General features: G+C 47.2%; 4 protein-coding genes, 2 non-coding genes and 2 pseudogenes across 23 annotated transcripts; 4 read left to right on the top strand and 4 right to left on the bottom strand.

Annotated features, from left to right (window-relative positions):
* Positions 1 to 8,350: 8,350 nt before the first annotated feature.
* Positions 8,351 to 9,253, top strand: LOC100425717 (dnaJ homolog subfamily C member 17 pseudogene; annotated as a pseudogene).
* An 8,834-nt stretch (positions 9,254 to 18,087) lies between these two features.
* Positions 18,088 to 18,190, bottom strand: LOC114674568 (U6 spliceosomal RNA). Its single transcript, XR_003725712.2, has one exon. It is a non-coding gene; the product is annotated as a U6 spliceosomal RNA (small nuclear RNA).
* Positions 18,191 to 20,058: 1,868 nt separating this feature from the next.
* Positions 20,059 to 24,106, top strand: LOC713299 (ubiquitin-protein ligase E3A-like; annotated as a pseudogene).
* LOC144338345 (alpha-ketoglutarate dehydrogenase component 4-like) lies at positions 20,397 to 21,395 on the top strand. Its single transcript, XM_077987113.1, has 2 exons — positions 20,397 to 20,462; positions 20,893 to 21,395. Exons 1-2 carry the CDS (start codon positions 20,403 to 20,405, stop codon positions 21,157 to 21,159), a joined length of 327 nt encoding a protein of 108 aa, XP_077843239.1. The 5' UTR covers positions 20,397 to 20,402; the 3' UTR covers positions 21,160 to 21,395.
* Positions 24,107 to 24,801: 695 nt separating the features above from the next.
* LOC717567 (nuclear pore complex-interacting protein family member A1-like) lies at positions 24,802 to 52,110 on the bottom strand. Of its 10 annotated transcripts, none has more exons than XM_077987091.1 (12): positions 47,177 to 47,338; positions 46,100 to 46,172; positions 40,995 to 41,123; positions 37,378 to 37,477; positions 37,079 to 37,217; positions 34,053 to 34,154; positions 33,005 to 33,065; positions 32,860 to 32,895; positions 32,723 to 32,784; positions 32,511 to 32,605; positions 30,954 to 31,027; positions 24,802 to 28,882 (listed from the first exon to the last, which is right to left on the bottom strand). In XM_077987091.1, the coding sequence occupies exons 1-12, from the start codon at positions 47,200 to 47,202 to the stop codon at positions 25,643 to 25,645; spliced, it is 4,137 nt and encodes a 1,378-aa protein (XP_077843217.1). In that variant the 5' UTR covers positions 47,203 to 47,338; the 3' UTR covers positions 24,802 to 25,642. The 10 variants fall into 10 exon arrangements, 8 of the variants coding, with proteins under 8 accessions (XP_077843217.1, XP_077843221.1, XP_077843218.1 ...); XM_077987098.1 differs by lacking the exons at positions 46,100 to 46,172; positions 47,177 to 47,338 and adding an exon at positions 46,230 to 46,425 and having other exon boundaries at positions 25,504 to 26,009; positions 28,764 to 28,882; positions 34,053 to 34,162; positions 37,081 to 37,217; XM_077987095.1 differs by lacking the exons at positions 46,100 to 46,172; positions 47,177 to 47,338 and adding an exon at positions 51,995 to 52,110.
* Positions 52,111 to 68,546: 16,436 nt separating this feature from the next.
* Positions 68,547 to 100,968, top strand: LOC717517 (group 10 secretory phospholipase A2). 3 transcript variants are annotated; one of them, XM_077987112.1, is made up of 5 exons: positions 68,547 to 68,752; positions 70,163 to 70,339; positions 72,929 to 73,079; positions 77,085 to 77,191; positions 99,070 to 100,968. In XM_077987112.1, exons 1-5 carry the CDS (start codon positions 68,656 to 68,658, stop codon positions 99,102 to 99,104), a joined length of 567 nt encoding a protein of 188 aa, XP_077843238.1. In that variant the 5' UTR covers positions 68,547 to 68,655; the 3' UTR covers positions 99,105 to 100,968. The 3 variants fall into 3 exon arrangements, with proteins under 3 accessions (XP_077843238.1, XP_077843237.1, XP_014981140.2); XM_077987111.1 differs by lacking the exon at positions 99,070 to 100,968 and adding an exon at positions 93,820 to 94,024 and having other exon boundaries at positions 68,556 to 68,752; XM_015125654.3 differs by lacking the exons at positions 70,163 to 70,339; positions 99,070 to 100,968 and adding an exon at positions 93,820 to 94,024 and having other exon boundaries at positions 68,570 to 68,752.
* On the bottom strand, positions 97,173 to 139,661 carry BFAR (bifunctional apoptosis regulator). Of its 7 annotated transcripts, XM_077983948.1 has the most exons (9): positions 139,562 to 139,661; positions 122,108 to 122,443; positions 118,848 to 119,052; positions 117,475 to 117,644; positions 112,826 to 112,948; positions 112,274 to 112,418; positions 103,481 to 103,654; positions 101,361 to 101,563; positions 97,173 to 98,767 (listed from the first exon to the last, which is right to left on the bottom strand). In XM_077983948.1, the coding sequence occupies exons 2-9, from the start codon at positions 122,368 to 122,370 to the stop codon at positions 98,575 to 98,577; spliced, it is 1,476 nt and encodes a 491-aa protein (XP_077840074.1). In that variant the 5' UTR covers positions 122,371 to 122,443; positions 139,562 to 139,661; the 3' UTR covers positions 97,173 to 98,574.
* LOC114674490 (U7 small nuclear RNA) lies at positions 123,191 to 123,252 on the bottom strand. The gene has a single exon (XR_003725647.1). It is a non-coding gene; the product is annotated as a U7 small nuclear RNA (small nuclear RNA).
* Positions 139,662 to 140,922: the final 1,261 nt, after the last annotated feature.

Genomic DNA, 140,922 nt, shown 5'->3' with positions numbered 1-140,922 from the left:
CAAATCCCCGACCCACTCCCAGATCTTATATTAATAGCTCCTAAAAGAATATAATCACCACTCTCTCTCAAGCCTAAATAAAAAAGAACAGATATCATTATCTGGCAGAGTAGGCAAAACCTTTATAGCATTCATCTACTCAGAGTACTAGGTTTTAAAAACCTACCAATGTCCAAACGGCTAATCCCTAAAGGACAGGGTCATTTTGCTTCCATTAACTTTATTTTTTTGGACAAGAGGGGTTGAAGAAGCCACCAGAACACAAATGGAGAAATCATTAAGGATGAATGTAGGTAACTCTTCCTCCAAAGGCACTTACTTGGCAGAGGCTTGTGCAGCCACGCCAATGGCTGGGATTTGGTCCCTACTAGAGAGGGTGACTTTTCTTCGCTGCCCCGGAGGCTGCAGCATTGTCAGTGGGGACAGACTGCTGGGTCTCAGTGGCTGAAGCTGAGCCATCAGGGGCAGATGATGCGGTGGCCAGGGTAGATGGTTTCTGACATGGTTTCTGGCTGGGTTGTGGCAGAGCCTCCAAAACCTGAGCAACCGACATCTCAGGAACCTTCAGGACACTTGAATACTGGCTCAGGGAACTCTCCTGCACTACAGAGGTGCTGGGGATGGCCTGTTGCATTTGAAGTAGGGCCTCCAAGTCCTCGATAGCCTGAGAGGCCTGTGGGTCCACAATAGTAAAGGACTGGGCAGATACAGGCTGCCCCATATGGACCTGGGTGGCCAGTGACTGGGTTCCAGAAACCAAACCAGGTGGTGGAGACTGAGTTTGAGAGGCCCGAGGAAGATTCTGGGGCTGGCCCTGCGAGGCCACAGGAATCAGGGGCTCGCTCAGAGAGACAGCAGGGACCTGGAGGTGGTTCTCAGAGGCCATGGGGTCAGCAACTTGGCTCTTAAAAGCCAAAGAAACTACAGGCTGGCTCTTAGAAGCAAAAATGGCTACAGGGTGTCTAGCAGAGATGGAGGGGGCTACAATCAGGCTCTTAGTGGCGTGGAGAGCGGAAGGCACAGGCTGGTGCAGAGGGAACACAGGATGCACTGGATGGGTGGCAGGCGGTTGATCAATCGACGGCGGCTGGGCATCCCGGTCTGGGGAGCCAACGGTCTCCGAATTTTTGTCATCTTCAGGCTCGGGACCCAGATCCTCTTTGCCAAAGTCTTGAGAGGCGTTGCTCTCCTTGACCCCTTCCTCTCCATCTTTGTCCTTGCTTTTCCTTCCCAGTTGTTCTTCTATGTGGACCGAGACAGGCACGGTCAGGAAAGCTTCTCTTTGAAGGGTCCTCCTACGACGCCGCCGCTGCATCAGCAAGTTGTCGGGGACGGTCTGGATGTTCACAGAGAGGGAGTGGCTGGCGCTGTGGCGCAGGGCCTCCACCAAGGAGGCAGAGGGCAAGGAGGAGACTTTCAGGGTCTCTTCGGGGAGCAGCTCGATGTTGCCGGTGTACCAGGAGGCCCACCAGAGGAGGCTAAGGAAGATGATGGCGGAGCCCAGGTAGACCAGCAAGTCGTAGAAGTCCAGGTCCACAAAGACGCCAGTGAACAGCACCGCCACGCCCACCATGTCGAAGACGACGCCCAGCCAGAAGAAATGCCGGCAGCGGCCGAGGCTCCACCGCTTCTCGGTCGTATTGACCGTCCTTACTGAAGGCTCCATGATGCTCCCACTGTCGCCGCCGCAAGGTCCAAAGAGCCACGAGGCAGGCGGCGCTGCCACAGGCTGGCTGCAGCCTCTGGGTCCCCATGGCAACGCCGTTGGGGTGCGTACCTCAGTGAGGGGCGGGACCAGAGGGCGGGAAAATTGGGCCGCCTCTCACGCTCCCGGCAGGCGCTCATGCGCAATACGCCCCGTCGCCCGCGCGGCCGCTTTCTGCGCCTGCGCAATGATCACTGTGGTGCGTCCCTGCAGTGTCCGCCCCCTTGTGGGTAGCTTGGGACGCTCAGGCTCTGGGTGGGAGAAGACGGATTCTCGGGAGTGTTTCCACGTTCCTCTCCCCATACCCCGGCTGCCTGAGCGAGGGCGAGATTCTGGACCCTTCTTTAGTAACGTCCTTCTCACAAGTAGGCGTGTAGCTTGGCCCCAGGTGCAGGCACTTACTGAAGAGTTGATAGTTTTCCTTTGTTTTGGTGGAGAAATGGCGAAATTCGATTCTGATGTCAGATCTTGATTCTGGTCATGTTTGCCCTCCTGAAGATTATTAACATACTTCTGCTAGTTAATAGTTGATTTAGAGGGGAATGTCTTCAGCTCCTTCCCTTTTGTTGTTTCACTTTTTTTTTTTTTTTTGACCTGTTTGTCCAGAATCTTACCACTTAACACTAAAAAGCGGGGCTGCTTTTCCCACTACTCCGAACTGTGAAAGATAGGAAAACTGTGTCAAAAACAGAAAAACTGGCCGGAACCGGAAAATTAAATAGCTTAAAAACGAACTCCGCCGGGCGTGGGGGATCACGCCTGTAATCCCAGCTACTTGGAAGGCTGAGGGCTGAGTCAGGAGAATCACTTGAACTTGGGAGGCAGAGGTTGCAGTGAGCCGAGATCGTGCCACTGCACTCCAGCCTGGGTGACAGAGTGAGACTCTGTCTCAAAATAAATAAAAACAAAAGAATTAGAAAGTAATGCTCGTATTTTTTACCACCCGCTGTTTCAGTCAGAAAGTATAATTTTCTCCTTTGGCCTGGTGGGGTGGCTCACGCCTGTAATACCAGCACTTTTGGGAGGCCGAGGCGGGTGGATCATTTAAGGTCAGGAGTTTGAGACTAGCCTGGCCAAAATCGTGAAGCCCCATCTCTACTAAAAATGCAAAAAAATTAACCAGGCATGGCCGGGTGCGGTGGCTCACGCCTGTAATCCCATCACTTTGGGAGGCCGAGGCGGGCGGATCACCTGAGCTCAGGAGTTCAAGACCAGCCTGGCCAACATGGTAAAACGCCATCTCTACAAAAGTACGAAAATTAGCCTGGCATGATGTCAGGTGCCTATAATCCCAGTTGCTCGGGAGGCTGAGGCAGAAGAATCACTTGAACCCGGGAGGCGGAAGTTGCAGTGAGCCGAGATCGCACCGTTGCACTCCAGTCTGGGAGAGCACGACTCTGTCTTAAAAAAAAAAAAAAATTTAGCCAGGCATGGTGGTGCATGCCTGTACTCCCAGCTACTCTGGAGCCTGAGGCAGGAGAATCGCTTAAACCCAGGAGGCAAAGATTGCAGTGAGAGGAGATTGTGACACTGCACTCCAGCCTGGGTGACAGAGCGAGACTCTCTCTCAAAAAAAAAAAAAAAAAGAAAAACTATAATTATTCTCCTCATTAGGTTTTATCTGATACTAGTTTGATACAAGAGCCACTTATAAATGAAGGCTATTTCTTAGCTATTGCATTGGATCTCAAAGTGCAGTCCCAAAGCAGCAGCAGCAGCAGCAGCACGACCTGGGAACATGTTAGAAATGTAAATTACAAAGTCCCACCCAGAACGCCTGAATCCCAAACTCAAGATTAGGGGTCAGCCTTGGGTTTTTGTTGTTGTTGTTTGGTTTGATTTTGTTTGAGATGAGTCTCCGTCTGTCACTCAGGCTGGAGTGCAGTGGTGTGATCTCGGCTCACTGCAACCTCTGCCTCTCAGGTTCAAGCGATTCTTCTGCCTCAGCCACCCCGACAGCTGGGATTACAGGCATCTGCCACCACGCCTGTCTAATTTTTGTACTTTTAGTGGAGACGGGGGTTTCACCATGTTGGTCAGGCTGGTCTTGAACTCCCAACCTCAAACAATCTGTCCGCCTTGGCCTCCCAAAGTGCTGGAATTACAGGTGTGAGCCACCGCGCCTGGCCAGCCCTGTTTTAATAAGCACTTTAATACATTGCTAGAGTTTGAGAACCACTGAGCTATTGCAGTACTTTAAATCTAGGGATGTCAGGTTAAGTACAGACTACCCAGATAAAACACTGAAAGTTTTTTCAGTATAATTGGAACCCAAATACTGTCTGAGATATGCTTATACTTTGAAAATTCAGTGTTTATCTGAAATTTAAATTTAAGTCGGCACACTGTATTTTTATTTGCTAAATATGGTGGTGCTATTTAAATCTTTCTCATGTAGCTTTGAATTTTAGACTTATAAGAACATAGGATGAATCCATCCTTTTTTAGGTTAACTGCTTTTTTTTTTTTTTTTGAGACGGAGTCTTGCTCTGTGGCCAAGCTGGAGTGCAGTGGCACGATCTCAGCTCACTGCAAGCTCCGCCTCCCAGGTTCAAGCGATTCTCCTGCCTCAGCCTCCCGAGTAGCTGGGATTACAGGTGCGTGCCACCATGTCCAGCTCATTTTTTTGTATTTTTAGTAGCGACAGGGTTTCATCATGTTGGTCAGGATAGTCTTGAACTCCAGACCTTGTGATCCACCCACCTCGGCCTCCCAAAGTGCCGGGATTACAGGCATGAGCCACTGCGCCTGGCCTTCTTTTTTGTTGAGATGGAGTCTTTCTCTGTCACCCAAGCTGGAGTGTGCATTGGCACAATCTCAGGTCACTGCAACCTCCACCTCCTAAGTTCAAGCAATTCTCCTGCTTCAGCCTCTGGAGTAGCTTGGATTATAGGCATGCACCACCACCCCTGGCTAATTTTTTTTATTTTTAGTAGAGACAGGGTTTCACCATACTCGCTGGGCTAGTCTTGAACTCCTGACCTCTAATGATCCATCCCTCTCGGCCTCCCAAAGTATTAGGATTACAGGTGTGAGCCACCGTGCCTGGCCTGTATTTTTCTTTATATAAGTAATTCCATAAAGAAGATCTGGAAAAGATGACTGATTTTTTTTTTTTTAAGGAAAACCCTTTTTTTTTTTTTTTTAAGGAAAACTGAAAAACTAGTATGGGCCGGGTGCAGTGGCTCATGTCTGTAATCTCAGCACTTTGGGAGGCTGGGCAGGTAGATTGCTTGAAATCAGGAATTCGAGACCAGCCTGACCAACATGGTGAAACCCTGTTTCTACTAAAAGTACAAAAATTAGCCGGGCATAGTGGCAGGCACCTGTAGTCCCACCTACTTGGGAGGCTGAGGCAGGAGACTCCCTTGAACCCAGGAGGCAGAGGTTGCAGTGAGCCGAGATGGCACCACTGCACTCCAGCCTGGACGACAGAGCCAGACTAGGTCTCAAACAAACAAACAAACAAACAAACAAAAAAACGCAGTGTGATAAAATACACCAAAATGTTCACAATGCTTTGCATGGCAGAATGGTATCATGAATAACATTGACTTATAAACTCCACCCAGAAGAATGGCAGGGCAGATTTTTTTCACTTTCTCAGGCTGAGGTAATTTTTACTTTCTGAACCTAATTTTATCTATGTGATATGTCATGGGTTTAGGAAAGTAAATTAGTTCTTACTACTATTTTGATTTCTTAAGAAGTCTTTTTAAAAAGTTAAAACCAATTTACTACAGTGTAATTTTCATAGAATCGTATGTACCTATTTTAAATGTACGATGAGTTTTGTCAAATGTATGTATTTGTGACACTACCACAACAGTCAAGATACAGAATATCCCACACCCCAAAACATTCCCCTTTATATACTTGGGTTTGTTTCTGGACTCTCTCTTCTGTATTTTTTTTTTTTTTTTTTTTTTTTTAGACAAGCTCTCTGTCACCCAGACTGGAGTGCCATGGTGCAATCTCAGCTCACTGCAATCTCTGCCTCCCGGGCTCAAGCAATCGTCTCACCTCAGCTTCCCAAGTAGCTGGAACTACAGTCACGTGCCACCAAGCTCAGCTAATTTTTGTCTTTTTTGCAGAGGCAGGGTTTCACCTGGCTGGTCTTGAACGCCTGAACTCAAGCAATCTACCCGCATCTGCCTCCCAAAGTGCTGGGATTACAGGCGTGAGCCACCACGCCAGGCCAAGCCACCATGCCCGGCCTCTTTTTTTTTTTTTTTTTTTTTTTTTTTGAGATAGAGTCTCACTCTCACTCTGTTGCTCAGGCTGGAGTGGTATACAGTGATATGATCTCGGCTCACTGCCACCTCTGTTTCCTGGGTTCAAGCGATTCTCCTGTGTCGGCTTCCCAGTAACTGGGATTACAGGTACACGCTACCTGCCCAGCTAATTTTTGTATTTTAGTAAAGACTGGGTTTCACCATGTTGGCAAGGCTGGTCTCGAGCTCCTGACATCAGGTGATTCAGCCACCTCAGCCTCCCGGAGTGCTGGGATTACAGGCTTGAGCCACCGCGCCCAGCCAGGACATACGTCTGTTGCTTGAAATACCCACTCTTGGAACAGTCTTTCCTAACCCACTTGCTAGGCCCAACAGAGCACAGGAGGAGCCAAAGAGTGTTTATGTTTTACCCCAACACCTCTGAAGGTCCTTCAGTGGAGCCCGAATAAAGATGGAAACAAACATCTTGCACGTCTCCTTTTCTGCTGGTTACAGGGAAGTTGCAGGATCCTGAGAAGGAAGAATGTCTCATACATAGGACTCAAGTCGTCTTTATTAAATAAGATTACAATGTCTAAACTCTTTTTTGTTTTCTGCTTCTATAACAGGATACCACACACTGGGTAATTTATAAAGAATAGAAGTTTAATTGGCTCACGGTTCTGGAGCCTGAGAAGTCTAAGATCAAGGGACTGGCCGGGCACGGTGGCTCACGCCTGTAATCCCAGCACTTTGGGAGGCTGAGGCAGGCAGATCACAAGGTCAGGAGATCAAGACCATCCTGGCCACCATGGTGAAACCCGGTCTCTACTAAAAATACAAAAAAAAAAAAAAAATTAGCTGGGCATAGTGGCCTACGCCTGTAGTCCCAGCTATTCAGGAGGCTGAGGCAGGAGAATTGCTTGAACCCAGGAGGCGTAGCCTGCAGTGAACCAAGATTGCACCACTGCACTCTAGCCTGGGTGACAGATTGAGACTCTGTCTCAAAAAAAAAAGGGGGGGGGGAGCCACAACTTGTGAGGGCCTTCTTGCAGTGCCATACCATGGCAGACGGGCAAACAGCATAAGAGACAGAGAATGGATGGAAACTGAACTCATCTTTTCATCAGAAGCCCACTCCCTGGATAACACAACCCACTCTCGAGATACCAGCGTTAATCCATTCACGAAGGCAGAGGCCTCATGGACTAATCATCTCTTAAGGGTCTCACCTCTTATTCTTTCTTTCTTTCTTTTTTTTTTTTTTTTTTTGAGATGGCGTTTCCCTTTTGTTGCCCAGGCTGGAGTGCAATGGCGTGATCTCAGCTCACTGCAACCTCCACCTCCTGAATTCAAGCGATTATCCTGCCTCAGCCTCCCGAGTAGCTGGGATTATAGGTGCCCGCCACCCTACCAGCTAATTTTTTTGTGTTTTTAGTAGAGATGGGGCCAGGCTGTTCTCGAATTCCTGACCTCAGGTGATCCACCTGCCTTGGCCTCCCAAAGTGCTGGGATTACAGGCGTGATCCACCATGCCCAGCCAGGTCTCACCTCTGAATACCATCACAGTGGCAAATTTCTATATGAGTTTTGGAGGGGGCATCCAAACCACAGCACTTATCTTGCCTTGTTTTTCCTGACTCTCTTGGAATGTCTTCCCAAATTGTTTCATTTCTGTGTGGAAGAGGTAAAAGCAAATAGTTGTGCTTTATCATCAATCCATCAACCACCAGAATTGAGAATGATTTTTTCTTTTTTTTTTCCCAAGAGGATTACTGCTTATTGAAATCTGAACTGAATCTACAGAACTCAGAATAACTTTAAATTAACCTAGGATTTAATTTACTCAACTTTTCCTTTATCCTCCCTTTCCTTTCATCAATTTTATGAAGTGTGTTGTGCTATGTAGGGGTGAGAACTTGGGATTGTTAAGAGGAGCAACTGCCCTCCACCGTAAGTACAATAAGATAACAAAAAGATGATAAAACCACAGTGACATGCCTGTAGTCCCAGCTACTCCAGAGGCGGAGGTGGGAAGATCCCTTTAGCCCAAGAGTTGGAGGTCAGCCTGGGCAATATAGCAAGACCCCATCAATCAATTCATCAATCAATAGGAATAAAAGCAGTCATTGTTCCTCTGTGTTTCAAAACGATAAATGTAATCCAATGTTGTCAAACATCAACAACCAAGATTAAAAACAAGTTGAGAGCTGGAGATAGACACAGGGCTCACAGGCAGGTTTGGGAGATTGCATTGGAAGCTGGGTTATTAATTCAGGAGCCAATGCCCAGGAGGCTAAGCGCCATTGGGATCCGGTAGTTCCCATGCTCTCTCGCTTGGACTCCTGGCAGTTGTCCCTCAGACTCCAGGGAGTTTTTGTAGCTTAGACCCCTGGTAGTTGGTGTTTTCACTCCAGTCAGGGCTGGAGCCATGGCGGTGACCAAGGAGCTCTTGCAGATGGACCTGTACGCGCTTCTAGGCATGGAGCAGACGGCAACAGACAAAGAGGTGAAGAAGGCCTACAGGCAGAAGGCCCTCTCCTGCCACCCAGACAAAAATCCCGATAATCCCAGAGCCGCTGAACTCTTCCCCCAGCTTTCTCGGGCCTTAGAGGTACTGACCGATGCTACAGCCAGGGTTACCTGTGACAAGGTCAGGAAAGCCAGGAAGCAGGCAGCAGAGACGACCCAGAAACTTAATGACAGAAGGAAGAGAGTGAGGCTCGAACTGGAGGCCCGGGAGCAGCAGGCCCAGGCTCAGAGGAGCAAGGATGCTGAGGGCAGCAGGAACCCCAGGACTCTGGAGCAAGAGATCCAGCGCCTGTGAGAAGAGGGCTTCCGGCAGCTGGAGGAACAGCAGAAGCTGTTCCGGCAGCAGATCCTCCAGGCACGTGCCCAGAGGTGGAAAGAAAAGGCCGAGAGCACCAGAGGCAGAGGAACCCCCAAACTGAAGCTCAAATGGAAGTGCAAGACGGAGGATGCGTCAAAAGGCGGCTACTCCCAAGGTGTCCTTCTGCAGCTTTTGCAGAAGTACGGTGAGGTTCACAACCCGGTGCTTTCCAGCAAGAAAGCAGGCGTCGCCGTGGTGGAGTTTGAGACGGTCAAGTCTGCCAAGCTGGCCGTCCGGAATGAGGTTGGCTTGGTGGAGAACCCTCTGAAGATTTCCTGGTTGGAGGGACGGCCCCAGGGCGCTGTGGGCCCCAGCAACCCAGGGCGGTCCAAAGACTCAGTGCTATGGGAAAGGGACTTTGACAGCCTCGTCATGATGCGCATGCGTGCGGCAGCGGAGCGCCAACAGCTGATCACTCAGGCTGCAGCAGCAGGATTAGGCTAACAGCCTACTGAGCCGGGCTCAGCCCTCCTGCCCACACAGCTCTTTTCTTTCTTTCTTCTTCTTCTTCTTCTTTTTTTTTTTTTTTTTTTTCCTGAGACAGAGTTTCGCTCTTATTGCCCAGGCTGGAGTGCAGTGGCGTGATCTCGGCCGACCGCAACCTCTGCCTGCTGAGTTCAAGCGATTCTCCTGCCTCAGCTTCCCGAGTAGCTGGGATTACAGGCGTGCGCCACCACCCTCGACTGATTTTGTATTTTTCTTAGAGACAGGGTTTCTCTATGTTGGTCAGACTGGTCTCGAACTCCCGACCTCAGGTGATGTGCCTGCCTCGGCCTCCCAAAGTGCTGGGATTACAAGCGTGAGCAACCGTGCCCGGGCTAGCTGTTTTCTTAAACATCACCAATCACCATCAACAAAAATAGACATTCTGTACATTTTGACTTAAAGCTGTTGCTTGCCTTCACATCAGTCTCTCTGTTGCCCTGTAACCTTCGCACTGAATTCACATTGCAAAAATACAACCATTATAAACAAGGACTGCAGAGGGTATTTCTTGAGTTGTGTTACTAGAATAGTAAGATGATCCTAGCAGCATAGGAATATATTTATGGGCCACATTCCAGTTCTTTTGTTGCCTTCTCAATTTTCTTCCTGAAATCCCAAGAAACCCTAGTGAATTGTTGCCAGTGTGGGGGAAGGAAGATGGGTGGGGAAAAGAGAGTTCCAAATAAGGCTTCAGGCGGGGCGTGGTGGCTCATGCCTGTAATCTCAGCATTTTGATAGACCGAGGTGGGTGGATCACCTGAGATCAGGAGTTCAAGACCAGCCTGGACAATATGGTGAAACCCCATCTCTACTAACAACACAAAAAGCTGGGCGTGGTGGTGGGTGCCTGCAATTCCAGCTACTCTGGAGGCTGAGGCAGGAGAATCGTGTGAACCCAGGAGGCGGAGGTTGCAGTGAGCCGAGATAACGCCATTGCACTCCAGCCTGGGTGACAAGAGTGAGACTCCGTCTCGAAAAAAAAACAGAAAACAAAATATGGCCGGGCGCGGTGGCTCAAGCCTGTAATCCCAGCACGTTGGGAGGCCGAGGCGGGCGGATCACAAGGTCAGGAGATCGAGACCACAGTGAAACCCCGTCTCTACTAAAAATACAAAAAAAAATTAGCCGGGCGCGGTGGCGGGCGCCTGTAGTCCCAGCTACTCAGGAGGCTGAGGCAGGAGAATGGCGGGAACCCGGGAGGCGGAGCTTGCAGTGAGCCGAGATCGCGCCACTGCACTCCAGCCTGGGCAACAGCGTGAGACTCCGTCTCAAAAAAAAAAAAAAAAAAAAAAAAAAAAAGAAAATATTTGGGCTGGTTGCAGTGGTTCATGCCTGTAATCCCTGCATTTTCAGCAGCCAAGATGAGAGGATCACTTGAGCCCAGGCATTTGAGACCAGCCTGAGCAACATAGTGAGAACCTGTCTCTATTAATTAATTTTATTTATTTATTTTTGAGACAGTCTTGCTCTGTTGCCCTGGCTGGAGTGCAGGGGCGCAATCTCAGCTCACTGCAACCTCCGCCTCCCAGGTTCAAGTGATTCTCCTGCCTCAGCCTCCTGAGTAGCTGGGACTACAGGTACCCGGCACCACACCCAGCTAATTGTTTGTATTTCTAGTAGAGACGGGGTTTCACTGTGTTAGCCAGAATGGTCTCCATCTGCTGACCTCGTGATCCACCTGCTTCAGCCTCCCAGAGTGCTGGGATTACAGGTGTGAGCCACCATGCCTGGCCACATTTAGTTTTTAATTCCATTTCCACTTACCTGATATTACCTTAGTACAGAACCAACTTCAAGAAATCAGCTAGATACCTACAAGAAAAGTATCACACTTCTCTTAGGAGCTCTTAAAAGGAATAGGTACTATTTTAATTAGATAATGAGAGTAGCCTGGATTCTGGAGTTACCATTTTTACACCACAAATTAATTTTTTTCTTAATTCAATCAATAGGCTGGGCAAGGTGGCTCATACCTGTAATCCCAGCACTTTGGGAGGCCAAGGCGGGTGGATCACCTGAGGTCAGGAATTTAAGACCAGTTTGGCCAACATGGCGAAACCGTGTTTCTTTTGTGTGTGTGTGTTTATTTTTAGTAGAGACGGGGTTTCACTGTGTTAGCCAGGATGGTCTTGATCTCCTGACCTTGTGATCCACCCGCCTCGGCCTCCCAAAGTGCTGGGATTATAGGTGTGAGCCACCACTCCCAGCCACCACATTTCTACTAAAAATACAAAAATTAGCCAGGCGTGGTGGTGCACGCTTGTAGTCCCAGCTACTCAGGAGGCTGAGGGAGGAGAATCACTTGAACCCGGGAGGCGGAGGTTGCAGTGAGCCGCGATCACCCATTGCACTCCACGCTGGGCTGCAGAGCAAGACCGTGTCTCAGAAACAAAAAAACAACAGAAAAAAACCATCAACAATCAATGGGGCTCCAGGTTGTGTGAATCTGCAGCAATAGAGGTCAACTTTGATTGCCTACTAGAATCATCTGCACGGCTACATTTGCCTGGCTTTAAAAAAGTAAAGCTAAAAATAGAATCATCTGAGGAGTTTAAAGACCTACTGATGCCAGGCCTCATCCCAGACCAACTCATTGAGAATGACTGGGAGTCAGACCCATCCATCGGTATTTTTTAAAACTCTCTGGCAGGCCATGGCGGCTCATGCCTGTAACCCAGCACTTTGGGAGGCCAAAGTAGGAGGATTGTTTGAGGCCAGGAGTTTGAAATCAGCCTGGGCAACATGGTGAAACCCTATCTCTACAAAATAAATAAATACACACAAATATTAGCCAGGCTGTGTTTGTATTGGGTAGGAAGCACCTGCGGTCCTAGCTGCTGGGGAGTCTGTAGTGGGACGATCACTTGAGCCCAGGAGGTTGAGGCTGCAGTGAGCAGTGATTGTGTAGCAGGATGAGCAGCAGATAAAACTCCTCAGACACCGGATTAAAGAAGGAAGAGGTTTTTTATTCAGCCAAGAGTATCGGCAGACTCACGTCTTAAGAGCCAAGCTCCCTGAAAAAGAAATTCTTGGCCTTTTTAAAGGCTTACAACTTTAAGGGTTCCATGTGAAAGGGTCGTGATAAACCGAGCAAGCGTGGGGAATGTGACTGGGGGCTACATGCATCAGCTAACAGAAAAAAAAGTTTTACAACGCTTTTTTCATATGGTGTCTGCAATTTACAGATAACACAAGTAGTTTAGGTCAGGGGTCTATGTTATTATTATTACTTTTTTTTAACTCCTAGGGCCGGGTGGTGGTGCCAAGGTTGTCTGGCCATTCATCTTACTTTTGTTTCTTTCTGACTTTTTGCTTTCTCCCTTTCTTCCTGTCTTGTGATCTAGGCAAGGTGGGGGGAGAAGGGCAGCAGGAGTAGGAGTGGTCTCCTTCCTTAATTGCACCACTGCACTCCAGCCTGGATGACAGAGGAAGACCCTGTCCTAGCGAAGGCCAGGGGGAAAAAGAAAAAAACTCACCGAAATGCAAATACTTTTGAGAATCCATGGTAGAATAGGTAACTCTCTGGCATATTATATTAGGAATACGTAAATCCATATTATAATAACATTGCTTTTCAAATAGGAGCACTTAAGCTTTCACCTGCTGCTCGTTTGGTAATAGTATTGATCTTAAATGCTAGTTGCTGGTATAGCAGCATGTAAACAGTTCTCATGGCTTTTGAAAAATTGAGATATACTTCATATACCTTAGAATCTTTCCATTTAAAATGTGAAATACAGTGGTTTCGGTATATTCACAGAGTTGTGCAACCATCACCATAATCAATTTTAGATCACTTTTGCCATCCCAAAAAGAAATTCATACCCTTTAGTGACCAATACTCAATCTCTCCATCCTCTCCCGACCTAGGCAATCATTAATCCATAGATTTGCATTTTCAAGTCATTTCACATACATAGCATTGTATAATATATGGTCTTTCGTGACTGCACTTAGCATAACATTTTTCTGGTTCATGCGTGTTACAGCATGTAACAGTACTTTGTTTTTATTGCTGAATATTTCACTGCATGGATATGCCACATTTTAAAAATCTGTGGCCTAGTGCGGTGACTCATGGCTGTAATCCTAATATTTTGGAAGGCCATGGCAGGAGGATCACTTTAGCCCAGGATGAAGAGGGTGCAGTAAGCCAAGATCACACCACTGCTCTCCAGCTTGGATGACAAAGTGAGACCTCATAAAATAAAATAAAAATAAAAATCTGTTCATCAGTTGATGGACATTTGGGTCTCGTGCTTTAATTTAAGTTTTTTTTTTTTTTTTTTTTTTAGAGATAGGATCTTGCACTGTTGCCCAGGCTGGAGTGCAGTGGTGCAATCATGTCTCACTGCAGCCCCAAACTCCTGGGCTCAAGCAATGCTCCTGCCTCAGCCTCCTGAATAGCTAGGACTATTGGTGTACACCACCATGCCTGGATAATTTTTTTAAAAATTATAGAAATGGGTGTCTTCCTTTGTTACCCAGGCTGGTCTAGTACTCCTGGCCTCAAGTGATCCTCCTGTGTGCTGGGCCTACACCATCATGCCTGGATAATTTTTTAAAAATTATAGAAATGGGGGTCTCCCTATGTTACCCAGGCTGGTCTGGAACTCCTGGCCTCAAGTGAGCCCCCTTAAGTGCTGGGATTATAAGCACGGGCCACCAGGCCTGGCCAATTTAAGACTTTTAAATTTTATTTTATTTTTTCAATTTAAGACTTTTGAGGCTGGGCGCGGTGGCTCAAGCCTGTAATCCCAGCACTTTGGGAGGCCGAGGCGGGTGGATCACGAGGTCAGGAGATCGAGACCATCCTGGCTGACATGGTGAAACCCCGTCTCTACTAAAAATACAAAAAAAAAAAAAACTAGCCGGGCGTGGTGGCGGGCGCCTGTAGTCCCAGCTACTCGGAGGAGGCTGCGGCGGGAGAATGGCGTGAACCCGGGAGGTGGAGCTTGCAGTGAGCCAAGATCGCGCCACTGCACTCCAGCCTGGGCGACACAGCGAGACTCCGTCTCAAAAAAAAAAAAAAAGACTTTTGAAAAGGCAATATTATTGGGTATAAGTATCCTTCCAGAATTTTTTTTTTTTTTTTTTTTTTGGAGATGGAGTCTCACTCAGCCACCCAGGCTGGAGTGCAGTGGCATGATCTTGGCTCACTGCAACCACCGTCTCCCGGGTTCAGGCGATTCTCCCGTCTCAGCCTCCCGAGTAGCTGGGATTACAGGCACCTGCAATCATGCCTGGCTAATTTTTGTATTTTTGTAGAGACAAGGTTCACCATGTTGGCCAGGCTGGTCTTGAACTCCTGACCTCAGGTGATCCACCCGCCTTGGCCTCCCAAAGTGCTAGGATCACAGGCGTAAGCTACCGGGCCTGGCCCAGAATTTTTAAATTGCATATATAGACATTTATAACAAAAAATAAATAGGATCTTTACTTGCTATGGCAAAATCCCTTTTTAAAAATTTTTTATTAGGCTGGGCACGGTGGCTCACACCTGAAATTCCAGCACTTTGGGAGGCCAAGGCGGGCGGATCACCTGAGATGAGGAGTTCGAGATCAACCTGACCAAACATGGAGAAACCCCGTCTCTACTAAAAATACAACATTAGCTGGGCATGGTGGTGAATGCCTGTAATGCCAGCTACTCGGGAGGCTGAGGCAGGAGAATCTCTTGAACCTGGGAGGCGGAGGTTGCGGTGAGCCAAGATTGCACCATTGCACTCCAGGCTGGGCAATAAGAATGAAACTCCATCTCAAAAAAAAAAAAAGTCTTGTATTAATAGAATTGGAAGTTGGTTGGTTAATTCAAATGGCTTCCCACTAGTAACCTACTAGACATAGTAGTCAGTGGACTGTTAGCATCACTCATATGTTTTACAGGGAAATGGAAGGTAAATAAGTGTTGCTTACATCAGGCTGTTAAGAGAATTGCTCCTGCACTTGGACTTTTCTTTTTTAAAGAGGATGAATTTCTCCTATCTCATTGCATGACAATAACATTTGTTGAACACTTACTATGTGTCAAACATTGTCTTAAGTGCTTTAAATGATCAATTCCTTTAATCATCAACAACCCTATGAATGAGTACCATTAGTATCTCCTTTTATAGATGAGGAAACTGAGGTATACAGGGAAGAAAATTAAATTGTTCACAGTTATGCACACTGTGGGTGGTAGAGTTTGAATTCAAACCCAGTCTGGTTGTTAGAACCCATTTTTTTTTTTTTGAGGTGGAGTCTTGCTCTGTTGCCCAGGCTGGAGTGCAGTGGCACAATCTCAGCTCACTGCAACCTCCACCTCCCGGGTTCAAGCGATTCTCCTGCCTCCGCCTCCTGAGTAGCTAGGACTATAGGCGTGTGCCACCATGCCCAGATAATTTTTGTGTTTTTAGTAGAGATGGAGTTTCACCATATTGGTCAGGCTAGTCTTGAACCCTTAACCTTGTGATCCACCTGCCTTGGCCTCCCAAAGTGCTGGGATTACAGGCGTGAGCCACCATGCCTGGCCTGGTAGAACCTATTCTTAAGCATGGTGCACTATGGCCTTTTTATCACTTTAAATTGCTTTATAGGATGTGATTATAGAAACGTGCCAAGTCATAGTTTATTTTTTTGTATTGTTTTATTATCGATTTATTTAGAGACAGAGTCTTGCTCTGTCACCCAGGCTTGAGTGCAGTGGCATGATCTCAGCTCGCTACAACCTCTACCTCCTGGGTTCAAGTGATTCTCGTACCTCAGCCTCCCAAGTAACTGGGACTACAGGTGTGCACCACCATGCCTGGATGATTTTTCTATTTTAAGTAGCGTTGCGGTTTCACCATGTTGGCCAAGCTGGTCTTCTCTGCTCAAGTGATCCACCTGCCTTGGTCTCCCAAAGTGCTGGGATTACAGGCATGAGACACTGCAGCCAGCCTCATGTCAAAGTCTATTAATCACTTATTCTAAGAAAAAAATTCGCCAGGCACAGTGACTCACTCCTGTAATCCCAGCCCTTCGGGAGGCCAAGGTGGCCGGATTACCTGAGGTCTGGAGTTTGAAACCAGCCTGGCCAACATGGCAAAACCCCATCTCTACTAAAAATATAAAAACATTAACTGGGTGTGGTGGCACATGCCTGTAATCTCAGCTACTTGGCAGGCTGAGGCAAGAGCATCGCTTGAACCCGGGAGGTGGAGGTTGCAGTGAGTGGAGATTGCACCACTGCATGCCAGCCTGGGTGACAGAGTGAGACTCTGTCTCAAAAAAAAAAAAAAAAAAAATTTCCTTAAGCTTTCTCAATTATAAATATTCCCTTTGTATAGAAATCTCTCTATAGGTAATGGTACATGCCTGTAATCCCAGCACTTTGAAAGGCCAATGCAGAAGCATTGCGGGAGGCCACGAATTTCAAGACTAGCCTGGGCAACAAAGCGAGAACCCGTCTCTAGGAAAAATAAAATAAAAAATTAGTCGGGCATGGTGGTGGCCACCTATAGTACAAGCTACTCAGGAGGCTGAGATCAGAGGATCACTTGAGCCCAGCAGTTCAAGGCTGAGTGAGCTATGATTGAGCCACTGCCCTCCAGCTTGGGTGACAGGGTGAGACCCTGTCTCAAAAAAAATTTTTTTTCAAGGTCTGGGTGAGAATGGAAACACCACCCATATACCTCCCCCACCTCAACACACACACACACACACACACACACACAAACACATACACAAGCACGCGCGCTAAATGTCGTCCTTTCTTCCTGCCTATGGATTTGATGCCTTCTATGGGGAGAGGTGCTCTCAGCAGGACGTCTCTGCAGGTTCCGTGGGGCTCATCCTAAGGCACGTGCTGGAAGGCAGAATGCCAATGTGCTTGCACACAGACCCACACGGGCAGGTAAGGAAGCCAGAGACAGATCAACTATGCGTCAGAAAGGGCTGGAGAAATGAGAGGAAAACCTCACAGCTTTTTCCCTCCCTTCCCAGGGAAGACACACACAATGCCAGGAGCCCAGAGCAACCTGGGGTGACTCCCAGGCTCTCCTGGACCTCCTACAGCTCACAAGGGAGGAGGGCACTCAGGGCAGGCCTTGGGCCCTCCCTGTCACTATGTCCTACTTAGATCTCCACCAGGAAAGGATGAGGCCTTGAGCTGTTTGGAAGAGGAGCAACAAAGGTTCAAAGTAAGACCTGGTTCTAGAACAGAGCTCTCCTCTGGCAGGAAGGAGGTAAGGGGAGACCTGGAAAGACAGAGGCTGGGGTGGCCAATGGTACAACTCTGAGAACAGAGCAGAGAAAGGAAACCGATCCCCAGAAAGCAAGCAGCCTCTGTATGGAAAACTGCCCTTCCCCCTCACTGCTTACACAGGGTCCGACCTCCTGGACCCTGCATAGGGGCCTGGTGATCCCAGAAGACTGTTGGGAAAGCACCCTGATTCCTGGTCTTGTGCAGAAGGCTATCACTAGCTTTGCTGATTTTACAGGAGGACGACGATGATGATTTTTTTTTTTTTTTTTTTCTGAGACAAAAGTCTCTCTCTCTCCCAGGCTGGAGTGCAGTGGCAGCAATCTCTGCTCATTGCAACCTCCACCTCCCGGGTTCAAGTGATCCTCCTGCCCCAGCCTCCCGAGTAGCTAGGATTATAGGCACCCGCCACTACGGCTGGCTAATTTTGTATTTTTAGTAGAGACAGGGTTTTGCCATGTTGCCCAGGCTGGCCTCAAACTCCTGATCTCAAATGATCCGCCCACCTTGGTTGCCCAAAGTACTGGGATTACAGGTGTGAGCCACCGCGCACCCGGCCTATTATTATTTTTATATGTAACATTTCACAAATTGGCGTGCCATCCTTGCACAGAGGCCTGCTAATCTCTGTATCGTTCGAGTTTTAGTGTATGCGCTGCGCAAGCGAGCACAACTAGATTTGCTGATTTTGAGCAGCCCTTCCTGTTGGCCACTGGAAATTGGACTGGAGGAGGCACCCGGCTCAACCAGCGCTCCTCCCGCAGTCCTGCTGTGCTCAAGGTCAAGGTGAGGCCATTGACAGGGTTGAGGACCTGGGAAAGCCCTGGAGTCTGAGCCAAGCACGAGACCTTTGCTCTTAATTCCAGGTAGACCAGCAGGAATGTTTGGCCCCATCTTGCCAGTGGGAGAGAAACCTCTACCTGACTGGCTAGTCTGATGCAGAGGAAGCCAGAGCACAGGCAACAAGGGCCTTGGGCTAAAGACAGTGGAGCCATCTCCACCTCCCGCTTTGTGCTGGGCAAGGCAGTGGATGTGTTGAACCAGGGCCTCCCTCGTGTGCCTCTCCTGGACAACAAGCTCACTTGCCTGTTGCCGGTCAGGCCTACCCGTGCCAAGGCAAATTGGCTGGAGAAGGATGTTCTCAAGTATGCTCAAGGTGGGTTGTGGGGAAGAGCAGTTGGGGCACAGGCAGGCTGGACTTATTTATTTATTTTTTGAGACGGATTATAGGAACGTGCTGTCATAACTTATTTTATTTTTAATTAATTATTATTAGTTTTGAAACTGAATCTCGCTCTGTCACCCAGCCAGGAGTGCAGTGGCACAGTCTCAGCTCACTGCAACCTCCCTCTCCAGAGTTGAAGGGTTGAGGTCGCATAGGACACCCGAATGAAGTAGGTGAAGTCCCAGAGGACACTCCAGTGGTAGAGGCGTCTGTGGTCTCAGAAAAGCATCAGCTAGAGGAGATGGTAGAGGTACCAGAGTACACTCGAGTAAAATAGGTGGTTGAGATGCCAGGGGACACGCGAGTGGTGGAGCTGGAGAAGACGGCAGAGGTACCAGAAGACACTCGAGGGAAGGTGTCTTTGATCTTAGAAAATCAACTGGGAGATCCGTGTTTCCACCAAGATGGTGGCGCTGGGTTCGGGGTGACTAGAGGAAACGACAGGGCCTTTTCCCTTGGCCAGGAGCCGACACACCACCCTTCGCTCGCTCGCGCACCCCTCCGCCACCAAGCCATCTGCCAGCCCGGGCGCCCGCTGTCCGCCGCCGAGTTCCGCTTCACCTCTGCGGACCGGAGCGCTCGGCTGCGGGCGGCGGCGCCTCCTTCGGGTCCTCCCCGGAGTAGCTCGCGGCCTGCCAGGAGGGCCCCGCAGCCCCGCGGTGTGGGCAGGCGGCGACAGCCGGGAATGAAAGCCGGGATTTCCGGGCGGCTCCGGCGCCCCCTTACCCTGCCTGGGTTTCCGGATAAGGAAGCGCGGGTCCCGCGTGAACCTTAGCGAAAGGGAACGAGGCGGTGGCGGGCGAAGGCGGAGGGCAAGGGCGACGATGACCCGTGAGGCGGCCGCCGCAGCCCAGGCGCGGGGGCGACGACAGAGGGGGAGGTATGGTGTCAAGAAAACATGGTCACCATTATTATGTAAAATTAAAATATGGAAGAGATGATCCCTACCATTAACCAGCTTACAACCAGAGGCACTGACAAATATATACAGATGGCTGTAATGTTAAAAATCTCTAAGAGCCTGATTTTAAAATTCACCAGCTCCTCAGAAGTTTGGCTAAATATGCGTTGTTAAGCCTACGCTCAGATCAAGGTAGCAGCAAGACTGGTGTGGCCACCTGTTTTTAATCAGTGACTCAAAGCTGTGATCACTCTGATGTCACCGAATGGCCACAGCCTGTAACAGATCACCAGGAGAACCTCAGTCGACTCAAAGCTGTGATCACCCTGATGTCACCGAATGGCCACAGCCTGTAACAGATCACCAGGAGAACCTCAGTCGACTCAAAGCTGTGATCACCCTGATGTCACCGAATGGCCACAGCCTGTAACAGATCACCAGGAGAACCTCAGTCTGACGACACTGAAGCTAACTGAATGAAGCGAGCAGCTGCAAAGCATCTAACGGAATGCCTCATTACCACCTGTGGAAATGAGGCCTGCACGAATGAGTTTTGTGCTTCCTGTCCAACTTTTCTTCCTATGGATAATAATGTAGCAGTTGTTAAAGCCCTCGAGCTTTATAAGATTAACGCAAAACTCTGTGGTCCTGAGAACTCGAAAGGTGCCCCCAACAACTCCTGCTCTGAGATAAAAAATGAACAAGAAAGGTGCTAGAATTGATTTTAAAGATGTGACTTACGCCCCTTCTCGGGGTCATGATGGGCAGCAAGATGGCGTCTGCCAGTAGGGTCGTTCACGTTTATTGCCCAAGAGAAGTGAATGCATGTACTGTCTCTGTACCTAAATGTTCATAGAAAAAAAAGAGTTACTAGCAAAGAACTGGGGTCCAGAGCTGAGGGATTCCAGCCTGGCAGCAGGAGTGTGGCGTCTCAGCAGGTAGTCAAACCACACACTCCTTTTTTTTTTTTTTGAGATGGAGCCTCGCTCTGTCGCCCAGGCTGGAGTGCAGTGGCCGGATCTCAGCTCACTGCAAGCTCCGCCTCCCGGGTTTACGCCATTCTCCTGCCTCAGCCTCCCGAGTAGCTGGGACTACAGGCGCCTGCCACCTCGCCCGGCTAGTTTTTTGTACTTTTTAGTAGAGACGGGGTTTCACCGTGTTAGCCAGGATGGTCTCGACCTCCTGACCTCGTGATCTGCCCGTCTCGGCCTCCCAAAGTGCTGGGATTACAGGCTTAAGCCGCCGAGCCCGGCCCACACACTCCATTAATAAGATTTCCTGACAGAAGAGACAATCCTAAACTCAATGTATCCGAAGCTTTGAGATCAGCAGGGCTACCATCTCACTATTTTGTAATTTCACAACATTCTAAGGGAAGTAAATCACCAGATTTGCTTATGTATCAGGGTCCACCAGATACTGCAGAAATAATAAAAACATTACCTCAGAAATACAGAAGGAAACTTGTGTCTCAAGAAGAAATTGAATTTATCCAACATGGAGGTCCTGAATAACCATGGTGGCTGCTGTTTGTCATCAGACAATAGAATTGTCTTTACAATAAAGGACTTCCAAAATGACAGATGAGAAACTGTATATTAAACACCTTTAATAAATACTATGAAAAAAATGAAATAAAGAAAATTTAGATGGACACTTGTATTTCCTAATTTATGTATCTTGGGCAGCTTCTCCACAAGCTTACCTAATTATTTATACACTTTATACTTATTAAAGTATACATTTTTAAATGTTAGCCTATTAAAAAAAAAAGATGTGACTTACTTAACAGAAGAGAAGGTATGTGAAATTCTTGAATTGTGTAGAGAAAGAGAGGATTATTCCCCTTTAATCCTTGTTATTAGAGGAGTTTTTTCTAGTGCTGAGGCATTGGTACAGAGCTTCCAGAAAGTTAAACAACACACCAAGAAAGAACTGAAATCTCTTTAAGCAAAGGATGAAGACAAGGATGAAGATGAAAAGGAAAAAGCTGCATGTTCTGCTGCTGCTGTGGAAGAAGACTCAGAAGCATCTTCCTCAAGGATAGGTGATAGCTCACAGGGAGACAACAATCTGCAAAAATTAGGCCCTAATGATGTGTCGGGATATTGATGCCATTAGAAGGGTCTACACCAGATTGCTCTCTAATGAAAGAATTGAAACTGCCTTTCTCAATGCATTTGTATATTTGTCGCCTAACGTGGAATGTGACTTGACGTATCACAACGAATACTCTTGAGATCCGAATTATCTGAATTTGTTCATTTTCGTAATGGAGAATAGAAATCTCCACAGTCCTGAATATCTGGAAATGGCTTTGCCATTACTTTGCAAAGCAATGAGCAAGCTACCCCTTGCAGCCCAAGGAAAACTGATCAGACTGTGGTCTAAATACAATGCAGACCAGATTTGGAGAATGATGGAGCCATTTCAGCAACTTATGACTTACAAAGTCATAAGCAATGAATTTAACAGTTGAAATCTAGTGAATGATGATGATGCCGTTGTTGCTGCTTTGAAGTGCTTGAAAATGGTTTACTATGCAAATGCAGTTGGGAGGGGAAGTAGACACAAACCACAATGAGGAAGATGATGAAGAACCCATCCCTGAGTCCAGTGAGCTGACACTTCGGGAGCTTTTGGGAGAAGAAAGAAGAAACAAGAAAGGTCCTCGAGTGGACCCCCTGGAAACTGAACTTGGTGTTAAAACCCTGGATTGTCGAAAACCACTTATCCCTTTTGAAGAGTTTATTAATGAACCACTGAATGAGGTTCTAGAAATGGATAAAGATTATACTTTTTTTCAAAGTAGAAACAAAAAACAAATTCTTTTATGACATGTCCCTTTATATTGAATGCTGTCACAAGGAATTTGGGATTTTGACAATAGAATTCGCATGTACAGTGAACGAAGAATCACTGTTCTCTACAGCTTAGTTCAAGGACAGCAGGTGAATCCATATTTGAAACTCAAAGTTAGATGTGACCTTATCATAGATGATGCACTTGTCCGGCTAGAGATGATCGCAATGGAAAATCCTGCAGACTTGAAGAAGCAGTTGTGTGTGGAATTTGAACGAGAACAAGGAGTTGATGAGGGAGGTGTTTCCAAAGAATTTTTTCAGCTGGTTGTGGAGGAAATCTTCAGTCCAGATACTGGTATGTTCACATATGATAAATCTACAAAATTGTTTTGGTTTAATCCATCTTCTTTTGAAACTGAGGGGTCAGTTTACTCTGATCGGCATAGTACTGGGTCTGGCTATTTACAATACCTGTGTACTGGATGTACATTTTCCCATGGTTGTCTACAAGAAGCTAATGGGGAAAAAAGGAACTTTTCGTGACTTGGGAGACTCTCATCCAGTTCTGTCTCAGAGTTTAAAGAGGGAATGTGGAAGATGACATGATGATCACTTTCCAGATATCACAGACAGATCATTTTGGTAACCCAATGACGTATGATCTAAAGAAAAATGGTGATAAAATTCCAATGACAAATGAAAACAGGAGGGAATTTGTTAATCTTTATTCTGACTACATTCTCAATAAATCAGTAGAAAAACAGTTCAAGGCTTTTCGGAGAGGTTTTCATATGGTGACCAATGAATCTCCCTTGAAGTACTTATTCAGAACAGAAGAAATTGAATTGCTTATATGTGGAAATCGGAATCTACATTTCCAAGCACTAGAAGAAACTACAGAATGATGGTGGCTATACCAGGGACTCTGTTCTGATTAGGGAGTTCTGGGAAGTTGTTCATTCCTTTACAGATGAACGTAAAAGATTCCTCTTGCAGTTGAAAATGGGCACAGACAGAGCACCTGTGGGAGGACTAGGAAAATTAAAGATGATTATACCCAAAAATGGCCCAGACATGGAAAGGTTACCTACATTTCATACTTGCTTTAATGTGCTTTTACTTCTGGAATATTCAAGCAAGGAAAAACTTGAAGAGAGATTCTTTTTTTTTTTTTTTTTTTTTTTTTTGAGACAGAGTCTGGCTCTGTCACCCAGGCTGGAGTGCAGTGGCCGGATCTCAGCTCACTGCAAGCTCCGCCTCCCGGGTTTACGCCATTCTCCTGCCTCAGCCTCCCGAGTAGCTGGGACTACAGGCGCCCACCACCACGCCCGGCTAGTTTTTTGTATTTTTTTTTTTTAGTAGAGACGGGGTTTCACCATGTTAGCCAGGATGGTCTCGATCTCCTGACCTCGTGATCCACCCGTCTCGGCCTCCCAAAGTGCTGGGATTACAGGCTTGAGCCACCGCGCCCAGCCAAAGAGAGATTCTTGAAGGCCATCATGTATGCCAAAGGATTTGGCATGCTGTAAAACAAAACAAAATGAAACAAAAAAGGAAGAAAAAATTTAAAAATTTTAAAAATATAACAAGAAGGATAAATTTTTGGTGGTGATAGTGTCCCGGTACAAAAATGCTGTAAGTTAGTGAACCACAGTAGTCACCTATGTCTGTGCCTCCCTTCTTTATTGGGGGCATGTGGGCTGGAACAGCAGATTTCAGCTACATATATGAACAAATCCTTTATTATTATTTTGTGTGTGAAAGTGTTACATATTTTTTCACTTGTATATACACAGAGAGGTTTCTCTGAATATTTATTTTAAGGGTAAAATCACTTTTGTTTGTGTTTATTACTGCTTGAAGTTGAGCGTTTTGAGTATTTAAAAAATAAATGCCAACAGAACTACTCTCCCAAGGAAAATATTGCCACCATTTGTAGACAATGTAACCTTCAAGCCTGTGCTACTTTTTTGTCCCTGTATCTAAATCAAATCAGGAACTGTATTTTTTTTTAAATGATTTGCTTTTGAAACTTGAAGTCTTGAAAACAGTGTGATACAATTACTACTGTTCTAGCCCCCAAAGAGTTTTCTCTGCAAAATCTTGAGAATCAATAAAGATGGAAGGGAGAAACTGGAATGTTTTAACTGCAGCCCTCAGAACTTTAGTAACAGCACAACAAATTAAAAACTCATGCCACAGTATGTCGTCTTTGTGTGTCTTGCAATGAACTGTTTCAGTAGCCAATCGTCTTTGTTAGTATATGAAAGGACAGGGATTTTTGTTCTTGTTGTTATTTTAAGCTTACTGGGGAAAGTGCAGTTGGTAAAATGAAATGGTAGTCAAGCCTACTGCAACAAAGTTAGGAAGTCTGTTGTTTATTATAAACAAATAGCATGTGAAAGTGCACTTCAGATAGATTTTTTATTAATTACTTATTACCTAGATTTTAAATAGACAATCCAAAGTCTCCCCTTCCTGTTGCCATCATCTTGTTAAATCAGCCATTTTATTGAGGCACGTGGTGAGTGTTGCAACACAATGACAAAGATGGCTACTGCGCCTTGTGTTAATTAATCATACAGTCAGCTAACCTGGAAATGAATGAAACTATTACTTCTAAGAATTACCTTGTAAAGCCCCACCAGTAAAATTTAATTCAAAACATGTTAAACATTACTTTCATGTACTATGGACAGGTACAAATAGGATTAAATTACTGGATTTTCAGAAGTAAGTAGTTTTCCCTTTCCTAGTCTTCTGTGTACGAGATGTTAATTTCTTTTATTGCATTAAGAAGTAAAAGAGTTATGTATTTTAACTAAAACAAAAAAGTAAAAACAAAACAAAACAAAAAACAGAAAATAATCACCTAGAGAAAATAGTACAGGTCCCAGGGGACACGAGACTGGAAGTGTCTGTCATCGCAGAAAATCATCAACTGGAGAAGGCGAAAGAGGTACCAGAAGACACTCAAGGGGAGGTGTCTGTGGTCCCAGAAAATCATTGGCTTGAGAAACTGGTTGGGGTCCCAAGGGACACTCAACTGCAGGTGTCTGTGGTCTCAGAAAATCATCCCCTGGAGACAGTGGCTGAGGTGCCAGAAGACACTCGAGGGGAGGTGTCTTGGTCTCAGAAAATCATTAGCTGGAGAAAATGGCTGAGGTCCCAGGGGACAGTCGACGGGAGGGATCTATGGTCTTAGAAAATCATCAACTGGAGAAGGTGGAAGAGGTACCAGAAGACACTCGGGAGGTGTCTGCAGTCTCAGAGAGTCATCAGCTGGAGAAAACAGGAAAGGTCCCAGGGGACAGGCAACTGGAGGGGTCTGTGGTCTCAGAAAATCATCAGCTGGAGAAGGTGGAAGAGGTACCAGAAGACACTTGGGAGGTGTCTGCAGTCTCAGAAAATCATGAGCTGGAGAAAATGGGAGAGGTCCCAGGGGACAGTCGACTGGAGGGGTCTGTGGTCTCAGAAAATCATCAACTGGAGAAGGTGGAAGAGGTACCAGAAGACACTCGGGAGGTGTCTGCAGTCTCAGAGAGTCATCAGCTGGAGAAAATGGGCGAGGTCCCAGGGGACTGTCTGTGGGAAGTGGTCTTAGAAAATCGTCAGCTGTAGAAGGTGGAAGAGGTGCCAGAAGACACTCGGGAGGTGTCTGCAGTCTCAGAAAATCCTCAGCTGGAGAAAATGGGAAAGGTCCCAGGGGACAGTCAACTGGAGGGGTCTGTGGTCTCAGAAAATCATCAGCTGGAGAAGGTGAAAGAGGTACCAGAAGACACTCAGGAGGTGTCTGCAGTCTCAGAAAATCCTCAGCTGGAAAAGGTGGCTGAGGTACCGGAAGACACTCGAGGGGAGGAGTCTGTGATTTCATAAAATCATCAGCTGCAAAAAATGGTAGAGGTACCAGGGGATACTCGACTGGAGGTGTCTGTGGTCCCAGAAAGTCATCAACTGGAGAAAATGGTAGAGGTCCCAGGGGACACTGGGGTGGAGTTGTCTGTGATCTCAGAAAATCATCAGCTAAAGACAATGACTGAGATACCAGAAGACACTTGACGGGAGCTGTCCGTGGTCTCAGAAAATCATTAGCTGGAGAAGGTGGAAGAGGTATCAAAAGACACTCGATGGGAGATGACTGTGGTCTCAGAAAATCATCAGCTGGAGATAATGGTCGAGGTCCGATGGGACATTCGACTGGAGGTGTCTGTGGTCTCAGAAAATCATCAACTGGAGAAGGTGGAAGAGGCACAAAAAGACACTTGATGGGAGGTGACGGCAGTCTCAGAAAATAATCGGCTGGAGAAAATAGTCGAGGTCCCAGGGGACAGTCAACGGGCGGTGTCTGTGGTCTCAGAAAATCAACTGGAGAAGGTAGAAGAGGTATCAGAAGACACTCGAGGGGAGTTGTCTCCAGTCTTAGAAAATCCTCACCAGGAGAAGGTGGTTGAGGTACCAGAAGACACTCGAGGGGAGGTGTCTGTGGTCTCAGAAAATCATCAGTGGTAGAAAATGGTCGAGGTCTCAGAGGACACTCGACGGGAGGTGTCCGTGGTCTCAGAAAATCATCAACTGGAGAAGGTGAAAAAGGAACCAGAAGACACTCGAGGGGAGGTGTCTGTGGTATCAGAAAATCATCAACTGGAGAAGGTGAAAGAGGTACCAGAAGACACTCAAGGGGAGTTGTCTGTGGTCTCAGAAAATCGTCAGCTTGAGAAGGTGGAAGAGATAGCAGAAGACACTCGAGGGGAGATGATTGTGGTCTCAGAAAATCATCAGCTGGAGAAAATGGCCAAGGTCCCAGGTGACACTTGAAGGGAGGTATCTGTGGTCTCAGAAAATCCTCAGCTGGAGAAGGTGGTTGAGGCACCAGAAGACAATCGAGGGGAGGTGTCTGTGGTATCAGAAACTTATCAACTGGAGAAGGTGAAACAGATACCAGAAGACACTCGAGGGGAGGTGTCGGTGGTATCAGAAAATCATCAACTGGGGAAGGTGAAAGAGGTACCAGAAGACACTTGAGGGGAGCTGTCTGCAGTCTGAGAAAAGCATCAGCTGGAGAAAATGGTAGAGGTCCCAGGCGACACTCGATGGGAGGTGTCTGTGGCATCAAAAAATCATCAACTGGAGGAGGTGGAAGACATACAAAAAGACACCCAAGGGGAGTTGACTGTGGTCCCAGAAAATATCCAGCTGGAGAGAATGGTAGAGGTCCCAGGGGACAGGCGATGGGAGGTATCTGTGGTCTCAGAAAATCATCAACTAGAGAAGGTGGAAGAGGTACCAGAACACACTCCAGGGGAGTTATCTGCGGTCTCAGAAAATCCTCAGCTGGAGAAGGTGGTGGAGGTACCAGAAGACACTTGAGGGGAGGTGTCTGTCGTTTCAGAAAATCATCAGCAGGAGAAAATGGCCACAGTCCCAGAGGACACTTGATGGGAGGTGTCTGTGGTATCAGAAAATCATCAACTGGAGAAGGTGAAAGAGGTACCAGAAGACACTCCAGGGGAGTTGTCTGTGGTCTCAGAAAATCATCAGCTGGAGAAAATCGTTGAGGTCCCAGGGGATACTCTACGGGAGGTGTCTGTGGTCCCAGAAAACCATCAACTGGAGAAGGTGGAAGAGGCACCAGAAGACGCTCGATGGGAAGTGTCTGTGGTCTCAGAAAATCATCAGCTGGAGAAAATGGTAGAGGTCCTAGGGGGCACTTGAGGGAAAGTGTCTGTGGTTTCAGAAAATCATCAACTGGAGTAGGTGGAAGATATACAAAAGGACACTCAAGGGGAGATAACTGTGCTCTCAAAAAATCTAATGGTAGAGGTCCCAGGGGACACTTGACTGGAGGTGTCTCTGGTCTCAGAAAATTATCAACTGGAGAAGGTGAAAGAGGTACCAGAAGACACTCGAAGGGAGGTATGTGTGGTCTCAGAAAATCATCAGCTGGAGAAAATGGTAGAGGTTCCAGAGGACACTCGACTGGAGGGGTCTGTGGTCTCAGGAAATCATCAACTGGAGAAGGTGGAAGAGGTACCAGAAGACACTCAAGGGGAAGTGGCTGTGGTTTCAGAAAATCATCAGCTGGAGAAGGTGAAAGAGGTACCAGAAGACACTCAAGCAGAGATATGTGTGGTCTCAGAAAATCATCAGCTGGAGAAAATGGTAGAGGTCCCAGGGGACACTCGAATGGAGGTGTCTGTCGTCTCAGAAAATCATCAGTTGTAGAAGGTGGTTGAGGTCCTAGGGGACATTCGAGTTGAGAAATAGTCAGAGGTCCCAGAAAACCTTTAGCTGATGGAAGTGGTTGAGCTCCCAGATGATACTGAGATGCAGGAGGCGGCTGGTGGCCCATCCATTGTCTTAAAGGTTCAGCCATGAGGTAGGGCGAGTAGCGCAATCCTGAGGAATGATGATGCTCCACTGCAACCATACTGACCTGTAGGGCAGAAGGAGGAAATGCTTTCACATATATTCATTTGATGGACAAAATTACCACCACCAACACAGGCTGCACCTTCTGTTGCTGGTGATAGTTTTTTGCACCTTTCCATCCTCCAGGTTTCAAAATAGCATTATCAGTGTTATAATATCACTCTTCCACTAAGTACTGCCGACAGCTGGGGAATAAAGAAGAGTCACTGGGACACACTGTTGTCTCCACATGCCACTGTGTCTGTCTGCAAATGTAGGCAGGCTGGCGTCCTGCCCCAGGGAAGACAGAGTCATAACAGAGTAATAAAGCAGCATGTTTGAGACACAGGAGTGTCTATGTCTATCCTCATTCCTCCCTCACAGCCATCACCGGAGCATTTTCCTTGCACCAGGTCAACAGACAGTAAGAGAGGCATGAAAAGCCCATTGTCCACACATGTTGCAGCTTCTTTTTGGAGAATGTTTTCCAGGCCTTTTACGTTCTGTCTCTGATTCTCAGAACTCTGCAAGGTCAGTGTGACCACCCTGCTCAAAATCTAAGAAAACAGAGGTTTGCAGAGGAAGGAGAAAATGTGCCCAGGGTCACAAAGCTTGCAAGAGGCCGAGTGGAAGTTGATTCCAGCTCTCCCTGCAGGACCCTCTCATTTCCCCCTCTGTTTCCCTTCTTGACAAAGGATCTTCTTCACTCTGGAGGTGCCACCCATGAGAACGAAGAGTTCTGGGGAGATGTGGATTCCTGAAGAGCTGCAGGGGAACTGGGAGAGGGTTTTCTGAGAGAACAATCCTACATCAAGAAGTCAGTTAGGGCCGGGCGCGGTGGCTCAAGCCTGTAATCCCAGCACTTTGGGAGGCCGAGACAGGCGGATCACGAGGTCAGGAGATCGAGACCATCCTGGCTGACACAGTGAAACCCCGTCTCTACTAAAAAATGCAAAAAAACTAGCCGGGCGAGGTGGCGGGCGCCTGTAGTCCCAGCTACTCGGGAGGCTGAGGCAGGAGAATGGCGTGAACCCGGGAGGCGGAGCTTGCAGTGAGCCAAGATCATGCCACTGCACTCCAGCCTGGGCGGCAGAGCGAGACTCTGTCTCAAAAAAAAAAAAAAAAAAAAGAAGTCAGTTAGGCATGGCTGTAATATTTCTTTTCACTCCCAGGTAATACCAAATTGTAAATGCATTAAGACATAAAGAATACTTTTGTCCATGGAAAAATGAGGTGGGAATTCTAAACAAAGCAAGTTTTAAAAATGTGTTTGACTTCAAGTGTACAAGTCCCATCATGTGTAATCATAGGACTTGGCAGCTGTTGAAGGTACAGAGGCCACACAAGAACCAGCGTAGCTGAGCATCATTTAAGGCCTTCATTTGGAATTGTCCCTTGGTAATAAGTTACATTCACTCTTCACTAACTCACACTCGGGGCCTATTTGCTATTACAAATATGGAACCTCTGACACTGAGAATATTAGATCAGGGGCACCACTGGGTGGGGATGAAGGTGTTTTTGCACCACACAGTTACCAAGAGGGATGGGACTGTGATGGACTATGGAATTGGCCTTGTCAAAGAGCATTCGAAATTGCACAAAGCACAAATTAATATTGGATTAATGAGTTTTCACTATCTTCTGGGAATACAGCAGATATTTCAAATGTTAATCTCCTACCTTAGAGCAGAAAACAAACAAAATCACAGCAAAAGAAAGAAAACCCCACATATTTCAGAAATGAGACCTCACAACATCTGGAGTAAAGAGGGTTAGTGGGAGTTCACTGCACCATGAGACCTACAGTAGTAGAGGTCAGTGGCACCTCCTCGTGTTGGTTCTGGAAACAGAACAGTAAAAGCCCTTCAGCCCTCGGCCCCTGAGCATTTATGGATTCTAGAGGTGCCACCAACGATGATCAGCTGGGAACGGAGAAGCCTGAAAGCTCATGGGGAAGATTTTGCTTCTGAAAAAGTCCAGACAGAAAAGGCACCACAGAACCCACAGAGCAGAGGCCAGGCCAGGAGAGGGCGTTGTAGGAAAAGACCAAAGTGTCCTGATATAGGAAGTGTGAAAACCACCCCAGCATTTACCTTTGTCTTCTCTGTGTTTCCAGCTGGGACGCAGCTGCTGTTCCTCATGGGAACCGAATGAGGTCCTGAATCTGCTAAGGGCCAGAGAAGGGAATGGGGCTAAATCTGGCTTGCATGTTCTGTGCAGAGTGAGAAACCCCCCACACCCTCCACTGCCATCTCACTCTCTGCCACACAGGTCCCTTACCACAGGGGCAGGGTTTCTTGACCACATGCCTCAGAGGAATCTGGAGCCCTCGGGGCCCTCATCCTTGAGGAAGACACCACAGAGCCCTGGTCCAGGGGTATTCTTAACTCTCAACAGGCTGTGAACAGGTCGGGCTCTAACCAGCTGGAAATGAGCTCTAAATCAGTACATATCAGAGGAACTCACTCATCATGTAAGCACAGACCCAAAATTAAAATAGGAACAGCCATGTTTGGAAGAGTATCAGTAAACCCTGGATAGGAACAACACTGCGCCTCTTCTTCAAGCCATAGGGGCATTTAAAATTCTGTAGATTCATAGTTAATCTAACTTTCATACCTGGCCAGGTATTATCAATACTTATGAACAGAAATGGACATAAAAAGATGAACAGTCAGGAGAAAAGGTAAGAGCTACAGAAATTAACTGGAAAGTTTTAGGGTTACACTTCAAATGTTAGAGGAGTAAGATTACATAGAAATTTAACTTGCTAACGGAGTTATATAGTTGACAACAAACAACTTAAACAAACAAAAAGAATGAAGGAAGTTCCAAAAAGTGTAAATAAATACTTCTTCTTCTTCTTTTTTTTTTTTTTCTGAGACAGAGTCTCGCTCTGTCGCCCAGGCTGGAGTGCAGTGGCGCAATCTCGGCTCACTGCAAGCTCCGCCTCCCAGGTTCACACCATTCTCCTGCCTCAGCCTCCTGAGTAGCTGGGACTACAGGCACGCGCCACTGTGCCCGGCTAATTTTTTTTGTATTTTTAGTAGAGACGGGGTTTCACCATGTTAGCCAGGATGGTCTTGATCTCCTGACCTTGTGATCCGCCCACCTTGGCCTCCCAAAGTGCTAGAATTACAGGCGTGAGCCACTGCGCCCAGCCTGCTTCTTTTCTTAAAGCAGATTTCATACTACAGTATTGATCCATGAAGACATGGCCAGAAAATCTGTGCTCTCATCCCCAAATGTGGCTCCCATTCTAAAGTGCTATTGCTGTTTCCTCAAATGAAAGAAAAATAATGCCTTTACACTGAGTCAAGACGGAAAGGGGAGCCAGCCCATTTGCCTTCTAGGCTCATCTCCTCAGTTAAAAGGAACCACGACATCAGGGTGGGGCAATGTCCACAGTCGGTGGAGCGGCCTGAGCTCCACCATTCACAGGGGACCAGCCAAGAGCCATTCAGCTAGGGCACCTGAGATAAATAGGGTCCTGTCACCCAGTAGGACAACTGTTCTCTTTGTAAGTGCTTGGAATTGTTTCCAGGAAACATAACAATTACCCCACCCGAGCCCTCACCCCCAAAAGGAGAAGCAGGGTGTGTGGATTGTGCAGCAGAAGTTAAGCAGCTGCCTTCACAGCGAGCTCCTACCTCTCCAGAGACGGTTCTTTAGGCCCGGTCGTCCCTGGACTGGCTCCTGACTCATGTGTCTCTCTGGCATTCTCTGCTTTTCCCTCATTTCACACCTACAAGACAGAGGAAGAATTGACTTGAAGAATTAAAACACCAAGTTCTTTACTAGACACTCAAAGCTTTATCTTAAAACAAACACATCCTTTAAAATGTCCATCACAATGACCTACCCGTGCTGCTTGTAGGCAGCCTTCCTCTCAGCCATCTCCCTCTGCAAGGCTTGAGCACAGACCTGTGGGGAGAAAAATACATCCACGTCCTGACCTGGCAGACTATGTCCAAAAGCAAGGAAAACAAACAAACTTACCCAGTTGTCAAGAGCCTTTCTTGCATAAGGGGTGATCTGAAAAAGCCAACACATGAGAAATTGAATGTTGAGAGAGTCTAAGGGCCGTGGCATCATCTGCATCAGCACTGAACAATCCTACAACCCTGGGGAGGAAGGTCCTTACTTTGCATCTGTAGGAGTCCTCTGTCCGCCACTGCAACTGTTGCATGTCTTGAAACATTTTCCTGTGGATTACAATCACTTTCATCAGATAAAGCACCACTCTCAGGATGATTTTAAATAATCTGCCATGTTTCTGTTATCCTCACAACTGTACCCTTACATAATCTATCTATAGCTAGAAAACATACTTCAGATGGCTATAAAAGTACAGTCTGGGCCGGGCACGGTGGCTCACGCCTGTAATCCCAGCACTTTGGGAGGCCGAGGTGGGTGGATCACAAGGTCAGGAGATCAAGACCATCCTGGCTAATACGGTGAAACCCCATCTCTACTAAAAACACAAAAAATTAGCCAGGCATGGTGGCAGGCACCTGTAATCCCACCTACTCGGGAGGCTGAGGCAGGAGAATCGCTTGAACCTGGGAGGCGGAGGTTGCAGTGAGCCGTGATCACACATTGCACTCCAGCCTGGGTGACAGAGTGAGATTCTGTCTCAGGAAAAAAAAAAAAAAGTACAGTCTGATCCAAACTGTTGCTATATTGATTTCTCCTCTTTTGCTTAATGCCTGCTAACTTCTGAGTTGACAATTTCCTTCCCCATTCTCAGCATACCCCTAATTCGTCCTTCATTGGGCATCTTTTATCATAAAGCTCTATTCTCTTTGTATTAATATCCTTGCCATGTTTCACAGAGCAGAAACAGATGGGCTTATAAACAGGCATAGTCCTTTTGAAGGATGGGGTTGATCCTACAACAAGACACTTTCCTAAGGATGACAACAACTCGCACCACCCCTAGAATGGCTGGTATGAACCGAGTTTCCACACAGTCTAGCTGTTAATGGGGTCAGGAGACGTTTTGCTACTTCACATCTTTTGGTCACTGGTAAATCTTAAGGTACTTTGTTTTCTCTTTTGTGAATTCTCTCTCTCGTTCTCTCGATATGTCTTCTGACCATTTGTTTCTATTTCTGTATTTACTGGGTCTAAACATTGTACAAAGGTTAAAAACAACACCCAAGAGGGTGGGGTTCAGTTTCTGAACTCACTTGTAGGTGCGTATTTTTTTCATAACCAATTTCCCATTTTCCTCTGCGTCTGAGAGCTGCCTCTCCTTTTCTGCTTGCTCACATTCTTTCATTCTCAGCTTCCTGAGATGAGAAGGGACAGAAATGCACACACATGATTCACTAGCCTGCGTGGGATCCTCTCTGCCCTTCTGGTATCTAAAGGCTGTGATTCAAAAGTCTCTCCCGCAACCTTCCTACAAATGAACCAACTGATTCTCACAACCGAAGGGAGAACTGACACCTCCCCTTGAGAGACAAAGAAAAATCACACTCTGGACTGCTGGCAAGTCACCTGTCATTTCCAGCTCATCTTCATAGTTCTATAGTCCTATTCTTTAGTAAATAAAGACTATTAAAAGCTTCTATGAGGTGCACTATGTGTGTCTCTGGGGTCAGTTTTGTGCTTCACACAGCGAAAGCCCATTTTAGTTCAGTGTGAAAAACCAGACCTCCCCAACTCATCACAACTAACTCCATCGGGAGCAGAGGATTGCTCCTCATCTGACTCCTCCTGTGCGAGACCCGATTCTCAGTCAGAGGCTGATGCCAGAACCCAATCAGTCTCAGAGAGATCCTTCCAGAATATGGTGTCATTAACCCTGCAGTTCGCTACTGCATTTTGCCATGATTCAGGACTGGAACTCTTGTCATTGACTTTAAAGATCCTGGTTGAGAGAAAAGGCAATCTGAATGCTGGGTGCATCTATTGAATTAGAAATGATCGGAATGGCTCCTAAGTCAGGGTGTTATGTCCTGAAAACCATCCACCCTGGTGCTGACTGACTCTAACAAGGTTCAGTTCACAGTGAGGGTAGAAAAAGGAAATGGCCTAAAAAGGTAGGTTTGCTGTGTTGCCCTCACACGACTTGATTCATGGTCCTGATCCTAAGGATCTCACCTGATACTTGATTTTATAGGAAGGATGTATAAAATTCCAAGAACCCTAGGAAACAGGGACAAACACACTTCAAAGAGAAAGTTAATGCACTTGTCTCTGACCACAGGGCATCCTTTAGCACATGCTGTCTGGAGTGGCCTTAAGCACGGAGTGTGTGGTGAGGTCCTGAGGATGCAATGGGAGCAGGGTCCTGTTCCCCCTTTAAAGGAGCTCATAGTTTAATGCAAATGAGAAACCAGAGAGGACATCACTACTCCTGCTGTGCACTTGGGAACTAGAAACACAAAACCTGACTCTGGAGGGAAGCTAAGGAAGCGTTCTGCTCTTGAGTTGACGCAAGTGCATCTGAAGCTTCTGATCTCCCATAAGAACAATGGGGGACACCAAACAGAATATAAAACCCATGATTGAATGCATCAAATTGCTAACACGGCAGTAAAGAGACATGAGGTCAAGATGGAGAAGAAGGAAACCCAGGACGAAGGTCGGCCTCGCATTTGGAACCCATTTCCCTGAGTTTCATTGCTGAATTCCAGAAGGGACTATGAGATGCAAAGAATCAGAGCAGCTTTTGTACACATGCATGGGATTAGATGGAAAAGAAGTGGATTGAGGGTTTGGCAATGAAAGTGACCCGTACTGAAGTCCACTGGCTCTGGTTGAGACCCAGAAGAGTCACACACCAGAATAGAGGTGGACAGGAAATACCCTGGCCTTTGCAGGGACTGAGCCTGCACTGATGACCTTAATTGCTGCCTGTATGGAGGACCCCTGACCAAGCCCCAGAAGTGGGCTCCCATCTGTTCTGTGGCAGATAACACGCTAGTGGGCCTTAATTCACTGCTGAATATTTTTCAACAAGTATCTCACATTTAACAAGAAAAGATCAGTCATATGGCAGCAAAATACAATGTAATATGACCAAAACGTGAAAGACTGTGAAAATGAATCTGGAGGTGACCCAAACATTAAATTCAACAATCCAGGCCGGGTCCGGTGGCTCACTCTGGGAGGCTGAGGCAGGCGGATCGCCTCAGGTCAGGAGTTCAAGACTAGCCTGGCCAACATGGTGAAATCCTGTCTCTACTAAAATTACAAAAATTGGGCCGGGCGTGGTGGATCACGCCTGTAATCCCAGCACATTGGGAGGCCGAGGTGTGCGGATCATGATATCAGGAGTTCAAGACCAGCCTGGCCAATACGGTGAAACCGTGTCTCTACTAAAAATACAAAAATTATCTGGGCATGGTGGCATGTGCCTGTAGTCCCAGCTACTCGGGAGGCTGAGGCAGAAGAATTGCTTGAACCTGGGAGGTGAAGGTTGCAGTGAGCCAAGATCACACCACTGCACTCTAGCCTGGGCGACAGAGTGAGACTTTGTCTCAAAAAAAAAAGGAAAAAAAAATTGGCCAAGTGTGGTGGCACACACCTATAATCCAAGCTACTCGGGAGGCTGAGGCAGAATTTCTTGAACCTGGGATGCAGAGGTTGCAGTGAGCCAAGATTGCGCCACAGCATGCCAGCCTGGGTGACAGAGTGAGACTCTATCTCAAAATTTAAAAAAAAAAAATAGTGGTGGCTCACGCCTCTAATCCCAGCAGTCTGGGAGGCTGAGGCGGGTGGATCACCTGATGTCAGAAGTTGGAGACCAGCCTGGACAACATGGTAAAACCTCATCTTTAGTAAAAATACAAAAATCAGCTGGGCTTGGTGGTAGGCACCTGTAATCCCAGCTACTTGGGAGGCTGAGGCAGGAGAATCACTTGAACCCAAAAGGCAGTGAGCCAAGATTGTGCCATTGCACTCCAGCCTGGGCAACAAGAGCAAAACTCCATCTCAGGAAAAAAAAAAAAAAAGAGAGAGAGAGAAAGGAAAATCAATGCCAGTACTAGAACCTCCTGTTCCCCCCAAAAAAATTACAAACAAGAATGTAGGAAGGGAAAGGAGTTATGCAGATTAAACTAATCAAGCAGAAAGGACAAACTCAATTTTGTACCCACTGAATTTGCCACAAATATTGCAGAAAATATTCTCAAGGATATTACAGTTGTCTACTTTGATTGGCACATGGTTCATACAACAGTGTTTGTGTCAAGGCACATCTTACCCTTCCTCGGTAGTCTTCCTCTGTCCATGGATTTGGTAATGACTGTTGACCTTCGTTGTCACCTTATGGACCTCAGCTCGAACTTTGGCTTCCATATATCTCCATGAAGTAAAGAGGTCTTCCAGGCCAATTTTAATTCCTGGAAAGGAAGAAACCCTTTTCTTTGTGTGCATACAAGTGGACCTCAGCCCTTGGTGAGGGTGAAGAGAGAAGGTGAGAAACCTGAGGGCAAGAAGCTGTTCTTTCCCTTTCCAGGTCAAACTCATTTCCATGCTATGGGGATTCCAACAGAGCCATACCTTCTTGGCTACGGCTATTGGACCTCCAGGCTCTCCGCTGTACATCTGTAGATCTGTCATGTACATTTTGTAACTTTAAGACAGTCTTGAGGAAAGACACCTGGGAAACAATAATTTAAGAATGACTGCCAGGCATGGTGGCTCATGCCTGTAATCCCAGCACTTTGAGAGGCCGAGGTGGGTGGATCACGGGGTCAGGAGTTCAAGACCAGCCTGGCCAAGATGGTGAAACTCCGTCTCTACTAAAAATACAAAAATTAGGTAAGCCTGGTGGCGCACTCATGTCATCCCAGCTACTCGGGAGGCTGAGGCAGGAGAATCGCTTGAACCCGGGAGGTAGAGGTTGCAGTGAGCTGAGATCGCACCACTGCACTCCAGCCTGGTGACAGGGTGAGACTCCATCTCTCAAAAAAAAAAAAAAAAAAAAAAAGACATGAATATACTTCACACAACTGAACTATACACTTCAACAGGGTTAGATGGTAATTATCATGTTATTAAATATTTTACCACAGGTTAACATGTTTCACAACTTGAAAAGGATGCAATTACCTTTGGCTCTCTGAGTTCCAGAATTTGTAACATTTCACCCCCGCTCTGGAGCACCTTCCTTCTGTCCCTGTTCTACTCAGAGTCCACTTTCCCTTCCCTGACATCACCCTCATTGAGGCTGGTTTGAACCTAATGCAAAACATTCTCACTAACGACTGAATTCCCGCCAAGATTTCCATATTGTCACTGTATGATTTTAATCTTCTAAGATATTAAATATTTGTTCTCATCATATTTTATTTATTATTTTTTTTTGAGACGGAGTCTCACTCTGTTGCCCAGGCTGGAGTGCAGTGGCCGGATCTCAGCTCACTGCAAGCTCCGCCTCCCGGGTTTACGCCATTCTCCTGCCTCAGCCTCCCGGGTAGCTGGGAGTACAGGTGCCCGCCACCTCGCCCGGCTAGTTTTTTGTATTTTTAGTAGAGACGGGGTTTCACCGGGTTAGCCAGGATGGTCTCGATCTCCTGACCTCGTGATCCGCCCGTCTCGGCCTCCCAAAGTGCTGGGATTACAGGCTTGAGCCACCGCGCCCGGCCTGTTCTCATCATAGCTATGACACAATGCAAATCCCGTCTCAGATGTGGGTCAGATACCTCTGAATTCCCTGAAGTAGTCATGGAAATAACTTTTTTTTTTTTAACTTTCTTTTTTTTTTCTTTTTGAGATGGAGTCTCACTCTGTCACCCACGCTGAAGTGCAGTGGCGCCACCTTGGCTCACCACAACCTCCACCTCCCAGATTCAAGCGATTCTCATGCCTTGGCCTCCCAAGTAGCTGGGATTACAGGTGCCCGCTACCATGCCTGGGTAATCTTTATCTTTTTAGTAGAGATTGGGTTTCACCATGTTGGCCCAACTGGTCTTGAACTCCTGACCTCAAGTGATCCACCTGCCTCAGCCTCCCAAATTGTTGGGATTACAGGTGTGAGCCACCACACCTGGCCTGAAATAATATCTGTCAAATTCTTTGTAGAATTTGTTTTTTCTGATTTCTGCACATAGGATAAAAAACAAAACATGTACTAGGATTTCGAGAGAAGCAATGGGTAACCTAAAAAGATGAAAGAGCAACCACATCTATCCCACAGCTACTGCTAGATTTCATAAGAAAGGTAGCTGGCCCAGTTTGGAGCTAGGAGAATGTCAACCACATGAAGAAATGAGAAGTGAAGAAACGCTGTCATGCATGAACGTTTCATGGCACCCACGATGTCCCTCCTTAGGAGGTAATGAGATAGATGACTAGATGACTAGATGACAAGTAGAAAGATGAGAAGGTGCAAAGTTGTCCAAGCCAAACAGCTCAACTGAACTTTCCTTAATGGAATTTTTAAAAAGTGGTAAATTTAAAAACTTCCCCTGGCTCACGTGGTGGCTCACACTTGTAATTCCATCACTTTGGGAGGCTGAGGTGGGCGGATCATTTGAGGTCGGGAGTTTGCGACCAGCCTGGCCAACATGGTAAAATCCCGACTCTACTAAAAATACAAAAATTAGCTGGGCATGGTGGTGGGCACCTGTAATCCCAGCTACTTGGGAGGCTGAGGCAGGAGAACCGCTTGAAGCCAGGAGGTGGAGGTTGCAATGAGCCGAGATCACACGATTATACTCCAGCCTGGGCAACAGAGGGAGACTCATCTCAGAAACAAAACAAACAAAAAAAGTCCCCCAATTTATACCGAAAATTCTCTTTTCAGGACTAAGTGGAGTAGAGAATGTTAAATTGGGCCTAGATACCTTCATAACTCATATATTTTCTGTTTTGTACATATCTTGGAAGGCAGTGCCAAATGATGTGTAATTATCTAAGTTGTAAAAATCAAACATACTTCCTCTTTCCTTGAATATCAAAAAACATTGTGGTATTAGTACTTTTATCTTGGATCATTGTTCAGAAGGATCTTCAGCCCCCAGACAACCACATTTTTACTGTCATGAATGGCAAGAGAAAATGTAGTTTCATGAATGGCAAGAGAAAATGTAGAGCTCAATTTACCCAATGGACAAAAGGCTCAAAAGGCAAATTATGGCACAACTTAGCAGCCAAATTCTTATCAAGTACAGACTTTTGACATGCTGATTGCTCTCCAATTGCAACTGGGAACATGCACTTTGACTGACGTCATGCGAAATTACCCTGCCCAGACACATTTACCCATTGCTTCTCTCAAAATCGTAGTACATGTTTTGTTTTTTATCCTATGTGCAGAAATCAGAAAAAACAAATTCTACAAAGAATTTGACAGATATTATTTCAGGCCAGGTGTGGTGGCTCACACCTGTAATCCCAACAATTTGGGAGGCTGAGGCAGGTGGATCACTTGAGGTTCTAAGAGATCACTTGCAGTTCTAAGAGATTCTCTGGGGCTTTCTCTGCATCATGAGACGCAGCGCAGTTCTGCCCTTCACCTTCCTGCAGTTTGTCACCTTGTCCCTATGATCTCAGAGGAACTTTGTCTCAGGCCAATTGTTTGTTCCTTGGGCTCTTTCATTTCCCCTAAAAATCATTTGCTGCCCCTCTAAATTGCCTACATCTCTATCTATCTTCCTTTCCCCTCAGAAGAGGGTGCTCTTTAAGCATCAACCATCTGGCCCTTCTAGCAGCCTCATTTTTCAGCTGGCTCTCATGTTTGTACCTGTTCTATGTTTTTCTTCTCCTGTTAAGCTGTCTGTTGTCAGCTCATTTCTGCAGTGAATCTTTAGAGAGGGGAGTGGAAGCTTTCCTTCCACCCGTACGATAGAATTATAAAGCAGAAGAGTTTAGAAAGAATTTCCTATTTAGGGATGAAATTTCATACTCCATTTCTGATAAATAGCACAAAGGTTAAAAAAACTTATTTTTGACCAAAAGCTCTCCTGACATTCTATTAAACAAACACCAACCTATTTAATTTTCATAATGTAAATGGCAGATATTTTCATAATTCTTATGCTAATAAATCATTTCCCTGATTTTTTGGGTAAAACCACATATTTATAATGAAGTCCAGAAACATTAATTGTTTTAAACAATTTCTTCTCATTTGTGATTAAAAGTATATCTCTACAGAAAGTTAGTATACTCACACCAAAGCTAGTTTTCCAGAGGAAAATGCCAAGTGTAGAAATTCCCAGAAACACAATAATGATAGCTATCCAAGGAATTCCAAAAAAGTCAGGCCCAGGCTGAAAATGGTCAGGCAGAGAATTGATAACCTGAAATAATAATAGTAGAAATAACGAAAAGGTCAATGACACTGACAATATTTCAGTCAAAAAGAATCATCCTTAGAAACCGTTAACCTCCTCCAAAATGTAACCACATCCCTCAGATATCAACATGAGATGCCACTGCTACAAAAAAGAACAGAAGTTACCAGTCTCATGTTTTTTGGATGGCTGGTAGTGTTTTTAGGCATTGCAAATGTGGGGTGTCTTTTTTCTTGGTATAAAGCAGGGATATCCAATCTTTTGGCTTCCCTGGGCTATATTAAAAGAAGCAAAGTTGTCTTGGGGCACACATAACATACACTAACAATAGCTGATGATCTAAAAAAAAAACTCTTTTTTTTTTTCTTTGGAGACAGTCCTGCTCAGTTGCCCAGACTGGAGTGCAGTGGTACAATCTCGTCTCACTGCAACCTCCAGCTCCTGGGCTCAAGCCATTCTCCTGCCTCAGCCTCCCCAGTAGCTGAGATTACAGGTCCCTGCCATCATGCTTGGCTAATTTTTGTATTTTATGTGGAGACGGGGTTTTGCCATCTTGGACAGGGTGGTCTCAAACTCCTGACCTCAGGTGATCTGCCCGCCTTGGCCTCCAAAGTGCTGGGATTACAGGCATGAGCCACCGTGCCTGGCCAAAATCTCATAATGTTTTCACAAAGTTTACAAATTTGTGTTGAACTGCATTCAAAACTGTCCTGGGCCACATGCAGTCTGTCACCCATGGGTAAGACAAGCTAAGTATAAAGTCATTATCTTTTCTTTCTTTTCTTTTTTTTTTTTTTTATTTTGAGACAAAGTCTTGCTCTGTCGCCCAGTCTAGAGTGCAGTGGCACGATCTTAGCTCACTGCAACCTCCACCTCCCAGGTTCAAGCGATTCTCCTGCCTCAGCCTACTGAGTAACTGGGATTACAGGTGCCTGCCACTGCGCTCTGCTAATTTTTGTATTTTTAGTTGAGACGGGGTTTCACCATCTTGGCCAGGCTGGTATCGAACTCCTGACCTCATGATCCACCCACCTTGGCCTCTCAAAGTGCTGTGATTACAGCCTGGCCAGTAATTATCTTTTCTTTATTTACTTATTTTTTAAATTGATGTATAACATTGGTTGTATTTATCACATTATCACATGATAAAAGAATCCCTCTGAATCATACTTCTCTCTTGGATTATGTGAATCTTTGTCATTTAAAACTCAGCATAAGTAAAAAAAAAAAAAAAAATACAATGAAGAGATGACTTCATTCACAAATAAGTATCAAATTTTAGTGCTTAAAAATTACCAAGGTGGGCCAGGCGCAGTGGCTCACGCCTGTAATCCAAGCACTTTGGGAGGCCCAGGCGGGTGGATCACGAGATCAGGAGATCGAGTCCATCCTAGCTAACATGGTGAAACCCCATCTCTACTAAAAATACAAAAAATTAGCAGGGCGCGGTGGCACGCACCTGTAGTTCCAGCTACTTGGGAGGCTGAGGCAGAAGAACCGCTTGAACCAGGGAGACAGAGATTGCAGTGAGCCGAGATCATGCCACTGCACTTCAGCCTGGGTGACAGAGCAAGACTCTGTCTCAAAAAAAAAAAAAAAAAAATTACCAACGTGGAGATTATGAAAATGGCAAAATGGCATGAATAGTGTGGAATTTCTCTAAGATTGTTGATATTAATTCCATTAGACTCTTATGCGAACCACATCACAATTGTAACCACGTTACAATATGGTAAAGCCCTGTCTCTACTAAAAATGCAAAAAAATTAGTCAGTCGTGGTAGCATGTGCCTGTAGTCCCAGCTACGTGGGAGGTTGAGACAGGAGAATGGCTTGAATTCAGGAGGCAGAGGCTGCAGTGAGCCAAGATTGCACCACTGCACTCCAGCCTGGGCAACAGAGTGAGACTCCATCTAAAAAAACCAAAAAAACAAAAAAACAAGAATTACACATCCGTGACCTTTTCCGTGCAACCACATACCTCCTAATAAATAGGATGGATTTTATTTCCGAACTCCACTGACGTGGCCCCAGTTACAAGATTCGTCGTGGCCAACAGGATGTGAGCAGGAGTGATGTTTGCTACTTCCAAGCAGCGACCCTAAAGCATTTCCATTTCTTTTTTTTTTTTTTTTGAGACGGAGTCTCGCTCTGTCGCCCAGGCTGGAGTGCAGTGGCCGCATCTCAGCTCACTGCAAGCTCCGCCTCCCGGGTCTACGCCATTCTCCTGCCTCAGCCTCCCGAGTAGCTGGGACTACAGGCGCCCACCACCTCACCCGGCTAGTTTTTTGTATTTTTTAGTAGAGACGGGGTTTCACCGTATTAGCCAGGCTGGTCTCGATCTCCTGACCTTGTGATCCGCCCATCTCGGCCTCCCAAAGTGCTGGGATTACAGGCTTGAGCCACCGCGCCCGGCCGCATTTCCATTTCCATTTGCCCTTTTATCTCCTGTGATTAGCCATGAAATGACCCTACCCAAGTTGCCACTGTCTCTCTGGGTGGGAGCCAGACTGAAGACCCATGGAGCACTCAGAAGCAACCAGAAGTCCTGAGTCCAGCTTGGTCCAGCCAAGCCAAGGTGTCCCATGGATCTAAATGTTTGGTCTTGAGAGATACACAAGGAGGTTGGTTGATTCCTCAGGATTTAACTATATATTCTTGAAAACATCTTAATTTTAAATGTTTCTTTCAAGATGGTGAATTAAACAGAGATAGCCCTTCAACAGGTTGAACTCAGCATATACTGAGTCTGAAATGGAAAGGATGGCGTTAGGGAACTGTGCAACAATGGTAATGATTTCAGAAACATTGTGTTGAGCAGAATAAGGCACACACAAAAGAGTACCTATGGCATGGCATGCATCTATATACACGAAATTCCAGAATAAGCAAGCTAACCTATGATAAGAAAGAGATTGGCTGGGGCCGGGCGCGGTGGCTCAAGCCTGTAATCCCAGCACTTTGGGAGGCCGAGGCGGGTGGATCACGAGGTCAGGAGATCGAGACTATCCTGGCTAACACGGTGAAACCCCATCTCTACTAAAAATACAAAAAACTAGCCGGGTGTGGTGGCGGGCGCCTGTAGTCTCAGCTACTCGGGAGGCTGAGGCGGGAGAATGGCATGAACCCGGGAGGCAGAGCTTGCAGTGAGCCGAGATCACGCCACTGCACTCCAGCCTGGGAGACACAGCGAGACTCCGTTTCAAAAAAAAAAAAAAAGAAAGAGATTGGCTGGGAAAAGGGAGAGTTCACTTTCTGGGGTGACGTAATAGTGTAGATCTTGGCTGGGCACGGTGGTTCACGCCTGTAATCCCAACACTTTGGGAAGCCGAGGTGGGAGGATCACTTGAGGTCGGGAGTTCAAAACCAGCCTGACCAACATAGAGAAACCCCATCTCTACTAAAAATACAAAATTAGCCGGGCGTGGTGGCACATGCCTGTAATCCCAGCTACTCGAGAGGCTGAGGCAGGAGAATCACTTGAACCTGGGAGGTGGAGGTTGCGGTGAGCTGATACTGTGCCATTGCACACCAGCCTGGGCAACAAGAGAGAAACTCCATCTCAAAACAAAACAAACAAACAAAAAAATAGTGTAGATCTTGAAAGGGGGTTGGGTTATTCTGGTGTATGTACTTTTCAAAGTTAGTAAACTTACCCTTAAGGTTATATATTTTGGCCCAGTGCTGTGGCTCACGCCTGTAATCCCAGACTTTGGGAGACTGAGGCAGGCAGATCATAAGGTCAAGAGATAGAGACTATCCGGGCCAAGATGGTGAAAGCCCATCTCTACTAAAAATACAAAAATTAGCCAGGCGTGGTGGTCTGCGCCTGTAATCCCAGCTACTCAGGAGGCTGAGGCAGGACAATCGATTGAACCCGGGAGGCAGAGGTTGCAGTAAACCAAGATCTTGCCACTGCACTCCAGCTTGGGCGACAGAGTGAGACTCTGTATCAAAAAAAAAAAAAAAAAAAATCGTCAAACAAGATGACACAAAACTCAAATGACATTTCACTTTGTTTTGATTCGTTGTGTTTGAGACAAGAGTGCAGCGGGGCAATCTGGGCTCACTGCAGCTTCCAACTCCTGGGCGGGAGCGATCCTCCCACCTCAGCCTCTCCAGTAACTGGGACAACAGGTGCGCACCACCAGGCCCGACTGATCTTTTTTTGGCATTTTTTGTAGAGATGGGGTTTAGCTATGATGCCCCGGCTAGTCTTGAACTCCTGGACTCAAGTGATCTGCCCACCTCGGCTCCCTAAAGTGCTGAGATTACAGGCCAGAGCTGTGTAATTTCATGCCGCGTGACACGGCCCAATAACAAGGAAGAAACCCCGCGGGTCCAGCGTCTACTCACATAGGTCGACTGATGGCTGAGAAATCCCAGCAGGAGGAGCCAAAAGAGCAGCCACCGCACTCGCATGTCCCGGTCCTCTCAGGGCGCCCTGAGGCGGCCAGGACAGAGGTGGGGGTGGCTTAGGGCGGGGGGAGGGAAGGGGATGGGGACGTGGGCCGGATCTGACTTGGGGAGGGGGAGGGGAGGGGAGGGAAGGGAAGGGAAAGGAGGAGAAGGGGGCTGTTGGGCACCTGGAGGAGGAGGAGGAGGAGGAAGAGGAGGAGGAGAAACGGGTGTGGGAAAGGATCCGGTTCAAAATAAGTTCTCAAGTACTGGTGGAAGGTTTAGCTACAGGTCAGGGAGAAGGTCAATCAGAGAAGCAACAGGACGCGCGGGGCAAGGGAGCGGGAGGCTCAGGAGCAATTAGATGGGGCCAGGGCTCTGCTTTCCAACAAACCTTCTTCCATCTGGGCGCTGCCTTAACAACCCTGGGGCTTAATACTCCCTCTCCACCAATCCCCGGACCCGGAACGTGGTGCCTCACAGTGGACATTCCACAGAGCGCCGGCGTCCTTCCAATGCCCACTCCTCCATCTCAGCCCCCCACACTCCTCCCAAGGACAGGTCCTCTCTGGAACCTTCACAAACCTGATTTCTGGTCCTCCCTAACCAGCTCCCTGTCCCTGCTTCTGGGCAGCTCCCAGGGTTCCTCAAGGTCAAACTTGGAGGCAAAACATAAAAAACAAATGATGACAGGACGACAGGAAGAACCTCATACCCAAGCAGAGTGCGAGGTTTTATAGTCCCCGCTCATCCATTCATATCCTAAGCAACTAAACATCAGTAGGATGCGGAAGGTCCCAATAGTAAACCATCTCCATCACATCCATGTAGCCATCCATCCATCAACCTGTATCTCAGGAACAAATGTTGTAGATACATTCATTTTAAGCATGCATAGCACGTTTACAAAAATTCACCTAACTTATTTTGTTGCAGCAAATCTCAATATATTTCAGAGGAATCAAATCACACAGCATGTTTCTGATCATATAATTGTGCTAGAAGTCAATGAATAAGGCCAGGTGCGATGGCTCATGCCTGTAATCCCAGCACTTTGGGAGGCCGAGGTGGGTGGATCACGAGGTCAGGAGATCGAGACCATCCTGGCTAACACGGTGAAACCCTGTCTCTACGAAAAATGTAAAAACTTAGCCGGTCGTAGTGGCGGGCGCCTGTAGTCCCAGCTGCTCGGCAGGCTGAGGCAGGAGAATGGCACGAACCCGGGAGGTGGAGCTTGCAGTGAGCCGAGATCACGCCACTGCACTCCAGCCTGGATGACGGAGCAAGACTCCGTCTCAAAAAAAAAAAAAAAGAAGTCAATGAATAAAAGTTAACTCAAAATTATTATTTGTTTGGAAATTCAAAGTGCCCTTATAAGATATAAACATAAGAAAGAATCCAAAATGAAACAAGACTGCCTTTAAACTCAATGATAAGATCATAACATGGCAATAAAATGTCTCCCTCTGGCCTGGGAATTCCACTCTGTAGCACAAGGTTGTGTGGTCTCAAATCACCCCTACCCCACATAGACGTTTTCACATCTGAAACAGAGTGATGATGTCACTTATCTATATCACCTTACTGCCTGTGAGTGTGGACTTTAAATTCTGAACCCAAATGAGGGGGAGAAAACCAAGTTGACTTTCATGATTGACCTACCAGGGATGTCCAAGGAATCTGTGCATTTCAAGGAACAAAGTTCATCAGCTTCTCTCCCAGGGGATTTGGCTACAATACCCAGAGGGTTTGGCAGCATCATGAGTGATGGGTGGGGAGTGCCAAGCAGGTGGGCAGGACCCAGGGGCCTGGTGACCAGGACAAACCCCCACTGTCCATCACCTTTCCTGGCCCTGTCCTCAGCTAAACTTCCCAAAGGCCTTCTTCTGCCCGATCACACAGAGTGCGCCCAAACTCACTCAGGCCTCTGCCAGCTGAAAACCACTGCTTTAAATCCCTTTACCATTTACTATGACATAAGGTTACTGTCAACAGGAAATATTCTATTGATGCTACAAATGGAAAGCCAATGCCCTTACCGTAAATAGAAAAACAACCCTAAGAAACAAGCAAAACAAAAACAAAACAGGGGCTGGGTGCGGTGGCTCATGCCTGTAATCTCAGCACTTTGGGAGGCCAAAGTGGGCAGATCACAAGGTCAGGAGTTCAAGACCAGCCTGGCCAATATGGTGAAACCCTGACTCTACTAAAAATACAAAAATTAGCCAGGTGTAGTGGCAGGCGCCTGTAGTCCCAGCAACTCGGGAGGCTGAGGCAGGAGAATAGTTTGAACCCGGGAGGCAGAGGTTGCAGTGAGCTGAGATCGTACTACTGCACTCCAGCCTAGGCGACAGAGCAAGACTACGTCTCGAAAAACAACAAACAAACAAACAAAAAACAGGGATAACAAAACTATGGAATTCAATTCTATTTGTATGTTGCTGCCATGCTGCAGCCCTAGATTTGGCTGGGCGAGGTGGCTCATGCCTGTAATCCCAGCACTTTGGGAGGCTAAGGCAGGTAGATCACGAGGTCAGGAGTTGGAGACCAGCCTGACCAACATGGTGAAACCCTGTCTCTACTAAAAATACAAAAATTAGCCAGGCGTGGTAGCATGCACCTGTAGTCCCAGCTACTCAGGAGGCTGAGGCAGGACAATCCCTTGAACCCGGGAGGGGGAGGTTGCAGTGAGCTGAGATCATGCCATTGCACTCTAGCCTGGGTGACAGAGTGAGACTCTGTCTCAAAAAAACAAAAACAAAAAAGCCCTAGATTTGGGTTGTCTTGGTTATAAAGGAGAGACCAAGTAAGTGGGGGCTGAAGTCAGATTAGCCCAAAACTGAATGGCAGAGAGTACCATAATGCCCATGAAGGGTTGCTAGCATTGGCTTGATTATAGCCCAAGCAGAGACAGGGAAAGGAAGGCGATGTGAGCAGAGTTTGGGGCTTCAAACAGGGGAGGTTATTTGTGCAGCCCAGGAAAGGCTCCCCAAAGCCAGGATCAACCTCCCTTGCAGGCCGGTCCCTCATGGAGGCAGGGCCAGGCACCTTAGATTTGAGACCAGCTGTGTTGCTGCTGACCAGCTGTGTGACCCTGGGCTGGTTTCCTTCCATACAACGGGAGTGCCAATGGCTGCGCGCAAAGACTGTCTGAGGATAGGAGGTAGCACTCTGTTGAGCACCTGTGTACCTGAGTGTCATCACCCCCCAAGGATATCTTTCTTTCCAGAGCTGGCACTTTGGAAGGCCCTTGGCCACTAAAGGCAGTGATGATGATAACAGCAGCAGCTGTAAATGATGTTTATCATTTACGGCTGATAAGGGAAGGCCAGGGGATAGGGCTCCTAGGTCCTGGATAAGAATGAGGATCTGGGCACTCCTGGGGACAGCTGAGTGGTAGGACTCCTGGGTCCCCAGGGGGCAGGTCCATCTTCAGTGGCATTGGGCCTAGGCTGAGGTGCTGAGGCAGCTACTGGAGCATCAGCAGTACAGGCAGGCACAGAGGCAGTGGATCCATCAGAGGTGGCAGGTGTAGGATGTATCTCTTATCTTGTAGAGGTATTAAAAGATTCGAAAGGCCGGGCGCGGTGGCTCACGCCTGTAATCCCAGCACTTTGGGAGGCCAAGGCAGGCAGATCACGAAGTCAGGAGATCGAGACCATCCTGGCTAACACAGTGAAATCCCATCTCTACTGAAAAAAAAATACAAAAAAAAAAATTAGCCAGGCGTAGTGGTGGGCGCCTGTAGTCCCAGCTACTCGGGAGGCTGAGGCAGGAGAATGGCGTGAACCCAGGAGGCGGAGCTTGCAGTGAGCCGAGATCGCACCACTGCACTCCAGCCTGGGCGACAGAGCGAGACTCCGTCTCAAAAAAAAAAAAAAAGATTCAATTTATTTGGTAGATTGTATGGGCAGGCACTGTCAAATGGGGTGATACTGCATGGGAGGGCACTGTCAAATGAGGTGACATTAGATTTCATCTCAGTTATATTTATGGGTATGTTGTTGATATACATGTTCCAAAAATTACATATATTTATACGAATTTAATGTTATGATTTGTAATTTTGATTGTTATGCTAAATATTTGCTAAAGTTATATTTGTATAAACATTTTATGAATGGGTGGGCACCGTCACTGTAAATCCCAGCACTTTGGGAGACCAAGGCGGGTGGATAACCTGAGGTCAGGAGTTTGAGACCAGCCTGACCAATAGGGTGAAACCCCGTCTCCAATAAAAATAAAATTAGCTGGGCGTGGTGGCACAAGCCTGTAGTCTCAGCTACTCGGGAGGCTGAGACAGGAGAATTGCTTGAACCTGGGAGGCAGAGGTTGCAGTGAGCCAAGATCGCGCCACTGCACTCCAGCCTGGGTGACAGAGCTAGAATCTATCTATTAAAAAAAAAAAGTTATTAATTATTTCTGGAGATTATATGAAATTTATAAGTCTGGTGGTCCTAATGTGATGCTGTCAGTCATGACTGGGGTTACTGTCTTAAAATGCTGCACATAAGAGAATTAAGTTTCCTTGTGAACTGGGAACTTTCATCAGATTTTTATCATAACTATTGTTTCCATCATCCACAGTTACTGTTTTGAATTCTTCTCTAAAAATATTTGTAATTGGCAATAGTCCAAATTTTCTTTTGTTTTCTTTCTTGTTTTTGAGAGACAGTCTGGTTCTGTCAGCTAAGCTGGAGTGCAGTGGTGCCATCTTGGCTCTCTGCAACCTCTGCCTCCTGGGTTCAAGTGATTCTCCTGCTTCAGCCTCCCAGGTAGCTGGGACTATGGTCGCCCGCCAGCACGCCCAGCTAATTGGTGGTGGTAGAGACGGGATTTACCATGTTGGCCAGGTTGGTCTCCAACTCCTGACCTCGTGATCCGCCCGCCTCAGCCTCCGAAGGCACTGGGATTACAACCGGGAGCCGCTGTGGCAGGCCCCCAAATTTGTCTTTCATGGAAAAAACTCTAACAAGTCTTCTTGAACACAGTTTTCTGATAACCCAGATCAATGAATTACCCAGGCTTCACCACTATGCAATATAGGCATGTGAGAAACTCGCACTTATACCCCCTCAATACATTAAAAGTAAGTATTTTTTTTTAAAAGCAATGGGCCAGGCGCAGCGGCTCACGCCAGTAATTCCAGCACTTTGGGAGGCCAAGACAGGCGGATCACTTGTGGTCAGGAATTCCAGACCAGCCTGGCCAACACAGTGAAACCCCGTCTCTACCACAAATACAAAAATTAGCCAGGCGTACTGGTGCGTGTTTGTAATCCCAGCTACTCGGGAGGCTGAGGCATGAGAATCGCTTGAACCTGGGAGGCAGATATTGCAGTGAGCCAAAATTATGCCACTGCACTACAGCCTGGGCGACAGACTGGGACTCTGTCTCAGAAATAAAAATAAAAATAAAGATAAATGAACTAAAAAACAATTTCTAGTGGTTTCTAATAAGGAAACAATGGTTAAAAAAACTGCTGAGATCAAGCAAAACAAAAAATCTATTAAGATAATATTTTTATAACTCGTATTTAAAACATTGTTGATTCATTCCTTTTTTGTTTTTTTTTTTTGAGACGGAGTCTCACTCTGTCACCCAGGCTGGAGTGCAGTGGCGGGATCTTTGCTCACTGCAACCTCTGCCTCCTAAGTTCAAGCGATTCTCCCGCCTCACCCTCCCGAGTAGCTGGGATTACAGGCGGCCACCCCCACGCCCAGCTAGTTTTTGTATTTGTAGTAGAGATGGGCTTTCACCATGTTGGCCAGGCTGGTCTCCAGCTCCTGATTTCAGGTGATCACGCCCCGGCCTGGGCCTCCCAAATGCTGGGATTACAGGCCTGAGCCGCCGCGCCCGGCCCTTGTTTTGTTTTCTGCATTGAAGAAACGTTTTTCTCAGAAGTTATCTATAATTTACACCGATTTGGTAAAGCACACTTTTGTGAACAAAGGTGGGTGGAAGCGTTTGTTTTTCCTCCCTACTTGACCCCTCCAAACTTTGGAAACTATTCATAAATATTCTTATTTTCATGTACATATGTTCTCTTTATAAGCAGGCTATAATCAGAAAGATTGGTTATATTATCAAGGCTTTGACTGAAACATCCTATTTAAGAATATGCAGAAAATGCCTGGCTTCGAGTTTGCAGCCTTACATCACAGTCAGGGGGAAACTGTCACTGCCTGCAGGCCCGAGAACCTTAGAGCTTTTCGGGGAGCGACTTGGCAGGGAGGGTCCCGGTAGCTGCTCACGGGCAGGAAGCCCCGGGCGACCCTCGGACCCGCGGGGACCTTCCGCTTCCTGGCGTCTTTCTCCATCGCTCCTCTGGAGGGCTGCTGGGGAAGCGGCGGCCGCCCAGTGCCTGGGGGTCGCTCCCTCGCCTCCTCTGGCTGCGGGAAGGGAGAAACGGCTGCGGCCGGAGCAGAATGGGCGGCCTGAGGCGACAGCCCGGCCGGCCCCCGAGGGGAATATGGCTACCCGCGGTGACCCGAGCAGCAGCGGCGTTAGCTGCTGCACCGCCGACTTCTCGGAGTAGCGAAGGCAACTCGCGAGAAGACGCCGCCAAGTGGAACCCGGGCCCTGCGGCCCTGGGTGGGGGCAGCAGCGACGCAGCCAGGAAGCCCCGGGCGGGGCGCTGGGCACCAACCAGCGCCACACCAACCTCCAGGCGGCGCCGCCGCCGCAGCAGCCTCCAGGCAGCGCCCTCACCAGCCTCCAGGCGGCGCCGCCGCAGCAGCCTCCAGGCAGCGCCCACACCAGCCTACAAGGGGCGCCGTTCGCACTGCACCTGCCGCCGCCGCCGCCCAAGGGTGTGACTGTGCTGTCCGCCGGGCCACGCTGACCCCTGCGGCCCAGGCCCGCAGCAGCCGGAGGAGGAGACCAGGGCCACTGCCTCCGGGTGATGAGGAGGAGCAGGACGGTGCCCCGGGAAAAGGCAAGAGCTCAGAGCTCGGGCCTCCGTGCCAGGAAAGACCAGGAGCAGAAGATGGAGAGAGGGAGATGGAAAAGCAGCAGGTGGGAAGGAGCGGCGCTCCGGTCAGCATGGGCTGGCAGGGCTTAGAGTATGAAGAGGATGAAGCAGGGCAGAAAGAAGGCGGAAACAAGAAGGTGCAATGACACAGCGGAGCACAATGCAGAATCCAGCCCTAGGACTCCAATAAAGGCTGGCTTTAATTCCAACTCACACCCGCTACCCCTAATCAGAGAGGATCAGGGGAGAGAGACGACCCAAGGAACACTGGAACCTGAAGGGCGGGAATCTGAGGCCAAGACTGATTGTTGGAAATTGTGGGAATCAGGAAAGTAGAAAGTGAGGCAGAATGGGTGGACAGAGGGTGATGGTGGGGGCAGTGAACTGGGTTAGGAAGGATTAGAAATCATAACCTTAGGAAGGATCCAGAAAGGAACTGTCCTTAAGAAGGTGCATGCTGCAGCTGGGTACTGTGGCTCACGCCTGTAATCCCAGCAGTTTGGGAGGCCGAGGCCGGGCAGATCACCTGAGGTCAGGAGTTCGAGACCAGCCTGGCCAATGTGGAGACGCCCCATCTCTACTAAAAACACAAAAATTAGCCAGGTGTGGTGGTGTGCACCTGTAATCCCAGCTACTGGGGAGGGTGAGGCACGGAGAATTGCTTAAACCTGGGAGGTGGAAGTTGCAGTGAGTTGAGATCATGCCACTGCACTGCAGCCTGGGCAACAAGAGTAAGACTCCGTCTCTTAAAAAAAAAAAAAAAAAAAAAAAAAGAAGGTGCATGCTGAAGATGAAGGAATGGGTTCTTCTAAGACTCAGGGAGTGAGGGTAGGGGAGGGACAGGGGTTGGGGCTACAGTGGGGTGCTAATTCAGCACCCAAACAGAAGAAGACTGGAGGAAAACAGGGCCCTTCTCCTCCAACTCTTAACTGCTCCTCTGAGTCCCAGGCCACCTGATCCTTTGTCTGCCTACCTACTGACCTATCTCTGAATCCTGCTGGAATGCTGTTCCTCCTGATTTCTACTTTGCCTCAGATTTCACTAACACCACCACCCCCACTGCCCAGGGCCCACCACCCCCATTGCTCCCGAACATAGCCTGCCCCTATCCCAGAAGCCCTTGCTTCCAGACACGTGCCCTAGGTGACATAAAGGGGACCTGGACATGCAGGTGAAGAGGGTGCTCTTCCGGTTCCTCCTGCTTAGGTATCCCAGTCGCCCAATCATAAGTGTGAGTAAATGTTGGATATGACACAGATTCTATTTCTCAAGCTGTTTGCTGACCTAACAGTGTTTTTGTGGGGTCATCAATGGGGATTTGGTTCTCCCTGCAGACCAAGGATCTCAGCACAGATTTCTTGAGCAGCCTAGAGAGGCTCTGGCCTCACCTGTCCACATCAAGTTCTGGGTCCTACCTGCCCTGCTTGGCCCAAACACAGCAAGGGTTACAGGAGGGAAACGGGAAAATAGTGACTTTATAATATTGGAAAGGAAGGATTTCTTTTTTTTTTTTTTTTTTTTTTTTTTTTTGAGACAGAGTCTCGCTATGTCGCCCAGGGTGGAGGGCAGTGGCCGGATCTCAGCTCACTGCAAGCTCCGCCTCCCGGGTTTTTACGCCATTCTCCTGCCTCAGCCTCCCGAGTAGCTGGGACTACAGGCGCCCACCACCTCGCCCGGCTAGTTTTTTGTATTTTTTAGTAGAGACGGGGTTTCACCGTGTTAGCCAGGATGGTCTCGAACTCCTGACCTCGTGATCCGCCCGTCTCGGCCTCCCAAAGTGCTGGGATTACAGGCTTGAGCCACCGCACCCGGCCAGAAAGGAAGGATTTCATGGGCCAGTGGAACACAATAGAGGACCCAGAAATAAATCCATGCATTTACAGCCAACTCATTTTTCATCAAGCCACCAAAAACATACCTTGGAGAAACAGACGGTGTCTTCAATAAGTACTGCTCAGATGTATCTATGTGTGAAAAATAAAACTAGATCCCTATGCTTCACCATATATAAAAATAATTAATCAAAATTAATTAAAAACTTACATGTAAGAAACTACAGGCTGGGCACAGTGCATCACACCTGTAATCCCAGCCCAGGCCAAGGCGGGAGGATTGCTTGAGCTCAGGCATTTGAGACCAGCCTGGCCAACATGGTGAAACCCCGTCTCTACTAAAAATACAAAAATTAGCCAGGCGTGGTAGTGCACACCTGTAATCCCAGCTACTAGGGAGGGAGGCGGGAGAATTGCTTGAACCCAGGGGACGGAAGTTGCAGTAAGCTGAGATCATGCCACTGCACTCCAGCCTAGGTGACAGAGAGAGACTCTGTCTCAAAAAAAAAAAAAAAAAAAAAAAAAAAAGAAAAAGAAAAAAAAGAAAAGAAAAGAAAAGGAACTACAAAACTACTAGAAGAAAACATTGGGGAAATGCTTTATAACACTTGTCTAGGCAAAGATTTCTTGACAGGCAAGAAATCAAAAACACAGGCAACCAAAGCAAAAATTGATAAATAGGATTACATCAAGCTAAAAAGCTTTTGGACAGAAAAAAATGTTTAAATTAAAATTAAAAATAAAGTGGACCAGGCACAGTAGCTCATGTCTGTAATCCCAGCACTTTGGGAAGCCAAGGCAGGCAGATCACTTGAGGTCAGGAGTTCTAGACCAACCTGGCCAACATACTGAAACCCTATCTCTACTAAAATACGAATAATTAGCTGGGGATGGTGGTGGGTGCCTGTAATCCCTAGCTACTAGGGAGGCTGAGGCAGGAGAATCGCTTGAACCCTGGAGGCCAAGGTTGCAGTGAGCCGAGATCACACCACTGCACTACAGCCTGGGCTCTAGAGTGAGACTCTGTCTAAAATAAATAAATAAACAAACAAAGTGAAGAGACAACCCACAGAATGGGAGAAAATTTTTGCAAACTATTCATCCATCAACGGATTAATACTCAAAATATATAAGAACTCAAAAACAAAAATCCCAAATAATCGCACTGAAAAATGGGCGAAGCCACGGCGCGACCCGCCCCGCGGCCTCCGCGCGCCTGGCCAACAGGTCCATGACGCGCCTGGGGTCCACGCCCGCTGCCCCGAGCGCGGCGTCCAGCCCGGACGGCATGGACTCGGCCTCGCTCTGTCCCGTGGGCGGCCTGGACCCCCAGGACTCCGCGTGCTCCCGCCTCTCGTCCATCTTGTGACCCTGGCCAACAGTCCTGCGGGGCCCAAGCGGGCCGGGGGCGGGGCGTCATCCAGACCAAAGCCCTGTCATTGCGCTGCCCCGGCCGTCAGCCCCTCAAGAAGCCATAGGTAGCAGTAGTCGGACGGACGGGCCGGGCCCGGGAGCAGCCCCCTCCGAGCCCCCAGCCGTACCCCCTGATCGCCCTGCGCCCACCCCCATCGCCCCTGCCCCCGGCGGCGGCCTCGCGTGGGAGGGGACTCCCTTCCCCTTGGTGCCTCAGTTTCCCCAGCTGTAAAATAGGGACAGTGCGACCCAGTAGCAGAGAGGAGCCGGCTGTGGAACCCCTCCTGCCACCTGCCCTCTAGGTAACCCTCCGTCTGATAAGGATTGTTTTCTTTTTGTTTGTTTGTTTTTGTTTTGAGACGGGGCCTCGCTCTGTCGCCCAGGCTGGAGCGCAGTGGCCGCATCTCAGCTCACTGCAAGCTCCGCCTCCCGGGTTCACGCCATTCTCCTGCCTCAGCCTCCCGAGTAGCTGGGAGTACAGGCGCCCGCCGCCTCACCCGGCTAGTTTTTTGTGTTTTTTGTATTTTTAGTAGAGACAGGGTTTCACCGTGTTCGCCAGGATGGTCTCCATCTCTTGACCTCGTGATCCGCCAGTCTCGGCCTCCCAAAGTGCTGGGATTACAGGCTTGAGCCACCGCGCCCGGCCGAGGATTGTTTTCTAAGTGCAATACTTGGCCCGCCGGCTTCCCGCTGCCCCCACCGCTCTCACTCAATAACCTGCACAGCCGCCGTCCCCGCGCGTCCCGCGGTGACCTCAGGGAGCAGCACCCTGGCTCCCTCCAGCACCGGCGCCGAGGGGCGGGCTGTCCTGGCTGCGCAGGGCGCGGGGGCGAGGCTGGGGTCCCACCGCCGTGATTAATGTACTGACGAGCAGAGGCAGCAGTGCCCCCATCATGGCCCCCACGCCCCACTAACCCCCACACCCCCATTCCACGCAATGAACGACAGCATTGGCCAAAAAAAAAAGGACCAAAAGATCTCAATAGCTATTTTCCAACAGAAGACATACAAGTGGCCAACAGGTAAATGCAAACATGTTTAATATCACTAATCATCACAGAAATGCACATCAAAACCACAACAAAATTTCATCTAACCTCAATTAAAATGGCGACTATCAAAAAGTTAGAAAACAGCAAATGCTGACAAGGACACAGAGACACAGGAGCACTCAAACACTCTTGGTGGGAATGTTTTTTGTTTGTTTGTTTGAGACGGAGTCTTGCTCTGTCGCCCATGCTGGGGTGCAGTGGGGAGATCTCAGCTCACTGCAACCTCCACCTCCCGGGTTCAAGCGATTCTCCTGCCTCAGCCTCCCGAGTAGCTGTGACTACAGGCGTGTGCCACCACACCCAGCTAATTTTTGTGTTTTTAGTAGAAATGGGGCTTCACCATTTTGGTCAGGATGGTTTTGGTCTCTTGACCTTGTTATCCACCTGCCTCAGCCTCCCAAAGTGCTGGGATTACCAGCGTGAGCCACCGTGCCTGGCCGGTGGGAATGTAAAATAGTTTATCCACTATGGAAAACTGCATGGAGTTTCCTCAATAAGCTAAAAATAGAACTACCGTATCATTCAGCAATCACACTGCTGGGTATATGCTCACAAGAAAGAAACTCAGTATATCAAAGACACATCTGCACTCCCATGTTTATTGCAGCACTATTCACAACAGCCAAAATACGAAATCAACCTAAGTATCCATCAACAGATGAATGCACAAAGAAAATGTGGTACATATACACAAAAAGAAAGGATTTTGAATATACTAAAAGTCATTGAATTGTATGCCTTAAATGGGGAATTCACATGCTATGTGAAATCTATTTCAATAAAGTTGTTTTTAAAAAACTGAAGGGGTCAGACACAGTGGTTCATGCCTGTAATCACAGCACTTTAAGAGGCCAAGGTGGGTGGATCACGAGGTCAGGAGTTCAAGACCAGCCTGGCCAAGATGGTGAAACCCTGTCTCTACTAAAAATATGAAAATTAGTCGGGTGTGGTGGCTCATGCCTGTAATCCCAGCTACTTGGGAGGCTAAGACAGAGAATTGCTTGAACCCAGCAGGCGGAGTTTTCAGTGAGCCGAGATCGCGCCACTGTAATCCAGCCTGGGTGACAGAAAAAGACTCAAAAAAATAAATAAATAAAATAAGGGGCCTGGCACCATGGCTCATGCCTCTAATCCCAGCACTTTGGGAGGCTGAAGTAGGTGGACCATCTGAGGTCAGGAGTTCGAGACCAGCCTGACCAACAGGGTGAAACCCCGTCTCTATTAAAAAGAAAAAAAATTAGTCAGGCACTACCACAGTGCACACCTGTAATCCCAGCTACTCATGAGGCTGAGGCAGGAGAATCGCTTGAACCTGGGAGGTGGAGGTTGCAGTAAGCTGAGATCGCACCATTGCACTTCAGCCTGGGCAACAAGAACTATCACTTTGGGATTGTGATTTTTGAGATTTTAGATGTGAGGGATTTTGATCTTTCAGAATTTAACCTATTTTACAGTTGAGCAGACTGAGCCATAGCGAGTGAATGTGAACTGCCCAAGGTCTCACAGGTGGTGAGTGTTTGTAGTTGGAACCTGAACTAAGAAAGGAGACCACTACTACTCCTGCTGCCCTCCTCCCACCATCTTGCCTAGTTCACAAGACAGGAGGAAAGAGAGAAAGCAAAAAGTTAGAAAGAAACAAAAGTAAGATAAATAGCCAGACAACCTTGGCACCACCACCCGGCCTTAGGAGTTAAAAAAATAGTAATAATGACATCAACCCCTGACCTAAACTACTTGTGTTATCTGTAAATTCCAGACATTATAGGAAGCATTGCAAAACTTCCTATTCTGTTAGCTGATGCATGTAGCCCCCAGTCTCGTTCCCCATGCTTGCTCAATTTATCACGACCCTTTCACGTGGACCCATTAAAGTTGTAAGCCTTTAAAAAGGCCAAGAATTTCTTTTTCGGGGAGCTTGGCTCTTTTTTTTTTTTTTTTTTTTTTTTTTTTTTTTTTTTTTTTTTTATTGAGACAGAGTCTCGCTCTGTCGCCCAGGCTGGAGTGCTGTGGCCGGATCTCAGCTCACTGCAAGCTCCGCCTCCCGGGTTCCCACCATTCTCCTGCCTCAGCCTCCCGAGTAGCTGGGACTACAGGCGCCCGCCACCTCGCCCGGCTAGTTTTTTGTATTTTTTAGTAGAGACGGGGTTTCATCGTGTTAGCCAGGATGGTCTCGATCTCCTGACCTCGTGATCTGCCCGTCTCGGCCTCCCAAAGTGCTGGGATTACAGGCTTGAGCCACCGCGCCCGGCCTGGGGAGCTTGGCTCTTAAGACGCGAGTCTGCCGATGCTCCCAGCCAAATAAACCTCTTCCTTCTTTAATCCGGTGTCCGAGGTTTGTCCACGGCTCGTCCTGCTACAGAACCAGGGTCTACCTTGGAAAGGGATTCCACACTGAGTCTCCTCCTAAGAAGCCTGCTCTCAGGGGTTTTGAGGAAATTCATGGTCAACTGTGTCTCAGGAAATTGTTCCTCTCATGCTATTGGTACCTCTAATGCATCAGTCAGAATAAACAAGATTATGATGCAGTAACAAGCAACCTCTATTCTCTCTTTTGTTTTTGTTTTGTTTTTTGGAGATAAGAGTCTTGCCCTGTTGCGCAGGCTGGAGTGCAGTGGCATGACCTTGGCTCACTGCAACCTCCACCTCCCAGTTCAAGCAGTTTTCCTGCCTCAGCCTCCTGAGTAGCTGGGATTACAGGCATGCCCCACCACAACTGGCTAATTTTTGTATATTTAGTAGAGACAGGGTTTCGTCGTGTTAGCCAGGCTGGTCTTGAACTCCTGGCCTGAAGTGATCTGGCAGCCTTGGGCTCCCAAAGTGCTGGAATTACAGGCATGAGTCATCCTGCCCAGCATAACCCCCATTCTCCACAGAGAAATCGACTAAGTCAATTTCTCTCCCACGGGACACATCCACAGCAGCCTTGGATTAGTCTGCATTGGAAACATCCAGAGTCCTGTGGCACAAAGAAAAGAGACATGCCCGGCCACTTGCTGACTCTGAAAGTTTCTGCTAAAAAATGACACAGGTTCCTCCCAGCCACATTTCACTGATCAAAGAAAGATGCCAACAAACATTGTAAATACTAATACAAGCCAGACAGCTGGAAGTTTTTGTTTCCTTTTGCTTTTCTTATTTTTCTTACCAAGATTCCCTCTCTAACTTTCTTCCCTTTCAATAACCAGTCCATGGTTTCACTTTCTTTACTATAAGAAAATGCTGGCCGGGTGCAGTGGCTCACGCCTGTAATCCCAACACTTTGGGAGGCCAAGGTGAGTGGATCACCTGAGGTCGGGAGTTCAAGACCAGCTTGACCAACATGGTGGAAGCCCCATCTCCAGTAATAAATAAATAAATAAATAAATAAATAAATAAGCAAGCCAGGCATGGTGGGGCATGCCTGTAATCCTACCTACTTGGGAGGCTGAGGCAGGAGAATTGCTTGAACCCAGGAGGCGGAGGTTGCAGTGAGCCTAGATCACGCCACTGCACTCCAGCCTGAGAAACAAGAGTGAAACTCCATCTCAAAAAAAGAGGGGCTGGGTATGGTGGCTCACGACTGTAATCCCAACACTTTAGGAGGCCGAGGCGGGCGGATCATGAGGTCAAGAGATTGAGACCATGCTGGCCAACATGGTGAAACCCTGTCCCTACTAAAAATACAAAAATTAGCTGGGCGTGGTGGCACATGCCTGTAGTCCCAGCTACTCCAGTGGCTGAAGCAGGAGAATCGCTTGAACCAAGCAGACGAAGGTTGCAGTGAGGCGAGTTCGCGCTACTGCACTTCAGCCTGGGAGACAGAGGAGACTGCGTCTCAGAAGAAACGCTTTCTTCCATCTTACACAAGCCGGAATAAAAGAACATGTCATTTGTTTTCCTGGTAGGAGATGTATGCCAAGATTGTACACCAGGTGGAGTCCAGTACCAGCTCTCTCTGCTTCCTGACATCTCCCAGAGTTCTAGGAATTTACTCTTGCACACTGGCTCTTTCATGTCTCTTGGACTTTGCCTACTGAGGTCTCTCTGCCTAACACGCCTTCTCTGCATGTCTCACCATTATCCTCCCACTTTATTTTTATTGTTTGAGAAAGTGTCTGACTTTGCCTCCCAGGCTGGAGTGCAGTGGCACGGTCACTGTTCACTGCAGCCTCAAATTCCTGGGAGTAAGAAATCCTCCCTTCTCAGCCTCCCAAGTAGGTATGCATCACCGCACCCACCTAATTTTTTTGTGTGTTTGGTAGAAATGGGGTCTCCCTAAGCTGCCCAGGCTGGTCTCAAACTCCTGGGCTCCAGTGATTCTCCCACCTAAGCCTCCCAAAGTGCTGAGATTACAGGTATGAGCCACCACGCACACACAGACTCTCCATCTACTTTATTTTTGAGACAGTCTCCCTGAGTTCCAAGCTGGTGTGCAGTGGCACGATCTTGGGTTCACCACAACCTCTGCCTCCGGGGTTCAAGCGATTCTCCTGCCTCAGCTTCCAGAGTGGCTGCGATTACAGGCGTGCACCATTAAGCCCAGCTAATTTTTCTATTTTTAGTAGAGATGGAGTTTGCCATGTTGGTCAGGCTAGTCTCAAACTCCTGACATCAAGAGACGCACCCACCTCAGTCTCTCAAAATGCTGAGATTACAGGCCCGAGCCACTGTGTCTGGAATTGGTGGGTTACTGTTCTCCCTGACTTCAAGAATGAAGCCACAGACGCTCGCGGTGAGTGTTACAGTTATTCAAAGATGGTGTGTCCCTAGTTTGTTCCTTTTGACATTCAGGCGTATTCAGAGTTTCTTCCTTCTGGTGGGTTTGCGGTCTCGCTGGCTTCAGGAGTGAAGCTACACACCTTCGGGTGCAGTGTTACAGCTCAAAAAGGTGACACTGATCCAAAGAGTGATCAGCAGCAAAATTCACCGCAAAGAGCAAAAGAACAAGTAAATCACGGCATGCAAAGTGACCCAAACCAAATGCCACTCCTGGCGCGAGTGGCCTGCTTTTATTCTCTTATCTGGCCCCACCCACATCCTGCTGATTGGTCCCTTTTACAGAGAGCGGATTGGTCCCTTTTTATAGAACGCTGACTGATCTGTTTTACAGAGAGCTGATTGGTCCATTTTGACAGAGCGCTAATTGGTGCGTTTACAAACCTTTAGCTGGACACAGAGCGCTGACTGGTGCTTTTACAGTCCTTTAGCTGGACACAAAAGTTCTCCAAGTCCCATACCCTGATTAGCTAGACACAGAGTGCTGATTGCTGCATTTACAAACCTTTAGCTACACACAGAATGCTGATTGGTGCGTTTACAAACCTTTAGGTAGACAGAAAAGTTCTCCAGGTCCCCACCTGACCCAGAAGTCCAGCCGGCTTCACCTCTCAATGGCACTTGAGGGACTTTGCGGGACCTAGCCCGGGCACTCCGGCAGTCCAGAGGGAGCTCGTCCCCAGATCAAGCCCAGCAGGCGCCCGCCGGCCGCGCAGAGTAGGGGGCCCGCCGAGTCCGCGCCCACCCGGAACCTGCGCCGGCCCGCGAGCATCGCGTCAGCCCCGGCTCCGGCCCGCGCCTCTCACCCCACAACTCCCCAAGAGCAGAGGGATCCGGTTCTGGTCTCGGCCCGCCCCAGAGAGGGGCCCCCACAGCGCAGCGGCGGGCTGAAGGGCAGACGTCGAGCAGACGAGGAGCAGACGTCCACCAGAGCAGACATCGAGGCCGAGGAGGCGCCGAGAGCTAGCGAGAGCTGCTAGCACGTTGTCACCTCTCACCATCACGCCCTGCCACTGCGCCCAGCTACTCAAGGCAAGTATGGAGCCAACATACTTGACCATCTGCAGGGGTCCACCCTGGGTAGGGGAGTTATGAGCACTGGCGTCGGAGGGAGCCCAGCTTATTGGCCCAACTCTGAGATAGACCCATTTCCCGGTGGGCATAGCACTCCAAGGCTTGTCACTCACAGCCTCTGCAGCTCCAAGTCTTGGTATGCCTGAAACCCATACTTTCCATGGGCAAGCCTTCACTGAGCACCTAGTGTGGCACAGATAGGCCAGGGCTGAGCACACAAGAGGAAGGAGACCCAGACTTTGCCCTGAGGAGATCACGTTCAGGCAGGGACAGAATTACTCCAGAGTGTTGCAGACAAAGGGACCAAAGCCTCTGATTTTCTTTTTTCTTTCTTTTTTTTTTCTTCAATTTTTTTGAGATGGACTTTCACTCGTTTCCCAGGCTAAAGTGCAATGGCATGCTGTCCGCTCACTGAAACCTCTGCTTCCCGGGTTCAAGCGATTCTCCTGCCTCAGCCTCCAGTGTAGGTGGGATTACAGGCACCCGCCACCACGCCCAGCTAATTGTTTGTATTTTTAGTAGACACAGGGTTTCACCATGTTGGCCAGGCTGGTCTCAAATTCCTGATCTCAGGTGATCCACCCACCTAGGACTCCGAAAGTGCTGGGATCACAGGCGTGAGCCACCGCACCCAGCCACGTCCAATAGAAGGAGGCAGAGAGAGGTTTGGCACCCAACAGAAATGAGTTTAAATCTTGGTTTCCCTAGTTCTTGGCTTAAGCTTCTCTGGTGCACAGTGTCTTCCTATGAAAGGGAATGAGAGGGGTCTGGAGTTGTGACAAAATCATGTTTCTAGTGCCGGACAAGGTGATGTGCACCTGTAATTTCAGCAACTCAGGAGCCTGAGGAGGAAGGATCGCTTGAGGTCAGAAATTCAAGCCCAGGCCGGGTGCAGTGGCACACACCTGTAATCCTAGCACTTTGGGAAGCCGAGGTGGGCGGATCACCTAAGGCCAGGAGTTTGAGACCAGTGTGGTCAACGTGGTGAAACCCCATCTCTACCAAACATACAAAAAGTAGCTGGTCGGCCGGGCGCGGTGGCTCAAGCCTGTAATCCCAGCACTTTGGGAGGCCGAGACGGGCGAATCACGAGGTCAGGAGATCGAGACCATCCTGGCTAACACGGTGAAACCCCGTCTCTACCAAAAAATACAAAAAACTAGCCGGGTGAAGTGGCGGGCGCCTGTAGTCCCAGCTACTCGGGAGGCTGAGGCAGGAGAATGGCTAAACCCGGGAGGCGGAGCTTGCAGTGAGCTGAGATCCGGCGACTGTACTCCAGCCTGGGCCACACTCTGTCTCAAAAAAAAAAAAAAAAAAAAAAAAAAAGGAGCTGGGCATAGTGGCGGGCACCTGTAGTCCCAGCTACTGCCAACCTGGGAGGCAGAGGTTGCAGTGAGCCGAGATTGCGCCACTGCACTGCAGCCTGGGCAACAAGAGCAGAACTCCATCTCAAAAAATAAATAAATAAATAAATAAAATAAAAATAAATTCGAGCTTAGCCTGGATAACATAGGGAAACCCCATCTCAAAAAAAAAAAAAAAAAAAAATATATGTCGGGCATGGTGGTTCACGCCTGTAATCCCAGCACTTTGGGAGGCCAAGGTGGGTGGATCATCTGAGGTCAGGAGTTCAAGACCAGCCTGGCCAACATGGTAAACTCCTATCTCTACTAAAAATACAAAAATTAGCTGGATGTGGTGGCACACGCCTGTAGTCCTAGCTACTCAGGAGGCTGAGGCAGGAGAATCGCTTGAACCTGGAGGCAGAGGTTGCAGTGAGCTGAGATCACACCACTGCACTCCAGCCTGGACAGCAGAGTGAGACTCCATCTCTAAAAAAAAAAAGTAGTCAAGAAGAGACATCAACAAAAATTGGTGATGAATGGGGTAGCAGTGGCACTGGGGACCAAAAGGGAACAGATATTTTGCACTGCAATTGACATCTCTTTTCTTTTCTTTTCTTTTCTTTTTTTGAGACAGAGTCTCCCTCTGTTGCTAGGCTGGAGTGCAATGGTGCGATCTCGGCTCACTGCAACCTTCGCCTCCTGGGTTCAAGCGATTCTCCTGCCTCAGCCTCCTGAATAGCTGAGACTACAGGCGCCCACCAACATGCCCAACTAATTTTTGTATTTTTAGTAGAGACAGGGTTTCACCATTTTGGTCAGGATTGTCTTGATCTCTTGACCTTCTGATCCGCCCACCTCATCCTCCCAAAGTGCTGGGATTACAGGTGTGAGCCACCACGCCTGACCAATTGTCATGTCTTTTCAATATTGAGCACATATGGGTACGCTGTAAAGGAAAATTTAAAATCTCAGGATCCCAGCACCCCCATCTTCTTATGCAAAAGGGAAGGTCATTGCAACACCCTTTTCCAAATGAATAGCTGTTCCTAACATCATGTAACAGCCAGATAGCTGTCTACTCAGCAAGAAAATGCCTCAGGCATCTGGGAAGGGCTGCCACCCGCATATTATTCATAAGTAAATTATTTGCTGGCCTCCTGTAATCAAGGACATGCCAACGTTAACTTTAGGTGTACAATCTTTTTTTTTTTTCTTTGAGATGGAGTCTCCCTCTATCACCCAGGCTGGAGTGTAGTTGCGCAATCTGGGCTCACTGCAACCTCCGCCTCTCAGGCTCAAGCAATTCTCTTGCCTCAGCCACCCAAGTACCTGGGATTATGGGCGTGTGCCTCCACACCGGGCTAATTTTTGTATTTTTAGTGGAGATGGGGTTTCGACATGTTGGCCAGGGTGGTCTCCGACTCCTGACTTCAGGTGATCCACCCGCCTTGGCTTCCCACAGTGCTGGAATTACAGGTGTGAGCCACTGTGCCCAGCTGAGTAAATGTCTTGATTGCACAGAATGTATGGTGATATTGGTGGACTTAAGGACATTGAATTGTGTATCAGAAATAAAGTATTATGTGTATTTTCTGGGGCCCTGGGTAATGCTGTAGCATTCAGGGTAGATTGAGTAAAAAAAAAATTTAGAGACGGTTTCCTATTTATTTGTTTTTCCTTCTAATTTTCATTCATTTGCTATTTATTCTCTTCTGGCTTCTGGCTTTGCTTGTGTATGCATATACATATAACCATTTTTTTTTTTTTTTTTTAGTTTCTAGTGGAAGGCTTTTATTGGGTTCTGTGAATAGTCATTTTGTTTCCTATGTATTCCTAGCAAGTTGTTATTCATTCCATTCATCTAGAATTCCTAGGCTGCCTTTGTTGGGCCTGCAGGAATTAATGGAGCATACCAGCTTTTTATTTTTTATATTTATTTATTTATTTATTTATTTATTTATTTTTTTGAGATGGAGTCTCGCTCTGTCGCCCAGGCTGGAGTGCAATGGCGGGATCTCAGCTCACTGCAAGCTCCGCCTCCTGGGTTCATGCCATTCTCCTGCCTCAGCCTCCCGAGTAGCTGGGACTACAGGCACCCGCCACCGTGCCCGGCTAATTTTTTGTATTTTTAGTAGAGACGGGGTTTCACCGTGTTAGCCAGGATGGTCTCGATCTCCTGACCTTGTGATCTGCCCGCCTCGGCCTCCCAAAGTGCTGGGATTACAGGCGTGAGCCACCACGCCTGTCTTTTTTATTGTTTTTGAAACAAGGTCTCACTCTGTCGCCCAGGCTGGAGTGCAGTGGAGAGATCTCCCCTCACTGCAACCTCCTCCTCCCGGGTTCAAGGGATTCTCCCACCTCCTCCCAAGTAGCTGGGATTACAGGCTTGTGCCACCATGCCCAGCTAATTTTTTTGTGGGCTTGCCCAGCCTAGATATACAATTTGAATGAACTCCAAAGTCTAAGTCAAATTACCTATGATAACACATTAAGTATCAATGCTATGCACGTAAATTAGAGAAACAACGGATATTCAAGAGCACATAAGTCCGATGTTAACCATGGACTCATGGAGAATCAAGATGGCCACCTTGTCCTTCCTGACTCCTTAAAGCGTTTGTTATTAAAAATTCTGGGGCGAGGTGGCGGGCGCCTGTAGTCCCAGCTACTCGGGAGGCGGAGCTTGCAGTGAGCCGAGATCGCGCCACTGCACTCCAGCCTGGGCGACAGAGCGAGACTCCGTCTCAAAAAAGAGAAAAAAAAAAAAAAAAAATTCTGCAGTTGGGCGCGGTGGCTCACACCGCTCCTAATCCCAGCACTTTGGGAGGCTAAGGCGGGCAAATCACCTGAGGTCGGGAGTTCGAGATCAGCCTCACCAACATGGAGAAACCCCATCTCTACTAAAAATACAAAAAATTAGCAGGACGTGGTGGCACATGCCTGTAATCCCAGCTACTTGGGAGGCTTGAACCCAGGAGGCGTAGATTGCGGTGAGGTGAGATAGCGCCATTGCACTCCAACCTGGGCAACAAGAACGAAACTCTGTCTAAAAACGAAAAATAAAAGGCTCTGCATTCCATGACTCATCATGGAAAAGATAAAATGATCCAAATTAAATATGTGTTGGTGTGCTGACTTATAAATTGCTAAAATAGTTCATAGCCAATGTTTGGTTTGTCAAATCCATATTCCTGGGAAGACAAAGCTTCAGGTGCATTTGGCTACCTCATGGGCCATTTAAACATTTCAACTGTCAATTGTCATTTTCAATGCATATTTTTTAGTTGCTTTCCCATGCAAGAGGGCTGGTATTATAACAGTAGATCATTATGCTACAGTGTATTTTCACCAGGTACTGAAAGCTTTTTATGGCTCACTGACTTGGGACAATCAATTCCTTCACAATCTAGAACCTGAAGATTGGATCTTCTGAGAACATCAGAGAAAGAATGTCCTTGCCATCCACACTACAGCAAAACTTCAGGACCTTGAACTTTGGGTTCGTAATCTCACAAGAGGGAAGTTTTTTGCCAGAAGAAGATGGCATCCTTGATGTGAATAGCTTTTTCCAAGATCACAGATCAAGACTTCTCTTTCTGTTTTTTTTTTTTTTTTTTTTTGAGACACAGTCTTTTTTTTTTTTTGAAACGGAGTCTCGGTCTTGTCACTCAGGCTGGAGTGGAATAGCGCGATCTTGGCTCACTGCAACCTCCGCCTCCTGGGTTCAAGCAATTCTCCTGCCTCAGCCTCCCGAGCAGCTGGGATTACAGGTGCCCACCACCATGCCCGGGGAATTTTTTGTATTTTTAGTAGAGATGGGGTTTCATGATGTTGGCCAGGCTGGTCTTGAACTCCTGACCTCAGATGATCCAACCACTTTGGCCTCCCAAAGCGCTGGGATTACAGGTGTGAGCCCTGCGCCCAGCTTCCATGTCTCTCTCTCTCTCTCTCTCTCTCTCTCTCTCTGTGTCTCTCTCTCGACTGAGAGAGAGACTGGGGACAATCATCTCTCTCTATACTGACAGAGAGAGAGAGACGGAGTCTGGCTCTCACCCAGGCTGGAGTGCAGTGGTGTGATCTTGGCTCAATGCAACCTCTGCCTTCCGTGTTCAAGCGATTCCTGTGCCTCAGCCTCCCAAATAGCTGGGATCATAGGTGCGCACCACCAGCCCGGCTAATTTTTGCATTTTTAGTAGAGACAGTTTCGCCATGTTGGCCAGGTTGGTTTTGAACTCCTGACCTCAGGTGATCCTCTGGCCTCAGCCTTCCAAAGTGCTGGGATTACAGGCGTGAGCCACTGCGCCCGGCCAAATAAAACGTTAAAGTAAATTCAGGACTACTCCTCCTCCAAGTCTTCTGCTCCCTTTGGGCGCTCAGGTGAGCGGGGGAGGGGCTGGGGGAATAATAACATCAAAAGAGCGCCTTTTGCTCCCTTATTCCGAGGAGACTTCCCTGGGCCTGACTCCCGGTCCTGTCCCCAGCGCCCCGGCGGCCTCTCGAGCCCCTTCAGAGACCAAGATGCAAATATCAGGACGCCTTTGCCCCGCCCCAGGTGCCTGCCCCTAGCTGGCTCCGCCTGGGTCCCGAGGGAAGGTGAGGTCGGGGGCCGGGCCAGGGCGTGGCAGGCGGGGTGTGTGTCCGCCGGGCTTGGCGCCTCCGGTGGCCCGGAGCACCGTCCCACCCCTGCCACCCTCCGATGGGGCCGCTACCTGTGTGCCTGCCAATCATGCTGCTCCTGCTGCTGCCGTCGCTGCTGCTGCTACTGCCTGGACCTGGCCCCAGGTCCGGCGAGGGTGAGTGAGGAAGGGGCTTTTCCGGAACTCAGGAGTTCCGGGATTCCTCCAGCCCTTCCTAGGGACCCAGCAGCCCTGCCTCCCATCCCTCCCCAAGTTCCTAGGAGCCCTAGAGCCCCCAGCTCGCTCTTCTAATGCTTACCCACACTCTGCGCCCCAGCCCTCTGCAGGACGCCCCACTCACTCCTCCCAGGGACCCAGAACTAGCCCAACCCTTCCCCAGGGGCGCAGAGTCCTCTCCTGGCTCCCTCCGCCAACCGGCTGTGACCCTCTCCAGCAGCCCGGAAGCCTCCTGGATGGCCTGACCTGGGGTCCGCGAACTTATCCTTCATTCCACCTGTCCCTGAGATGTGAGACACCAGAGGGTGGGAGGAGCAGGGGCAGAAAGGGCCCGGCTTGGGGGTGGGAGAAGAACAGATTGTGCCCCTGTACAACAAACCCCTGTGACACACACACACACACACACACACACACACACACACAAATAGAACATACTGTCCCTATCTCACTATCCATCCCTTGGGGTCACCGTAGAGAGGTCCCCTGGGTGACTGCCCATTTCTGGGGTGCACAGATACATGTACCCACCAAGGACTATGCAGACACTGCCAGCACACAGATGCACAGGCACAGAACCGGCCCCGGACTCACCTGGCACTCAGGTGTGCAACTCACCGTGTGCGGCTCCCACAGGCAAAAATACTGAGATACCGCTAGGGGGACACACGCACACACAGCTCAAGGATACTCAAGACAGCACTCAGGACAATTCAGATGCTCAGTGTACACACACACACACACACACACAGAGGCACAGACACACATATGTGCACATAGACCCTGGGGCTCACAGGATGCATAGACAACCCTGGCACTCACCAGGGAGGTTGCACTGGGCAGACAGGGCAAACAGACCCCAACGTGACCTGCCCCACCTATGTTGGCACAGAGGGAGTGTTTTGCTTGGTTATAAGCACAGTGCTCGATGCCCGCCCCATGCCTGGAACCCTCCCTCTGTAGGGGTGTTGCTAGGGCTCTGAGATACCAGAAAGTGGCCAGGGAGGGTGGCAGGGAACCTTTGGAGACAGGTTCAGGGTACAGCGTTGGGACTGGGACATTGTTAGGGGTGCTCAGGGTGGGCGTGTTCCCTGGGTCTTGGTGGATTTAGAGGTCAAGGGACCAATTCTGGAAGCTCACTGTGTGCCAGGGCAGCTTAATTCAGAGCTCAGCATTTTTTTTTTTTTTTTGAGACAGAGTCTCGCTGTTGCCCAGGCTGGAGTGCAGTGGCGCAATTTCGGCTTACCACAACCTCCACCTCCCGAGTTCAAGAGATTCTCCTGCTTCAGCCTCCTGAGTAAGCTGGGACTACAGGCGTGCGCCACCACACCTGGCTAATTTTTGTATTTTTAGTAGAGACGGGGTTTCACCATGTTGGCCAGATTGGTCTCCAACTTCTGACCTCAGATGATCCACCTGCCTCAGCCTCCGAAAGTGCTGGGATTACAGGCATGAGCCACTGCGCTTGGCCAGAGATCTGTTCTGGAAGACCCCCCAGGCCGGAGGGCACTGCCACAAGCAGACAGTATGGTGAGGGTCCCTGTGGCCACCTGGCAGGCAAGGTGGATTCTGGAGGGAGGTGGCCTGGGAGCAGGGTGAGGATGCGGTGAGGGCATTTGAGCAGCAGAGTGTCTGCGTGACTGGGCATAACTGGAGGGACAGTAAATGACTCTTGAGTGAGAGGATGAGGGAAAGGTGAGAGGGGCTGACTACCCCCAGGACTTGGGGTGCATTGAGACCCCTTAGCTTTACCAGACTCGTGGGAGCCATGGAGGTTTCAGGCAGAGGCGTGGGCTGCTGGGAGAGTGAGGACTCACCCTGCGGAGAGGAAGGCGAAGCTTTGAACGCCAAATGCGGTTTGATTTTCATATTTTATTTATTTATTTTTTTTGAGATGGAGTTTCACTCTTGTTGCCCAGGCTGGAGTGCAATGGTACGATCTCGGCTCACTGCAACCATCTTCCTCCTGGGTTCAAGCGAGTCTCCTGCCTCAGCCTCCCAAGTAGCTGGGATTACAGGCATGTGCCACCATGCCCGGCTAATTTTGTAATTTTAGTAGAAACAAGGTTTCTCCATGTTGGTCAGGCTGGTCTGGAACTCCTGACCTCAGGTGATCTGCCCGCTTCAACCTCCCAAAGTGCTGGGATTACAGGCATGAGCCACTGCGCCTGGCCCCAAATGCGTTTTACATTTTCTTCCTATTTGATTCATCTTTGTCCCCCAACATAAATATGCTACTTTTTCCACTGATAAAAAGACAAAATGCAAATTAAATTTGGCCTGGACTTCTCAAAAAAGTCAGCGTGATGAAAACATGTTCTAGATAAAACAGAAATGAGACTGGGCATGGTGGTTCATGCCTGGAATCCCAGCACCTTAGGAGGCCAAGGCAGGAGAATCACTTGAGGCCAGGAGTTTGTGACCAGCCTGGGCAACATAGTGAGACCCCATATCTACTAAAAATTTAAAAATTAGCTGGGCATGGTGGTGCATGCCTGTATTTCTGGAGGCTGAGGCAGGAGGATCGCTCGAGCACAGGATTTGGAGGCTGCAGTGAGCTATGATTGTGCGACTGCACTCCAGTGTGGGTAACAGAGTGAGACCCTGTCTCTAAAGAAAAAAGAGAGAAGATGATCAGGACGAGCATGGTGGCTCACGCCTATAATCCCAGCACTTTGTGAGGATGAGGCAGGTGGATCATCTGAGGCCAGGAGTTCAAGACCAGCCTGGCCAACATGGTGAAACCCTGTTTCTACTAAAAATACAAAAATTAGCTGGGTGTGGTGGCGCACACCTGTGATCCCAGCTACTCAGGAGGCTGAGGCAGGAGAACTGCTTGAACCTGGGAAGTAGAGGTTGCTGTGAGCAAGATTACACCACTGTGCTCCAGCCTGGGCAACAAGAATGAGACTCTGTCTCAAAAAAAAAGAAAAAAAGAAATGATGATCAAACACAATGAATCAACCTCCCGGAGCCGTAAAAACCCTAACCCTAACCCAGGAAGCAGGCAGGCCTGTGTGTGAGCTTCCACTCTATTGCTGGTACCACTCGGCTCTGGCAACCCGGAAGGCTGCCTTCCCCTGTTGTTACTGTGTAAGGAGGAAGAAGCACTGGTTTGCAAGTCAGAAGCCTGGGTCGAAGCCTCTGCTCGGGTTCCGGCTGGCTGTGGGAATATGGGGTTACCTTTGCCGGCTGGCCTCCTTTCCTACATGTCCAATGCAGGGGTTCCAGTCACATGCATTGGGCACCATTACATGTCCGAGCTGTGCCAGGATCTAGCTAAATGGCTGGGCTCAGGCCAAGGGGCCTTCCTGTGTGGGCAGTGAATATAAGAGGAGATGCCAAGGGCCCTGAGCCTGAGTCTGGAGGGGAAGCCATGAGTACAGGGCAGTCCCAGGGCCCAGGAGCTGTCACAGAGGAGCCCCCCTTGGTGACAGACACCTGTAGGCTCATCCATGATGCCCAGTGCCTAAGATGAACTGGACAAACGTTTCATGCACGATTCTTTTTTCCCTTCTTGGCTGCCTTGAGGACCTTGATTATAATAGTTAGCCTCTTTTTTTTTCTTTTTTTGAGAGTGTTGCTCTGTCGTCCAGGTTGGAGTGCAGTGGCAAAATCTTGGCTCACTGCAACCTTCGCCTCTCAGGTTCAAGTGACTCTCCTGCCTCAGCCTCCCTAGTAGCTGGGATTACAGGCATGCACCAGTATGCTTGGCTAATTGTATTTTCACTAGAGATGGGGTTTCACCATGTTGGCCAGGCTGATCTTGAACTCCTGACCTCAGGTGATCTGCCCGCCTGGGCCTCCCAAAGTATTGGGATTACAGGTGTGAGCCACCTCGCCCTAACTTATAATAGTTAGCCTTTTCATGCACCAGGGGCTTAATACTCACAATCTCATTTCATTCATGTGAGTTGAAGTCAGCTTATCCCCCATTTCAGAGATGAGGAAACCAAGGCCCAGAGAGGGTAGGAATTTGTCCAAGGTCTTACAGCTAGGAAGTAGGATTCAAACCCAGACAGCCAGGCTGTAAACCTAGGCTCTTCTCAGGCTAATGCCCTTCCCAGGGGTCTGGGAAGCCCTGACCGGCAGCCTGTCACCTTTGTTTTTACCCCCCAGCCTCCAGGACATTACACATGCAGCGGCGTGGGATCCTGGAACTGGCAGGAACTGTGGGTTGTGTTGGTTCCCGAACCCCCATCGCCTATATGAAATATGGTTGCTTTTGTGGCTTGGGAGGCCATGGCCAGCCTCGCGATGCCATTGACTGGTGAGTGCATGCCTGGGCCCAGGCCACCTGGGTTAGTCAAGGCTTATGAGGAAGTACCCAAAACTGAAGCTGGGGTTTGGTCCAGGGAGATGCCAGCATGCGGTACTACTTTGCAGGCAGGCGGAGGCCTCTTGGATAACATGGCCAGTGGGGCCAGATCTTGGTACCAGCTGCCCCTTACCCTGGCCATGATTACATTGCCTTAAAAAATTGTCCAGGAGCGGTGGCTCACTCCTGTAATCCCAGCAGTTTGGGAGGCCGAGGTGGGCAGATCACTTGGGGTCAGGAGTTCAAGACCAACCTGGCCAATATGGTGAAACCCCATCTCTACTAAAAATGCAAAAATTAGCTGTGTGCGGTGGCGGGCATCTGTAATCCCAGCTACTCAGGAGACTGAGGCAGGAGAATTGCTTGAACCCGGGAGGCGGAGTTTGCGGTGAGTTGGGTGCACGACTGTATTCCAGCCTGGGCGACAGTGCGAGACCCTGTCTCAAAAGAAAAAAATAATAATAATATAAAGTGATCAGGTGTGGTGACTCCCACCTGTAATCCCACCACTTTGGGTCGAGGCAGGAGGATCGCTTGAGCCCAGGAGTTTGAAACCGGCCTCGGCAACATAGTGAGACCCTATCTCTAAACACACACACACACACACATGCACACGCACAAAGGCAGCCAGACTATACACTAGGAACTGCCCTGGGAATCCCTTTGAGTTCTCACAACAATCCCATTTCACAGATGAAGAAACCAAGGCACAGAAATATTAAGTAATGTAGCCAGATGTGGTGGCTACACCTGTAATCCCAGCACTTTGGGTGGCCGAGGCAGGCAGATCACGAGGTCAGGAGTTCGAGACCATCCTGGCCAACATGGTGAAACCCCGTCTCTACTAAAAATACAAAAATTAGCTGGGTGTGGTGGCAGGTGCCTGTAATCCCAGCTATTCAGGAAGCTGAGGCAGGAGAATTGCTTAAACCCAGGAAGTGGAGATTGCAGTGAGCCAAGATCACACCACTGCACTCCAGCCTGGGTGACAGAGCAAGACTCCGTCTGGAAAAAAAAAAAAAAGAAGAAACATTAAGTAGCTTGTCTGGGGCCACATAGTTACCAAGATGTGGGAACTGGGATTTGAACCCAGGCAGTCTGGCTGGATTCATGCCTACTTACTGCAAGAGTACTCTGCACTCTTGCTACTTACTGTGTGAGAAGCGCCTGCTCTGTAGAAGGTTGTGGACTGAGATCTTTCCATGACTTCCACTCATTTACACCCAAGGCTGTTCTTTTTTTTTTAAATGGAGTCTCTCTGTCGCCCAGGCTGGAGGGCAGTGGTGAGATCTCGGCTCACTGCAAGCTCCGCCTCCCAGGTTCACACCATTCTCCTGCCTCAGCCTCCTGAGTAGCTGGGACTACAGGCTCCCACCACCACACCCGGCTAATTTTTTGTATTTTTGGTAGAGATGGGGTTTCACCATGTTAGTCAGGATGGTCTCGATTTCCTGACCTTGTGATCCGCCCGCCTCGGCCTCCCAAAGTGTTGGGATTATAGGCATGAGCCACCGTGCCCGGCCCCCAATGCTGTTCTTAAAGACGGGTATGACAGTTATGCCTGTTTTACAGATGGGGCCGTGAGGCCCAGAAGGGCACGCCACTCACCCATTTCCACAAAGCTATAGCTAGTTAGCAGAGGGCAGAATTCGGCCGCCTCTCCCCAGCTGGAAGGCTGTGATTGATGCAGCGGGTTTTTTTTGTTGATGCTGTTTGTTTCTTTTTTTTGAGATGGGGTCTCGCTCTGTCATCCTGGCTGGAGTGCAGTGGTGCTATCTCAGCTCACTGCAAACTCTGCCTCCAAGATGCAAATGATTCTCATGCCTCAGCCTCCCAAGTAGCTGGAATTACAGGCGTGCACTACCATGCCCAGCTGTTTTTTGTAGAGATGGGGTTAGTAGAGATTTGTTTAATAGAGATGGGGTTTTGCCGTGGTCTCTAGATCTCCTGTCTCTACTAAAAATACAAAAATTACCGAGGCGTGGTGGCATATGCCTGTAGTTCCAGCTACTCAGGAGGCTGAGGCAGCATAATCGCTTGAACCTGGAAGGCGGAGGTTGCAGTGACCCGAAATCGCGCCACTGCCCTCTAGCTTGGGGTCTCGCTTTTGTCCAGGTTAGAGTGCGGTGGCACAATCATGGTAGCTCACTGCAGCCTCAAACTCCTGGGCTGAAGGGAATCCTCCCACCTCAGCCTCCCAAGTAGCTAGGACTATAGGCATGTGCCATCATGGTGAGCTAATTTTTTTGTGTTTTTATTTTCTCGAGACATAGTCTTGCTCTGTTGCTCAGGCTGGAGTGCAATGGCACAATCTTGGCTCACTGCAGCCTCCACCTCCTGGGTTCAAGTGATTCTCCTGCCTCAGCCTCCTGAGTAGCTGGGATTACAGGCATGCACCACCACGCCTGGCTAATTTTGTATTTTTAGTAGAGACAGGGTTTCGCCATTTTGGCCAGGCTGGTCTTGAACTCCTGACCTTGTGGTCCACGTGCCTCAGCCTCCCAAAGTGTTGGGATTACAGGCATGAGCCACTGTTCCTGTCCTGGTGAGCTAATTTTTAAATTTGTTATAGAGACAAGAGAGACAAGGGTCTCCTTACGTTGCCCAGGCTGGTCTCGACCCCCTGGCCTCAAGTGATCTTCCTACCTCAGCCTCCCAAAGTTCTGGGATTATAGATGGGTGCCACTGCACCCGACCTTTAAGGAGGGTTGCATTATAAACCTGCTCAGAAGGGAAGGAATCCGATTTTATGACAGGATGTAGCCTGGGGATGCCTGGATGACCTCCAGAGGCAGGGGCTTGTGCCTAAGATGAGACCTAAGAGACAAAGGGCAGACATGAAGTTGCCCCAGGCAGAGGGTACAGTGTGGGCAAAGTCAGGAAGTGGCAGGGCTTGGATCACTCCAGGAAGAAAGAGGAGTCATATGTCATAGGAACTTGAGACCTAGACAGTGAGGCAGGCAGGCAGGGACCAAGCTCAGGCACAGCCAGAGAGGCAGGACAGGGCATGGTGGGGCCAATGGAATCATTACCCAAGACGGGGATTTTCAGGGAAACAGCTTAGACAAGGCCAGGCATACAGTAGCTCCCACCTGTAATCCCAGCATTTGGGGAGGCTGAGGTAGGACTGCTTGAGCCTGGGAGTTTGAGACCAACCTAGGCAACATAGTGAGACCCTATCTCTTTTTTTTTTTTTTTTTTTTTTTTTGAGCTCTGTCACCCAGACTGGAGTGCAGTGGCGCCATCTCGGCTCACTGCAAGCTCCGCCTCCCAGGTTCACGCCATTCTCCTGCCTCAGCCTCCCCAGTAACTGGGACTACAGGCGCCCGCCACCACGCCCAGCTAATTTTTTGTATTTTTAGTAGAGACAGGGTTTCATCATGTTAGCCAGGATGATCTCGATCTCCTGACCTCATGATCCACCCACCTCAACCTCCCAAAGTGCTGAGATTACAGGAGTGAGCCACCATGCCCACCCGTGAGACCCCATCTCTACAAACAATTTAAAAAAGGAATTTGTGTTCTTGTAGTAGCATACTTGGGAGGTTGAGGTGGCAGTTATCGCTTGAGCCCGGGAGTTCAAGGCTAAAGTGAGCTGAATGAGCCATTGCACTCCAGCCTGAGCAACAGAGAGAGACCCTGTCTCAAAGGAAATACAAATTAAAAAACTAGCCAGGCATAGTGGCGTGTGCCTATAGTCTCAGCTACTTGGGATGTTGAGGTGGGAGAATCACTTGAGCCCAGGAGTTCAAGGTTGCAGTGAGCTATGACTGTGCCGCTGCACTCCAGCCTGGGCGACAGGGAAAGATCCTGTCTCAAAAAAACAAAAAAAAAAAAGCTTAGATAAGAGGTTGCTGTGCCCCGCTGGGAGTCTTCAGTCACCCATGGTCCTGGCAAGAGAGAAGGGCCGGGAGAGAGCTTCGCCTACCTGCTGTCCTGCCCATGTGACATCCGCAGGTGCTGCCATCACCACGACTGTTGTTACACTCGAGCTGAGGAGGCCGGCTGCAGCCCCAAGACAGAGCGCTACTCCTGGCAGTGTGTCAATCAGACCGTCCTGTGCGGTGAGTCCTCAGCACCACCATGCCACCCACCCCGAGTATCCCCTGGGCATCCTGGCATGGCCAGATGACTTCCGTGCCCCTGTTTCAATAACCACTGCTTCCAACTCTCTATAGACCACCCCTTGGGTGTATCTAATGTAAGTGATATTTATTTTATTGATTTTTTGAGTCAGAGTCTCACTCTGTCACCCAGGCTAGAGTGTGGTGGTGTGATCTTGGCTCACTACAAACTCTGCCTCCTGGGCTCAAGCAATTCTCTCGCCTCAGCCTCCCAAGTGGCTGGGACTACAGGCATGCACCACCATGCCCAGCTAATTTTTGTCTTTTTGTCAGTAGAGGGGTTTCACCACATTGGCCAGGCTAGTCTCAAATTCCCCACCTCAAGTGATCCGCCTGCCTCGACCTCCCAAAGTGCTGGGATTACAGGCATGAGCCATGGTGTCTGACCCTAATGTGAGTGATCTTTAACACTGAGCACTTGAAAAAGAAAACCCTGAAGAAACCTAATTCTTTGATGTCTGGACAACAAGGAAGAAGATAGAAATGGCATCAGATAATAAACAATGTAAATGTTTATCAGAAAGGGACTGGGGGTCAGGACCAGTAGGAGGATTGCTTGAGGCCAGGAGCGCATCTCTACAAACAAAGGATTTCTTTTAACATTGGCCAGGTGTGGTGGCACACATCTGTGATCCCAGCTACTTGGGAGGCTGAGGCAGGAGGATCTCCTAAAGCCCAGGAGGTTGAGGCTGCAGTGAGCTGTGAGCGAGCCACTGCACTTCAGCCTGGGTGACAGGGCAAAACCCGGTCTCAAAATAATAATAATAATAATAATATTTTACATAACCAACCGCTTCTAAAGATTAAAAAAAAAAAAACCCTGCAATTAAAAACGTCAGGTCCCTCAGGGCAATCTTATCAGATTTTGAAACAAAGCAGTAACTTAAGGACTGTAGTATTTATTTTATTTTTACATTATTTATTTATTGTTTGCTTTTGGAGTGTGGGGTTTTTGTTTTGTTTTGTTTTTTGATTTTTTTGTTTGTTGTTTTGAGACAGAGTTTTGCTCTTGTTGCCTGGGCTGGAGTGCAATGGTGTGTTCTTGGCTCACTGCAACCTCCACCTCTCGGGTTCAAGCGATTCTCCTGCCTCAGCCTCCTCAGTAGGTGAGATTACAGGCGCCTGCCACCACACCTGGCTAATTTTTTTGTATTTTTGGTAGAGATGGGGTTTCACCATGTTGGCCAAGCTGGTCTGGTACTCCTGACCTCAAGCAATCCACCCGCCTCGGCCTCTCAAAGTGCTGGAATTACAGGCGTGAGCCACTGCATCTGGCCATGGTGTTTATTTTTAAGATTCCATTTTAGGCTGGGTGCGGTGGCTCACGCCTACAATTCCAGCACTTTGGGAGGCCAAGGCAGGTGGATCACTTGAAGCTAGGAGTTTGAGAGCAGCCTCAATGGCGAAACCCTGTCTCTACTAAAAATACAAACTTACCCTGCTATGTTGGTGCATGCTTATAATCCCAGCTACTTGAGAGTCTAATGCAGGAGAATCACTTGAATCCAGGAGGCGGAGGTTGCAGTGAGCCAAGATTGCACGACTGTACTCCAGCCTGGGCAACAGAGTGAGACTATCTCAAACAAAAACAAAAAGAAAAAAGATTCCATTCTGATGTGCGGCGTTTTCCATTTATTGTTTCCCTTCAAATAAATAAGAAAGCGAAATCAATGAAAACAACTAGGAAGTGAGTAATGGTACAGGGAGAATGTAGCTAAGGCTTGAGTTTCGGCAGCAAGACACAAAGTTATCTGAAGAGCTACACATGATCCAGACCAATAGTTCCACCCCTTTTTTCCCCCTATTTTCTGTTACTTGAAAATAGACGTAACAGGCTCGGCGCTGTGGCTCACTCCTGTAATCCCAAGACAGGCAGATGGCTTGAACTTAGGAATTCAAGACCAACCTGGGCAACATGATGAAACCCTTTCTCTACAAATAATACGAAAACCAGCAGGGTGTGGTGGTGTGCACCTGCAGTCTCAGCTACTTGGAAGGCTGAGGTAGGAGGATCACCTGAGCCCAGGGAAGACGAGACTGTAGTGAGCCACGATTGTACCACCGCACTCCAGCCTGGGCAACAGAGTGAGATCCCGTCTCAAAAAAAAAAAGTAAATTAAAAAAGAGGCTGGGTGTGGTGGCTCACGCCAGTAATCCCAGCACTTTGGGAGGCTGAGGTGGGCGAATCATGAGGTCAGGAGTTCCAGACCAGCCTGGCCAACATGGCAAAACAATGTTTCTACTAAAATACAGGCGAGTGCCTGTAATCCCAGCTACTCAGAAGGCTGAGGCAGGAGAACTGCTTGAACCCAGGAGGCGGAGGTTGCATTAAGCCAAGACTGCGACATTGCACTCCAGCCTGGGCGACAGAGCAGAACTTTGTCTCAAAAAAAAAAAAAAAAGGAAATAGACATAACATAAAATTAACCATGTTAAAGTGTATAATTCAGTGATACTTAGAATATTCACAATGTCATGCAACCACCACCTAAACATTTTCATCACTCTGCCTCGAAAAATCCTTTCCCCTTAAGCAATCTGTTCCCATTCCTCCCTACCACCAACACCTGGTAAACTTACCGGACTACCAGCTTTCTATCTCTGGATTTACCCTGTCTAGGTATTTCATATAAATGGAATTATACACTATGTTTCTGACTTCTTCACTTAGCATAATGTTTTTGAGGTTTGCTTTTTTTTTTTTTGACTCGAAATCTTGCTCTGTCGCATAGGCTGGAGGGCAGTGGTGCCATCTTGGCTCACTGCAGCCTCTGCCTCCTGGGTTCATGCGATTCTCCTGCCTCAGTCTCCTGAGAAGCTGGGATTACAGACGTGCACCACCATGCCTGGGGTAATTTTTGTATTTTTCGCAAAGATGGAGTTTTACCATGTTGGCCAGGCTGGTCTTGAACCCTTGACCTCAAGTGATCCACCTGCCTCAGCCTCCCAAAGTGCCGCGATTACAGACGTGAGCCACCACACCCATCCTGTTCATGTTGTATTAATAGCATGTGTCAGTATGTCATTCCTTTTATGAATGAATAATATCCGCTGCATGGATAGATCACATTTTGTTTATCCATTCATTCAGTGACGGGCATTTGGGTTGTTTCCACCTTTTGGCTTATGTGAATAGTGCTGCTGTGAACATTCATGAGCAAGTACTTATTTGAGTAGCTGGTTTCAATTGTTTGGAGCGTATACCTAGGAGTGGAATTGCTGGGTCACACGGTAATCCTGTTTTACTTCTTTTTTTGAGACAGGGTCTGGCTCTGTCACCCAGGCTGGAGTACAGTGGCATGATCATGGCTCACTGCAGCCTCAAACTCCTGGGTTCAAACTATCCTCCTGGCTCAGCCTCCTGAGTAGCTGGGACTATAGGTGTGTGGCACGATGCTGGGCTAATTTTTTTGAGACAAAGTCTCACTTTGTCACCCAGGCTAGAGTGCAGTGGCACGATCATGGCTCACTACAACTTCTGCCTTCCTGGTTTAAGCGATTCTCCTGCCTCAGCCTCCTGAGTAGCTGGAATTACAGGTGCCCGCCACCACGCCCAGCTAATTTTTGTATTTTTAGTAGAGACGAGGTTTCACCCTGTTGGTCAGGCTGGTCTCGAATTCCTGACCTCAAGCAATTCACCCACCTCGGCCTCCCAAAGTGCTGGGATTACAGGTATAAGCCACTGTACCTGGCCAAGTGCCCAGCTAATTTTTAACCTTTTTTTGTTTGTTTGTTTGTTTGTTTGAGATGGAGTCTCACTCTTGTTGTCCAGGCTGGAGTGCAATGGCATGATCTCGGGTCACTTCAGCCTCCGCCTCCTGAACTCAAGCGATTCTCCTGTCTCAGCCTCTTGAGTAGCTGGGATTACAGGCATGCACCACCTCACCCGGCTAATTTTTATATATTTTTTAGTACAGATGGGGTGTCACCGTGTTGGCCAGGCTGGTCTCGAACTCCTGACCTCGTGATCCGTCTGCCTTGGGCTCCCAAAGTGCTGGGATTACAAGCATGAGCCACCACACCCAGCCATTTTTAAACTTTTTGTAGAGATAGGGTCTCCCTTTGTTGTCCAGGCTGGTCTTGAAATCTTGGCTTCAAGCAATCCTTCTGCCTCTCTGCCTCTGAAAGTTCTGGGATTACAGGCATGAATCACCATGCCCAGTTAAGAGTTCTTTATATATTGTGGATACTGACTCTTACCAGATATGTGATTTGCAAATATTTTCTCCCATTATGCAGGTTGTCTTTTCACTTCCTTGATACTGTCTTTGCACAAAAGTGTGTGTTTGATGAAGTTCAATTAATCTGTTGTCTTTTGTTGCTCGTGTTTTTGGTGACCTTAGAATCCACTGCCAAATCCAAAGTTATAAACATTTACCCTTAAGTTTTCTTCTAATAGTTTTATCATTTTTAACTCTAATATTTAGGTCATTGATCCATTTCGAGTTAATTTTTGTCTACGGAGTGAGGTAGGGGGTTGAACTTTAATCTTTTGCGTGTTGTTATCCAGTTATCTCAGCCCTCTTGGTTGAAGAAACTCCTCCCCATTGAATCATCTTGCTACCTTTGCTGAAAACCACGGACGGATGTGGTGGCTCACACCTGTAATCCTAGCACTTTGGGAGGCCGAGGCGGGCAGATTGTCTGAGCTCAGGAGTTTGAGCTCAGGTCCACACGGTGAAACCCCATCTCTACTAAAATAAAAAAAAAATTTTTGCTGGGTGTGGCAGCATGTGCCTCTAGTCCCAGCTACTCGGGAGGCTGAGGCAAGGTAATTACTTGAACCTGGGAGGTGGAGATTGGAGCCAGCAGAGATTATGCCACTGCACTCCAGCCTGGGAGACAAAGCAAGACTCTGTCTCAAAAAAAAAAAAAAAAAAAATCACTTGGCTCTAGAAGAAGGAGGGTTTCATCACTTTGAGCTAATAACTTGACTTCTCTTAGCCTCAGCTTCCTTACCTGGAAGATAGGTCTTGTGAAGATGAGAAAAGGCTTGTAAGATGAGAAACAGATTTTGTTTTTGTTTTTGTTTTGAGACGGAGTCTTGCTCTGTTGCCCAGTCTGGAGTGCAGTGGCACAATCTCCGCCCACTGCAACCTCTGTCTCCCGTGTTCAAGTGATTCTCTTGCCTCAGCCTCCCGAGTAGCTGGGATTACAGGCCCCTGCCACAACACCCAGTTGATTTTTGTATTTTTAGTAGAGATGGGGTTTCACCATGTTGGCCTGGCTGGTCTCAAACTCCTAACCTCAGGTGATCCGCCCACCTCGGCCTCTCAAAGTGCTGGGATTACAGGCATGAGCCACCGTGCCCAGCCGAGAAACAGATTGGATGGGGATTTTTCTTCTATCTCCTCCTCTCTCCTCCTCTCATCCTGATCTAAACTTCTCTCTGACTCCTGCTAACTCCAGAGAGAATCAAAGATCTGTTCCAACTCTTGATTAAAACCCCAGCTTCTGCTGACTTGGTCTGCTCTGGTGGCAAAGAGGCTATTGTAAGCGTTATTAGAAATGTGTTTTTATGTTTTTATTTTTATTTATTTTTTGAGACAGAGTCTTACTCTGTAGCCCAGGCAGGAGTGCAGTGGGGTGATCTCAACTCACTGCAACCTCTGCCTCCCGGGTCCAAGTGATTCTCATGCCTCAGTCTCCTGAGTAACTGGGACTAGAGGTGTGTGCCACCATGCCTGGCTAATTTTTTTGTATTTTTAGTAGAGACAGGGTTTCACCATGTTGGCCAGGCTGGTCTCGAACTCCTGATCCATCCGCCTTGGCCTCCTAAAGTTTTGGGATTACAGGCACGAGCCACTGCGCCTGGCCTACTTGAAGTATGTTTTTAGATCTTCAGCTATATCTCCTTACTATGGATTAGAACTTGGCATAAGAGCAAAGCTGAATAAATATGATGATCAATTTTTAGGCCTGAACATGCCCCAGGCATCATCTCAATCCAGCCTTCTCATTAGAGTTGGGGAAACTGGCTGGGCATGGTAGCTCATACCTATGATCCCAGCACTTTGAGAGGGCAAGGCGGGAGGATAGCTTGAGCCCAGGAGTTCGAGACCACCCTGGCAGCATAGAGAGACCCCATCTCTACAAAAGACATAAATAAAGGGGAAACTGAGGCTCAGGGAGAGTAAGTGACTCATTCCCCAAACTGCCCCCTTCTGGTGTGGGTGGCGAGGAGGTGAAATGAGGCTTCAGTGGGAAATCTGTTGAAAATCTTTCCTTTCTCCCTTCAATTTGCATATTCTGCTTGCTCCTACCCAGGTGGAAATGATATTTATAAAATATTGGTGTGTCTGTTGGTGGAGTCTGTGCCTGTTTACAGAACTGTCTTCTCTGAACCAAATGAAAGGAACTAAAATATCTATTATGCATTTTGGACTAAAAATATTATCTTATTCTGTTTGGAGATATTCTGAACATAGTTGTTTATTTAATTACAGGTTTGGCCCATTTTCCATTTATGGGCCTGACTTAAATATATTTAAAAAAATTTAAACCTACAATAATATTTACTAGCAGGCCTTAATTTTAAACTTAACCCTCGGGAGCTATTTTTCCTTTCAAATTTTTATTCTTCTTCAAAACGTGATGCCATCGGGTTCCTGAGGTCATGGAGCAGTGGGGCCAGGTCTTCCTGTTGGAGGAATCTTTGTTGCTCAGGGAGAAGAGTAAGAGGACAAGCAGAAGTGCTGGGTCAGGAGATCCTGGGCTGGAATCCTGGTCCATCCCTTCCCAGTTCTGTGACCTTGGATGAGTTACCAAATACCTGTAAGCCTCACTTTCCTCATCTGTAAAATGGGAATAACAGACCAGAGTTGCTGGGGTTGTGTGAGCACTGGAGATTGTGTATGACTTTGCTTTCCTTTTTCCTCTCTTCCCCTCCCCTCCCGTCCCCTCCCCTCCTCTCCCCTCTCCCTCACCTCTCCCTCACCACCTCCCTCTCCCCATCCCTCTTTTCTTTTCTTTCCTTTTCTTTTGTTTTCTTTTCTTCTCTTCTCTTTTCTTTTCTTCTCTTTTCTTTTCTTTTCTTTTTCTTTTTCTTTTCTTTGAGACAGAGTCTCACTCTGTTGCCTAGGCTGGAGTGCACTGGCGCTATCTCAGCTCACTGCAACCTCCACCTCCCTGGTTCAAGCCTTTCTCCTGCCTCAGCCTCCCAAGTAGCTGCACACCACCACACCCAGGTAAAAGAAAAAAAATTTTTTTTTTCTTTGTATTTTTAGTAGAGACGCGATTTCATCATGTTGGCCAGGCTGGTCTTGAACTCCTGACCTCAAGGGATCTGCCCACCTCAGCCTCCCAAAGTGCTGGGATTACAGGCATGAGGATGACGGGCTTTTCTAAGGCTTTTATATGGTCTGTCAACAAATATTATTGTGAGTCTACTCTGCTGGGCTCCATGCTAGGTTTTGGGCAAGGCAGAGCAACAGGTACTGTAGTCTAAAAGGAGGAGACAGGGAAGTAGTGTGTGCGCCAAGTGCTTTGTAACTATTGTGTTGAGAAATAAAGCAGGTGAATTACTATACCTGCTACAACATGGATGAACTTTGAAAATATGATGGACTGGGCACAATGGCTCCTACCTGTAATCCCAACACTTTGGGAGGCCAAGGCAAAAGTATCACTTGAGCCCAGAAATTTGAGACCAGTCTGGGCAACATAGCGAGACCCTGGCATAGTAGCGCATGCCTGTAGTTCCAGCTACCTGGGAGGCTGAGGTGGGAAGGTCACTTGAGCTCGGGAGGTCCAGGCTGTAGTGAGCCATGATCATGCCACTGCATTCCAGCCTGGGTGACAGAGTGAGACCCTGCCTTAACAAAAAAGGCCAGGCACAGTGGCTCACACCTGTAATCCCAGCACTTTGGGAGGCTGAGCCTGCTGGATCACTTGAGGTCAGGAGTTCGAGAACAGCCTCGCCAACATGGTGAAACCCCGTCTCTACTAGCAATACAAAATTAGCCAGTTGTGGTGGCGGGTGCCTGTAATCCCAGCTACTGGGGAGGTTGAAGCAGGAGAATTACTTGAACCTGGAAGACAGAGAGGCTGCAATGAGTAGAGATCATGCCGCTGCCCTCCAACCTGGGTGACTGAGTGAGACTGTTTCAAAAAAAGAAAAGCAAAAAGAAAGAAAGAAGAAATACAGCTTTGAGTGAACAGATCCAGACATAAGAGGTCACATATAGAGGCTTTCTGTTGCTCTGTGAGGAATACAAAAAAAGGTCACATATATTGTATGAGTTCATTTATATGAATTGTCCAGAATAGGCAAATCTACAGAAATAGAAAGTAGACTAGTGGTTGCTGGGAATGCAGAAGAGTGGGAATGGGGAGCAACTGCTTAAAGAGAATTGGATTTCTACTGGGGTGACGATCTCGATCTGTCACCAAGGCTGGGGTGCAGTGGCAGGATCACAACTCACTGCAGTCTCAAAATCCTGGGATTAAGGGATTCTTCTGCCGCCATCTCTCGAGTAGCTGGGACTACAGGCATGTGCTACCATGCTGAGCTAATTTTTGTATTATTATTATTATTTTTTGAGATGGAGTCTTGCTCTTGTTGCCCAGACTGGAGTGCAATGGCACTATCTCAGCTCACTGCAACCTCTGCCTCCCGAGTTCAAGTGATTCTCCTGTCTCAGCCTCCCTAGTGGCTGGGATTACAGGCGTGTGCCACCACACCCGGCTAATTTTTGTATTTTTAGTAGAGATGGGGTTTCTCCATGTTGGCCAGGCTGTTCTTGAACTCCTGACCTTGTGAACCGCCCACCTCAGCCTCCCAAAGTGCTGGGATTACAGGCGTGAGCCACCATGCCCAGCCTGTATTTTTTGTAGAGATGGTGTCTTGCTATGCTGCCTAGGTTGGTCTTGAACTCCTGACCTCAAGCAATCTTCCTGACTCAGCCTCCCAAAGTGTTGAGATTACAGCCCTAAGCCACCACACTCAGCCTGGGGTGATAACAGTTTTAGTACAAGATAGGCGCCCAGCATTGTGAAGGTACTAAATGGTACTGACTGTACACTTTAATATGGTAAATTTTATGTTGTGAGAATTTTGCCTCAATAACAAAAGCAGGAGTGCATGGTGAGGGTTTCTTTGTTACTGAGAGTGGTTGGGGTGAGAGGAAGTCTCCTGGAGACACCAGTGAAGCAAAGACCTGAGGAATAGAGGAGGCAGCCATGTGGAGGTGATGGCACTGCTAGTGCAAAGGCCCTGGGGTACGCACAAGTGCCTGGGTGGTCTGAGGGTCACAAGCAAAGCGGTGAGACTGGAGCAGAGTCCCCCAGAGTGAGAGAGGTAGGGGATGATGTTGGAGAGTGATAGGGGCTAGATTCCTAAGGCATTTAAAGCTCTTCTCTAAGACAGATGGGGAGCCAAGGAGGGTTTTGAGAAGGGGAGGGACACTATCTGATTTGGATTTTTTTTTTTTTTTTTTTTTTTTTTTGAGATGGAGGCTTGCTCTGTCATCCAGGCTGGAGTGCAGTGGCATGATCTTGGCTCACTTCAACCTCTGCCTTTTGGGCTCAAGTAATCCTCCCACCTCAGCCTCCTGAGTAGCTGGGATCACAGGTGTGTGCCACCTTGCCCTGCTAATTTATGTACTTTTAGTAGAGAGGGGGTTTTACCATGTTGGCCAGGCTGGTGTCAAACTCCTGATCTCAGGTGATCCACCTGCCTCGGCCTCCCAAAATGTTGGGATTACAGGCGTGAGCCACCGCACTCGGCCTTGATATGTATTTTAACCAAACCACTCTGGCTGCCACATGGTACAAACCCAGGAGGGGGAAAGGGTGGAAGCTGGATGTGGTTGTGAAGCTGTTGTAGTGGTCTTGGAGAGAGGTGGCTTGGGCATGGGGTGGCAGTGGAGATGGTGGAAGGGACTGGCTTCTGGACAAATCTGGCTGGATGGAACTGCAGGAGTTGCCAGTGGATGGGTGAGGGTGTGAGGGGAAGAGGAGCTGTCTGGGGTATTTGTCCCAGTCGCCCTGCAGCTGACCACTCTCCTGTCCTTGGAAAGCCGGCCTCCAGCCAGCCTTGTATGCCACCCTGGGGCTATAGCCAGGAAGCTGCAGTGGCTCCTTCCTCAAGAGTCCCCCCACAACTACCATCGTATTTCTCTGAGGGTTTCTGTTGTGCAGTAGCCCATGGAAAGCTTACAGGCAGGAAGACGTTCCTGCACTAGCTGGTTCTATTACTAACTTTTACACATATTATTTTTATCCATTTGTCTGTCTTGCCATCTATTCATCCATTATCCATTCACCCATCATCTATCTATCCATCCATCCACCATCCATCCATCCATTCATTCATCCATCTATCCATCCATCCATCCATCCATCCATCCAATTTCCATCCATCCATTATCCATCCATCCATTATCCATCCATCCATCATCCATCCACCCATCTTCCATCCATCCATTCACCATCCATCTATCCAGCCATCCATTATCCATCATCCATCATCCATCCATCCATCCATCCATCCATCCATCCATCCATCCATCCATCCATCCATGGGGAGTGCCTGCTTCAGGGGAATGGGGTTTCTTTTGGGGTGATAAAAATGTTTTAGAATGCTGGGCGCAATGGCTCATGCCTGTATTCCCAACACTTTAGGAGGCTGAGGCGGGAAGATCACGAGGTCAAGAGATTGAGAGCATGCTGGCCAACAGGGTAAAACTAGGTCTTTACTAAAAACACACAAATTAGCTAGGCGTGGTGGTGTGCACCTGTAGTCCCAGCTGCTCGGGAGGCGGAGGCAGGAGAATCGCTTGAACTCCTGAGGCGGAGGTTGCAGTGAGCCGAGACCGTGCCACTGCACTCCAGCCTGGCAACAGAGCGAAATTCCGTCTAAAAAAAAAAAAAAAGTTTTAGAATTAGATGCCCAGCATTGTGAATGTACTAAATGTCACTGACTTGCACAATTTGAAATGATCAATTTTATGTTGTGAGAATTTTGCCCCAGTAACAAGAAGCAGGCATGCACGGTGAGGGATCCGTCTCTCCAACCATTCATTCAACCATTCATTTACATACTTTTCCGATTCAAACCCAATACATGTTTGTTATGAAAAATTAAAACATTCCAGAAATATTCTTTTTTTAAATTTTTACTTCTTATTTATTTCAGTAGCCTTAGGGGTACAAGTGGTTTTTGGTTACATGGATGAACTGTATACTGGTGAAATCTGAGCTTTTTTTTTTTTTTTGAGACAGAGTCTCGCTCTGTTGCCCAGGCTGGAGTGCAGTGGCACATCTCACCTTACTGCAAGCTCCGCCTCCCAGGTTCATGCCATTCTCCTGCCTCAGCCTCCCAAGTAGCTGGGACTACAGGCGCCTGCCACCACTCCTGGCTAATATTTTTTGTATTTTTAGTAGAGACGGGGTTTCACCGTGTTAGCCAGGATGGTCTCAATCTCTTGACCTCGTGATCCGCCCGCCTCGGCCTCCCAAAGTGCTGGGATTACAGGCATGAGCCACCAGGCCCAAAATCTGAGCTTTTAGTGCACCCATCACCCAAGTAGTCTACGCTGTACCCAATACATAGCTTTTTATCCCTCCCCACTTCGGAGTCTCCAGTTCGTCCATTTTACCACTCTATATGCCTCTGTGTACCGCTCATAGCTTAGTTCTCATTTCTAAGTGAGAATATAGTATTTGGTTTTCCATTCTTGAGTTTCATCACTTAGAATAAGTGAAGTAGCTTCATTGCAATCCCTATCAAAATACCAACATCAGTTCATCCAAGTTGCTACATCCAGCTTCATCCAAGTTGCTGCAGAAGACATTTTGTTCTTTTTTTTTTTTTTTTTTTTTTTGAGACGGAGTCTCGCTCTGTCGCCGGGGCTGGAGCGCAGTGGCCGGATCTCAGCTCACTGCAAGCTCCGCCTCCCGGGTTTACGCCATTCTCCTGTGTAGCTGGGACTACAGGCGCCCGCCACCTCGCCCGGCTAGTTTTTTGTATTTTTTTAGTAGAGACGGGGTTTCACCGTGTTCGCCAGGATGGTCTCGATCTCCTGACCTCGTGATCCGCCCGTCTCGGCCTCCCAAAGTGCTGGGATTACAGGCTTGAGCCACCGCGCCTGGCCTGACATTTTGTTCTTCTTTATGACTAAGTAGTATTCCATGGTGTATATGTAACCACATTTTCTTTCTTTTTTTTTTTTTTTGAGAAGGAGTCTTGCTCTGTCACCCATGCTGGAGTGCAGTGGTGTGATCTTGGCCCCCTGCAACCTCCACCTCCTGGGTTCAAGTGATTCTCCTGCCTCAGCCTCCCAAGTAGCTGGGACAACAGGCACACATCACCACTCCTGGCTAATTTTTGTGTTTTTAGCAGAGACAGGGTTTCACCATATTGGCCAGGCTGGTCTTGAACTCCTGACCTTGTGATCCGCCCACCTTGGCCTCCCGAAGTGCTGGCATTATAGGCGTGAGCCACTGCACCCAGCCACCACATTTTCTTTATCCACTCATTGGTTGACGGGCACTTAGATTGGTTCTATATCTTTCCAATTGTGAATTGTGCTGTGATAAACATATGCATGCACATGTCTTTTTGATATAATGACTTACTTTTCTTTGGGTAGATACCCAGTAGTGGGATTGCTAGAAAGAATAGTAGATTTACTTTTAGTTCTTTGAGAAATCTCCATACTGTTTTCCATGGAGGCTGTGCTGACATTCCCACCAGCAGTCTAAAAGCATTGTTTTTTCACCACATTCAGGTTAATGTCTATTTTGACTTTTTAATAATGGCCATTCTGGCTGGGGTAAGGTAGTATCTCATTGTGGTTTTAATTTGCAGTTCTCTGATGATGACTGATGTTGAACATTTTTTCGTTTCCTGGCCATTTGTATATCTTTTGAGAAATGTCTACTGATGTTATGTGCTCACTTTTTAAATTTTTTTTATTTTTTAAGACGGAGTCTTGCTCTGTCGCCTAGGCTGGAGTGCAGTGGCGCAATCTCAGCTCACCGCAACCTCTGCCTCCCAGGTTCAAACGATTCTCTTGCCTCAGCCTCCCAAGTAGCTGGGATTACAGGCATGAGCCACCACACCTGGCTAATTTTTGTATTTTTAGTAGAGACGGGGTTTCACCATGTTGGCCAGGCTGGTCTTGAACTCCTGACCTCATGATCTGCCCACCTCGACCTCCCAAAGTGCTGGGATTACAGGTGTGAGCCACCGTGCCTGGCCATGTGCCCACTTTTTGATAAGTTTTTTTTTTTCTTCTTCTTCTTGATTTTTTTGTAGATTCTGGCTATTAGTCCTTTGTCAGATATGTAGTTTGCAAACATTTTCTCCCATTCTGTGCATTGTCTGTTTACTCTGATGATTAATTCTTTTGCTGTGCAAAGCTTTTTAGTTTAATTAAGCCCCATTTATTTATTTTTGTTTTTGTTGCATTTGCTTTTGGGGTCTTGGTCAATGTCCAGGCGAGTTTTTCCAAGGTTTTCTTCTAGAATTCTTATGGTTGTCTTTAGTCCATCTTGAGTTGATGTATATGGTGAGTTTTTTAGGTGGTGAGAGATACCGATCCAGTTTCATTCTTCTGCATGTAGCTATCCAGTTTTCCCAGTACCATTTATTGAATAGGGTGTCATTTCCCCAATTTATGTTTTTGAGTGTTTTTTTTTTTTTTTTTTTTTTTTGACGGAGTTTCACTCTGGTTGCCCAGGCTGGAGTGCAATGGTGCGATCTCTGCTCACTGCAACCTCTGCCTCCCAGGTTCAAGCGATTCTCCTGCCTCAGCCTCCCGAGTAGCTGGACTTACAGGCATGTACCACCACGCCCAGCTAATTTTGTATTTTTAGTAGAGACAAGGTTTCTCCATGTTGGTCAGGTTGGTCTCGAGCATGGACCTCAGGTGATACGCTCACCTCGACCTCCCAAAGTGCTGGGATTACAGGCGCGAGCCACCACGCCTGGCCTTGAGTGCTTTGTTGAGTATCAGTTAGTTGTACGTGTTTAGCTTTATTTCTGGGTTTTCTATTCTGCTCTGTTGGTCTATGTATCTACTTTTATACTAGTACCATGCTGTTTTGGTTACTATAGCCTTGTAGTATAATTTGAAGCTGGGTAGTGATGCCTACAGATTTTTTCTTTTTCTTTTTTTTTCTAGACGGAGTCTCACGCTGTCACCCAGGCTGGAGTGCAGGGGCATGATCTCAGCTCACTGCAACCTCTGCCCCCCAGATTTAAGCGATTCTCCTGCCTTAGCCTCCCGATCAGCTGGGATTATAGGCACACACCATCATGCCTGGCTAATTTTTGTATTTTTAGTAGAAATGGGGTTTTTACCATGTTGGCCAGGCTGGTCTCGAACTCCTGATCTCAAGTGATTCACCCACCTCAGCCTCTCAATTTGCTGGGATTACAGGTGTGAGACACCGTGCCTGGCCAGATTTGTTCTTTTTTCTTTTTGCTTAAGATTACTTTGACTATTAGGCTCTTTTTTCTTTGTTTTTGGGTTTGTTTGTTTTTTTTTTGAGACAGAGTCTCACTCTGTCGCCCAGGCTAGAGTGCAGTGGCACGATCTCGGCTCACCACAACCTCCGCCTCCCAAGTTTAAGCGATTCTCCTGCCTTAGCCTCCCAAGTAGCTGGGATTACAGGTGTCTGCCACCATGCCTGGCTACTAATTTTTGTGTTTTTAGTAGAGAGGAGGTTTCACCATGTTAGCCAGGCTGGTCTTGAACTCCTGACCTCAGGTGTTCCACCCACCTCAGCCTCCCAAAGTGCTAGGATTATAGGCATGAGCCACCGTGTCCAGACTATTTGGCTCTTTTTTAGTTCCATATAAATTTTAGGATTGTCTCTTCTAATTCTGTGAAAAATGATGTTGTTATTTTGATAGGAATTGCACTGAATCTGTAGATTGCTTTGGGTAGTATAGTCATTTTCATTATATTGATTCTTCCAATCCATGAGCATGGGATGTATTTCCATTTGTTTGTGTCATCTATGATTTCTTTCAGCAGTGTTTTGTAGTTCTCTTTGTAGAGATTTTTCACCTTTCTGCTTAAGTATATTACTATGTTTAGGGTAGCTTTTTTTTTTTTTTTTTCCCCCAGCTATTATAAAAGGTACTGAGTTCTTGATTTCAGTCTCAGCTTAGTCCTTATTGATGTATAGCAGTGCTACTGGTTTGTAACCTGAGACTGTTGAATTAATTGGTCAAATCTAGGAATCTTTTGGAGGAGTCTTTCGGGTTTTCTAGGTATACAATCATATCATTGGCAGAGGTAGTTTGATCTCCACTTTTCCCATGTGGATACCCTTTATTTCTTTCTCTTTCATGACTGCTCTGGCTAGGACTTCCGGTACTATGATGCATAGAAGTGGTGAGAGTGGGCATCCTTGTCTTGTTCCAGCTCTTAAGGGGAATGAATGCTTTCAACTCATCCCCATTCAGTATGATGTTGGCTGCGGGTTTGTCATATATCACTTTTATTATTTTGAGGTATGTTCCTTCTATGCCTAGTATATTGAGAATAAGTATCTTTTTTAAAAAAAAAATTATTATGGGCTGAGAGTGGTGGCTTGTGCCTGTAATCCCAGCACTTTGGGAGGCTGAGGTGGGTGGATCACTTAGCCCAGGAGTTCAAGACCAGTCTGGCAATATGGCAAAACCCCATCTCTACTAAAAATACAAAATTAGCTGGATGGTGGTGGGCCTGTAGTCCCAGCCACATGGGAGGCTGAGGTGGGTGGATCACTTAGCCCAGAAGTTCAAGACCAGTCTGGCAATATGGCAAAACCCCATCTCTACTAAAAATACAAAATTAGCTGGATGGTGGTGGGCCTGTAGTCCCAGCCACATGGGAGGCTGAGGTGGGAGAATGGCTTGAGTCCAGGAGGCGGAGGCTGCAGTGAGCCACAACCTTGCCACTACACTCCAGCCTGGGTGAGAAAGACAGACCTTGTCTCAAAAAATAAATAATTACTATTATTATTTTTATATAAGGGAATCTCCAAATGAAATCGTGTAATATCAGGCCAAGCATGGTGGCTCATGCCTGTAATCCCAGCACTTTGGGAAGTCGAGGCAGGTGGATCACCTGAGGTCAGGAGTTCGAGACCATCCTGGCCAACACGGCGAAACCCCATCTCCACTAAAAATATTTAAAAAATTAGCCGGGTGTGGTAGCCTATGCCTGTAGTCCCAGCTACTTGGGAGGCTGAGGCAGGAGAATCACTTGAACCCGGGAGGCGGAGGCTGCAGTGAGCCGAGATCATGCCACTGCACTCCAGCCTGGGCAACAGAGCGAGCCCCCTTCTCAGGAAAAAAAAGAAAGACAGAAAAAGGAAATCGTGTAATATCGATGCAGAAGAGCAGTATGGCAGACTGTGGACTCTCCATTTGAAACTTTCAATTTCCTTTTCTGTAAAATGGGGCTGACATCGCCTGCTTCCGGGGAGCCGTGCAGATGCAGATCGCATGGTGAACTGTCAAGTATCTCAGCAATGTAATTTATGACCCATCCTGCCTCCTGCTTTACTGGTTTCCCTTGCGTCTCTCCAGGTCCCTGCTCTAATCTCAGTTTCCCCACTTCTTCCAGGACCGGCAGAGAACAAATGCCAAGAACTCTTGTGCAAGTGTGACCAGGAGATTGCTAATTGCTTAGCTCAAACTGAGTACAACTTAAAGTACCTCTTCTACCCCCAGTTCCTATGTGAGCGGGACTCACCCAAATGTGGCTGACTACCTTGACTTGAAATGCTCCTTCGCACAAGGAAATAAAGCGTCCTCTCAGTAATGAACAATAGCATTCAGTTATTTGCAGAAGGGAACCCAAACCAAGTGATAAAGCCACAATCTTGTGTTTGCTTTCCCAATCCCGGAACTCAGGACTGGAGCCCGTGTGGTTTGCAGTTAAAAGCCGCAAGTCCTGTGCCTATTTTATAAAACTATGACTGTATTTATCACTGTGTTGGGTTTGGTTCCATTTTTGAGGTTCGCTCCATCTTTATGAAAAGGTGGTCTTTGTATTCTAACCTGCTTGGATGGCTGGTAGTCAAATGTGAACCAACGCCTACCATGTGCCTGGCCATGTTTTATGTTCTAGGTTGCAGCAATCAACAAGACGGCCATACAACGCCCACCCGGTGAAGTTCAAGTCCAGTAGCTGTTAGCTAAGAAAGAGTATTCCCTTATCCCACTACACCTTAAAATGTATTTCCTGTCCTGCAGCGGTGGCTCATTTCTGGAAGCCCAGCACAATGATTACAAAAGTGGTACATACTCGTTGCTTTAAAAAAAAAAAAGTACAGAGAAATATAGAGCAGAAACAAAAATCATTCCAGTTCCCACAATTCAGCATAATCTGCTAGGATCTATAGTTTTAAAAATGTAGTTCCAGGCCGGGCGCGGTGGCTCTCGCCTGTAATCCCAGCACTTTGGGAGACCGAGACAGGTGGATCACGAGGTCAGGAGTTCGAGACCAGCCTGACCAACATGGTGAAACCTCGTCTCTAAAAGTACACAAATTAGCCAGGCATGGTGGTGCATGTTTGTAATCCCAGCTACTTTGGAGGCTGAGGCAGGAGAATCACTTGAACCCAGGAGGCAGAGGTTGCAGTAAGCTGAGATCGTGCCATTGCACTTCTGCCTGGGCGACAGAACAAGACTCCATCTCAAAAAAAAATTTTTAAAAAAAGTAGTTCAGATTATACTGTATGATGTTTATAAACTTTTCTCCATGTCATAAAAAATCTTTGGAAACTTCATTTAAAATGTCTGTGTTAGGGTTGGATGAGGTGGCTCATGCCTGTAATCCCAATATCCCAATACTTTGGGAGGCTAAGGAGGGAGGACTGCTTGAGGCCATGAGTTCAAGACCAGCCTGGGCAACACAGCAAGACTCTATCTGTAAAAAACAAAAAAAATTTAGTAAGGCATGGTGGCATGCACCTGCAGTCCCAGCTACTTGGGAGGCCGAGGGAAGATAACTTGAGCCTAAGAGTTCAAGGTTGCATTGAGCTATGATTACATCACTACACTCCGGTCTGGGCAACAGAACAGGACCTTGACTCAAATAAATAAATAAATAAATAAATAAATAAATAAATAAATACATACATACATACATAAATAAATACATAAATAAATATCTGTATTAGATACCATTTTATAGACTGACTGTTTTTGGATATTGGAGCTATTTTGTGTTTCCATTAGTGGCTTGTAAATAAATCTTCACCACTCCCATCCCCATAGCCTATTCCTTAGCACGGATTTGCAGAAATGGCATTTTTGGATCAAAGGATCTGAATATTTTTTGAGACAGGGCTATCACCTAGGCTGGAGTGCAGTGGTGCAATCTCAGCTCATTGCAGCCTCGACCTCCTGGGCTCAGGCAATCCTCACTTCAGCCTCCCAGGTAGCTAGGACTACAGGTGCATGCACTCGCATCCGGCTAGTTTTTATTTTTAGTAGAGATGAGGTTTCGTCATGTTGCCCAGGTTGGTCTCGATCTCCTGGGCCCAAGTGATCTGCCCACCTCAGCCTCCCAAAGTGTTAGGATTACAGGTGTGAGCCACCACACCCAGCCGGGTCTGAGTATTTTATTTTTATTTTGTATTTTTCGGAGACAGTGTCTCATTGTGTTGCCCAGGCTGCCATGCAGTGGCACAATCTCAGCCCACTGCAACCTTTGCCTCCCGGGTTCAAGCGATTCTCCTGCCTCAGCCTCCTGAGTAATTGGGGTTACAGGTACCGCCGCAACACCCAGCTAATTTTTTTTGTATTTTTTTCCCCCCTGGAGACAGAGTCCTGCCCTGTCACCCAGAGCGGGAGTGCAATGGTGTGATACCAGCTCACAGCAACCTCCACCTCCTGGGTTCAAGCAATTCTCCTTCCTCAGCCTCCCAAGTAGCTGGGATTATAGGCGCAGGTCACCACACCTGGCTAACTTTTTATTTTTAGTAGAGACGGGGTTTCTCCATGTTGACCAGGCTGGTCTCCAACTCCTGACCTCGTGATCCAAACTTGGCCTCCCAAAGTGCTGGGATTACAGGCATGAGCCATTGCGTCCAGCCTGGACTATTTTAGACACCCTCTTTAGATGTACCCATCCTGCTATGATTGGTAAGAAGAGGTAGAGGCAGCCTGTGGCCCCTGATCTGAGTGTGCCTGTCCTTCCTGCTGACGATAAGGAGTAAGGTCCTGCCCAGCCTGTTTGCTCTAGGCCATGGCTTTGCCCCAGTCCCTGAGCAAATCTGGGTATTACTCATCTTTGAAGCAGGGTGTAGAAGCAGGTAGGGACAGTGTGGGAGGCCATGGGATGGAGGTGGATGGCCCAGACCCAGCTTTGCAAAGCCAGTCAGCACCAGCTTGGTGAGTTTTGCCAGCCACCCTCCATCTATTCACCTGTAAAGGATACTGGCAACCCCTGGGTAGCATGAGACCAGGGATGTGTAAACACTGCCATGGGAGGTCACAAGCATTAAATAGGTAAAGGTAAGCAACCCTGGGGCTTGATGTGCAAACACAAGCAGGAAAAAACCCATTTTCCCTTAGAGTGGCTCCTTGGCTCAGTATCTGCATCAGGCTGGGGGATTTCAGCGCATGACTAGATTGACTAGATTTTTTTTTTTTTTGGAGACGGAGTCTTGCTCTGTTACCCAGATGGAGTGCAGTGGCGCGATCTTGGCTCAGTGCAACTTCTGCCTCCCAGGTTCAAGTGATTCTCCTGCCTCAGCCTCCCAAGTAGCTGGGACTATAGGTGCGTGCCACTATGCCTGGCCAGGCTAGTCTCGAACTCCTGACCTCAAGTGATCCATTCACCCTGGCCTCCCAAAGTGCTGAGATTACAGGCATGAACCACCATGCTCAGCCCATGACTAGAAGATTCTATCAGGCAATGCAGAAGTTTTGTGTTTTCTAGACAATTGCTTTTTCTCTACATATAGGTTTTATCTGTATAAAAATCTTTATTTTTATTTCAAGTAATTTCTTCAAACTTCCAGATGCAACATTTGAGTAAAATCTTCACTCAAAGATACAAAGGGTTAATTAATGGTTCATGGAGTCACAAGAGAATATTTCGGAGGTAGGCCTATTTCTGCAAGGCCAGTCTTCTGAGATGACATCTCACACCTGCTGTGTTCACATTGGAAGGAAATAAAAGGCCATAGTTCACCTCATTCCATATTTACAATTATAGCACTTGGTGTAATTATACCTGCTGTGTTATACATCAGGATAGGACAGTAAAGATTATACAGTGTGAGGTCAATTTATAAAATATTTCCTTGAATAAAAGGACTATCCTGGAATTTATTTTACAGATGAATTTTTTTTTTTGACAGAATCTCCCTCTGTCACCCAGGCTGGAGTGCAGTGGTTCAATCTCCCTTCCTGCAACCTCTGCCTCCCGGGTTCAGGCGATTTCCAATTCCAAGTAGCTGGGATTACAGGTGCAGGCCATCACACTTGGCTAATTTTTGTATTTTTAGTAGAGATGAGGTTTCACCACGTTGGCCAGACTGGTCTTGAATTCCTGACCTGAAGTGATCTGCCTGCCTCACCCTCCCAAAGTGCTGGGATTACAGGGGTGAGGCATCGCCAAAACAATTTTAAATAACATGGAGGCCACTCAATCTAATGGGAACTGCCCGACATCTCTCTCAATCTCTCCATTCAGAGAAAGGGATCCAGACCTTCAATGATTTCCATAAAGCAAAACAATGACAAGCCCACTGACTACAAGTCTAACCATCATTCTAGGCTCAAACTGAATCCTTTGAGTTTTACTCTGAATCCTAGCAACTCTTCAATAAGACAGAATTGTTGATTGAATTTTGGGTTTTCTTCAGTACTTTTTATGTGCAACTCTCCATACCTATGACAGAATCTTTCTTGTTTTCCTAAACTTGACTTAGAGGACAGGCCAGGCCCCAATAAGCCTGGTCTCGGGCTCTGAGATCTAGGATCCTCTGTCAGTCACTGAGGTTGGGGAGGGGACTGATGTGGCGCCCTTATGATGTCACCCACACTGTGTCCACTGAGGACCCTGAGTCTTGTCAGCCGTCGGGGACTGAGCCTCCTAGTCCCTGTGAGGAAGGCGGCTGGGTGGGAAGGGCCGCTGCTGTGTCAGCCAAACAGACAATCCTCCCTGCGCGGATGTCAGTCCCTGCTGATGCCACCCACAGGCCGACGGGGAGAGGACATGGTTGGAGTGTTTGACATACAAAGCAGCACCTTGTTTTACTGGGGGTAAAAAATAGGAAGTGTGCTCCCTGCCTCACCCCTCTTACGCGTCAAAGCTCAGACGTCAGCGGGACTTGAAGAGTCTCAGCCTGGGCAGTGCCAGTCACAACACCTGGGTTTCCAGCCGCCGGAGTTCCTTGACCACAAGATCAATGTTAATAATTGGGTTAAAGTACAGGGCCCAGTAAAACAAACAGTTGCAAACAAACTGAGGGATGAGGGGCCAGAACATGGCCACAAAAAGCCCCTGCGTTGATACTTTCCAGAAGTGGCTCCACATCCTCTGAGGCACAGTCCTGAAACAAGAAGAGAAGAGGCTGAATCAGAGGCGCTTCTCATGACCACGCCCGGAAGTCCGGCCCCTCGGCCTTTTCTGGGTGCTGGGAAGGGCGTGGCTGCCTGTGCTGAATGTCCTTGTCTTCCGTCCCTGGTGCCTGAGACTTCTGCCTACTCAACCCATCTTTAACTCTCAGGGACATGACCTAGAGGGAGCTTCTTTGTCCCTGCACCAGGCAAGGCCTCCCTGTGACAGCCTCAACTTCACCTGCTTCATCACTTTGTTAACACTTACATAATTTTTTTTTTTCTTTTGAGACAGGGTCTCATTCCTTTGTCCCGGCTGGAGTGCAGTGATGCAAATGTGGCTCAACGGCAGCCTCGACCTCCAGGTCTCGTGATTCTCCTGAGTAGCTGGGACCACAGGCACACATCACCACATCTGGTTTTTCTTTATTTTTTTAGTAGAGACAAGGTGGTCTTGCTATGTTACCCAGGCTGGTCTCAAACTCCTGGGCTCAGGGAATCCTTCCACCTCATCCTCTGGAGTAGCTGGGACTACAGGTGTGCACCACCATGCCCAGTTAATTTTTTGTATTTTTAGTACAGACAGGGTTTTGTCACATTGCCCATCTTGGCCTCAAGCAATCCTCTTGCCTCACAAAGTGCTGGGATTACAGGCATTAGCCAAGGTGCCTGGCCATCTATTTTTTAACATATATATTTTCTTTGTTAGGCTGTAGGTCCTCACAGTATAGACTGTCTTCTTCACCAAAAGATCTGCCATGCCCAGCAGAGAACCAGGAGTACAATAGGGGGATAAATAGGCAAATTGTGTATAAATAAGTGAGTTTGCTAAATGGAAAGAAATGAGGGAGATTCTTTTTTGATTTTTACCTAGTGAGTCACCATGGGAAAGGTGAGAGAGATTGTTGGGTTCTCAGAACCATTCATAAGGCTGCGAGTCACAGAATGTCAAGGTAAAAGGCTGCAAGGGTGGCAGTGTTACTTCTGCCTGTCCCTTTCTTCTGGAAACAGCTTCTAAGGTTTTGGGGTTTTTTTGAGATGGAGTCTCGCTTTGTTGCCCAGGCTGGAACGCAATGACTCAATCTTGGCTCACTGTAACCTCCACCTCCCTGGGTTCAAGCGATCCTCCTGCCTCAGCCTCCTGAGTAGCTGGGATTACAGGCACCCACCACCATCCCTGGCTAATTTTTGTATTTTTGGTAGAGATGAGGTTTCACTATGTTGGCCAGGCTGGTCTCGAACTCCTGACCTCAGGTGATCCACCTACCTTGGCCTCCCAAAATGCTAGGATTACAGGCAAGAGCCACCACACCCAGCAACAGCCTCTAAGTTTTGGGGATTCTCTCTCCTTTGTTCTTTTCCACGTGGTCTGGGTAGGGCTGAAACCAGCCTCTGGTTGTGGGGTGAGCTCATGCCCCAAGCCTGGGGTGGCCCTGCAGGATTGGGGTGATGGATTGCAGTAGGCATGTGACCCAGGCTGGGTCCGTCAGAACAAAGGCGTGGGAACCCTGAGACCTTTTCCAGTGCCACGGGGAAGGAAGTGCTTTCTTTCTGGAGGTTTGTTAAGCTGCACAGATCAAAGTCTGGAGTGGAGAAGCCGAGGGCCCCCACATGAAGAGAGCTGCCTGACGCAGAAAACACAAGAAAGAACAGTGCTGTGAGGGACAGAGAAAGAGCCAGTCCTGGTGACAGCGTTTGGGTCTCAGGGTCCAGTCATGCTTGAAGCCTAAGTTATTATTATCCTAGTTGGTGGCAGATCAGGATTAGAACTCATGCCTACAGAATTTCCCATGAGATCTCTTTATGCTCTACCTTACTGCCATTTTCTATAAAGCACCCTGTGGAGGCCAAAGCAACTCCATATTGGATGCTAATCTGCAATGCTGACTTCTCACTAACTCCGGTTTGGGGGAAGCCTCTAAGATCTCTGGTTTATCTAATGTTTCCTGTGTACGAACACGTATGTCACATAAATCCTGCCCTTAGGTGAAACAGCCTTGATGTTCTCGTACTTACCATAAATCCTGACCCTAAACAATTGTTCTGCACATCCCTTCTGAATGAAGCATGTATGCCTCTTCCCTATGTATACAAGTCCTGGGTCTGGGGATCCACCATCTTGTCTCGCTGCCATCCAAGACACAGATAGGGCTTCTGTTTGCAAGGCCTTATTAAATGTTTCTTTCTGAGAAAATGAATGTGTCAGCTTCTTTCTTCAGTCCCTCAGCTTCCTCTGATTTAGGGGACAGGTTTGCACAGGCCTGCCTACCTTAAAACAGACCCTTTTCTACTCAGTTGCTTATTCCTTGATTATTAAAATCCTTTGACCCCCTCCCCCTGAAATTAAATGGTATATTATTACATAAAGACATATAGGAAAATACTTTTAACAATGAGCACCACAACCCCCACCCCAAAACACAAGGTAATTGTCCTATTCACTGCTTAAGCTGGGTTTCTCAAAGCAGAGTCTGAAGGGTCTGGGTGGACAGAGGATTTATTTCAAGTGTGAGAAATAAAAGATCTTTCCCTCACTTGGTATTTCTTTCCCATCCCCAGTTGTGACAACCATTAATATGTACTTACTTCAGTTCACTTCTTGACCAGATTCTCCAAAAGGAGAATAATTCCAGAACTGAGAGTAACATAGCATTGATGATGAGAAACCGTGATGTCCAGTAATGGACCTCCAGCCAGTCCCAAGCAAACTCGGCAATCAGCTGGTATGGAAGGAAGGAGTATTTGACCAGGAACTCTCTCCACTGCTTCCACGTAGGCTCCTTAAGATCCTTGAAAAATAACACACAGATGCAAAAAGTCATGACGACTGACTTTTACACAAAATATTGTGATGATCAGGCTGGGCACGGTGGCTCACACCTGTAATCCCAGCACTTTGGGAGGCCTAGGTGGGTGGATCACCTGAGGCCAGGAGTTTAAGACCAGGCTGGCCAACATGGTGAAGCCCCATCTCTACTAAAAACACAAAAATTGTCCAGGTGTGGTGCTGTGCGCCTGTAGTCCCAACTACTCTAGAGGCTGAGGCAGGAGAATCACTTGAACCCGGGATGTGGAGGTTGCAGTGAGTTGAGATCACACTATTGCACTCCATCCTGGGTGACAGAGGGAGACTCCGTCTCAGGAAAAAAAAAAAAAAAGAAAAGAAAAGAAATTCTGATGATCACAGTGAGTTCTACATTGATTACAACACACACACACATCCAACAATCTAAAATGAAATTTCCATCCATCAACTCATCTTGTAATAATTAGTCTTTTTTTTTTTTTTTGGAGACAGAGTCTTGATCTGTCACCCAGGCTGGAATGCAGTGGTGCTATCTCGGCTCACTGCAGCCTCCACCTACTGGGTTCAAGTGATTCTCCTGTCTCAGCCTCCTGAGTAGCTGGGATTAAAGGCATACACCACCATGACTGGCTAATTTTTGTATTTTTAGTAGAGACGGGGTTTTGCCATGTTGGCCAGGCTGGTCTCGAAACTCCTGACCTCAGGTGATTCACCTGCCTCTGCCTCCCAAAGTGCTTGGATTACAGGCGTGAATCACTGTGCCCAGCCATAATTAATCTCAAATTAAGTAAATGTTAGCAAAAAGGTTGAAATGAAATGCTTGTCACATAATTATGAAAGCTCAGAAATACAAATCTAAGCATGAATTATGAATAAATAGAAATAAATTTAAATTAACCAGTGTTTTATTCTCCCATCACTGCATGGGTAGCTTGAACCATTTCCTAAATTCAACATTGGCTATGGTAGAATAATGGTAGTTTGTGGGAAAATTACAAACACTCCCTTCTCCCTCCAAAAAAAGGTAAATTTTGTGGTGGCAGGAGGAAAAGCTTTCCAATTACAGATATTAGCAGATAAAAAATTAGCCTGATGAACAAGCAGAGGCTGTTGGAGCTCATTAAAATTGAAGGGTTGGGTGCCAGGTGCAGTGGCTCATGCCTATAATCTCAACACTTGGGGAGGGCGAGGTGGGAGGATGGTTTGAATTGAGTAGTTCGAGACCAGGCTGGGCAACCCTGTCTGCAAAAATGGTGAAATCCTGTCTCTGCAAAAAATGCAAAAATTAGCTGGGTGGTGGTGCTCGCCTGTAGTCCCAGCTACTTGGGAGGCTGAGGTGTGAGGATCGCTTGAGCCCAGGAGGTCGAGGCTGCAGTGAGCTGTGGTTGTGCCACTGCCCTCCAGCCTGGGACAAAGAGTGAGACCCTACCTCCAACAGTCAATCAATAAATAAAATTAAAGGTCAGGGTCTCTGCACAGCCAGTCTGGTGAGGTAAACAGCAAGTGAAGACGGGGTAATGAGAGGAGGAATGTGCAAGGGATCTGATTAACAGGCTTCAAACTATATTCAAGGCTGAAAACAGTTAGCCAGACACTTGATTGTAGTGTTTACAAGGATCTTTGGGGAAAAAAAAGGATCGCTGGAGATTTCAAAATTGTTTTATTATTTATGGGTGTGGATTATACTTGATGATTCCTCTATCCATGTGACTTGATATGAACAGGTCAGGACTGGCCTCAAGAGAAGCAAAGCAAAAGATATTACTCTCAAATGACTTACCAGACATTCTGAAGGAGTTCATGGGTTAAACTGAAGAAACATGGCACCCATGGTGGGTAGCAATCTCTGCAAATAACTCAACGGGGGAATAATTTTACTCCAGGCACTGTGCAGACCTACCAGAAGCTTGGTGACGATGTCCTCCCCAGAGCTGTCTTCTTGCAGAGGGCAGATGGTGTGGATGAAGGGTAGGAAGGTGTCAGTGTAGTCAAACAAGTACAGGTAGAGCAGACCCAGCCTGGGGGAGCTCTTGAGGGCGTACAGCAAGAACAGAGACCTGCCTGGGTTCACAGCCTGCAGAGGAGAAGAGTACAGGGCCACATTACAACCATAGTGGTCAGCTGCCCACCCACGCCCCTTCCCATCTCTAGCTTGCTGCCATCAGCCTTTTTGCATGGTATGTACAATGCATGAATGAGTGAATGGCAAGAAGAGGTCAAGTGATCCACATTTTGGGTTACATTGTATAAAGATCCGATCTTGGCGGGGCATGGTGGCTCATGCCTGTAAATCCCAACACTTCGGGAGGTTGAGGTGGGAAGATCACTTGAGGTTAGCAATTTGAAACCAGCCTGGCCAATATGGTGACATGCTGTCTCTACTAAAAATACAAAAATTAGCTGGGCATAGTGGCGCATGCCCTGTAGTCCCAGCTACTTGGGAGGCTGAAGCTGGAGAATCACTTGAACCCGGGAGGTGGAGGTTGCAATGTGCCGAGATTGCGCCACTGCACTCCAGTCTATGGAACAGAGAGATGTTCCAGCTCAAAAAAAAAAAAAAAGATCCAATCTCTAGCTATAGCTGGGGGAGGGTTGAAAAGCATACTCTTGCACCCTCCTTGCAGAATATAGCCTTTTTAAAAAGCTATTTTGAAAAAGGTATCAAAAAGCCTTAAAATTGTTTAATTCAATCAGTCTGTAAGTGGGCACCACTTAATGCAAAGAATCCGAAATACAGACTTTATATACAAGATGTTTAGTACTGCATTGAGTATAATAGTGAAACCAGTGAAATCTATGGTTACAGCAGATTCTTAACATGGAATTCACAGTCATTTTCATTTTCTTCACTTTTGTAAATCAAGTTTTACTACAGTAAATGTTTACTTCCTTATTATAAAAGTAACTGAATAGATGACTCAGGCTAAGCACGGTGGCTCACACCTGTAATCCTAACACTTTGGGAGGCAAGAGGATTGCCTGAGGCCAGGAGTTCAAGACCAGCCTGAGCGACAAAGCAAGACCCTGTCTCTTAATTTTTTTAATTTTTTGAGACAGAGTCTCGCTCTGTCGCCCAGGCTGGAGTGCAGTGGTGCATTTTTGGCTCACTGCAACATCTACCTCCTGGATTCAAGCAATTCTCCTGCCTCAGCCTCCCAAGTAGTTGGGATTACAAGTGAGTAATGCCACGCCTGGCTAATTTTTGTACTTTCAGTAGACACAGGGTTTCACTATGTTGGCCAGGCTGGTCTCGAACTCCTGACCTCAGGTGATCCACCTGCCTCGGTCTCCCAAAGTGCTGGGATTACAGGTGTGAGCCACCATGCCCAGCCTAAGACCTTGTCTCTTAAAAAAAAAAAAAGGCCGGGCGCAGTGGCTCACACCTGTAATCCCAGCACTTTGGGAGGCGGAGGCAGATGGATCACCTGAGGTCAGGAGTTCGAGACCAGCCTGACCAATATGATAAAACCCCGTCTCTACTAAAAACACAAAAATTAGGTGGGCGTGGTGGCAAGCGCCTGTAATCCTAGCTACCCGGGAGGCTGAGACAGGACAATCACTTAAACCCAGGAGGCAGAGGTTGCAGTAAGCTGAGATCTTGCCATTGCACTCCAGCCTGGGTGACAAGAGCAAAACTCCGTCTCAAAAAAAAAAAAAAAATTCATTTATTTGATTCTTAGTAGCATCAAAATAAAATGAGCACTTTACCACAGAAGATATAAGGATGGCAAATAAGCATGTGAACGCAAATTAAATGAGAAATGCAAATTAAATCCCCAGTGCCCAGTGGAGATCACTGCATCCTTGTTGGAATTGGGAGGGCTGGGAGGGAGGGCTTAACAGGGGCAGGAGGAAACTTCTGGGAGTGACTGAGATGTTCCCCATCTACATTGTGATGATGGTTTCATGGGTGTGCATATGTCAAAACTTATCACATCATACACTTTAAGTAGGTGTACATCAATTTTACCTCAACAAAAACTGTTAAAACATTCAACTTACCTGATGCTATGAATAACTTGCTATTAGATTTTTTTTAAAGTGTGATGATTGCATTTTTAAAAAGATTCTTTCTCTTTAGAAATGCATACTACAGAAGCCGGGCGTGACGGCTCACACCTGTAATCCTAGCACTTTGGGAGGCTGAGGCAGGCAGACTGCCTGAGGTCAAGAGTTCGAGACCAGCCTGACCAACATGGCGAAACCCCGTCTCTACTAAAAATACAAAAAAAATTAGCCAGGCATGGTGGTGGGCACTTGTAGTCCCAGCTACTCAGAAGGCTGAGGCAGGAGAATTGCTTGAAACTGGGAGATGGATGTTGCATTGAGCTGAGATTGTGCCACTGCACTCCAGCCTGGGTGACAGAGCGAGACTTGGTCTCAAAAAAAAAAAAAAAAAAAAAAAAAAAAGAAGAAAGAAATGCATACTACAGTATTTAGGGGTGCAATAAGATGATGTTCGGGTATGCTTTAATATAATCCCGGGTTTGGGGTGTAAGTAGAGGGGTAGTAAGGAAGTAGGAATGGCCATGAGTTGGTCATCACTGAAACTGGCTCTGAATACATTTGTCCCTTTATTTTTGTTTAAATCTGATATTTTCTTTTCTTTTTTTTTTTTTTTTTGAGACGGAGTCTCGCTCTGTCGCCCAGGCTGGTGTGCAGTGGCCGGATCTCAGCTCACTGCAAGCTCCGCCTCCCGGGTTTAAGCCATTCTCCTGCCTCAGCCTCCCGTGTAGCTGGGACTACAGGTGCCCGCCAACTCACCCAGCTAGTTTTTTTTTTCTATTTTTTAGTAGAGACAGGGTTTCACCGTGTTAGCCAGGATGGGCTCGATCTCCTGACCTCGTGATCCACCCGTCTCGGCCTCCCAAAGTGCTGGGATTATAGGCTTGAGCCACCGCGCCCGGCCTATATCTGATATTTTCTAAAGTGATTTTAAGAAAATCTAAAGATTTTAAGAAAAGATCCAACTAGTGAAATGGCAGATTTCCAAGTCTGGGGCAAGAAAGGTACAGGACTAACCTGACCATCTTGACACATGAGAAGGGAAACTATCAAACACCAGTGAGGTCACATCAAAAGAACTCACTAAGGTCAGGCATGGTGGCTTATGCCTGTAATAAAAGCACTTTGGGAGGCCAAGGTGGGAGGACTGCTTGAAGCTACGAGTCTGAGACAAGCCTGGGCAACAAAATGACACCTCATTTCTATTAAAAAAAAAAAAAAAATTAGTCAGGCATGGTGGTGTGTGCCTGTAATCCCAGCTGCTAGAGAGGCTGAGATGGGAGGATCACTGGAGCCCAGGAGTTTGAGGCTGCAGTGAGTCATGATCGTGCTACTGCACTCCAGCCTGGGTGACAGAGCAAGACCCATCATTTTTTTTTTGAGATGGAATCACTCTGTCGCCCAGGCTGGAGTGCAATGGTTCACTGAAACCTCTGCCTCCTGGGTTCAAGCAATTCTCTCGCTTCAGCCTTCTGAGTAGCTGGGATTACAGGCGCGCGCCACCACACCCAGCTAATTTTTGTATTTTTAGTACAGATGAGGTTTCACTATGTTGGTCAGGCTAATCTGGAACTCCGTCCTGACCTCAGGTGATCCGCCCACCTCTGCCTCCCAAAGTGCTGGGATTACAGTCATGAGCCACCGCACCCGGCCCCATCTCTTAAAAGAGGGCTCACTAGCAAGTATATTCTACCTCAATTAAAAAGTTAAATTAAACAAAAAACAAAAAACAAAAAAAAAAACCACTCAGAAAATAATTTGAGGAGGCTCCTACTCAAAAAAGGATAATTTGAGCATCAACAAGTATAATCACTAAAATATACTGAAACACATCAAGAATGCTAAAATCCTGCTTACGATCCTGAAGAAAGAAAGTGGCCACCTTTAGTAGACAGTAGTGAACCAGGTCACTATTCTGAAACTGACAAATAAAAGGAAAGCATCAAGCATACTTTCTGGTACAAACTATATTCAGGGTAATCAAAGGATGAGGAAAAATTTCTTTTCTTAAAGATTTATTTCAGCTACTAAATGAAGAAGCAATGAGAGAATTATATTATCACTGGTTTGTAACCCTAATGACAGATCTAAACAATCATGATCACAGGGCTGCTGCCATCTGTTAAAGAGAGCACTGGATGTTATGAGCCTCTTAATGAAACAAACCACCACCACCTTTGAAACAGTCTTGGCAACCTTGAACCAAAGTAAGTCTCTAGATCTAACTACCAGATTTCTGGATATATAGGGGGCAGAGGGGCCTGCTAAGTGACACCACACAGAAAATCAGCTAAATTCAAAATGTGGAACAGCCTATGGGACAAAATGATCTAGTTTCTTTGTTGAAATAAATGTGGGGTAACAAACAGAGGTAGAGAGAATCCATAAACTAAGAGACTTAAGAGACTAACAACTAAAGACAGACCTTGTTTGGACCCTGATTGCAACAAACCTACTTTAAAGAAAAAGTGAGATATTTGAAAGTTGACAAGTAATTTAATAATATCAGAGAATTGGCCGGGTGCAGTGGCTCATGCCTGTAATCCAGCACTTTGGGAGGCCGAGGCGGGTAGATCACCTGAGGTCAGCAATTTGAGATCAGCCTGGCCAACATGGTGAAATCCCATCTCTACTAAAAATACAAAAAATTAGGTGGGCATGGAGGTGCACACCTGTATTCCCAGCTACTCAGGAGAGGAGGGGAATCGCTTGAACCCGGGAGGCGGAGTTTGCAGTGAGCTGAGATCGCGCCATTGCACTCCAGCCTGGGCGACAAGAGCAAAACTCCATCTCAAAAAAAAAAAAAGGCCGGGCGCGGTGGCTCAAGCCTGTAATCCCAGCACTTTGGGAGGCTGAGACGGGCGGATCACGAGGTCAGGAGATCGAGACCATCCTGGCTAACACGGTGAAACCCCGTCTCTACTAAAAATACAAAAAAAAAAAAAAACTAGCCGGGCGAGGTGGCGGGTGCCTGTAGTCCCAGCTACTTTGGAGGCTGAGGCAGGAGAATGGCTTAAACCTGGGAGGCGGAGCTTGCAGTGAGCTGAGATCCGGCCACTGCACTCCAGCCCGGGCTACAGAGCAAGACTCCGTCTCAAAAAAAAAAAAAAAAAAAAAAAAAAATTCAGAATTAATTGGTGGAGGGGTGTACAATGGTGATATTGTAATTTTGTCATTTAAAAAGTCTTTAATTTTCAAGCAGGACATGGTAGTGATACAGGAGTTAAGAAGAAATTACTTAGGCAGATAGTGAGGGTACCGGAGTCCTCAGTAAGGTTTTCCTTTTAATGAATAGCAGCCTCAAATAATTTTCCTTTCTAACAAACAGCAGCCTATAAAATGGAACTGCAAACATAGATGCTGGCAGTCATATCAATCATGTTCAAGATAGTGGCTCCATCTTCCCTTCTCTTTGTCAGTCACGTGTACAGTACAGTAAGGAGCAGACAAGATAGCACCAGCCAAAGTGACAGAAAGTTAATTTGCACAATAAGATTAGGGTGGGGTGGCCACCCTTCCTGTGTACTACAGAAACATCATACTTGATCGAACCAATCAGTGAGCCCTATGTAAATCAGACACCGCCTCCTCAAACCTGACTAAAAAATCCAGCACATCTACTGCTCACCAGTCTTTTCCTCTTAGAAGTCCCCTCTCTCACACTAGAGACAGAGCTGTTTTCCTTTCTCTTACTTTTGCCTATTAAACCTCTGTTCAACTCCTCTTGTGTGTCTGTGTCCTAAATTTTCCTGGTGCAAGATGACAAACCCCAGTTTTTTTTACCCCAGACAATGTAGCTGCTTCAGTAGCCTTTGCCTGTAGTCCCAGCTACTTGGGAGGCTGAGGTAGGAGGATTGCTTGACCAGGAATTTGAGAGCAGCCTGGGCAACACAGTGAGACTCCTTTTCAAAAAAGAGTTTTTTTTTTTTTTTTTTTAGAGATTAATGCTGAAATATTTACCTATGAAAAATATGGCAGCTTGGCTGGGCACGGTGGCTCACGCCTGTAATCCCAGCACTTTGGGAGGCTGAGGAGGGCAGATCACCTGAGGTCAGGAGTTCAAGACTAGCCTGGTCAACATGGTAAAACCCTGTCTCTACTAAAAATACAAAGTTAGCCGGGCATGGTGGCACGTGCATGTATTCCTAGCTACTCTGGAGGCTGAAGTATGAGAATTGCTTGAACCTGGAAGGCAGAGCTTGTAGTGAGCTAATGTCACACCATTGCACTCCAGTCTGGGCAACAGTGAGACTCTGTCTCAAAAAAACAAAAACAGGCCAGGTGCGGTGGCTCACGCCTGTAATCCCAGCACTTTGGGAGGCCGAGGCGGGCAGATCACGAGGTCAGGAGATCAAGACCATCCTGGCTAACATAGTGAAACCCCGTCTCTACTAAAAATACAAAAATTAGCCAGGTGTGGTGGCAGGCACCCGTAGTCCCAGCTACTCGGGAGGCTGAGGCAGGAGAATGGCGTGAACCCAGGAGGTGGAGCTTGCAGTGAGCTGAGATCGCACCATTGCACTCCAGCCTGGGCGACACAGCGAGACTCCGTTTCAAAAAAACAAAACAAAACAAAACAAAAAAACAAACCAACAACACAAAAAATAACAAACATTCTATTTCAGGAACTCCACATGTATTCTTTACGATATTTGAAACTAGTTATTAAGGTAATACATGCACATAGTAAACAAGCATTTTTTCTTTTTTTTTTTTCTTTTGAGACAGTGTCTCACTCTGTCACTCAGGCTGGAGTGCAGTGACACCATCTCAGCTCACTGCAACCTCCGCCACCTGAGTTCAAGCACTTCTGCCGTAGCCTCCTGAGTAGCTGTACAACCACACCTCACTAATTTTTGTATTTTTAGTAAGACGGGGTTTCACCATGTTGGTCAGTCTGCTCTGGAACTCCTGGCCTCAAGTGATCCACCCACCTCGTCCTCCCAAAGTGCTGATATTACAGGCTTGAGCCCAACATTCCTTATGAACACAAAGTCTTTGTTCCCTTTTCCAGTAGCTGCCTACATGGGTGTGCCTTATTTATTCAACTTGTTCCTAATGAGGGGTACTTAGGTTGTTTCCTACTCCCTGCAATTACCAACAATGCTACAGTGAATAACTTGTTTAATGACTTTCTGTTAATCAAATATTGGAGTCACACAATGACCCTCTAAGGTTATTTACCCAGGAGGACACAGGCAAGGAGAGGCGCAGGTACTTGCTGGTGTTCCAACAGGTGGTGTGTCTTGAAGGAGCTGGCCCAGGCAGGCTAGTGCCAGGGTCTTACTTTGTTTTTTTCTGAAACAGGGTCTCACTCTGTCACCCAGGCTGGAGTGCAGTGGCTTGATCATGGTTTACTGCAGCCTCAGCCTTGCAAATGGCTGGCACTACCACACTCAACTAATTTTTTTTGTGTGTGTACTTTTTGTAGAGATGGGGTCTTGCCATGTTACCCAGGCTAGTCTTGAACTCCTGGGCTCAAGCAATCCTCTCACCTCAGCCTTCCAAAGTATTAGCATTATAGTTGTGAACCACCATGCCCAGCCCACAGCATTACTCTTTTTGTTTCTGTTTTTTTTTTTTTTTTTTTTTTTTTGAGATGGAGTCTTGCTCTGTCCTCCAGGCTGCAGTGCAGTGGTGTGATCTTGGCTACTGCAGCCTCAACCTCCCAGGTTCAAGCATTTCTCCTGCCTCCAAGTAAATAGACCTACAGGCATGCGCCACCACACGCAGCTAATTTTTGTGATTTTAGTACAGATAAGGTTTCACCATGTTGGTCAGGCTGATCTCAAACTGCTGACCTCAGGTCATCCCCCCTGCCTCGGCATCCCAAAGTGCTGGGATTACAGTTGTGAGCCACCACGCCCGGCCCAGAGCCTCACTCTTGATCACCATGCTGTACTGCCTCCATTCCAAGTGCAAAGGAGTGAAATGCTGGCTTAAAGAGCAGATGCGGTTTAAACTGAAATGTTATTGACAAATTGTCGTCCAGTGATATTCCAACAATTCAAGGTCCCCAAAACACATAAGCATCTCTTTCCTTATTTGTTTGTAAAACAGGCTGGGTGCAGTGGCTCACGCCTGTAATCCCGGCACTTTGGGAGGCTGAGGTCAGAAGGTGGGCGGATCACCTGAGGTCAGGAGTTTGAGATCAGCCTAGCCAACATCCTGCAACCCCATCTCTACTAGAAACATAAACATCAGTTGGGCATGGTCGCGTGTAACTGTAATCCCAGCTGCTCGTGAGGCTGAGGCAAGAGAATCTCTTGAACCTGGGAGGTGGAGGTTGCAGTGAGCCAGAAAAAAAAGAAAAGAAAAAGAAAAGAAAGAAAGGAGAGGGAGGGAGGGGGAGAGAGAGAGAGAGAGAGAGAGAGAGAGAGAGAGAGAGAGAGAGAGAGAGAATTAGCTGGGTGGGGTAATCCCAGCTACTCTGGAGGCTCAGGTAGGAGAATCACTTGAACCTGGGAGGCAGAGGTTGCACTGAGCTGAGATTGCGCCACTGCACTCCAGCCTGGGCGACAGAGCAGGACTCTGTCTCAAAATAAAATAAATAAATAAGTAAATGAACAGTCAAAAATAAAAAAGAAAATCCTGAAATTAAAAAACAAATTAACAAAATATAAAAATAAAAAGCAAAAAAAAAAAAACAAAAAAAACCTACAAAAATAAAAATCATTAAAGTGTTCACCTTATATTCCCAGAGATTCTGGGGGGGCTTCATGCCTAATGCTTTGACACGTTCTAGCTCCATGAGGATGGCTCTCCTGTGGCTGCTGTTTTCTATGGTATATGGCGTCTTGGAAAATTCTTCCTCTGTCAAAGTTAAAAGCAACCTGTGGAGGGATAGGAGAAGATTTATTTTGCGATTATATACTAGAAGCAAACTCTCTACACTCAAGAGTTCCTTTTTATCAACATAAATACTGTAGGCTTGAGACATTTCACATTTAACAACATCAATAGCAGCAAATAATTGAATGCTTACTATTTACAAGTGACCATCTGTAAATACTTTCATAAGTCATCACTGATCCGTATAACAATTATTCAGGGTAGGTGGCATTTTGCTGCTTTTGTAGATCAGAAAACTCGCTTTGGCTGGGCGTGGTGGCTCATGCCTATAATCCCAGCTCTTTGGGAGGCTGAGGCTGGCAGATCACTTGAAATCAGGTGTTTAACACCAGCCTGGCCAACATGGTAAAACTACGTCTCTATTAAAAGTACAAAAATTAACGCACACCTGTAATCCCAGGCACTTGGGAGGCTGAGGCATGAGAATTGCTTGAACCTGGGAGGTGAAGGTTGCAGTGAGCTAAGATCTCGCCACTGCACTCCAGCCTCCAGCCCAGATGACAAAGTGAGACTGCATCTCAAAAAAAAAGGAAAAAAAAAAAGAAAAAAGAAAAGAAAACTCACTTAGAGAAATAAGGTGACTTTCTCAAGGCATTCCTAGGTCTGTTTTGTTCCTAAGCCTTTGATCTTTCAGTTATATGCTCTGATCTCTCACGTATTACTCTATTTTTAAAACTGTGTGTACGTATAGGAAAAATTAGAAGGAAATCCAATAAACATTACAACATTAAGAAGAGTTCGCACTTTGGGAGGCTGAGGCAGGCGGATCACGAGGTCAGGAGATCAAGACCATCCTGGCTAACATGGTGAAATCCCCGTCTCTACTAAAAATACAAAAAATTAGCTGGGCATGGTGGCAGGCGCCTATAGTCCCAGTTACTCGGGAGGCTGAGGCAGGAGAATGGCGTGAACCCGGGAGGTGGAGCTTGCAGTGAGCAGAGATTGTGGCATCACGCTCCAGCCTGGGCGACAGAGCGAGTACTCCGCCTCAAAAAAAAAAAAAAAAATAATAATAATAGTTCTTAGATGGGCACAGTGGCTCACACCTATAATCCCAGTGCTTTGGTAGGCTGAAGCAGAAGGATCACTTGAGCCCAGGAGTTTGAGACCAGCCCGCATGACATAGTGAGACCCTGTCTCTCCAAAAAAATTAGCCAGGCATGGTGGCATGCCCCTGTCGTTTTAATTACTTGGGAGGCTGAGACAAGAGGATTGTCAAAGCCCAGGACTTTGAGGCTGTAGTGAGCTATGATATTGCTACTGCACTCTAGCCTTGGTGACAGAAAGGGATTCCGTCTCTTGAAGAAAAAAGGGTAGTTGTTTTAAGGTAGGGATTTAATTTAATAAAAAGTATTGGAGATCCTGTATCTGCTTTCCTCATCAGAAAACACAATTTCTGGTCGGGGGCGGTGGCTCATGACTGTAATCCAGCACTTTGGGAGGCTGAGGTGGGTAGATCATCTGAGGTCAGGAGTTTGAGACCAGCCTGGCCAACGTGGTGAAACCTGGTCTCTACTAAAAATACAAATTAGTCGGGCGTGGTGGCATGCACCTGTAATCCCAGCTGCTCGGGAGGCTGAAGCAGGAGAATTGCTTGAACCCAGGAGGTGAAGATTGCAGTGAGCCAAGATTGTGCCATTGCACCCCAGCCTGGGTAACAAGGGTGAAACTCTGTCTCAAAAAATAAAATAAAATAAAATAAAATAAAATTTAAAAAAAAAGAGAAAACACAAATTCTCCTCCACAGTGATTCATCATGAAAAACATCACCATAAGCTGCATATGCAACTACTGGTTGAGTAGTGTTAATTGATGGTCCTTTTATGGGTAATTTGGTGATGCTTATTAAATTTGTAGATTTATTACCTTTGGCCCAGCAATTCCAGTTCCAGGAATTTGTCCTCTAGAAAACCATGTAAAAATAAAAAATACATTGTACTAACTAGGTAGAGAAATTTTTATACCATAATTTTGGGGGAGGTGAATTTCTATATAAAGCTAATTAAAGTAGGAGTATGTCATTTCCTCAAAACAGAGTCGTGTTGAAAACTGGGTGGAGAGGAGGGAAAAAGTCACTGGAGTAGGAGGGGTGGCAGTCAGGCAGTCAGGCAGCCAGGCAGTGGGTGAAGTGGGTGTCTGAAACAAATGAATTAGGGAGAGCGGATACTCTTATCACTGTGTGATGTTATGTGTAACATCCTTAGGGGGTGGGTGGATATAGATGTAAATATATATATACACGTATACATACAAGCACAGGTTTGTATGTTTAGTACAATCATATTTCCAGTTTAAATTAAAAAAACACATTTATATATTTATATTTGTATAAGAATACATCTGGAAACATCTGGAAAGGTTAGTCTAGCAAGATAGTTTTCTGAAGAGTAGGATTACAAGAGTATGTCACTTTCAGTATCACATAGTTCTATATTATTTTTTTAAAAATAAAAATATATATTTGCCAGATGTCATGGCTCACGCGTGTAATCCCAGCACTTTGGGAGGCCGAGGTGGATCACCAGAGGTCAGGAGTTTCAGACCAGCCTGGACAACATGGCGAAACCCCAACTCTACTAAAAATACAAAAATTAGCTAGGCATGATGGCAGGTACCTATAATCCCAGCTACTCAGGAGGTTGAGGCAGGAGGATCACCTGAACCTGGGAGGCGGAGGTTGTAGTGAGCCGAGATCACTGCCACTGTACTTCAGCCTGGGAGACAGAGTAAGACACCATCTCAAAAAAATAAAATAAAAATAAATATATATTAATGTGGTCTTATATATTGGCTTTCATCCATAGTTCCCGGCTCATAGCTGCTATATCCCTTATTCCAATCTGTGTTAGAATGTTGGAGGCCGAGCATGGTGGCTCACGCCTGTAATCCCAGCACTGAGGTCAGGAGTTCAACACCTGCCTGGTCAACACAGTGAAACCCTATCTCTACTAAAATTACAAAAATTAGCTGAGCATGGTGGCGGGCGCTTGCAATCCCAGCTACTTGGGAGGCTGAGGCAGAAGAATCGCTTGAACCCAGGAGGCGGAGGTTGCAGTGAGCCGGGATCACACCACTACACTCCAGCCTGAACGACAGAGCGAGACTCCATCTAAAAAAAAAAAAAAAAAAAAAGTTGGGCATGTGAGGCCTCCATGCAGGCATCTGACCTCCTGCTCTCCTTTCACTCTAATCTTTTCCTACCTTTCTGATTGTGGGGCTTAAGAATCTTCCATGAGGAGGGTGCGGGGGCTCATGCCTATAATCAAAACACTTTGGGAGGCTCAGGCGGGCGGATCGTTTGAGTCCAGGAGTTCAAGACCAGCCTGGGTGACATGGCAAAACCCTGCCTCTATTAAAAATACAAAAATTAGCTGGACGTGGTGGCACGCGCCTGTAGTCCCAGCTACTTGGGAGGCTGAGGCAGGAGGACTCCTTGAGCCCGAGAGGCGGAGGTTGCAGTGAGTCGAGGTTGTGCCACTGCCCTCCAGCCTGGGCTACAGAGTGAGACGCTGTCTGAAAAAACAAAACCAAAAACAAGGTACTCAAGGGGACAGGATTCAGTGAGCTTCTGGATAGCTGAGCATGTGAGCTTCCTGGGGGGAGTGCACCCATGGAGAGCATGGAAGCTCTGTGCCCTTTCCCCCATACCTCGCCCTAAATGTCTCTTCATCTGTATCTTTTGCAATATCCTTTATAATAAACCAGTGAAAGTTATGTTTCCTTGAGTTCTGTGAGCTGCTCCTGCAAATTAATTGAACCCAAAGAGGGAATCATGGGAACTCCAACTTGAAGCTGGTGGGTCAGAAATTGTGGAAGCCTGGATTTGTGACTAGAATTAGTCAGGGGCAATCTTGGGGGCAGCGCCCTCACCCTGTGGGATCTGACAGTATCTCTGGGTAGTCAGTGTGGGAACTGAATTAGAGGACATCTAGCTGGTGGCTGCTGTTAGGTATATGTGGGAGAACCCCATACATTTGGTCACAAAAGTCTTCTGTATTTATTCTTGTGATTAGAGAGAATTTTTCCTTACACAATTTTATAATCTGGAAGCAACAAAGAAATTTAAATGACCTGGACATTAAATGGTATAGCTGCTGTGGAAAATAGTTTGATAGTTAAACATAGAGTCAGAATAGAGTTACCCTATGACTCAGTCATTTCACTCCAAGACAGTATTGAAAATACATGTTCATGCAAGAATCTGCATGTGAACGATCATAGCATCATTATTCATAATAGCCAAAAAATGGAATCAACCCAAATGTCCATCAACCAATGAATGGATGAATAAAATGTGGTATACTCTTACAGTAGAATTATTATTCAGCCATAAAAAGGAATGAAGTACTGACACATGGTATGTCATGGGTAAACCTTGAAACAAAATTATGCTAAGTGAAAAAGCCAGACACAAAATACCACACGTCGTATGAATCCATGCATATAAAATGTCCAGAATAGAAAATCTGTAGAGACAGAAAGTAGAATGGTGTTTGCCAGGGGTTGGGGGTTGGGGAGAAATGAGGGTTGACTAAAGGGTAAAAGCTTTCTTTTGGGGTGATGAAAATATTCTAAAATCAGCTGTGGTGATAATTACACTATTTGTGAACACATTAAAAACTATGGATTGCGCAATTCAAATGTGTGAATTTTATGTGGATTGTACATCTCTCTTTTTTTTTTGAGATGATGTCTTGCCCTGTTGCCTAGGCTGGAGTGCAGTGGCATGATCTTGGCTCACTGCAACCTCCACCTCTTGGGTTCAAGTGATTCTCCTGTCTCAGCTTCCCGAATAGATGGGGATTACAGGTGTGCACTACCATGCCTGGCTAATTTTTAAAAATATTTTTAGTAGAGATGGGGTTTCATCGTATTGGTCAGGCTGGTCTCAAACTACTGACCTCAAATGATCCATCCGCCTCGGCCTCCCAAAGTGCTGGGAATACAGGTGTGAGCCACTGCGCCTAGCCTGGATTATATCTCAATAAAGCTGTTTTCTAAAACGTCCATGGTGTGTCAGAAGACTTTGCTCCTCACCTTCCATTTACTCGTTCAGATAAAAACCTTTCCCTGTAAAGAGAGGCCCAAGGGCCCAGCTGCTCCAGCCAGAGGACAACTTCTTCCGCCGTCCATTTGGCCACAGCCTTGTGGACCAGGAGGTCGTGTTCAGATTCCCTGCTGCTCCAGTGATAGACGAGCAGGACCACCTGGGGAAGAGTGACAGGGACTTTAAACCATGGAGAGGCAGAGATGCCAGTTTCTAAAGATGTGGGTGGGAGGCAGGGAAAGGGAGAGGCTGAGCTCATAGGGAATGGTGCGGAGTCCGTACACAGAAGCAGGGCAACGCCACTGCCACAGAGAGCTGGGGAGCACAGCTGTCCTTGGGTGCCTCTCTCTGCTGATTGCCTGGCAGTGAGGGCACAGAGGCAAGAACACGATTCATCTCAGGCACCTGGGAGCAGGTGGTGCCTTGACTCCATCAACTTGCTCAACATATCTGACTTGTGCCTTTTCTACTGGAAACGCATTTAGAATTTTTATGCATAGAACTTTAAAAGAAAATAGTCTCCACTTTTGAAGTTAGTAAACTGATGGGTTCTTAAGACTGTATTACCAAGGAAGGCCAGGCGTGGTAGCTCACACCTATAATCCCAGCACTTTGGGAGTCTGAGGCGGGCGGATCACTTGAGGTCAGGAGTTCCAGGCCAGCCTGGCCAACATGGTGAAACCCCATCTCTACTAATCATACAAAAAGTAGCCTGTTGCGGTGGTACAAGCCTGTAATCCCAGCTACTCAGTAAACTGAGGCAGGACAATCACTTGAACCCGGGAGGTGGAGGCTGCAGTGAGCCAAGATAATGCCACTGCACTCTAGCCTAGGCAACAGGGCAAGACTTCATTTAAAAAACAAAAACAAAAACAAACACAGAGAGAGAGAGAGAGATCATCCACAGAAAATTCACACATTTGAAGTGCACAATCCATGGTTTTTAATGTGTTCACAAATATCTGTAATCATCACCACAGCTAGTGTTAGTACATTTTCACCTCCCTAAAAGAAAGCTTTTACCTAGATTGCACCACTGCACTCCAGCCTGGGCGACAGGGCAAGAGTCCATCTCAAAAAAAAAAAAAAAAAAAGACAAAAAAAGATTGTATTACCAAGGCAGGCATGGTCTTGAATTCCAGTTCTACCATCTTTCTCCATTTACTAGGTACTATGATCTGATCTACCTGAGTAAGCAACATTCCTGAAGAAATCATAGAACCCAGCAGATTTCAATGTATGCAGTGAATTACATGGAGTCACATCAATTATTTAAGTGATTTCAATAGAACTGACTTCAGGGGAAATCAGGGGTTGGGGGGTGAGGTATAGGGGACACAGAGGAACACAGTGATCGACTTACTGCCACTCCAGTTAAAGCTGTGAGCACACCGGAAAAGAATCCCCCTCCCCTCTGCTGATTCGCCCGGCCTGTGTTAGGAGCTAAAGGAATCTGATCATTCCCATATTTCTGAAAGGCTGCAAGGCTTTGGACTATGTCATTATTCTGCTGAATGTCTTCAAATCTCATTCTAATGGCATCAGGAAATAACTTTTCAATGGCATCCCTATGGAGAATAGAAAAAAAAATTAAGACAGTTGTTTGACTAAATATAATGTTTAGAGGCCAAAAAAAACCCTGATAGTAAATATTTAATAATATATAGTTACCCTAGGAGAATTGACAAGAAATATATTATAGTCCTGTGGGTAAAAGCAAAAAATTTAAAACAATCTATTAGGTTGTTTACCATTACTTTCTCCTTTTTTTTTTTTTTTTAATGAGACGGAGTCTTACTCTGTTGCCCAGGCTGGGGCTGGAGTGCAGTGGCGCAATCTTGGCTCGCTGGTGCGCACCACCATGCCCAGATAATTTTTTATTTTTATTTTTAGTAGAGATGGGGTTTCACTATGTTGCCCAGGCTGGTATCAAACTCCTGAGCTCAGGCAATCTGTCCACCTCGGCCTCCCAAAGTGCTAGGATTACAGGCATGAGCCACTGCACCCAGCCTACCATTACTTTCAATGGTAAAAACCACAATTACTTTTGCACCAACCTGATGATATATGTTTACCAGTTGATTTAAAATAGTAAACTGCAGAACCATGCAGACAGCACATCAGTAAGGTGAGAAAATACTTGCATTTTCTATTGGCACTTTTTTTTTTTGAGACAAAGTCTTGCTCTGTCACCCAGGCTGGAGTGCAGTGTCCTGATCTCAGTTTACTGCAACCTCCGCGTCCTTCAAGTGATTCTCATGTCTCAGCCTCAAGAGTAGCTGGGATTATAGGCATGCGCCATTACACCAGGCTAATTTTGTATTTTTGGTCATGTTGGCCAGGCTGGTCTTAAACTCCTGGCCTCATGAGATCTGCCTGCCTCGGCCCTCCCAAGGTACTAGGATTGCAGGCTTGAGCCACCGTGCCCAGCCTGGCACATGCATGTAGGTATAAAAGTATTTTTAAGCAGCGGCTCATGCCTGTAATCCCAGCACTTTGGGAGGCCAAGATGGGTGAGGTCAGGAGTTTGAGACCAGCCTGGCCAAAATCGTGAAACCCTGTCTCTACTGAAAATACAAACATTCACCAGGCGCGGTGGCTCACGCCTATAATGCCAGCACTTTGGGAGGCCAAGGCAGGCGGATCACCTGACGGAAGGAGTTTGAGACTAGCCTCACCAACATGGGGAAACCCCATCTCTACTAAAAATACAAAATTAGTTGGGCATGTGGCAGGTGCCTGTAATCCCAGCTACTAGGGAAGCTGAGGCAGGAGAATCGCTTGAACCCAGGAGGGAGAGTTTGTGGTGAGTCAAGATTACACCATTGCACTCCAGCCTGGAAAATAAGAGCGAAACTCCATCTCAAAAAACAAACCAAAAAAACCCAATAAATTACCTAGGCCTAGTAGCAGGCGCCTGTAATCCCAGCTACTCCGGAGGCTGAGGAAGGAGAATCGCTTGAACCAAGGAGGTGGAGGTTGCAGTGAGCCAAGGTCACACCACTGCACTCCAGCCTGGGTGACAGAGTGCGACTTTGTCTCAAAGAACATAACCAATGAATATATGAATATTTCATATATATATGAAACAACGTATATATGTATCTTATGTTATTAAAATCAGTTTATAAGAAGGGAAAAAAGCAAAATTCAGTAATAAGAGAAAGACCAGCTTAAATTGTAGGGATCTTTCTAAATTTTCAGTTATACACAAAGAACCCTCCTTTAATTTCAGATTAAATTTAACCTTCAGCTAAAGCAAGACTGACAGGTAAGAGCAAAGTGTAAACACATCTTTTGTGAAAAAGAAAAGATTGGGTTCATGGAACTTTCTTTTTTTTTTTTGAAACGGAGTCTCGCTCTGTTGCCCAGGCTGGCGCGATCTCGGCTCACTGCAAGCTCTGCCTCCCGGGTTCACGCCATTCTCCTGCCTCAGCTTCCCGAGTAGCTGGGACTACAGGCACCTGCCACCACGCCCGGCTAATTTTTTGTATTTTTGGTAGAGATGGGGTTTGACCGTGTTAGCCGGGATGGTCTTGATCTGCTGACCTCGTGATCCGCCCATCTTGGCCTCCCAAAGTGCTGGGATTACAGGTGTGAGCCACCGTGCCCGGCCTCATGGAACTTTCTAGTACTCTGTTGAAATCAAGAAGGGCACACACATTGCTAAGACAATAGAAGGCGGGAAGAGGATTTAAGCCTCAGAGCCTTCACAGGTACACTATGAACCAAGGAAGCAGAAAATAACAAGTTATCTGAAAGGTGGCTTTGGCACTGTGTCGCTACACATGAGAAACTCTATTAATGTGATAACTGAAACTGGGGTTATTTGAAGATATTAAAATCAGCAACAAACCAGTTATTCACAATTTTACAGTTATACCATTTGCTTTCTTTCCTTTTTTATTTTCGAGACAGGGTCTTGCTGTGTTGCCCAGGCTGGAGTGTAGTGGTGTAAGCTCACTGCAGCCTCAAACTCCCAGGCTCAAGCAATCCTCCCATCTCAGCCACTGGCATAGCTGGGCATAGCACAGGCGTGTGCCACCACACCTGGCTAACTTTTAAAACTTTCTGTAGAGATAAGGACTCACTGTGTTGCCCAGGTTGGTTCTAAATTTCTGGCATCAAGCAATGTTCCTGCCTTAGCCTCCAAAAGTGTTGGGATTACAGGTGTGAGCCACTGGTCTGGACTTTATGACAGGATTACCAGCAATGGTCGGCTAACCAGACTTTCTTTCCTTCCTTCATTCATAATAAATAATTTAAAAAGTCATGGTCACCTATGAGGAAGATAATCTGGATTTCCAGTTCCTTGAGCCCCCTGACTCATATTCCAGAAGATCCACTATGACCCCAAGGAAGTGGGTTCCAAGTGTGCAACCTTTCAAACACTGCTATTCTCATTAAGAGAAAGCCCATTGGCCGGACGTGGTGGCTCACACCTGTAATCCCAGCACTTTGGGAGGCTGAAGTGGGAGGAGCACTTGAGGTCAGGAGTTTGAGACCAGCCTGGGAAACATAGCAAGACCCCATCTCTGTTAAAAAAAAAAAAAAAAAAAAAAAAGCAAGAGAGAAACCACATTTCATGGGCTATCTGTGCTACCAATACAGGCTGAGCATTACCTGAGGAGAATATTGACTTTTGGGAAACCTTCCCATTTTTCTCTGCATTCTGGACATTCTGTTTTCTTTGAAGATGCCCACCACAAAGCAAGGCAGTGACGGCAGAAGCTGTGCCCACAGTTCAAGGTGGTGGGGTTAACCAGGATGTCGTAGCAGCAGTGGCAAGAAAATTCACTAACAGAAATCTGAGGGCCGGTGCTTTTGAGAGGTTCATCTTTCTCAAGGTCCATTGTGTTCAGATAGTTTTTCTGAGGTTCCTCCATCTCTTAGCAAATTCTAGGTTCCAGAGACATAAAAAATTTCAGACGTAGAAAACTGCTGCAAAACATCATTAATCTAGAAAAAAAAAAAAGATAGTGACAAAAATAAAGCAAATAGTAGTTGTTTGAAGAGTACTTAATATAAAAGTATTGCCATTCTAGCCAGGGGCGGTGGCTCATGCCTGTAATCCCAGCACTTTGGGAGGCCGAGGCGGGCGGATCACGAGGTCAGGAGTTCGAGACCATCCTGGCTGACGTGGTGAAACCCTGTCTCTACTAAAAATACAAAAAATTAGCTGGGCGTGGTGGTGGGCGCCTGTAGTCCCAGCTACTTGGGAGGTTGAGGCAGGAGAATGGCATGAATCTGGGAGGCGGAGTTTGCAGTGAGCCTAGATCGCGTCACTGCCCTTCAGCCTGGGCGACAGAGCAATACTCTGTCTCAAAAAAAAAAAAAAAAAAAAAGTATTGCCATTCTACTGAAGCCCTAATTTTTTTTTTTTTTTTTTTTTTTTTGAGACAGAGTCTTGCTCTCTGGCCCAGGATGGAGTCCAGTGGCATCATCTCGGCTCACTGCAACCTCCACCTCCTGGGTTCAAGCAATTCTCCTGCCTCAGCCTCCCCAGTAGCTGGGACTACAGGTGCAAGTCACCACATCTGGCTAATTTTTTGTATTTTTTAGTAAAGATTGGGTTTCACCGTGTTAGCCAGGATGGTCTTGATCTCCTGACCTCGTGATCCGCCTGCCTTGGCCTCCCAAAGTGCTAAGATTACAGGCATGAGCCACTGCGCCCGGCCTAATTTTTTTTTGGGGGGTGGGGGGCAGGGAGGCTTTCTGATAAAGACCAGAAAACCTTCTAGACAAATTGTAAAGGAGTTGTAATACTAAAGCTCTAACTTTTATTAATTCATTCATTCATTCTCAACAAGGCTGGAGTCCAGTGGCACAATCACAGCTCACTGCAGCCTCGACTTCCCAGGCTCAGGTGACCCTTCCACCTCACCCTCCTGAGTAGCTGGGACTACAGATGTGCAGCACTACCCCAGGTAATTTTTTGTATTTTTAGTAGAGATGCGGTTTCGCCACGTTGCCCAGGCTGGAGATCTAATTTTTAAATGTGACAAATTTGATTTATTGAAATCCACATACCATAAACCACATAATCAGCACTGAATTTCTTTCTGGCCTATCTGTTATACTTTTCAAAAGTAGTAAAGCAAAATGATATGTGTAGTGGAAGGTTCAATACACTTGAAGGATGTGGGCAGACATTTCTGGATCATTCTCCTTCACTAACTTCCTTAGAAAATGAAATTTCCCTGATCTCAGTATTCTCAATTAAATTTCCTTTTTTTTTTTTTTTGAGACGAAGTCTCACTCTGTCACCCAGGCTGGAGTGCGGTGATACAATCTTGGCTCATATCAACCTCTGCCTGCCAGCTTCAAGCAATTCTGCCTTGGCCTCGCAAGTAGCTGGGATTACATGTGCGTGCCATTGGGCCCAGATAACTTTTGTATTTTTAGTAGAGATGGGTTTTTGCCATGTTGGCCAGGCTGGTCTTGAACTCCTGACCTTAGGTGATCCACCCTCTTCAGCCTCCCAAAGTGCTGGGATTACAGGTATGAGCCATCACATCTGGCTTTAATTTTTGTATTTTTAGTAGAGGCAGGTTTTCACCATATTGGCTAGGCTGGTCTCGAACTCCTGACCTCGAGTGATCTGCCGGTCTTGGCCTATCAAAGTGCTGGGATTACAGGTGTGAGCTACTATGCCTGGTCTCAATTAAATTCCCAAAGACCTTTCCAGGTCTATGATTTTAAATAAACCAGCTTCTTGGCCTGGTAAAATGTCTGGGGTTGGTAACAACAGATATGTTTCCTGTAAATAACACTTTTTGTGCACACAAATGTGCCTTCTCATTAGGCAATCATTATTTTATAAATATTTGATTTCAGAGGCTCTAATGGGAGCAATTCTAAGAAGTGAGTGAAGCCTTGTTTTCCAGCTGTGCCAGGCCAAATCTGCCAAGGCTCAATATACCCTTCCCCCCCCCCAGATCAACACCAAAACGCATCTCGTGCACTCTGGATCCAGCCAGCTTGGTGCCACAGAAATGCTAACATTACTAATATGCAAATGACAAAGGACCATTCTCTTCTTGTTTTAATCTGGGTTTTAGAAGATATTTAAAAAATTTTTTTTAATTGGGAAGTAGTATGACACAGAAGATCTTGGAGTTAGACTCTTAACTCCCCCAAGTCACTAGCTCTGTGACTCTGCAGAAGTTACTTGAGCCAGGCCGGGCGCGGTGGCTCAAGCCTGTAATCCCAGCACTTTGGGAGGCCGAGATGGGCGGATCACGAGGTCAGTAGATCGAGACCATCCTGGCTAACCCGGTGAAACCCCGTCTCTACTAAAAATACAAGAAAATTAGCCGGGTGAGGTGGCGGGCGCCTGTAGTCCCAGCTACTTGGGAGCCTGAGGCAGGAGAATGGCGTGAAACCGGCGGGGTGGAGCTTGCAGTGAGCCGAGATCGCGCCACTGCACTCCAGCCTGGGGCACAGCAAGACTCCGTCTCAAAAAAAAAAAAAAAAAAAAGAAGTTACTTGAGCTCTCTGATCAAGTTTCCTCAACTGTGAAATGGTGGTCACAGTACACAAACCATCAAGATTTCTTGTGAGGATTAGAGACAGTGAAGGAAAGTGGCTCAGAATTTGTAAGGTGTAAATACGGGCTATAGAAATGATTATTCATACTATTTCTGGTGAGTTTCTCAATCTTGCTATTGTGAAGGAAAAGAATGAAAATTGCTCTCCACCGCCCACACTGGCCACACAGGAAAGGGCTCATGCTTCATGCTTTGGAGGCACAGTGGTTAGGAACATAGGTCCCATGGCTGGGCTGCCTGGGTTCTCACCCCACCTCTGCCATTTACCAACAGTGAGGCTCAGCTTGCTCACCGTATAGATGAGGGACAATGACAGCACTTAACCACAATGGGAGTTTTGCAGCATTAAATAAGATAATTCGAGTTAAGTGCCTAGTACAGAGCCTGGCACATGGTAAGTCTACCATAAATGGTAACATTTCACTTTTTATTTTATTTTTTAGTTTATTTTTTGAGACAGAGTTTCACTCTTGTTGCCCAGGCTGGAGTGCAATCGCGCAATCTCAGCTCACTGCAACCTCCGCCTCCTGGGGTTCAAGTGATTCTCCTGCCTCAGCCTCCTGAGTAGCTGGGATTACAGGCATGCACCACCACGTCCAGCTAATTTTGTGTTTTTAGTCGAGACAGGGTTTCACCATGTTGGTCAGGTTGGTCTCGAACTCCTGACTTCAGGCTATCTGCCCGCCTTGGCCTCCCCAAGTGCTGGGATTACAGGAGTGAACAACCGAGCCTGGCCCAATTCACTTGATTTTTAAAATACAGTGATCAGAGAATTTTATCACCCTTTATAGGGTACAAAATGTTACATACTACATAAAAACACCATATTTTAAATAAGTAAATCTAGAAATAGAGACCAGAAGATAAAGAGTTAGTAGTAGGTGTATTTAATGGAGGAGGGTCATGAGTGACTTTTTTTTCCTGCATTTGTCAAGTTTTTTTTTTTTTTTTTTTTTTTTTGAGATGGAGTCTCACTCTGTCGCCCAGGCTGGAGCGCAGTGGCCGGATCTCAGCTCACTGCAAGCTCCGCCTCCCGGGTTTATGCCATTCTCCTGTCTCAGCCTCCCAAGTAGATGGGACTACAGGCGCCCGCCACCTCGCCCGGCTGGTTTTTTGTATTTTTTAGTAGAGACTGGGTTTCACCGTGTTCACCAGGATGGTCTCGATCTTCTGACCTCGTGATCCGCCCGTCTCGGCCTCCCAAAGTGCTGGGATTACAGGCTTGAGCCACCGCGCCCGGCCTTGTCAAGTTGTTTTTTAATGGAAACGTATGATTTGTATAATAATTGTAAAAAACATAATACAGTTGTAAAAAGATGTATTGTATTACTTGTGGCCAAACATAGTGGGAGAGCTTCAACTCAGGGAATAAACACAGCTACATTTTATGCCCCATGTTAAGAATGGAATGGAGGTTACTCATCCAAGCAATAAAAAGATAATTAGGTCAAGATAAGATAAACATAAATTTTAAAAATATAACTAATAAATTTATTCACAGTAAAAGATGATCGATCGTAAAGATGGGAGCAATCGGCCGGGTGCGGTGGCTCATGCCTGTAATCCCAGCACTTTGGGAGGCTGAGGCAGGCAGATCACCTGAGGTCAGGAGTTTGAGACCAGCCTGGCAAACACGGTGAAACCCTCTGTCTCTACTAAAAATATAAAACGTAGCGGAGTGTGGTGGCAGGTGCCTGTAGTCCCAGCTACTTGGGAAACTGATGCAGGAGAATTGCTTGATCCCAAGAGGGGGCAGTTGGAGTGAGCAGAGATCTCATCACTGCACTCCAGCCTGGGTGACAGAGTGAAACTTCAGCTCGGAAAAAAAAAAAAAAAAAAGGATGGGCACAATCTTCCGCATAACCCCTTCAAAAACTGTTCTTTTAGGCTGGGCACAGTGGCTCATGCCTATAATCTCAGCATATTGGTAGCCTGAGTGGGAGGATCACTTGAGGCCAGAAGTTTGAGAGCAGCTTGGGCAACTTGGTGAGACCCTGTCTTTACAATAAAATTTTTAAAACAGTTAGCCGGCTGTGGTGGTGCATATCTGTAGTCCCATCTATTTGGGAGCACTGCTTGAGCCCAGGAGTTGGAGGTTACAATGAACTATGACTGAACAACTGAACAGCAGCCTGGCCAACAGAGCAAGTCCCCATCTCTAACAAAACAACAAAAAACTATTCTTTTTCTTTTCATTTTTTTTGAGACAGGGTCTTGCTCTGTCATCCAGGGTGGAGTGCAGTGGCATGATCTGGGCTTATTGCAACCTCTGCCTCTCAGGTTCAAGTGACTTTCCCATCTCAGCCTCTCTAGTAGCAAGGATTACAGGTGCCTGCCACCACGCCCAGCTCATTTTTGTATTTTTAGTAAAGACAGGATTTCACATACAAAAAATTAGCCAGGCGTGGTGGCAGCTGCCTGTAATCCCAGCTAATTAGAAGGCTGGGGTAAGAAAATTGCTTGAACCCGGGAGGCAGAGGTTGCAGTGAGCCGAGATTGCACCATTGCACTCCAGCCTGGGTGACAAGAGGAAGACTCCGTTTAAGAAGAAAAAAAACCATAGGGTTTCACCATGCTGGCCAGACTTATCTCGAACTCCTGACCTCAAGTGATCTGCTCACCTCAGGCTCCCAAAGTGCTGGGATTACAGAAGGGAGACACCACGCTTGGCAAAAAGCTTTTTTTTTTGAGACGGAGTCTCGCTCTATTGCCCAGGCTGGAGTGCAGTGCCGTGATCTCGGCTTACTGCTAGCTCCGCCTCCTAGGTTCACACCATTCTCCTGCCTCAGCCTCCTGAGTAGCTGGGACTACAGGCGCCTGCCACCATGCCCAGCTACTTTTTTGTATTTTTAGTAAAGACAGAGTTTCACTGTGTTAGCTAGGATGATCTTGATCTCCTAACCTCGTGATCTGCCCGTCTTGGCCTCCCAAAGTGCTGCGATTACAGGCATGAAAAAACTGTTTTTGTTTTTGTTTTTTTTTGGGAAGAGAAAGAGTGTAAACAAATGTTCTCAACAAATTCCAGATTATTTCTGATAACCAATCATTTTTGCTCATTATTTTTATGTTTAAGAACATTTAAAAAACTTCTAAGTGCTTTCTTTTGGACAGCCTCTTCACATTGTTACAGAAGTGGGAGATCTTATATAGGTTTTTCGAAAAAAAGTAGGATTTTCTTAAAGTAGTTCCTTTATTCTACTAATGCTGATGAAACAATGACCATGTGGAGAGCATTAACCTAGGAGAGGACAATCAAACCATTAATATCCATTAAGCATCTCCTAGGAGCTGGTGGAATTGGTGTCCGAGGAAAGAATAGAGACAGCCAGGTATGGTGGCTTAATCCTAGTACTTTGGGAGGCCGTGGAAGGCGGATTGCCTGGGTTCAGGAGTTGGAGACCAGCCTGGGCAACATGGCAAAACCCTGCCTCTGCCAAAAAAAAAAAAAAAAAAAAAAAATTAGCCAGGCATGGCGGCAAGTTATTGTGGAGGCTGAGGTGGGAGGATTGCTTGAGTCTGGAAGACGGAGGTTTCATTGCGCTGCGATCCTGTCACTGCACTCCAGCCTGGGTGATGGAGTGAGACCCCAACTCCAAAACAAAAACAAACAAAAGAAAGACAGACAGAGACTTCTGAGTGAGGACTGTGAGAGGGCGAGGGGTGGCTTGGGCACTGTCCTGGTGTTTGCACTGAGCGAGGAGAGACAGCTGGAGACGCACGGTTAACACGGGGTCTTGCATGCCAGGTTGATCAGAGGCAGTCAGAAGGGAGACAGGAGCACAGAAAGGTTTCAGAGGTAATAAGATCAGCAAAGCTGGGCTTGGTGATGCTAAATCTCATCACGAATGAGTGATACGCTGGAAGCAGGGAGAACAATTAGAGATAAGTTAGAAATCAGGCTGGACACGGTGGCTCACACCTGTAATCTCAGCACTTTGGGAGACTGAGGCAGGCGGATCACGAGGTCAGGAGTTTGAGACCAGTCTGGCCAGCATGGTGAAATCCTGTCTCTACTAAAAATACAAAAATTAGCTGGACGTGGTGGCGCACGCCTGTAATTCCAGCTACTTGGGAGGCTGAGGCAGGAGAATCGCTTGACCCTGGGAGGTGGAGGTTGCAGTGAGCTGAGATCGTGCCACTGCACTCCAGCCTGGGCAACAGAGTGAGACTCTGTCTCAAAACAAAAAACAAATAACTAAACAAACAAACAAAGCAGGTGTTCTCACTTCCGGGGGTAGGATGGCAGAAGAGAAAATGCAAAGAAGAGGCTAAATCTGAGAGATGTTAAGAAAATAATGTATAGGCTTCAGTGACTAGAGAGAAAGAATGATCAAAGATGCTGGTTAGGGCCGGGTGTGGTGGCTCACGCCTGTAATACCAGCACTTTAGGAGGCAGAGGCAGCGGAGCATGAGGCCAGAAGTTCGAGACCAGCCTGGTCAACATGGTGAAACCCCATTTCTACTAAAAATAAAAAAATTAGCTGGGCGTGGTGGCGGGCGCTTGTAATCCCAGCTACTCAGGAGGCCGAGGCAGGAGAATTGTTGGAACCTGGGAGGCAGAGGTTGCAGTGAGCTGAGATTGCGCCATTGCACTCCAGCCTGGGCAACAGTGCAAGATGACGTCTCAACAAAAAACAGACAAACAAAAAAAGAGATGCTGGTTAGATTTCAGAACAAGGGAAGAAAAACTCTACTTCTGAGAGAAACTGCATCCCCGAAAACAAATCTTAGTGTCAATCTTGGAAAGAATGTAAGTTGAATTTCAGAAATGCTATGTTTGAGGTAATAAGACATCCAGGTAGAAACGTCTAGTGAGAAGCTGGAGACACAAAACTGTCACTGGGAATAAGAACAAGGCTAAAGGTATGAATTTATGAGTCATCTGCAGAGAAATCACAAATAACATATATAGAAATTAATCTTTCTTGGCAGGGTGCGGTGGCTCATGTCTGTAATCCCAGCACTTTGGGAAGCAGAGGTGGGTAGATCACCTGAGGTCAGGAGTTCCAGACCAGCCTGGCCAACATGGCAAAACCCCATCTCTACTAAAAATACAAAAATTAGCCAGGCGTGGTGGTGTGTGCCTGTAATCCCAGCTACTCGGGAGGCTGTGGCAGCAGAATAGCTTGAACCGGGGTGGCAGAGGTTGCAGTGAGCCGAGATCGTGCCATTGCACTCCAGAGCCTGGGTGATAGAGTGAGATTCTGTCTCAAAAAAAAAAAAAAAAAAAAACAAATTAATCTCTTACAAATTAGCCTTTTTTGGGGGGCTACGGGAGACGGTCTCACTTGTTTTGCCCAGGCCAGAGTGCAGTGCGCAGTGGTGTGATCATAGCTCCCTGCAGCCTTGACTTCCCAGGCTCAGGTGATCCTCTTTACCTCAGCCTTCCCAGTAGCTGGGACTAGAGGCACACACCACTACACCTGGCTATTTTTTTATAGAGGTGGAATTTCGCCATGTTGCCCAGGCTGGTCTTAAACTGGGCACAAGTGATTCTCCTGCCTCAGTCTCCAAAAGTGCTAGGACTACAAGCTTGAACCACTGCACCCGACCAAATTAGCCTTCTAAGAACTAGAATAGGCCGGGCACAGTGGCTCACGTCTGTAATTCCAACACTTTGGGAGGCCAAGGCAGGCAAATCGCCTGAGGTCAGGAATTCAGGACCAGCCTGGCCAACATGGCGAAACCTCATTTCTAAAACAATACAAAAAACATTAATCAGGCATGGTGGTGCACACCTATAGTCCTAGCTACTCGGGAGGCTGAGGCAGGAGAATCGCTTGAACCCAGGAGGCAGGGGTTGTGGTGAGCTGAGATCACGCCATTTCACTACAACCTGGGCAAAAAGAGAGAACTAGAATATATCAGCAGTTGCCTACTGAATCTGCAAGTTCATTTCTCATGAGAGAAAACAAATCACATATAACATTAAAGGTGTATTTTATAAGTCACATCTTGCAAAACTGAGGTCACCATTAGCTCTGTTTTGTAATTCCCTTTAACAAATTAGAAACTGCATGGACTTTGATTACTTCTTAAGAGTTTTGCCAGTTTCATTTCTCCCTAAATTCAAAAAGCAAAAGCTAACAGAGAGCCTACATCCACAAACAAAATCAAAGGATATTTTCTGTTATAACACTTGCCCGTATATATGTTGGTTATTTACACAAATTTTACAAAGCAGTACTTTTAAAGGAGGGAAGTGCCTCTTTTTTTTTTTTTTTTTTTTTTTTTTTGAGACGGAGTCTCGCTCTGTCGCCCAGGCTGGAGTGCAGTGGCCTGATCTCGGCTCACTGCAAGCTCCGCCTCCCAGGTTCATGCCATTCTCCTATTCTCCTGCCTCAGCCTCCAGAGTAGCTGGGACTACAAGCGCCCGCCACCATGCCTGGCTAATTTTTTTGTATTTTTTAGTAGAGACGGCGTTTCACCATGTTAGCCAGGATGGTCTTGATCTCCTGACCTCGTGATCCGCCCGCCTCGGCCTCCCAAAGTGCTGGGATTACAGGCGTGAGCCACTGCGCCAGTGGAACTGCCTTTTAAGTGATAAAATCTAGTTCCAACACCAAAGTTAGAAGCTGTGGTGTTCTGACTTGGGTAAACACACCCTCCTGCACTGGCTATAATGAAAGGCCTCTTTGAGAAGGCCTCCAGCTCCTAAGGATGTTTACAGTTGTTCTCTGGATACGTGGCTAGCTCTGAGCAGCAGGCTGCAGGCGTTAGAAGCAGCTCTCAGCTACTCTTCTCTTCACTATTTTCTCCATCTCAAAGGCACCAAAGACAAGGAGGTAGGGGCAGATGTGGACAGGATTGCAGGGAGGAGAATCATTCTATTCCTACCCCTGGTGCTCCGTTCATATGGATATACTTGTGTTTAGGAAATTATAACTGTTAATTACCCAGTTTAGTTGATCTTAGCCAAAGGCTGAGAAGCAATAATTACTTAGTTCAAAAACGAATGGGAAGAATGACTGGGTTTGGGAAAATCTACAAAACAGCAAACAAACAAGTTTAAAACCATAGACCGAACACCATAGAACTGAAGAGTACAGCAAAACCTCAGGAATTTCCATAGGCACCGTGTCATTCTGAAGAGCTGAGGTTTCTAAATAAAAAGCTGGGTCTTCAACTGGAGTCTGGAGAGATGCCTCGGGAGGTCTGAATTCCACGCCGCGCCTGTGTTTGTGTATGGTATGTGCACGTTTCTGGAAGGCAGTCTATAGGATTTATTAGGCTCTCAGAAGGGGCCAACTCCTAGAGGAGGTTAAGAGCTACTGTTGATCTATCGGGATAAGAGGGTCTTAATGTGAGACACACTTCTGCCTCTTGCAGTGGTTATAAGGAAGCAGGTAAGCCTCACCATGGTGATGCACCATTATTATCATGATCATCCATCTTCTGTGTCCTGGAACAGTCTCACCACCAGCAGTCACAGCCCTACTGGGACAACATCTGGCCTGCAGGGAGGCTTTCCTTCACCTGGTGTTTTTTCTCCCTTTTCTTTTTAAGTTAAATGTGGTGCTAGCATTTACAAAAAAAAAAATCTGATGACATAAAAATCTGGATTTCTGGCTTCTCTTGAAAAAAAAAAAAAACAACACCCAGAGATCTGGCAATGCTGGAATCGCATCGTGCATGACAAGATCAGCTCGAGCCAATGAACTCAGCAGCCGTGCCAGCGTCAGCTTGCTACATTCCTCTCCCACCTGTCCTTTTCAGTTCTGTTACCTGCCTGACCCCCGAGCTTTCATCCCCTGTCCCATAATGTGATGCCTTCTTCCAAGTATACTAATGGGTGTATGGCTGTTTCTAGGCAGCTTGGCTTTAGGAGTTCTGTCAGCTTAGAGCTTTTCTCTCTCTCTCTTCTTCTTCTTCTCTTTTTTTTTTTTTGGAACTAGGTCTCACTCTGTTGCCCAGGCTGGAGTGCAGTGGTGAGATCATGGCTCACAGTAGCCTCGACCTCCCCAGGCTCAGGGGATCCTCCTGCCTCAGCCTCTTATGTAGCCTGTACTACAGGTATGTGCCACCACACCTGGCTAATTTTTTGCAGAGATGGGATTTTGCCATGTTGCCCAGGCTGATCTCGAACTCCTAAACTCAAGCAATCTACCTACCTCCACCTCCCAAAATGCTGGCGTTACAGGTGTGAGGCACTGGGCCTGACCAGAGCTTTCCTCTCTCTTGATTTCATATCAGGTCGTTACTTGTCATTGTTGGCACAACTGACAGGAAACCAACATCATAATCTCTGAGGATTTGGACAATTCCAAGATAAATAATCAACATGACCTTCTCTATGTTTTCCCGAAGACATGCCTAACTGACAAAGTATAATTATCTTTAAATCCCTAAAAGAAAAGGAAAGGCTGGGAACACACACAATCTCCCAATGATACATGTAACTAAAGAACTTGTTTCTGGCCCGGCGTGGTGGCTCACACCTGTAATCCTAGCACTTTGGGAGGCTCTGTCTCCCAAATGGAGGTAGGTGGATCACCTGAGGTTAGGAATTCGAGACAAGCCTGGTCAATGTGGTGAAACCCTGTCTCTACTAAAAATACAAAAATTAGCCGGGCATGGCGGTGCACGACTGTAATCCCAGCTACTCAGGAGGCTGAGGCAGGAGAATGATTTGCACCCGGGATGTGGAGGTTGCAGTGAGACAAGACTGCACCACTGCACTCCAGCCTGGATTGCAGAGCGAGACCCTGTCTAAAATAACTTATTTCTTAGTTCTGGGATGCTGGGATGAACGTGGCTATTCTTCCCCGGACTTCAGGAGGCTGAGGCGGGTGGATTGCTTGAGTCCAGGAGATGGAGACCAGAATGCCAGTCCGGGCAACGTGGTGAAACCTGGTCTCTACAAGGGAACGGTTTTTCTGACTTGGTGAATGATCATCTACAGATCTATCCAGAGGGCTATTCTCCAGGAGGCAGTGGCACCCTGTTTGCTTCTTTAGTTGCCCAATTAACACTTAGGAAAGTCAATTAATACAATCATTCTTACTGAGTTTATTAAAGAGGAATGCATTAATTCTGAGTTTAAGAACTTTTTTTTTTTTTTCTTTTTTGAGACGAGTCTTGCTCTGTCGCCCAAGCTAGAGTGCAGTGGTGCAATCTCGGCTCACTGCAACCCCCACCTCCTGGATTCAAGCGATTCTCATGCCTCAGCCTCCTGAGTAGCTGGGATTACAGGCCCCCATCACCATGCCTGGCTAATTTTTGTATTTTTAATAGAGATGGGGTTTTGCCACATTGGCCAGGCTGGTTGTGAACTCTTGACCTCACGCGATCCACCCATCTTTGCTTCCCAAAGTGTTGGCATTACAGGCTTGAGCCACTGCACCCAGGCTAAGCATTATTATACCCTTACTTATAAAGATCTTGTGGTGTAATGATTGTTAACTCTTTAGAAATCGTAATCTTTATCCAGAATCACAGGGAAAATAAAAAAAGAAACTGTAATTTTTAAACCACTTGGTTCAGCAGTATATGATCATGGTTGCCCCCCTTCACTCAACATACATTTATTACGACCATTGTATATGGCTAATATTTGAACTTTTGGCCTCCAGTGATCCTCCCACCTCAGCCTCCCAAGTAGCTGGGACCATAGGCGGTGCCACCACGCCCAGCTAATTAAATTTTTTTTTTGTACAGACGGGGTCTTGTTAAGTTGTCCATGATGGTCTCAAGTTCCTGGGCTCAAGCAATCCTCTGGTCTTGGCTTCCCAAAGTGCTGGGATTATGGTATGAGCCCAGCTGACCTCAATTGTTTCTTAGCAAGAAGGTTCAGTGTAAGAATAGAAAGATTTTGGCTTCTATGGGCCTCTGGTTACGCTAAGTTCTCTCATTTTATATTAACTGACAATAGATAATAATGACTTCTTTTTTTTTTTTTTTTTTAATTTTTGAGATGGAGTCTTGCTCTGTGGCCCAGGCTGGAGTGCAGGGGCATAATTTTGGCTCACCGCAACCTCTGCCTCCTGGGTTCAAGTGATTCTCCTGCCTCAGCCTCCTGAGGAGCTGGGATTATAAGCGTGCACCACCACACCTGGCTAAATTTTTCGTAGAGACGGGGTTTCACCATGTTGGCCAGGCTGGTCTCAAACTCCTGACCTCAGGTGAGCTGCCTGCCGTGGCCTCTCTAAGTGCTGGGACTCACAGGTGTGAGCCACTGTACCCCGCGATAATTATTAATATTTACTGAGGCCTTCAGTAAATATTAAGGGCATAAATAATATTAAGGGCATAACAATCATATGGAATAAATATTACTACCATATCTATTTTACAGATGAGAAAGTGGAGGCCTAACTAGTAAAGGGCAGAGCCACGTTTTTTTTTTTTTTTTTTTGAGACGGAGTCTCGCTCTGTCACCCAGGCTGGAGTGCAGAGGCCGGATCTCAGCTCACTGCCAGCTCCGCCTCCCGGGTTTACGCCATTCTCCTGCCTCAGCCTCCCGAGCAGCTGGGACTACAGGCGCCCGCCACCTCGTCCGGCTAGTTTTTTGTATTTTTTAGTAGAGACGGGGTTTCACCGTGTTAGCCAGGATGGTCTCGATCTCCTGACCTAGTGATCCGCCCGTCTCGGCCTCCCAAAGTGCTGGGATTACAGGCTTGAGCCACCGCGCCCGGCCAAAGTCATGTTTTAAATCATGGTCTGGTTCCTGGTTGGAAACCAGGCGGAAACACCACAAGAAAAAAAAAAAAAAAAAATCGGCCGGGCGCGGTGGCTCACGCCTGTAATCCCAGCACTTTGGGAGGCCGAGGCGGGCGGATCACAAGGTCAGGAGATCGAGACCGCAGTGAAACCCCGTCTCTACTAAAAATACAAAAAAAAATTAGCCGGGCGTGGTGGCCGGCGCCTGTAGTTCCAGCTACTCAGGAGGCTGAGGCAGGAGAATGGCGTGAACCCGGGAGGCGGAGCTTGCAGTGAGCTGAGATCAGGCCACCGCACTCCAGCCTGGGCGACAGAGCGAGACTCCATCTCAGAAAAAAAAAAAAAAAAAAGTAATTAAAAAAAAAAAAAAAATCATGGTCTGACTTAAAGCCTGTCTTCGTAATACATCATTATCCTGATAAAGTAATCAATAAGTTATTAGTTCAAAGGACTGATTTACACCTTTATCATCTAGGCCGCATCATAGAGATGCTACTGTACAGCTGAGAAAAACAAACTAGCATTTGACCACGCTGCATTTTGGCACATGAACTCTAGCTGGTAGCTGTTAGGGTGAGTATGCCCTTCCACACACAGACATTTACAATAGAAATAGGGGTAGGAATGGGTGGGGGAAACCCCTATTTCTGACACTCCAGGTCCATTCCTGGAGACATCACTATAACTACCAGCAGAATACTACAGAAATTATTAAATATCTAAAGAGTGCCCACCCATTTATAGTGACTACTACTAAAATTAAAACGTGCTCAAATGTGGCCGGGCGTGGTGGCTCACGCCTGTAATCTCAGCACTTTGGGAGGCCGAGGCGGGTGGATAAAGAGGTCAGGAGTTCAAGACCAACCTGGCCAATATGGTGAAACCCTGTCTCTACTAAGAATATAAAAATTAGCTGAGTGTGGGACTCCATCTTAAAAAAAAAAAAAAAAAGAGACACATTTACAGTCACTTATTGTATAAAACGTTGCATTTTCAAACTCCAACTAGGTTTTTTTTCTGGACAGGGTCAGAAACCAGTAGAGCAAAGGTGACTAGCTCCTCTAGATGCTAACTTGCTGCCTAGACCTTAAAGCCCTGTGATTTATTGCCTTGGTGGTGTTGAGTAAGATGAGGGTGGGCTGAGAAGGCCATCCTGGCTCTCACTGTAGCCTGTCCACTTTCATTTCTCGTGGCATATATTCAAGGACCCATCCTGTACTACACTCTGCAGATGTTCAGCAACTAGATAGCTATCAAAAACTATGGGTAGTTACCAAGTTACCCACACCTTAACTATTGGGTTTTGTTTGTTTTCAATCTTTTATTTTATTTTTTTGAGACTGAGTCTCACTCTGTCGCCCAGGCTGGAATGCAGTGGCATGATCTCGGCTAACTGCAACATTTGCCTCCTGGGTTCACAAGATTCTTGGGTCTCAGCCTCCCGAGTAGCTGGAATTACAGGTGCCTGCCACCACACTGAGCTAATTTTTGTATTTTTAGTAGAGATGGGGTTTCACCATGTATCCCAAACTGATCTTGAACACCTGAGCTCAAGCAATCTGCCCACCCTGGCCTCCCAAAGTGCAGGGATTACAAGCCTGAGCTACCGCGCCCAGCCTTGGACATTTTTCCTTATCCTCACATTGTTCCCTTCATCTGTAACACAGCTTCACAGCATTGCTGGGTCAAAAGTATCCAACTGAAAAGACCCAAATCAACTGTCACTTGAAAGTCTTTAATGACTAACTCCCCAACACCCAAATTAATCTTTCTTGTCTCTGTGCATTAGCATAACCTTTATTTGTGTATGTTTTCTCATCTCCTGGACTATAATTTCCTTAGGCTGGTAGAGTTGAACCAGTATGGTCTTAGGAGTGACACTGATCTGGGTTCCAAATCGGGTCCCAATTTATTCTTCCTAAACTTCCTATTTCCCACTGATCCGTCTAGGATAATCATGTCAATTTCGAAGGGCTGTTGGGAGGTTTACTTAAAAAAATTTTTTTAAGGCCGGGCGCGGTGGCTCAAGCCTGTAATCCCAGCACTTTGGGAGGCCGAGACGGGCGGATCACGAGGTCAGGAGATCGAGACCATCCTGGCGAACACGGTGAAACCCCGTCTCTACTAAAAAAATACAAAAAAAACTAGCCGGGCGAGGTGGCGGGCGCCTGTTAGTCCCAGCTACTCGGGAGGCTGAGGCAGGAGAATGGCGTAAACCCGGGAGGCAGAGCTTGCAGTGAGCTGAGATCCGGCCACTGCACTCCAGCCTGGGCGACAGAGCGAGACTCCGTCTCAAAAAAAAAAAAAAAAAAAAAATTTTTTTTAAAGAGACAGCGTCGTCTCCCTATGTTGCCTAGGTTGGTCTGGTCTCCTGGGTTCAAGGGATACTCCCACCTGGGATTACAGGTGTGAGCTGCGGAGCCACGCCCTGTTGTGAGGTTTAGATGACAAACTATAGGTACTCAAAGTTTACTTTGTGGCTGATGGGCATTATCAACAGAATTATCAACAGCAGCATTTATTCAGTGATGGCTACCTACTTAGTGCCACTGCCAAACGCTGGAGCCAAAAAGCAAACAAAGCTGCCCTGGAGAAATACAATGTTTCCATCAAGTTTATGGATACAGGGAAAAGCAGAGCACATCTGTCAGGACATACCCAGGCTGGGTGTAGACAGAACAGCAGCTACAAGAACAAACAAAACAATCCCATCAGCACGTGCAGTCCGTGCCGGCTCGGGGGTGTGCCCTGGGAAGAGAGTAAAGCTCTTTCCTATTGGCGATTTGGAGCGTGACATCAAGACCACCCCTTGCAAAGGACGGACCAATGGGCCTCGGCGGGGAGGACCCAACGGCGACAGTTGAGGGCTTAACAGGATCCCCGTTTAGACACAACCTGACTGTCATTTGTCGCCCCCTCCCGCCAGCTTTTTAATAAAAGAAAATTCCCGGCCGGGCGCGGTGGCTCAAGCCTGTAATCTTGGCACTTTGGGAGGCCGAGGCGGGCAGATCACTCGAGGCCAGGAGTTCGAGACCTGTCTGACCAACATGGTGAAACCCCGTCTCTACTAAAAATACAAAAATCAGCCGGGCGTGGTTGCGCGCGCCCGTAATCCCAGCTACCCAGAAGGCTGAGGCAAGAGAATCGCTTGAACCCGGGAGGCGGAGGTTGCAGTGAGCCGAGATCGCTCTACTGCACTCAGGCCTGGGCGACAGAGCGAGACTCCGTCTCAAAAACGAAAAAAAGAAAATTCTCTTTTGCACAAATTATTTCCGAGCCGCAAGTCGCAGAATCAGAAGAGCGGAGTTCTTGCCTGGCCCCAGCGTGACTTTGGGATTTCACTTTCTCCCTTCTGCGCTTCGGTCACCTTACTTTAAAGAATGCGCACAATTGCTCCGCCTTGGGCCAATAACATGCCTCGCCAATTAGACCGTAAACTCAGCGTGGCGATTATCAGGAACCTCGGGCCGCTGCAGGGTGTGGCAAGCGATCCTGGCGGGCAGACGCCCCGAGGTCCCCCTCCAACGTTTTTGGGAGCGACACCTCCTCCTTCCCGCCCTAGAGAGCCCCTGGAGCGAATGGCTCTGACCCTGACCCCCGAAAGGGCGCAGGCGAGGCCCAAGGACCGGCTGTGCGGACGTGGGGCTCTCGGGAAGGGATAGCGCGGTTGGCCAAGCTGGGGTCCGAATCCCGCGGCCAGGAGTGGGGATGCTCAGGACTCGGGCCTGCGTGAGGAGAGGCCCCGCGCGCCTCCTGTGACCCGGCCGGGGAGGCTCTGCAGAAGGGATTCCCCCTCCGTTTTCACGTCACGCCCCGAAATCAAGCCCGGGTCGCCCCCTCAGCACACCCCAGCCGTGTCGCGGCTTACCATTCCACTCGTCCCGGGCCAACCGAGCCATTATTCCCAGCCCGGACGCCCGCGGGAGCAAAGGAAGAAGTAGAGCCTTCGCTACCGGAAGTAACAAGACGGACTGCGGGGAGAGTGCCCCGGACCCGCGACCATAGAGGAGAGGCCGCTCTCCTTTCAGAACCTCCCTCAACCCCGCGACCTCCGCGCTGCCTAGAGCGGCCACTCCCAGCTGGAAGAAGTGGGCGCATGCGTAACATCGCCGGTCCCGCCCCTTCCTTTTCACCCACAGACCAAGTACCCGGGAGTGTCAGTGTCTTTTCCTGCTGGGCGGCTGTTTTTGTATCCGGAGGATACAAGCTTTGCCTAGAAATTAAAATAATATTACAAGACCGCACTGTACTCTCTACAGTTATTTTTTTGCCTTCACATTTTGTGTAGAAAATCACAGGACTATAAGTTCAATTTGCGGTGTTAAGAATCGGAATTAAATGACTTTTATTTCTATTACAATTTTTTTTCGTAGAGATGGGGTCTTGCTATGTTTTCCAGCTGGTCTTGAACATCTGGCCTCAAGGGGTCCTCCTGCCTCAGCCTTCCAAAGTGCTGAGATTACAGGCGTGAGCCACTTCGTACAGCTTGAAATGATTTTCTTATCACCACATTTCGCCCCTTCCCAGCGTCTAGGTCACAGCGTCTAGAATTTATGCTGATTATCTGGTTTTGTTTTGTTGTTGTTACTTGTTTTTGAGACAGAGTCTCGCTCTGTCGCCCTCCAGACTGACGTACAGTGGCACGATCTCGGCTCACTGCACCCTCCGCCTCCTGGGTTCAAGCGATTCTCCCACCTCAGCCTCCTGTATAGTTGGGACTACAGGCGTGCACAACCACGCCTGGCTCATTTTAGAATTTCATTTTATTTTTATAGAGACATGTTCTCGCTCTGTTTCCCAGGCTGGTCTGGAACACCTGGGCTCAGGTGATCCTCCTGCCTCAGCCCCCGAAAACTCTGGGATTACAGGTGTGAGTCATGGCGCCAGGCCCCCATTAAACAGTGATTTATACAGAGTTATTAATACGGTACTTCCCAGTTCACATTGATTAGCACCACTGAGCCTCAATACAATCCCAGGATATTGAGGTTTAGGATGGTTTAATACATTCCAGAACTAATAAGTGACTGAGATAGATTTTGAAAATAGGTCTTCTAATCAATTTTCTTTTTGTTTGTTTGTTTGTTTATTTTGGAGACGGAGTCTCACTCTGTCGCCCAGGTTGGAGTGCAATGGCTCACTGCAACCTCCGCCTCCCGGGTTTAAGCAATTCTCCTGCCTCAGCCTCCCGAGTAGCTGGGGCTACAGGCGTGTGCCGCCACGCCAGGC

The sequence above is a fragment of the Macaca mulatta genome, chromosome 20 (genome assembly GCF_049350105.2).
Source record: "Macaca mulatta isolate MMU2019108-1 chromosome 20, T2T-MMU8v2.0, whole genome shotgun sequence".
Lineage (NCBI taxonomy): Eukaryota > Metazoa > Chordata > Mammalia > Primates > Cercopithecidae > Macaca > Macaca mulatta.
The sequence above is the reverse complement of the archived record's forward strand: the minus strand, read 5'-3'. Positions and strand labels throughout refer to the sequence as shown.

What these genes read in the sequence shown, in the direction of transcription:
- LOC144338345 (XM_077987113.1), top strand. Translation starts at nt 20,403, where the DNA reads ATGATGGGCAGCAAGATGGCGTCTGCCAGTAGGGTCGTTCACGTTTAT. An exon ending in ACGTTTATTGCCCAAGAGAA is followed by an intron (nt 20,463 to 20,892) that starts GTGAATGCATGT and finishes TAAGCCGCCGAG; the next exon opens with CCCGGCCCACACACTCCATT.
- LOC717567 (XM_077987091.1), bottom strand. Translation starts at nt 47,202, where the DNA reads ATGCACAGATTCCTTGGACATCCCTG. An exon ending in GAAAGGCTCTTGACAACTGG is followed by an intron (nt 32,785 to 32,859) that starts GTAAGTTTGTTT and finishes TTCTCCCCACAG; the next exon opens with GTCTGTGCTCAAGCCTTGCA. An exon ending in GAAACACAGAGAAGACAAAG is followed by an intron (nt 28,883 to 30,953) that starts GTAAATGCTGGG and finishes TCTGCCCTACAG; the next exon opens with GTCAGTATGGTTGCAGTGGA.
- BFAR (XM_077983948.1), bottom strand. Translation starts at nt 122,370, where the DNA reads ATGGAGGAACCTCAGAAAAACTATCTGAACACAATGGACCTTGAGAAA. An exon ending in CAGCTTTAACTGGAGTGGCA is followed by an intron (nt 117,645 to 118,847) that starts GTAAGTCGATCA and finishes ACTCTTCCCCAG; the next exon opens with GTGGTCCTGCTCGTCTATCA. An exon ending in CCAAGTGCCTGGGATTACAG is followed by an intron (nt 112,419 to 112,825) that starts GTGTGCGTTAAT and finishes ATCCCTCCACAG; the next exon opens with GTTGCTTTTAACTTTGACAG.
- LOC717517 (XM_077987111.1), top strand. Translation starts at nt 68,656, where the DNA reads ATGGGGCCGCTACCTGTGTGCCTGCCAATCATGCTGCTCCTGCTGCTG. An exon ending in CCTCGCGATGCCATTGACTG is followed by an intron (nt 73,080 to 77,084) that starts GTGAGTGCATGC and finishes TGACATCCGCAG; the next exon opens with GTGCTGCCATCACCACGACT. An exon ending in CAATCAGACCGTCCTGTGCG is followed by an intron (nt 77,192 to 93,819) that starts GTGAGTCCTCAG and finishes CACTTCTTCCAG; the next exon opens with GACCGGCAGAGAACAAATGC.